At 31.8% G+C, this 144,179-nt stretch overlaps 3 protein-coding genes and 2 long non-coding RNA genes across 10 annotated transcripts; 3 read left to right on the top strand and 2 right to left on the bottom strand.

Annotated features, from left to right (window-relative positions):
• The first annotated feature begins 47,084 nt into the window (after positions 1 to 47,084).
• Positions 47,085 to 65,101, top strand: Trc8 (TRC8 ring finger protein). The gene is made up of 2 exons (XM_088235938.1): positions 47,085 to 47,455; positions 56,404 to 65,101. Exons 1-2 carry the CDS (start codon positions 47,209 to 47,211, stop codon positions 58,092 to 58,094), a joined length of 1,938 nt encoding a protein of 645 aa, XP_088092064.1. The 5' UTR covers positions 47,085 to 47,208; the 3' UTR covers positions 58,095 to 65,101.
• FipoQ (F-box/LRR-repeat protein FipoQ) lies at positions 64,335 to 97,321 on the bottom strand. 2 transcript variants are annotated; one of them, XM_088235940.1, is made up of 11 exons: positions 96,915 to 97,321; positions 83,939 to 84,107; positions 82,021 to 82,176; positions 80,009 to 80,158; positions 78,926 to 79,086; positions 77,428 to 77,533; positions 74,964 to 75,165; positions 73,408 to 73,575; positions 71,834 to 71,888; positions 68,792 to 68,940; positions 64,335 to 65,099 (listed from the first exon to the last, which is right to left on the bottom strand). In XM_088235940.1, exons 1-11 carry the CDS (start codon positions 97,005 to 97,007, stop codon positions 64,964 to 64,966), a joined length of 1,545 nt encoding a protein of 514 aa, XP_088092066.1. In that variant the 5' UTR covers positions 97,008 to 97,321; the 3' UTR covers positions 64,335 to 64,963. The 2 variants fall into 2 exon arrangements, with proteins under 2 accessions (XP_088092066.1, XP_088092065.1); XM_088235939.1 differs by lacking the exon at positions 96,915 to 97,321 and adding an exon at positions 85,681 to 85,899.
• On the top strand, positions 71,575 to 77,562 carry LOC148275268 (uncharacterized). 5 transcript variants are annotated; one of them, XR_015824075.1, is made up of 4 exons: positions 71,575 to 71,617; positions 73,688 to 73,902; positions 74,977 to 75,148; positions 77,431 to 77,562. It is a non-coding gene; the product is annotated as an uncharacterized LOC148275268 (long non-coding RNA). The 5 variants fall into 5 exon arrangements; XR_015824072.1 differs by having other exon boundaries at positions 71,581 to 71,724; XR_015824073.1 differs by lacking the exon at positions 71,575 to 71,617 and adding an exon at positions 71,895 to 72,069.
• A 3,367-nt stretch (positions 97,322 to 100,688) lies between the features above and the next one.
• On the bottom strand, positions 100,689 to 105,450 carry LOC148275266 (uncharacterized). The gene is made up of 3 exons (XR_015824071.1): positions 105,427 to 105,450; positions 104,141 to 104,204; positions 100,689 to 102,541 (listed from the first exon to the last, which is right to left on the bottom strand). It is a non-coding gene; the product is annotated as an uncharacterized LOC148275266 (long non-coding RNA).
• A 1,669-nt stretch (positions 105,451 to 107,119) lies between these two features.
• Zip99C (Zinc transporter Zip99C) lies at positions 107,120 to 137,872 on the top strand. Its single transcript, XM_088235937.1, has 8 exons — positions 107,120 to 107,849; positions 122,641 to 122,754; positions 125,251 to 125,467; positions 128,676 to 128,970; positions 134,717 to 134,837; positions 135,313 to 135,398; positions 135,639 to 135,708; positions 136,932 to 137,872. The coding sequence occupies exons 1-8, from the start codon at positions 107,642 to 107,644 to the stop codon at positions 137,105 to 137,107; spliced, it is 1,287 nt and encodes a 428-aa protein (XP_088092063.1). The 5' UTR covers positions 107,120 to 107,641; the 3' UTR covers positions 137,108 to 137,872.
• The last annotated feature ends 6,307 nt before the right edge of the window (positions 137,873 to 144,179 follow it).

The raw sequence follows: 144,179 nt of genomic DNA, 5'->3' as shown, positions 1-144,179 counted from the left end.
AACTTGAAGTATAAAGCCTTTATTAACCCTTAGGCTGCAACGCAGTTTTTCAAGAATCTAATCAGAAATCCTATTATTTATACATTTAAAAAATATTTTATCGAATACGTTGTTTTCCAAACACACTACTGTCTTAAAAATTAATGGCAATTCCAAGAAAAGTCTTCCATTTCATAAATATCTAATTCAAGCCCAATATAGTTAGCAAGATAGACAACTCGTGCCGCCCGCATCACATTGTCCCTTTCTTAAGCTAGGGTTTCCTAGGACAGCGGTGCCTGTATTTTAACGGCCGTAGTGAACGGTGATGCGGTGAACAGCCGTCGTAACGATGACTAGAGTGTGGTTTCCTATGAAAACGGTGTTATCAACACCATTTAACACCATTTCCCTATGAAACCACTCTCTAGACGACGTTACGACGGCTTCCCACCGCATCACCGTTCACTACGGCCGTTAAGATACGGGCACCGCTGTCCTAGGAAACCCTAGCTTTAATTGAAAGTAAAAACAAGCAAAAATGATCTCGTACAGCAATCTCAAGGCGCATTGTTTTAATACTTATTATCGAAACGACATAATTATGATAGTTTTTTTGTTGATTGCGGGGCAAAGTGCCCTATTATATATTATCAAACCTACCACTTCCATCAATGCATGCTAAACAAAAATTGAGTAAAATATATCTTGAAATTTGTTGCAACAGAGAGGGAAAACATTTTTGACAAGGGAATATGGAAGTCTAGACTTGGCTGGTTTAAATGACCACTTTAGACACTGCGCAATATTCACCATTCTGCGTATGTTTACACATCCACATTCATGATTATTTTTACATTACCTCAACTCTTGCATCTGTTGACTTTTGCAAACTAAAAGAGCATTAACCTTTTTTGATGTCGGTGAGTTTCATATGGATAAATTATTTCATCTCCTAGGTAATGCCTAAAAATACTTTATTTTTTTCATGCAATTTATTTTAATCAAAAATATTTCGTCCTTGTTCTGCGATCACCACGAAATGAATGCTCAGTGAGATATTATTTCTCCAGCCCAATTTGTAGTTCTTATATGTTTTTCTCTGTGTTCAAGTGGATAAAGAATACAGTTCTCTAAGTTAAATACAACCAGCGCCTTGAATGAGTGTTTTGATTTGATAACTTTTCTCTGCTGTAAAAATCCTACCAAATAAAATCTTGTGAAGATACGAGTAAGTCTGTCTCGTTGTGCAGTGCTTGGCGCGTTCACCTACCATTCTAGAGGTCCGGGTTTGATTTCTGGCAGGTTGACATTTGCCTAACGCTGCTTTTTTAATGCCAATGCAGTGTCATATGCACTACTGGGTGCATATAGTCAAATGATAATGATACAATATTTCAAGATTCAGATTAATTTGTTTTTTTTTTTTAATTGAATTAATCTATGTTTATTAGGTACACACTTGCTCTCATCGGTTAGTTCTGCTGACATTTTAAAGTAGAGCCCTATGGCGTAAAAATACACTAAACTTTCACAAAAAATGGCTACCGGAAACCGGAAATCTATAACATGAGCACAATTGAACGTAGTTATGCAGAAAGCAGCCAGTCCACAATCTTGAAAAAATGTGATATTGGTGTTATCGGGCGCAGTAAGGTCAGTTCACAGAAACGGCATTTCTCAATTTGCAAAAACACCCACAGCACTAGCAAAATCTTAGGGTACTTGAAAAATCATTAAAGCTGGTCAAATACACACTTAAATTATTGTTTGTAATATAAAATAAACTAATGTATTCATTGTTTATCATTTGTCAGAGTCAAAAACATTCAAAATGTTGTATAGATTTGATTAGTTACTCTTTTCACAAAAGTGCCATTTTCTCCGTTTCACTTTTCTATGGCTGGCTGCTTTCTGCATAACTACGTTCAATTAAAAGTTTGATATTGTTTGATATAATCCAAATTAGATACGTATACATGATTATTTTTGTGTTTCGGTTTACATAAATTGTAAGGACAGAGAATTTTGATAAATAGGTATTCGAACATTGTTTTCCTGTCACTGTCTTGCAGATGCCTCCCCGATACTGTGCGAAAAAGACAACTGCATGTCAGGCTTTTTGTTAGAATAGACAAATTTGACGTTTCGTTTTCCCGTTTTCCGCACCTCAAAACTGAACTGATATTGTTTTTTTTTTGACATAGTATCATAATAAAATGTTTCGTATCGGTACGTTTTGTGTTTTAAAAAAAATATTTTATTTGTATACCGTGCGTCCGAAGACAGAAGATAAAACTGTGCCTTTTTACGGGTTAGGATGGTTCTAGTTTCCATAGTTAACTATTTTTATCGAAACGAAACAAAAGGGAAACGCCAATGGTAAATATCTAAAGTGGCACCAGAGCTGTGATGTATACAGATCACAGTTCTGGTGCCATAATTAAGAGAGAAAATACGGGAATACGTTTTTATGAAGAAAAGTCAGACCACGTTTCTTCTTAAGATTTCATTAATTATACTTACAAAACTTTGAGTTCTCGGGTTCGATCCCCGACAAGGATGATATGAAATATTAATTTAAAAGGGTGTTTTTACACTAGAATAGTTTATAGTCCCTAGACTGGTACCTGAAGCGAAAGACTTATTATTGATAATTTTAACATCATCTAATAAAAATGATCAAGATACGCTGCAATTAGTGTACCAGTGCAATACCCTACGCACCATTTATTTATTTTTTAAACACTTTATATACATAAACAATATATATACATATTAGGTCGGGCATATTGCCTTAAGGCAATATCTTCCCACCTACCTAAACCGTTCAGTTTGAGAAAATTACAAGTACATGGTTTTATTCTAAGGAATTATACTGAATCTTAAAATTTTAAACAAAATAATGAAAAAAAAATTAACACTATACTATGAAAAGAGGAGAGGAGATGGGAAGGAAAGGAAAGAAAAAGGAGAAAGGAACAACGCAAATATTTAGATAGTGACCTTATAGTCTTGATTTAAATGTAAATAAAGAAGGGATCATTAGATGCTGCAATGGAATGACGATGATGATTTATTATATATAATATATATAACCTAAGCCAATTACAACAGTTACATGAAGAGACACATTTATATATTATTTATTTAAACGCCTTGTAGGCTTTTACATGTTTTACATACATATATGCAAATAAAGACAGACATGTATTTTACACAGAAGTAGCAAAAAATATTATTGATTTTTAGAAGAAAAAGAAAAGGATTAAAATATTATTTTTACATATTAGTATAAAATATATGGGTATACTAAACACATAGTACATACATATATTGCAGTGGAAAGAACAGAAGTGCATTTTTAAATATGAAGACAGAAATGAATTTTACACAAAAGTAGCAAAAAATAAAATTGAATTAACATGTACGAGAAGCTGAACAAAAATAACATAAAACCATATGGCAAAGACAAGCAAGGGCAATTAAATAATGATGCACAATAACCCGATCAGTATATAAAACTTCGAGCTAACCCATGCCAATCCATCCTCATCCAACACTGTGTTAATGGCGAAGAGATCTACGCAAAGCCGGAAAATCCATTCTAAAGAATTGCAAGTTGTACGACGAATTGACTACGCATTCTGGACATAGGGGCATTAAAACCGCTTCTAGAAGATTATTTGATAAATAGCAGATTTTGACACACGGTGACACAGTTGGGAACAGAAAAAGAAATTGATTGCAATAGAGATGAAATATCTATTCTAAAAATGCATAATTATAAGGTCAATTTCCGATTTACATTTTCCCAATGTAGACGGATTAAGAGATTGTTTAATTTAAAACAGGAATAATAATTACCCCCTTGAAATCCGAGCACCCATGCCACTTTTCTTAGAAAACGGTATTGGATCTCGGTTAGGTCAATATGAGTCCTATAGAATGGAGACCTAATTAGAGAAGCATATTATAGATGTATTTAAAATCCATATGGATATTTATAAATAATAAAATAGATATAACAGGCAATCTATCAACCCAAATAAAAGGAATGCTAGGGACGATTTTAGTTTGCAAAAACAACAACGTAAAATAGTTGATTTTTATTACGACTGGTTTGGTTTAGAGATAAAATAATACTCAACTGAATCAGGTTGTAAACAAAAACCGGTACCTACTCAAAATATAATAAAAATATATAACTCATCAATAAATAATGTTTTATTTATTCAAAGATAAAAAGAAGAGCCAAAAAAATATTACATACATTTAAACTCATTGTGTTATTATTGTTATTGCTACTTTTATTTAAAAAAAACCTAAATGCCCATCTCTACCGCGAACACAGTTAAGGCCTACTTTACAATATGAATTATTGAATATTTGTGAAGTAATTAAGTATATATTCACACTCCAATGAACAAGATTAGATATTATCGATTTACATAATATAATTTCCATAGTGGAAAACAAGCTAAATTAATATCCTATGACAAATTTATTGCGAGAAAACTGGAATTCCCTTTCAAAAATACATCATTGCTTTACATTATTCGGTGAAGTTATTAGGAACATAGTGGGCTGATCAAAAAACTATTATTATCCATTGATTATATTATTTGGTGGACATTTTATTTTAAATTTCAATAAAAGGATGAATACGATAGATATAGTTAACATAAAAAATAAGTGCTAATATTAAAACACACGTGTTTATCAGGTATGATATTCATTAAAAAAGAAGCTAATTAAATCTGTTTTTTTTATTCGTGATTTCAACAAAAATTTTAATCGCAGCAAATTCAAATAATCAATCTCAATTATATTATCCTTATGAAATGCACTGCACAGCTTTGAAGCTTTGAAAAATGAGTGTCTGCGCGAGTCTGGATTTACAATAAAAGATTTCAAGTACACTATTTAATATTTGATTAGATCTATTAACATTTTTAGCAAATAAATGTTGGAACATAAAATCATATTTTAGACACTGCTGGCAATTGATTTCTCGTAGTTTCAAAAGTTCATTAAAGGCCTAACTTAACCAAAATTCCTAACTAAAAAGGTTCGTTTAATTTTTGGTAATTTACAACTAGTTTGTAGGATTTTGTCGTGGCCATGCTTCCGTCAGTAGCAAATTTCGCGAAGTAGACCAAAATCAGTTTTTGTTACGAAAAACATTGATACAGCGTGCATCATGATTGAAGAGGATCGGCATGTGACTTAGCGTGAGATTGAAGCATCCTTAAGCATTATTTATGACTGCGAAACTTGAATCTGATGCAAACACTGAATGTTAAGGACCTGAGCGTTAGATTTGTGAGATCCTTGAAATTTCCTGATCAAATTTCGAGTCCCAATCAGAACTAGCTCCCTCGGTATATTTGAAAATCTCAATGTAAATTCTATAAAACAACTTTATGCAAAAGCTTTGTTACTATACGCACGTAAACATTATTCTCTACCTTCCGTTACAAATACAATAGTTACTAGATACTACACCCTGATGCTGCAAAAAAATAAAAAAATAAATACAACCTTCGGTCAAAGAGGTACTACTCGGTTAAAGTGAACAATCTACTTCCATTATCCATAAGGACAATAAGTAAGTTCTCAAAATATAAAATTGCTATTAAGAAATGAATAGTGGAGGTGGGTTGCGCACGGATCGATGAGTGGATCAAGCCAAATATGTAAAATGTATGCACTGTTTTTGAATTTAATGAATTAGTCTATATAAATTGGTTATGCTTTTTATGAATATTTTTGTTTTTTATTGTTTATTAGGTTAATTTAATTACGTTTTTTTATTGTTCTTATTTTGTTAATTTTGTTAACTTTGTTAAATATCTAATCTTAGGCATGTTTCACATTTTGTAAAATGTTTCCCTCGGCACAAAAATAAAATAAAATAAAAATAAAATGGATACGTTATTTTTCAAACAAATTAATTGTATTGAAAACATTACATTTTGCATGATTCTGTGAAAAAGAAATGATCCTGATAGATTTTGCATAACTTGACAGAAGCTCATGAAAATGCTTGTCATTGTCTGGTTAAAGTCGCCACTTTACACACTGTGTAACATTCACCATTCTGCCTATGTTTGAACATAATAGCCTAGGGAAGGAACCTAGGGAGAAAATTCAGCCAGTCTACAAGCATTTGGACTTGCATTGTTGAATTAACTACCTGGTAAAAAAAGAAGTTTAAAAATTGTAAAATGGTTTACAGGCGTTGCCTAGTAGGTGAATTGGTTCAGCCGGATTAATCTCACCCACATGATAAAGGTTTCATCTTTTTTACTTCACTGTGTAAAATGGCCACTTAAACCAGCCAATGACAGGTCATAAGCCCTGTAAATGCCTAGACTTCCATATTGCCTACTCAAAAATGTTTTCCCTCTCTGTTGCAACAAATTAAACGTTCATTTTATTTTATTGTCTAAGGTTTGAAAACTTTAAAACGTTCTATCTCAAAACTTCTTAATTTGATTTCCATCATTTATATAATATCCCCTTCATATGTGTAATAATATAACAATTTGAAGAGTTTACCATTTTTACAACGAAATAAAACTTCAATACAAAAACAATTAATTTGTTATGAATTACGCATTTAAAAGGGCTAGACTCGGTCTAGACATATGCCAGTAAACAAATTTTTGCATGTAATGTTGACCTGAGTTATTTATTATATTATTTTATGCGTTATAAATAGGAACTAGGTACGCAATTAAACTTTCGAGCCGCCCAAGGCACGTCGTTCTAAATACAGTTTTATTAATTGGTATATCGTTTCGCTTTGGGCAATCCTATTTTTATACTAATAACAAATATAAAATGCTGTAATATCATTTCAAGTTCACATTTTTTACAGCTCGGGCCGTTGGTTGCGTTGTTGTTATTTTATATTGAATAAATCATTCTAAAAATACACGAGAACGTTATCAAAGATTCGGTCGAAAAAAATAATAACAGTACTAATGGCGTTAACTATTTTAAAGTCTTTTTGTATAAGTGCCCATATACGACAGATGAGTGAACTCACATTCAAATAATGTCATTATTGTATAAATTGGCCATCGGTAAAAGGATATTTGTAACGAACCGCAGTTGTTTTGACCTATATTATCCAGAAAAACAAAGACCACTTTAATGATTATGATAAAATTATAAATAAACTTATCAATGAAACTTCTTGGTATAGTTTTACTTTTTATTATTTTGACCGACAAACGCTTTCGCCTAAGTAGGCATCTTCAAGAGTGGTGAATTGTTTACAACGTTTACAGTTTTTATACTATTCTTAACATATTTTTGAGATAAGATCAAATAATTATTTTAATAGGGGACAGAAAACATAAATATTTACACCTATATCTCTCACAAACCATCATTAATTAACATGAAAGATGTTCCAATGAAATAAAAAGAACTAAAAAGTATCTTAATTTGTATAACATAAATGCATAACATATATATGCTTGTTGTATGCTGATGATGCAGTTCTGTTAGCAAGTTGCAAGGATGATTTGCAACAAATAGTCTCTAGAATGTATGATGTATGCCTGGAGAGCGAATTGGCGATGAACGAAAGTAAGTCAAAAGTGATGGTATTTGAAAGGGATAGTGCGGTTACTGACTGCATAAAAAATGTAAACAACGAATGACTTGAACAAGTAGAAGAATTTGTGTATCTGGGAAGCATGTTTTCAAGAGATGGAAGACTAGAAAAAGATGTTGAAAGGGAGTCAATGCGGGCAACAAAATGAACGGAGCACTAAGCACAGTAATTGCTAATAAAAATATGTCAATCGAAGCTAAACTGGCAGTGCACAACGGAGTTTTAGTCCCAACACTTATGTATAGAAGTGACACATGGAACTGGCAGAGGAAGGATGAAAGCCGAGTGAACGCGGTTGAAATGCGATCTCTTAGACGAATGTGTGGGAAATCAATGTATGACAAGGTTACGAATGATGAAATCAGGCGAGAGTGTAAATCTGAGTCAAGTAAAATAGATAAGATTAAGAAAGGGTCTCTGAGATGGTTTAGTCACGTAGAACGAATGGACGACGAAAGAATGGTAAAACAAGTAAATATGGCGAAAATGAACGGTAACTTGAGACGAGGATGACCAAGGAAGACGTGGCATGATCAGATAAACCAAAATCTTAAGTCTGGTTATGTCAAAAGTAGACTGAACCGAAGGGCATGTATGAAAAGATGTATGAATGTGGAAGAAGCTAGGAATCTATGCCAAAATAGACGTGTGTGGCGGTCGATTCTCTCTGCCTACCCCTACGGGGAAATGGCGTAACGGTAGTAGTAGTAGTAGTAGTAGTATAACATAAATAAAATAATGTAAAATAAACCTGCCATAAAAAAAAAATGTGTTCCGCCAAAAGGTTTTTAGACTTGGTGGATAAGAAATTTTTTATTTTATTTAATGCACAAAATACACAATTTTACATTATGTGTTTTTTATGTCCTGACTTGTTAGAAAATTCCGTTTTAAGTCGGGACTCTTCGATATATAAATCAAAATTATTTATTTACATATTAAAACAAAATACAAGTAATCGAAACAATATGCAAAATAATAATAGAAAAATATAAATAATAAATAAATGTAATACGTATTTTAGCAGACATTTAACTTTATTATTATTATTATTATATACATATTTTTTCATGTCTTATCTTCTACATTTATTATATTAAACATAATTTAAATTATTGTATTAAGTGTACAAATTTTTTTTGGTGTGTGCATGAGTTTCTTACACTAATATACAAAGAAATTGGCAATATATGTGTACATACTGTTTATTTACCGAATAAAATAAATAAATAAATTTTAAAATATCAAATAAACGCTGCTCTGCAGCACTGAAACTTTACACCAGCTAATGACAGGTCATAAGCCCTCTAAATGCCTAACTTTCATATGCCCTTCTCAAAACTTTTTCTCCTATTCGTTGAAAAAAAAATCAATAAAAAAAGTCCCTTATATTTACTTAAATACCTATTCTTCTAGTTTTATATTTGTTAATTGATTATGTTAAATGTATTACATATTGCCATATTACATCATAATCTTTTACAAGTGCAACTAAAAACGAAATTAGATTAAATTAAAATACGCAGTTCATTTTTAGGTTACGCACATTCTTGTCTATTGCAGGGGTATCTAAACAAAAAAATCGTCCCGCGAGAATCTTTTTATTTACATTTAAAACTGCACGGTGATTACCGACTTTCGAAAAGAAATGTAATAACAAGTAACCTCACATAGTAAATTAAATTAAAGTGACTTAAATTTACTGTTTTATATTTCACTTAAAGATTATTCTCATCGTTTCTTTGAATCCCATAAAATTTGTGTCTATTTATGTTTTTACTTTTTGAAAATGTTTTTTTTTTTTAAATCTGAGTATGTTTTTCATTCTTTATTTCAAATGTTAAATTTTAATCACTTTTACAAAAAAGTTTCTTCATTTTTAATATTATTTCCATTTGTAAATACTAGCTACGAACTTTAAAATACCTTTTTTTACTGAATTTTAATTTTTAAACAACTTTCATATATGTTTTTTTCCTTCTCTTTTTTGTACTTTCATTGATAACCTTACATTTAATTATTATGGGTATAATATTGAAACTTCACTGGTCCATTAGAGTTAAGTCAAACTGTGTAAAATATAAAACTATGTCACCGTACTGTATGTTTCCTGAATAAAAGATAATAAAATATAAAGTTTATATTTGAAGCACTAACTTAGTTGTTATTTATTATAATAAAATAAATAAAACAACTTTGTTTTTAACCACTAATTTTTGTTTTTCACCGACCGGTTTCAAAGCAAACATTAGTTACGTAAACCTTGACAACGAAGCTTGTTTGCTTTAAAACCGGTCGGTGAAAAATAAAAATTAGTGGTTAAAAACAAAGTTGTTTTATTTATTTTTGATAATAAAATAGTTTAGAATTTCTAATAGATGCAGAATCTGAAAGGAAGCCGAAATGATGAAGGGATTTTTTAAATCTTTTTATTTATTTATAGTCGATTATGTAAAGTTATTAAAACCTGTTTGATTAAATGTTTTTCTTTTGAATATGAAAAATAAACGTTCATTGCGGTTTCAAACAGACTTTTCTTTATATGCACGGCAAGAAATGTTAAATTTATTACGAAGTTTTTAAGATGAAATTTGTGTAATATCCGTTAAAAATCTTTTCTTTCGTAATGTTAATTGTATATTGGCGGTCTTGTTGCCAAATGATAATTTCTTCCAACCAACCACTGAAATAAAAGTTTCATTTTCATAATTCAAGTTGGAAAGCATATTCGACAGAAAAAAAAGCTAAAGATAATTAAAAAGTTGAAATAATTGCATTTGTATTTAAATTTCCTAAAATCAGGGAAAATGAATGAAGAGGATAGAGAAAAAAGAAGAGAGATTAAGGATGAGAAACGATATGATTCTTCAGGCGTGATTTAAACAGAGATATTGTAGAAACATCTTTGATAGTGTATGGGAGATGATTCCGAAGTCGACCCGCATGGACACTATACGAGTAAAAGAAGAAAGAGGAATTGTCGATGGGTATTAAAAGGGTGCTTTGAGAATTAGAACGAAGGGGTTAAGAATGAACTGATAAGCGTGGAAATTTTTCACGGAGGTATATAAGAGCGTTAGGACGATGAAGACCAAATCTATACCTTATTCATGTATTCTGATGTCGTTCAAGTTTATCGAGTTGCTCACAGCTCAAATCAGTCATGGAAACAACAACTTTATCTAGAATGGGTAGTAGTAATGCTTGTTCGAGTGAGTATCTAGTTTTTATGGGTAGTAATTTTGCAACCTTCTAAGTGAGTAGACTGAAAATTATTTGCGGCTTAATTCGTTAGTGTGAGCTCGCCAGCATAAATGTTCATCAATGAGTACTCTTAGATTTTTCGTAGATCACTATGGTTGACTCGTCTGCGTTGCATGTGATGTTAACGAGCTTATCTCTTTTAGTCTTAGATTTATCACTTCCTCCATTCTTGAAAGCATTTTTATTAAACTAAAGTCCGTTCTATCAAACATATGCCAATTGGTCAAAAATATTTCGAACGCTCATGCTTGCTATCGTTATGTACCTTAATATTTAAAACCGGTTTACACACACTGTGGAAGATTGAATGCGGATCTTGGATCAAAAGGTTTGGAATCCCCTGGCCTATAGTAACAAGTTCAATGCTAAATAGTTCAATATAAGGAAGTTGCTATAAAAATTGTAATAAAGCATAATGACCTAGTCTAAAATCCCTAAGGGCTCGATAGAGCCATATCGATCAACAATATTAATTTGATCGACATAAATATGATCAGCTATCTTAGATTTTTCTAGGTCGCATAACTTGGGATAATGTGATGAAACTGCCCTTTTCATTATGGTGACCAAAGGAGGTTTAAAAATATAAGTAATTAAAAATAAAGCTGCTGTTAGTTTGATGGGTCTTCTTCTTCTCGTATTGTGTTAGATCTAGGGATCTGTTAACTTCAAAGAGGTCTCCAGGGGCGCAATTATGAATCTTCAGATACAATTTTTTCTCAATTTAGGAGATAAATATGTGAATTAAAGTATGTTTACTGTTGATAATGACAGTTAATTATGGACAATATGTCAGGGCCGCACTAGGCATCCATATAAAGTTTGAGTCGTTATCGACTAGAGGTCGATTAAAATTTTACTCAAAAATAGCAACGTAAACCTTGAAATCGCATTTTAAATGACGTGTCCAAATTTCAGGTCGCTTCGACTCGCCGTTTCGGAGACGTAACGGACAGACAAACAAACTCAACACAGGACTTTGGTTCCATGGAGTTGGGATTTATATCTCAAAAAATGTAACATAAGTCTATAGTGAATAAAATAAATAAATATAGGTGAGTTATAGAAAAATAAATTGGAATAACCCTACAATAATGAATACACAGGTACATATTTAAAAGTATTTACAATGCTAATTAATATCCATTTGGAAATTCTCGACCTGAGTGCGGCCCATTGTTTTGCTGCAAACTGTAGCTAACTTAATACCCAATAGTCATAGAATGGTTTTCTTACGTTTGGACTCCTCTCTAGGTTACGCATTATTACTCTGAGACGAATTCCGATAAAAATATTTGAAAAGGATTAAGAATAATTAATTGTATTTTCAAAATCAATATGGATATTCTGGAGAAATGTTATCATACATAAATGTAAAAAAGAAATTTAATAAAAATATGTTGCTAGAAAAATGCGACGAGTTTAGCCTTGGCTGTTGAAACAAATTTCAATAGCCAGGAACAAATAAACATGAATCGTGACGTATTGGGGGCGTGGCCAATTGAATTAAAGTATTTTTTGTGCAACTAATAATTAGCAAATTTTTTTTTTTACTGGACAGATTTCACAACTTTTGTTACTTTGAAAATGTGAAAAAAGTTATATTTGTCTATTAACCAAACTGTATTAGTTTTATTTCCGTTTATGAAGCAGTTTTAAACACCATTTGACGTTTCGTCGCTTTAGTTCGTTTTTGTCCAACAGACCTTTTTTAACGTAATTGAGTTAAGTGTGCAGGAGTTTTGAGAAAGTATTATTTATGAAATTAATATGAAAAGAAATTTTTTGTTAAAATTGTTTCAGGGGTTTTTATAACGAATGTTGCCTTAAGTGGTGGTCATTATTTATTCCCATTTCGTAAAAAAAACTTTAAAGCTCTATTTTTGCAGATTTGTGTTTTGGCCTGATGGACGAAAACGAACTGAAGCGACGGGTTAATCATCAGTGTGGCAATTATTTTTTCCAGAAGTACTTTGAATAAATAATGTTAGTTTATCCAGAGAATGCGTATCTTGAACATATAACTTTTAATATTTTACCTTTCATTCAAATTCAAATAATCTTATTTTACCTTTTACTTTCTTAGCTTGTATTATGTATATGTAATATTAATACGTTTTTGATATTTTTTAACCTGTATTGGGTGCGCATATTCTAAATTAAAAAAAAACTTATTTTATTCTTGTAATTTTTAACATTTGCACTCTCGTACTAGTTCAGTTTGTAAATATACAATATACATACATCATACATGTAATTTTTAAACTTTTTATTTTTTTAAATTTTTCTTTCCCAGATTGTATAATGTATACATCATTTTGAATTTATTTACATACCTAGTATTATATTTATTTTGTTATTTTTAAATAATTTTTATACCCTTTTAATTTGTGGTGTATCATAATTTTTATTCTGCTTTTGTAAATAATGTTATAGTTTAAAATATAAAAACGTTTGTAAATAAATATTGTTATCTGCATGTCCCTAAATAAGTTTTTTTTATAACTCCTTGGGAATATTATATAAAACTATATATAATATGTTTTCAATTTAATAAAAAAAAAAAAATTTTTAAGTGTCGTCGCATTATAAAATCTTCAAATTAATCCACTCTCTAGAGAAGATGCAGAATACTACCACTGGGACATAGAACTATAACTCTTCTTCATGGTTGGCGACTACCGTATGCCAGCTCAGGCATGTCGTTTGCCACCACGCCCACGCGTGGAAGTCTCTCGGTATCCATTCTCTCCACGAGGTCGCTCCAGAATCGTCGTCTTTTCCTGCCCCATATCACGATATCTTCCATGTTGCAGGCTTCACGCATGACAGTATATCTGATCCTGCTCCTCAGCGCTTTTCCCAGAATAATGCGCAATGTCCTCCTTTCTGCAGTTCTAAGCGGTGATTTTGTTTTCGTCTTGATTAAATTCCATGGCTTCGATTACGATGGGAAGTTTCTTCGATTGTCTGTAAAGAAAAACCGATATGTATTTAACAAAAAAAAAACATAACTTCGCTTTCAATAGCACTCAGATACTTTAATTTAAGTACTTTCGAGTCATAAATTAATACATTCTTAAACAGTTTTAATGGATTCATATACTTTTTTATGATTTTATTGTATTACGACCACCTGTTAGACTGTCCCTGGACTGTCATCTTACGTATAAGAATGGTAACGTAAATTAACAAATAAACAACAAATAAATATCACTATACTATTTAACTACAAACTATTTGGGAAAATATTCAATCGTTCAATGAAAGCGAGAGATTTGGGTGTACTGATGGATGATAAGCTTTAATTTAGAGATCACATAAATACAATAATAGATAAGGCTTATAGACTTCTAGGGTTTATCTTACGAATCTCCGAGCCATTCTCATCACCAGATACACTCAAACTTCTTTACTATACTTATGTGCGTAGTCAACTCGAATTCGCTTCATTAGTATGGCCCCCTCGGTATAATGTATATATTAATCAAATCGAGAACATTCAAAAGAAATTTATAAGGAGTCTGGAATATCGTTTTCGTAACATTGAAAATGATTACGGTGCATCTTTGATTAATTTAAATATGGAATCACTACAAAAAAGGCGCCTTAGAATGGAGACCAGACCACGGAGGCATATTCTAGAAGAGGGCGAACAGTTGAGCAATAAAGAGTTTTGATTGTACGGACATTAGTAAAATCAGAGGATTTTCTGTTAATGAAGCCAAGTAATTTCAGTGATTTATTTACTGGATTATCTATATGCTCGTTGTATGTCAGTTTATAGTCCAAAATAACTCCTAAATCTCTGATGGACTTAACTACATCAATTTTGGAGTTTTCTAATAGGTACTCGAAGGAAATTGGTTGTTTTGGTCTATGAAATGACATTATTTTGCATTTTTTATTTTCAATTAATTGACTTTACACCATCGGTTAAAAGAGTTAATGTCTGATTGAAGAAAGCAGTCTTGTAAAGTTTGAATTATTTTGAGAATTTTGTTGTCGTCCGCGAAGAGCAAAAATAAAAATAAAATCACGGCACAATTTTGATTTCGCAACGAATAACAATATGAATAAATCGTTTTGTATTTTGCGCCCATAAAGATTGAGGTAAAAGGAGGATAATGCGGCAATGGTAAGAAATGTGGTGCTGGGGGAACCTTGAGGTAATCTAGACCAGTTCCAAGGTAAGTCAGTGTTGTATACATGCTAAAGAAATGGGTGAAGGCATCGGAGGTCGTTGGAATTATCGTGAAGTCAGTTTGATGACCTGCGGGTCAAAATGACCATCACATTACCACGAGTTTTTTTAGTACAACGAACAAGGGACAGCTGTATTAAAAAGAGTTTGGTCATATAATGTTTGCGTTTTCGTAAAAATGGGCAAACTCAGTTATTTTATTATGTTTTATTTTGATTTAGTTTTGACTAATGTTAGTAAATATCAATATATTTCATTATTTATTTGACGGACTTATGCAGTCCATTCTAACGATGGTAAATACAATTTCTTATAATAATACAGGCACTAATCAAATAAAATACAACCAATTCAAATTAAAGCTAGGACAAAAAAAATAAAAATTACTACCTCAAGACAAGATTCGGTCTATCTTAGTGATTTTTTAAATCCATAAAGACTTGCATCAAAAAAGTCCAGATCTTGTCTCGAGTTTACAATACGACACAATCGGAACATTGGTGTATGCAAGCCATAGTTTGTGCTGTGTTGATCGAGGAACAGCACATTTTTATTTTGTAACCGGCGGATTGGAACATTGAATGCCATTTGTTCCAGTTACGATGGTATATCAATTAAGGCATTTAGTAAATTAAACATAAATATGGAGTCAATGTAATTTCTACGTTTTTGTAGACTTGAGATTTTTAACATTGACTCTATTTCTCCGTAAGTGTAGTCTCCCCTCTCGAGGCCAATCATCTGTGCTATTTTTCTTAGCAAGCGATGTTGCACCGATTCGATATGATTTATATGACCACTTACCGACTTTTTTAGTCTACCGGTTTCTAGACGTACCCGTCTCTTTGTCAGGACGCTCCCTACACCAACATGAAAATACTTAAATCTTCCTCCACCTCCACCAACACCGTAGTATACAATATAAAGTATTTCCAAAAAAGCATAAATCACAAGCAGATTTATAAAGATGCGAACACCACCATGTCTAAACATGCATTAAGCTTAGTAAAAAATATGAGGTAAAGCGAGTGTTGTGAATTAATTGTAATAAAATGATTTTCAAAATTCGAGCTCTAAAATTAAAATTTAATGCTAGTCTTTAGGTATTTGTTAATATTTCAAATTCTTTATGTTCGTTTACGTACTCTACTCTATTTAACAATTATTTTTACAATGTCTTAATTTTGCAATTTTATTTATTTATTTATTATACAGAAACAAACAGACAACAATGATATAATAATATTAAAAAAGATACGGTTTAAAAACAGACCAGCGAAGTTTCTAAATAAAAATCATGCATATTAAATTGTGGAACAATTAAAGGGTGTGTTTGTGTGCATTTGTATGATAGTAAGTGCAGAGGTGTGTTTGTGTGTATTTGTGTGGGAGTAAATGTTCAGGTGTGTGTAAGCGTGAGCATCATCAAATAGGGAGCGTATCGCAGCCATAAAGAATGAGTCTTAATTTATTTTTAAATTTATTTTACAATAAATCAAGAAGCATGTTAAATATATCAGTAGTTGAAAAAAAAGCATTACAGTTTGCGCAAGAACGATAGAGGAAAGAGTGTTGTGCATAATTAGTGCTACAGACTGGCAGATGGAACAAATACTTATTTCTTGTCACGCGAAAGGGGACATTTAGATTAATTTATTTTGCAATGTCAATAATAACGTATGCACTCTTTTTTTTCGAGACAAACTGATAATTATTCACATATACTCACACACTCACCCTCACTTTCACACCCTAATACATACCCTCAGACATACACACTGACCCACACTTACAAATTCTCATTTATGTATAAAGTATGCGACCTACTTGTTTATGTATAATATATTTTTGTGGATATCTGTTATTGGTTTTATTTTATGTTTTTTGTTTGTTTATGTAAATTCACTATATTACTGTTGATCTTCCAAATAAATAAAATAAATACAAACATAGTTTAATACAATAAAACATTAGTTATATATGTAATATTTTTTTATTACAAGACTTATTAATCTAATTTATACATCATGTCGGTAAAGATTCTTTACATAAAAATATAATTACGCTATTTATATGATAACAGTCACTGCTAACTTAAAGCTATTAGGAGCGAAAAGATTACTTGTTTTTATTTATTTTTTTAAAGTTGTATCCGGCATTTTAATCAGAGCATTTTTTTTCCCCAATAGAATTGAATTTTGTTATATTTTTTACTAATTCAATTATATCACTGGGTCAATGCAAATTTATGAAAAATTGATGGCAAAAAATATCAATGTCCTCAGTTTGTGTTATATGCCCGTGTAGCATATGGCCAATCTCCATTCAATTAATAATTAAGAGTAATCAAGGATTTAAATCATTTACTTCCGCAGATTGATAAAAAAAAATGATAACCAGAATCGCAGAAGAGTGTAGGTTCCAAATTCACTGTCATACAGGAAAACTAGAATAAGGTAAATGCACCGACCATGTGTATTTGTTTGGTCACAAATTGACCATACTGCAATAAGGGGTACAATGCCAAAAATTCCGGGGTGCCAGGAATACTCCATCGAAAATGCTATAAATATATTTTTTTTTATGATTTAAATCATAATCTATTAAAAACATTGCTGAATTCATATTTGTAATTTGTTATTAGATATCGATTTGATAGTAATCAGAAAAGGTATATACAGTGGTGCCTCGCATAACGAACGCCTCGCACAGCGAACGCTGCACACAACGAACTTCCTTTTCGTTCATTTCACGATTCATACAACGAACTTCGCTTCACACAACGAACTTCGCTTCACACAACGAAGTCGCCCACTTCACACGATCACTGCCGATTTATTGCATCCTTCCGCGCAGGCAGTCGTTAGTCACTGAGCAGTACGCTTAACTTACGCACGTGTCGCAGCAATCGTTGAAGAGGATGTAGAGGAGCTTATTGAGGAACACAAAGAAGAGCTGACAACTGAAGAGCTCCAAACACTTCTGGCCCAACAACAGGACAATGCTCAAAGGGAAGCGTCATCTGATAACGAGGAGCAACAATCAAACAATCAACCAATTCCAACTGCTGACATCAAGAACATCCTGGTCAAATGGAAAGCAGTTCAGGAGTTTACCAATGCCCACTATCCGGATTCCGCTGAAGCAAACAGGATCAACGACCTGTACTCCGATACTCTTGTCCGTTATTTCCGGCAGATGTTGAAGAAAAGAGAGAAACAAACGACTTTGGACAGGTTTTTCACTGCACCATCGGCCAAAAAGCGGAAAATGGATGAAGATGTGCAAGATTCGATTATTTCTTAAAATTAAAAAATGTGTGTTTTTTTCATTATGTTTTTAGATGTATCTAAATAAAAATAATAACAAAAAATTTATCTTTTTTTTATGTCATCTTACCATATTTTATGCTAAAGAACGAATTATTTTTTTTAACATGTATTGTTATGGGAAAACGCGTTTCACATAACGAACTTTTCGCATAACGAACTTGCTCCTGGAACGAATTAAGTTCGTTGTGTGAGGCACCACTGTACATACACATAAAACAAGGCTAGTACAACGTGAAGGCTTGTCAGTACCGAGGATTGTAAATAAGTATGGCCAAAGAACACTTCATTATACAATTCCTAAAATTTTCAATAAGATTCCTAAGCAGATCTTATCACTTTGTATCCCGGAGCCCTGTAAACACGTGATTATATAACCATACGTTGTGTCCCGGTCCCGTGTTTTCACGTGGTTTACCAGATGTCTAAAAAAGTGCATTTTATTGACATCTAGTGACTTTTATTAGTCCTTTTTCGCTGCTGGTAAACCACGTGAAAACACAAGGCATGGTTATTATAATCACGTGTTTACACGGCTCCGGGATACAAAGCACAAAAAAAGTGAGACCATGTATATTTGGAAACATTGCAATGCGCAATGTGGCTCTCCATAATGGCCAACGTTGGCAAAACTACCACACAAAAATGACTTTTTTAATTGTCTCTAATAAATATAAGAAGTTTGAATTGATTTAACCCAGTATTTTCAAAATTGTGACACTTTTACGAAACCCTTCGCGAAGCATGAAATTTCCCAAAAATGGGCCATGCAAAGGGTAAATTCTATGTGTATTTGCCCGGTACTCAAAGTGTTAAAAGAAAATGTTGACCAAACTTTTAAGAAAAAAATAATTAAATGGCTAATATGTAACAAGGCTTTATATTGATTATTATTTTATGTTAACAGTCATCTAAATAAATTTTTTGTAAAAAATACGTATGCTTTTAGTACTTAATAATGTTTATATTAATTTTTTAATTTATATTATTTCTAAAACGTTTTTCATTGTAAAGCAAAAATAAGAAACCCGCTGACAAGCCGGTTTCGCGGTTTAGAAGGTTTCATAATTTTTTCTTTTATATTTTCTGTTCATGTTTACCTTCTAAAATAAAAATAAATACAAAAAAAAAATGAGATGGACCAAATTTTTAAAATTCATTTACTTCAACATTAATTTACAAATTTTAAAAAGATCGCCAGTAATTGCAACCGAGGGAATAAATGAAAAAACAAAATAAATACATTGTATAATTCCTTGGCAAGAAGTCGCTTGGCGAGAAGCTCCATCATTTGGTTGCCAAATGAAACCATATATTCCTTAATGATAGAGAGGTTATAGAAAAAAATTCCGCGTGATCTGTATCTTAACTGTAAATTACAGGAAAACCTCGTAAGAGCATTCTGCTGGGATCTCCTCTTGTGACGGCATGACCAAAAATATATCCATGACTTTTTACAAAAAAATGTCTAATGTCCACTACCTTCCTAAATTGAAACAATGTCTTAAATGGAAACGTTAGTATGTATTGTTTAAAAGACAGATTTTTAATAATGCACAAAAAAGTCCGATTCAACAATATTGGATGTCCTTTCACCCTCATCCGGTTCTTCAGCAACCTTGAAATACTTCTGCTAAAAAATAATATCCGCATTTCAAAGCATTCAACTTAACAAGGAAGCTTAAAAATTATACAAATTATAATTCAAAATGTTGTTTTTCATCCACTTATTTTTAATTACCTATATTTTTTGTCAAATTTTCAATTTTTTTTAGCGGAAAACATAACTTAAATGCATGTGTTATGTTGCATTTATTCTTTTGGATTATATTTTACACATCAGTACCTTAGAACAGCGATCATTTTACAATTTATTTATTTATGCACTAATTCCATTTTTTTTACTTTCTTACTAATCCGCAAACATCATATTTAACATGATAAATTATTACTCAGAGATTTCACCGGAACCGCTATGAGATGAGTATAAGGAGGATATGCGTTGTAGAGCGGTTTGATGAATAGGTATTAGGTAATAGGTATTTTCTGGTCTCCATTCTATGTGAATCGCATAAATCACATTGAATCAGTCCAAAATCGCCTGCTTCGAAAAATAGCGTGGATGCTTGGACTAGAAGTAATTATTCTAAATTCTAATGCTGATATAGAGTCCATGTTAAATATTTATAGTCTACTAAAACGTAGAACTAATATTGATTCCATATAAATGTTCGGCATACTAAATGGTATAACCAATGCTCCATCATAACTGGGACAAGTAAAATTCAATATTTTGACCCGTAGGTTGAGAAACAATGAAGTACTGTTCATAGATCAGCATAGAACAAACTATGGTCTTAATTCTCCAATGGCCCGTCTTTGTCGTATTGTTAACTCAAGACGAGATCTGGACTTTTTTGGTTTAAGTTTACAACGGTTTAAGCGAACACTAAATAAATAGTCCAGTGCCTCGATTATGATGGGAAGATAAAGACGTCATACCTTCACCTTGACGGTATAGTTGAAGATAAATTCCCTCCATCGATTATAAAGATATACTATCGACCCCCCACCTTCAAGTTTTGGGTAGGTACATCGATATGAATGAAGGGGAAGCGTACGTCACGGTACACATATCTACGCTCGAAAATGACATAGCTTCAGTATGATGTCATAGTTGAAGATAAAAGTCTTCCGACCGACTACAAAAGTACACTACCGAAACCCCCACCATCAAGTTTTGATGTAAGTACATCGGTTTATACCGACGGGTCTAGAACCCCTCGATACGTTTATCTACGCATTAAAAGTGTCAAAAATTTTGTTCCGGTGAGTAATTTTTAATTATAATTTATTAAAAAATTTAATCTAATTTGGTCTAGTATTATGAACATGACAGACCGTTACGTATTTTTCCCTGTTGAGATGCGTGACCGCTACTGACCTTAATATATACTGTTGACAAATATCCAGCTCTTGAAATTCTTTTAAGAGCGAATCACTCGGGTATCGATCACTTTTACCCTTCAACATTCCAAAGTAATTAAAATAAACGAAACATGACTACCTACTAGTTAATTTATTATACAGTTAGACAATAATTAATTATACTATTTATTAGTAAAGATTTTTTTTAGTAAACTTTCCGATTTTTCTCTACCTTAACCCAGAAACTATTTTTTTACAAATTGATTTAATTGAATCCGGGTCATGGTTTTGCAATGTTAGGGACATTGAGTATTTTGAGGACCAGAAACCTGAAATTTCTTGGCCTGAATCCAGAGTGTGTGGTAGACTCCATGACCCATCCTCTAGTTTGACTTCAGGTAGTGGGGGAGCGTTCCTTTAGGATTAGGTAGGATAATTTACTTTCACAAACATTATTATTCTAAAGATATATTATTGTCTTATATGTAAGATCCCAAATTCCTCAAACAATTTGACGCTGGGTTACCTGGAGGGATTTTTTAGAATTATTTTAATGGTCGATTTTTGAGCAGATTCGAAAGGTTTTTATATTGATTAATTAGTGCCTAGCCACCCTTTTATGCCATAAGTTATAATCGAGTTGAAATCAAACGAAAATCGCAATTTATGAAAATGAAATTGAAAAAAATGTTACGCGATTTTTGAAGGAATTTTTTTTTATATGTTAGTATCAGCGAAATCGATAGGAAGACTTTCGGTTTTTAAAACGGTTTTAAGGGTAAATAAGGAGGGATTAATTTCACTGCAATACACATTTCTCTGTTTCTGGACCGGCTAAGGACTGGCACCTGAAGCGTTAGAATGATCACCTTACCTTCCATGTATCAAAATAATACTATAACTATATTCATAGCAATAATACGATTCCCGCTATAGAGTTGCCCATACCAACCATTCTATGATTATCAATTACGAAGTTAGGTACAGTTTACAACAATACAACAGGCCGTAGGTACTCAGTTCGAGATTTGCAAGCGGAAACTGAAGCCGTCCGTAACAAGTTTGGTTTTAGGTTTAAAACGATGGGGTAAATAATAATTATTTTTGTCCTCAAAAACTCAATCTGTAATTTCAACTTCAATTTAATTCTAAATTAATTGCATGGACTTCTCTGGATTTACAAAGAATATGACTATTGTTCAGTGGCGAACGGTGATTTTATTTACAGGTAAGCTTGAAAAAATATAATTTATTTGTACCTACATAGAAGGAACATAATATAACGTAAGTTATTTATATTATAAATTGCTATTTTTTCTGTGGTTCTGTGTGATACAGCAACTCTCATATATGAAATCAACTCAAACTACGTAACTTCGTGATATATTATATTGCGTAGCTATATTATCCATTAATTTGACACACAACTTATATAAAAGTTTATAATTCAGTCAGTATTAGGTATTCTCACAACGATTGAAATGTCAACTGGCCGATTTGTTCTAGAAATGAATAATGCCAAAAACGGCCACGTCGAGCGCCACGTGTATTGCGAGTCATAACATGTCAAAAGTATCATCTCAAAGAAAAATAGTTGGAAATACTGTTTTCCAAATCAAGGATATTCAAATAATTTGTGTAATCTACAAGTTTCATCCAGGAGAAAAAACCCGCACTGGGGTTAAGACATTCAAAATATAGTATACTGATTTGTATGAAAAAATAAGCTGGAATAATCGGCTAGTTTCTTGGCTCACCGCAGGCGCTGGGCGCGCTTTATCAATATTTATATTTATATTAGGATAAAAATACAAACGAAGGAAATGGTTTAAAATAAATAGTATTTTTTTATTTGTTTTTCTGTAAATAAAGTTACACTAAAAGATTATTATGGTTGGTCAAATATAATGGTAAGCTGCGCATAATCGCTTCTATACACGGTTACCCTGCTATTGTTACACATTAATGTAATTAGAGCTTAAAAAATCATTCGGAGGTCATTTGCCAAAACGATTTATTAACGCCAAATAAGGTTATTTATAGATTTTAAAAGGCTTCGTAATTAACGTTTTTTCAACAAATTCAATAACACGCTGAGAAATGTAAGTAATGTGATTTTACTCTTAACAAATATTTGCCTTAACTCTCAAAAGACTGTGATAAATAATCCCTTTGCGCGCGGTGATGTAACATCGTGTTACCACTAGTAAAAGACGGAATAATTTAAAGTTCAAAAATTGAAAAAAAAAAACATGGAGACATACTGTTTAATAATCCCTTTTCCATTATTTGTGCAAATAAACATATAATTTAGCCCTGTTATAGTTAAATAAATTAATAATCATAAATACGCCGCTCAGATTACGCGCGTGCGTTTCCCACCACTGTTATCAACCGGCTGAAATCTGAATCTATTTTACACTTTACTTACTTTTGTTTTTGTCTCTTTCACACTAACACCTGCCATAGAACAGCGTTTCTGTCTTCCTTGTGATGAGTTCTATCTTCGTGCTCTTTCTTATACATGTGTTGCTGAATTAGCGGACACTATTTTTTCGCGTAGCGAGGATAAATATTTTTTTGTATTAACATCCAGCATAGTTGTACAAAATTCACTTCCCAAATCCGGTGTGAAAATGTCAATTTGAAGATTACAAAAAATACGAATTCATCATTTAAAAAAATAAGAGAGATATATCAAGTCTTGTGTCATATGTCAACTAGTGTGACATCACAGCCACACAAGAGTTAAATGACAAAATAAACACTGCGTAGTGTAATGCAAAAAGTGAACCAATGTTCATTTTCATCAACAATATTGTGCTTTATTCTTTACCGAGAGTAATGTGAACTAATTAAGTCGATTCGTATTTATAATAATAATTTACAAAGATTATATATTTTTATCCACACTAATATTATAAATGCAAACGTGTGTTTGTGTTTTTTTTACGTCGCAAAGAAGCGACCGTTCGAGATGGAGAAAAAACATCACTCCCTCGGAACAAAAATTCTTAGTGGGAAAATGAATTGATATTAAAACAGAACTAGCAACTTCGGCTGTGGCCGGCTGTTGCCTGCTGTACAAAAATTAAGTAAACACTATTGAAAATATTAGTTTATTTTTACATTTTAAAAAATATATATCGTGAGTTTGTTCGTGGGTGATAAAACTTTAACTTCAAATATAACAACCAAATATTGGTTGGAGTGAGTTTGTTTTTATGCCATTGAGTTGAAAACACTCGTCCAGGGTTTTGTTTATATTTGACAAACAGATCTGTATTCTTCATCCCCCCAGATGCAGACAAAATACGAAAATATGCATATGAAATTAATAACAAAATTAAACACACTTTTTACAACAAAAAAAAACAATCAGTGAATAAATACACAGGTGTTAGAAACCATAATTTTAGAAAAATTCAGACAAACTCATAAACGTTGGTGGCTGGGCCATTCCTTTTTTATTTATTTAAAAAAAAAAAAATTCTTATGTTTCCTGTATTTTTATCTATATTTATAAAAGGGAATGTTTGTATGTGTGTCCTCAATGGACTGAATAACTACTGGTCCGATTTGCGTGCGGTTGTCAGCAAAATGTAGATCTTTGTACGAGCAGATTTATAGTTCATGAAATCTTCAATTTAACAAATAGAAAAAAGTTAGGAGCGTAAATGTTTTTTTTATTCATCACCAGGGTGAAATTCGACAAAAATGCAAATAATAAAAAATTGAGAAGATTTTATTTTTAGTGTAAAAAAAAGTTTGTTTTTAAAAATTTGCAAACAACATTCGTTTTTTATGGATCCCAGTCAGATTATTTCCTGAAATTCCTTATAATTTTCACCCATTTATTTCTTTTTACTTGATTTTTCCTTTGAAATTGATTTTGAATTTGATTGGAAACAATCTACAATACCTAGAAAATGCGAGCAATATAACAATAGATTTACCGACTCTGGAAATTTACATAAATTTAAGGCAAAAATCATATAAATATTGAGAGATGCAGATATTTAATTATTTTTATTATTGTTTACATATTGTTCCATTTCTTATCTTTTATTATTAACATTTAAAGCATTAACTTTGTGGTCAAACATTTTAATTACCGGTAAGTAGTTATATACAAATACTTAATAACATTTAGTCGTATCTTTTACATTTGTAATATTTAATATAATTTAAATTATAGTCTTTGGTGGAAACAATTTTTTTGATGTGTGCATCAGTGTCCTACACTAATATACAGTATATCTGTACATACTGTTTGTTTACCCAATAAAATAAATAAATAAATAAAATGTAAACCATCGTTAATGAAGTTGAAATAAGTGAAAAATTGTTATTAGTTAAAGAAAAAAATACGTCAAAAATAGTATCCTCGATAACAGTATAGTATATTTGTTTTTTGGTAGAAAATAATCATAATTTTGAAATATTAAGTACCAGTTTTCTCTTTCTTTAATAAGTATTTTTTTATATTTTTATTGTATATATTTAGACCCTAGTATTTAGTAGCCTTACGTGTCACGTACAAGGCTAAGATACTAGGAAAAAAATCGTTTTTGTGTGTCTTGGAAATGGAATGTTCGAACACTGATTTTGTTTATAAGTCCAATCACCATTGTTGCAAAGTCCAAGAACAATGGCGCGTGATAACTATTTTTAACGACAGTGTGGATATCTAAGGATATTCCATCTTTCCTGCATTCTGCTTCAAGTGGGCTTTCAAATGGGCACTGAAATAACAGATGTTCGATACTCTGTGAAGAAATATCATCGCATGGACAATAGTCATCATTCCTTAACTTAAACCTATATAGGTTACTCCTCATAGCTCCGTGTCCGGTAAAAATTTGGGTCGTTTCGAAAGTACTTTGATGATGACGACGGAAGTTTGCTGCATCAGCCAGCGTTGGGAAAAACATTTTAGTGAATTTACCTGTAGAAGAAGCGCGGTAATAATCCTCCCAACGCTGCTGCGTATTTTATTTTACACATCGTTTAGCACTGCCACGGGGAAATTCTGAGAAAAAAGGTGCCGTTCTTTTACAAGTTGCGGCTCTTGCTCGTTCATCCGCTCTCTCATTTCCTACGATACCAGCATGTCCCCTTATCCAACATATTTGAATAATCATCCCTCTGATTTTTAGATGCTTAATTTTACTCTAAATATCTACACTTAATGGATTTACCGACCGAGTATCAGTTATAGCTTGAACGCCCGAACGACAATCTGATAATATTTTTTGCAATAACCCACCTCTCTGGGGATTTTTTTAATAACCATTCGAGAGCTTCTCGTATTGCGAGTAGTTGAGCCTGAAAAACTGAGCAGAAATTGAATTGTTTAAATGTTATGCCAGATAATTCTTTATCGGATATTTTTTAATAAGTCGCACTATTGAGGTTCATTAAACTATTATATTATCAACTTTTGGTACACGGAGTTCTTTAAATATTAAATTTGATGGATAGGTTCTAGGTTTTTTTATAATTATTTAAGCAACATATAAAATACTTATATTAATTTTTTTGCACGTATAAAAATACCCGGAAATAAATAGTAAAATGCTTTTAATTAAGGCGTTGTCGCTAAGATAAAATATTTTCCAACTTTAATTATCTAATTCGTGGATTTTTTATATTATCGACTATATGATAGAGGTAGTCAACTTGATTAGGCCCGAGATCTCCTTTTTACCGTCCGAAATTTATGCGATCTATCAATCACCATACCATCCTCACCTAATGATGCATAGAGCACTGAAATGTAACATCGAGCTATCTCGATCATGTTTTTAACGGAATTGGATGACATATTCATTGGAATGAAACACTGACTCCTTCTTATCCAACCCCAGGAAGAACTTCCTGACAAACCGAGCTGTGGAGAAATGGAATGGCCTTCCTGAGAAAGTGATTGGTGCTAGTTCAGTTGATGTATTCAAAAATCGCCTAGATGCACACATCAATTATTTATAATGTTTTAAAACCATGTACACTTGATTTTCGGATCAGATTTATAGCTGCTAGTGTAGTATTTATAATAAAAATAATAATAAATATATATCTTACTATCAGCGCTACGATTTTTTAAAGTTTTGTATTTCTGAAATAACTCCGCGTGTGACGTCAGATGTTGTCTTCCGCTTATTCTCGATCAGGGCTCTCCATTGGTCCATTCACGGCAAGCAAACCGGATATCTTCCATAACTCTCTTATCATAGGTTGATTCATGAGAACCGGTGACGTCGTTCAAAGTTGTTCGTTTTTATGAAAATATTTATTATAATTTTTTTCGTACATTTTCAAGAAACTTTGCCTTACAATTTAATGCTCCAATTTTATTGTACGCAAGAAAACATTTATTATATTTAATTTCCCGTAGGGCTGAAGTTCCATATTAATCAGAATTACTTCATAAACTCTAAATTATAATACATTATATTTAATTAAAAAAACATTTTTGCTACGCGTGCAATATAACTAAATAAATGTGAGTTAGTTAGATCTGAAATGATTTCGTCTTTACAAAACCTCGTTATTTTTTTCTTCTTTTCCTTGTCGCGAACGACATACCTTATAGTTACGATCGTCAAGTCGATTGCGATTGACCGGTTGACAACCGCCGCTCTCTGGGATTTATGTTAAAAACAAAAATAAATCAGAAATAAAAAATAATAATCAGATAAATTGAAAAAGGCTAAAAAAACGTGTTATTAGAATGGCTGAATAAGGTTTTATGACTTCATTAACATTAATTTTGTAGCTGTTTCGGGTTCGTTTTATTAAGCTAAATTGCTTATGTTATTGAGCAAAAAGAATGTCTTATAACTGTTGAAAATATCAAACGGGTTGCAGTTTTTTTGAAGATAACCTCGAAATTAAGATAATGTTCTTTTTTTTCTAAAGTTAATGATTCGAAAAACAAACACATTCAATAACCAGCGTTTCTTGAACTGACCTTAAACAATAGAAAAATCATAATTTATAAAATTTCCTATCATTTATTTATTTAATTTCTTAAAATAAATGGCGAAGTAATAAATAGGAAAGGCATTAGTGAAAAAAAAAATAACAGTCATATAAGGAGCAGGACACACTTAACAAAATAATTTAAATACATTTTTTTTGGTATCATATGAATGTGTTTTGTAAAAATTAGTATCTTCAAACAAATAACAGTAAGATGACAGGGTGTATATACTGCTGTATATCTTTATATATATAATTCCTCTGTATGTGTGATGTCACCGTACTCCTCCATTTAGGAGGCCGTTTGGCTTAACCGATTTACGTGCGGTTTTCAGAGAAATATAGATCTTTGCGCTGTGCGTGTTTGTACATATTAAAATCTTCAATCGAATATGTAAAAAAAAATTAGGAGCATAAATGTTTTATTCATCGATCTACAAGGGTTGCATTCGAGGAGAATGCATTTGGAAAAAAATGGAAAGATGTTGTTTTTTTGTGTATAAAAAAAGTTTGTTTTTGAATATTTACAAACAGCATTTGTTTTTTGTGGATCTCAATCATCTTTCCTTAAATTCCTTATAATTTCTACCCATTTATTGGATTTTTGGTAATACTAAAATAATATTAAATTCAATACATTTTTAAAAATCGTATTCCTGCATAAGTACACCCCTTTGTTGGTGAGACGACCGGAGCTTGACGTTTGCAAAAAGAATGCCATATTTGAGAAAATATTTATTTTATGTTTTAGTATTCAAAAATAAACAAGTACCTACTTAAATTCAATATTAACAATTTTTAGTTTTGGAATTAAATCACAAACAAGTACCTAGGTACCTACTTATCAATTAAAAATATTTTTCCAAGCTAATAGCAGGCAAGCCAACGCGCAACGTTTGGGCAGGACAACGTCTGACGGGTCCGCTAGTATTGCTGTAAAAGTACAGAAATATTTTTTTAAATATATGCAGATTCAATAAAAAAGATGTAGGGTCCATCTCACGTAAGTCTGATTTGTTGAGGAGATACATTGTATTTGCCAAGGTCAGTTGTTGATCACCATTTACCCTGTTTATATAGTTGGATAATTTATACAGCGCTATTTTTGTAAAAATCTCCTCAAGGGCGCTGTTCCCGGCACTTATCCTCTTTATAATATATTGTTTATTTATTTGGCTTGGTTAATGTATTACCCAGTACCTTTTTATAACAATGAAGTTATGTACAAAAATCGTCACATATATAATTCATAATATTTGCATAAAAATCTGAAATAGTGATGCAATTCCTATCATCTTTAAATCATTCAGTAATCAGTCATGAGCGCTATATTCGAGTCTGTATTGCTGTATACCATAATTTATTATTATCAAGACAAAGAAAAACATTGAGCTCAAACCTTAAGGAATGTAGGTACCGATTATTAATTGTTATATATAAAGTACTTGGCGAGAATTTAAATGCAATTCAATTAACTTTTGTCGCACATTAAATTTTATGGGGAGGAATAATAAACATATAAACAGACACTATCAATATTTAAAGCATTAACTTTGTGTCCTGTGTACATAACTTAAATTAAATGTATATGCACGCCGTGCGAAAGTTTTCACGGTCACTGTTATCAATATGTTTCTTTTTTGGGTGATACCGTGTGTGTTGGATTTGTTCCAACGTTTCGGCTCCCATTGCAGGAGCCATCTTCAGGGTAAATTGATAACAATTATTGGCAACATTTTTAATTCGCAAGCTACAAAGAAGAACAAGGAAGAAGATATTACTAGAGGAACCGCATACCTATCATATGCATCGAATGTTACTGACAGTATAGCCAAAGTGCTGAAGAAACAAAATATTAGAACAACGTTTGGGACTGTAGGAAAAATAAAGAACCATTTATTGAGCCCAAAAGATAAGAATCCCATTCCCCTGGAAACGGAAGCTGTTTATCAACTAAGTTGCCAAGGATGTGATGAAGTGTACAAAAGACAAACAGGGCGCACAGCAAAGAAAAGGATTGACGAACACAAAAGAGTGTGTAAACTTGGGCATCCTGACAAATCTGCAATAGCGGCACACTTTATAGACACCGGACATTTTTTCGCATTTTAAACGAAAATTTTGCATAAACCCAGTAATTAAAGTGCACGAATAATAAGAGAGGCAATTGAAATACAGACACCCAAATAACATAAACAAAGACGACGGGCTTAAATTAAACTCAACATGGTTCCCAGCACTACATACTACAAAAATGAATAGAAATGTGCCTACTGCCGACTGCGACACGGTACAAATTACTAGTACTTAAACACACACTTGTTTCTACAAAACACTCAGTTTACCCTGAAGTTGGTTCCTGCAATGGTAGCCGAAACGTCGGAACAAAACCAACACACACGGTACCACACAAAAAAGAAACATATTGATGATTGTAGTGTTGGTTTTATATTTTTTTGCAACAACTATGGTGAAGGTGTATATTGTTGGTTCAACTGGTGTCCTGGCGAAGAGACAACTACGTCTCGAAACCGATAGACATAGAAAAGTCGGTAAGTGGTTATACAAACATTTACTATTGTAAAAAGACATCAAGAAAAGATTTACTATCACGAAATGCAAAAAAAAAATCTAGGAAAAAATGGACGAAATACTTTATAAATTAATTATCCCATTCATGCATTATTTTTTTTATTAAAAAAGTTTTAAACAATATTTTGAGTTGGTCCAAATTTTTGAAGACAAGGACTGGATTCAACTCCCTGGGAAGCTGTTTATATTAACATATTACAACAGAGATGAAGAATATTTAAGAGAAGGTAATTTAGAAGTCTAGGCATCTACAGGGCTTATGACCTGTCATAGACATAGGGTTGGTTTTAGTGTCCACTTTACACACTGTGTAACATTCACCATTCTGCCTATATTTGAACATCTATATTCATTCAATTCTTTCATCTGTTGATATTTGTGAAGTTAAAGAGCTGAAACCTTTATTTATGCGGGTGAGATTCATCTTATTGAATTATTTCACCTACATACTAGGCAACGCCTGAAAATGTTTTTTTTTCTATTTCTATACTTCTTCATGGACCAGGTAATTTATCAACAATATTTTAAGTTTGTCCAAATTTTTGTAGACAAGGACTGGATTCAACTCCCTGGGGAGCTTCACAAACTTCACAAACATCAACAGATGAAAGAATTGAAGGAATATAGATGTTCAAATATAGGCAGAATGGTGAATGTTACACAGTGTGTAAAGTGGCCACTTAAACCAGCCATAGACAGGTCATAAGCCCTGTAGATGCCTAGACTTCTAAATTACCTTCTCTTAAATGTTCTTCATCTCTGTTAGAAAAGTTTTGCTAATATATTTTTTTGTAAAACATTTCTACCTCTTTAATGGGGCGGGATGCTCGTGTTTAGAGATTGAGTTTTTTTTACAATTTATATTACTGGCCTAATAATGATTATTTAAAATTATAAATATTACAAAAACAAACAGTAATTGTAAAAAAAACTATAAAATAAATAAATAAAAAAAACACTTTGTATATATGTATATATATATATATATATACAGGGTGTTCTTTAAACCCTGTCACATCCAAAACCACGATGATCAGTATGAGCAAGAAGACATATTGGCACATTAAAATAAATTTTTAGATCTACTAAAATATACATATGTGAATATATATACACGGTTTTTCAGGGCCAAACCGCGAAACTTCAGAGGGACATTCCTCGCGGTAATCTTTAAAAAAATCGAATTAAAAATTTTCCAAAAAGTAATTTGAAAAAATGTTTTTTACAATCTCAAAATAGAATACATTTTTCATTTCTTGGACTAGCAAAAATAAGAGATAAAACTGTATTTGACCAACGAAGCGATACGCACCAGACGCGGACAAGTGAAGCTGCTGGGTGGGAGACGGGTAGGGGTTTGTGGAGGGACTGCTTGTCAGAGAAATTAAGGATTCGCTACATTTTGAGATCATGTATATATTTTTTTTGATGACTTTTTGTTTTTTTTTTATTAGGATATTTTTTAAAGCTTACCATGAAGAATGTTTTTCTGAAGTTTCGTGGTCTGGCCCTGAAAAACTGTGTATATGTATTAAATGTTATGAATGTATGTAGGTACATTTGTCGGTTATTGTTGCTAAATAATATTTTATTAAAAAAACACATCGATAAACATTTTATCACAAAAATCGATTACTACAGTATGGAAGTTAGGATGGACTGGTTTTTATATTATACTTTGGTTTGGATTTGAATACTACTGTATTTTTTCTTCATCTGCTTTTTTCTAGATGGTATGACCTATTTGTGACGGTAGGCTGTCCTGGGATGATGACTTCCGGCTGTTTTTCCGTCATTTTTCCTCACAGATTAGTTTTTTGTACTGCAACGCAATATGTTGTAAGAGGCTTGGTAAATAAAAGGTACACGACAAAAACGAATTCATCGCATTTTTTCATTCTGATGATTTTTATGCCATTTTTCTGTGACTGTATGTAAAATAGTATTCCATTATTTGAAACCCATTTTATCAAATGTATAAACCCATTGTCCCCCAAAATACTCAGGTAAAATTCATTAGTCGTTAATAAACCCGTTTTTGTCCTGCCGTGTAACTTTCGAAATGTTTTAAGGCGAAATTAATATTGTAAATAAAAAAATAAAAATGGATAATACATACTAGATATGATATTTTAATTCCAACAATATTTAAGGATCCCCACTAGGGACTGTTCTAAGGAAGATTGTAGTTTTCAAAATTTATTTGACGTTGCTCACATGTCGTTCAAATATATTTTATACGGTAATTTGCTTCAGCCAGATATTGTTTTTTTTTATTTTTTATATGCTAAGCACAGTTTGAGATGTCTTGGAAGGATGTACAGGAGCTGGCAGCCGACAGAGAGGCCTGGAGACACCATTTTCTCCAACCAGGGAGCGGACATCGAATGATAATGATTACAGTTTGAGAATTATTGTTGATTCTAATTGATAATCGGAGTATCAATTTATATTTTATTCGACCGCAAAAATTCTTTATTTTTATTAATTACATTTGTTCTACGGAAATGAAGTTGAAAGAACTGAAAGTCATTGACACAGTTTGGTATATTATTGTTGAAAAAATAATAACAAAAAAATATTATGATATACTGGTCCGAGTATTGAAGGTGATAGAATATAAATTTGATCAAGGTTTTAATAAATCGATGGTCTGAGATGAAATTGGGAAATAAAATAGGTTTTATAAAAAGTACCTGAGTATACTATACATGTACCTTTTTTAGGTATTTATTTTCGCATTATTTTCAAAAACATAAATTAAAAATATATTTGACCGGGTTGCGGTCCCGTGGCACGTGTCGCGGACTCACGGATCAGAGGTCCAAGATTCCCATTTCCTAATAGTGAGTTATTTACAACTCGTTGCAAATGGCCCCCAAAAACTAACAATAAGAACGCTATCATTTAAAAAAATATATAAATATATTACAGTGCAATCAAAACCGACAACCCGCCTCCATTGTCCATTGTGGTTGTGGTCTAATAAAAAGTAAGGAAATCATGCGATTTACTATAGCCCTTTTAAAGAGTTGTTTATTAAAAAATAAGGAAATATGCATTAGGTAAAAAAAAAACAATATTTTCAAGAAAGAAAGGGTACTTCTGTTAAAAAATACACTTAAAAGGAATATGTAACTAACATTTAATTACTTTTCGACCGGCAGATTACGCCTCTTCAAATTTAGAGCAAACTTTGGTACATTGATTCTCATATGAAATTTGCTTAAATTACTGAAAGGTATATAAATAAATTGGACAAACGAGCTGTGGTGACAAAATCTTTATTTTATAGTTTAAAAAAAAAATACAAGCATTTTGATTACGTAAATTTTGCGGTATTTTTCTTAAATTCATGAAATTATGCCTTTAATAACCGTTTAAATAAAATAAAACAGTTTAAATATTTTAGTTCTTTTTTGTTTTATGAATTTATAGATATTATTTTTTAATTTTTTAAAGAAGTATGTTTTGGTTGTAAATATTTCATTACTACAGTATGTTTTTAGCAAAATTTGAACGCCTTTCGACGGCATGAACATTCAAGTTTTGCTGAAAATGTACTGTAGAAGTTAAAAATTAAAAAAATGATGACTGTGTATAACTACTGTAACCTTTATTGGAATCTGTGGGCCTTACTTGTAAACTCGGCGTTAAATTCGGATGGGAATATAACTTTTTTTAAACATTTTAAAAGTAATAACCATAAAATACTGTACAGTAAAAAAACATATTTTTAAATTTGTAATTTTTAATTCCCGCAAAAACGGCCATTGCACTGGCCGCGCCCCTAGTACTTCACGATTCATGTTCATTATCAACTTTGTTCCAAAACATTCAAATTTAAAAGAACATCGTCACAAATCTTGAAGTCACAACTAACAATGCCAAACGTGTCACGTTTTTCTAGTGACGTATTTTTTATATTTTCTTTTTTAAAGTTATGTATGAAAACGATTCTTCAATATCCACACTGATTTTGAAAATACGACTGTGGATATGAAGTGGTTTTGAGAAGATGACTTTTTTTTTGTTAATTTTCGAAGTACATCCGGTCAATTATTTATCAATTCACCAAGTTGATATTAATTTCTGACCTCTACGATTTTCAGTGGTGGCACAAAAAAACAAATATTTATAATATATGGATAGTCATTTTTTTCTATTCGAATTTCTTTAAAAAAACGTTCTTTTTTTAAAATTTTTACAATAAACAGAGTATTAAAAAAATAAAGCATAATTACTTAGCAATGAAATACATATTAACAAAAAAATTGTAAACAAAAAATCCCACAAAGGCATGGCCAGTTCGTGGGTATACAAGAAAATGGTAATGAATTTTTGTTCCTATAATAAATAATGGACAGTTAAAATATTTTTGTGTAACATAAGAAAGAAAAAAATAAAATATTCTGTAAAATATAATATGGTATTTTTATGTGACATTCTTACTGTCTCAAGGTTTGATGATTGAAAAAATAAAAATATTTATTTATCCATTAGATTACATTTGTTTACATATTTTCTAACTTATTATGGATGAGCCCGTGTTTAGCAAAAAAAATTAACAAGGAAAGAAATGCTAACATTAAAAAAAAGATAATTACAGTATATCATCTCTCTCTTCAATTCGTGCCTCATGTCTGACGATGGTGATCACGCCTGACTCCTGGCTTGGCTCATCTGTGGACAGTTTCCCTCCATCTGGAACCGTCTTGTGCTCTTCTGTAGTTATGTGTCAGTGATAATTCAGTGACCAAGCCCATCTTGTCGTACAAGAGAAATTAAAATAAACCAATATACAAATAATAAAACATTTAATTTATAAAAATAAATGTAAAACGAACTCCCTCTCTAAATACAATTTTTCACTATATTAGAGAGGTAGAAATGTTATCATTAATTATGTATGTACCAACCATTTTGTAATTTTATAATTATTTTGTAAAGATTTTTTCCATACATATATATAAAAAAATAAGTCATCCTTTTTAGTACTAAAACAAGCATGCAGATTACGAATATTATTTGAAGATTCTCTATTTGGAAACTAGTATTTCGAACATTATTTCCGAAGGAATTATTTTCTTTGATAGGATACTGTTGACATATTATGTATCACATAGGACATGTGGCGTCGCAACGTTAAAAAGAATCGGCCAGTGCTCAGTGTTGACAGTTACTGCAGAATGTAATTGTGGTATTTGTTTTAATTTTGTATAAGAATTGTCTTAAAATAGTTTAGAATAAAGCTACGTATATCGCGTAGTTAATAATAATTAATGTTTGAGTTTATTTTCGCAGAACCACATTTAAAATTATATTACTTAAATAATGTTGAAAGAGTCCAACAAAAAATTTTAAGATTCATTAATTTCAAACTGCATATTCCTATAGAACAAATCAACTAGATGTCTTTGTTAAACTTTTTGAATTTATCTACTCTGGAGGATCGCAGGAGAATAACTGACCTAATATTTTTATATAAAATCGTTAATTATAAAGTCGATTACTGCGAACTCCTGGATTTAATAAATATTAATATACCAATACGTAGAACTAGACAAAATAGTATGTATTATTGTCACCCTTCTCAAACCAACTATCTTTGTCACTCACCTATACCACGTATACACAGACTAGGAAACGAATTTACCTCTCATATCGACATTTTTAACTCGAGTCTCTGTGAATTTAAATCATCTCTTTACAAATATTTTATGATGCACTATGGTAACGATTAACGAATTATTTGAAAAAACTACTTATGCAATGATCTGGTGTTTTATTCATTATATATATATATGTATATATATAATTCCTCTGTACGTGTGATGTCACCGTACTCCTCCTAAACGGCTTAACCGATTTACGTGCGGTTTTCAGAGAAACATAGATCTTTGCGCTGTGCGTGTTCGTAAATATTAAAATCTTTAATCGAATATGTAAAAAATAAGTTAGGAGCATAAATGTTTTATTCATCGATCTACCAGGGTTGCATTTAAGGAAAATACATTTGCAAAAAAAATGGAAAGATGTTGTTTTTTTGTGTATAAATAAGTTTGTTTTTAAATGTTTACAAACATTATTTGTTTTTTATGGATCTCAATCAGATTCTATCCTGAAATTCCTTATAATTTCTACCCATTTATTTCTTTTTGTTGGATTTTTGGTAACACTAAAATAATATTAATTTCAATACATTTTTAAAAATCGTATTCCCACATAAGTACACCCCTTTGTTGGTGAGACGACCCGAGTTTGACGTTTGCAAAAAGAATGCTATATTTGAAAAAAAAAAAATATGTTTTGGAATTCAACCATAAACAAGTACCTACTTAAATATAATATTTTAATATTAACTAATTTTAGTTTTGGAATTTAATCACAAGCAAATACCTAGGTACCTACTTATCAATAAAAAGTATTTTCCCAAGTCAAGCCAACGTTCGGGCAGGACAATGTCTGTCGGGTCAGATAGTTCATTATATATTTTTTATATCTTTTGTATGCTGACATACATGTACATACATATATTTCTTGTTATTTTTCTTTTTCTTTTTATACCCATGTTTTAATACTGTTTTTAATTTTTTGTATATCTAACTAACTCATTATATAGTTATATTTTGTGTAGTAAAAGGCACTTGTGCCGTATAATAAATAAATATTATGTACTTATATCCGTATTTTGTAGATTACCTAAAAATAAATCACGGCTCACCACTGGTATGAAGCATATTGATGTACAGGTGTGAGACATGGTGTTTTACTGAAAGAGAGAAAAAGACTATAGGATTTTGAGATGTGGTGCTATAGAAGAATATTAGGGATTTCCTGGAGTCACCACATCACTAATGACGCCACTTAATTAAAACCATCTCACAGAGGCAATAGGCCGGCCACTTTATTCGACATGAGGGTCTCCTGCATGACATAATAGACGGAATGGTTGAGGGGGCACATTACAAATCGATTCCCAGGATTGAGACTGCAAAGAAGACGATCTGTAAATTCTTAAACAATTGGACAGTGGAAAAAGTAGACGGTTTTTTATGTAACTTTTATAATTATTCTTCGTATTTTTTCGACAGCATTATCCTCTTTTATGGCATACATTGGTGCATAGGGCACTGCGTTGGTAAACCAAATGCAGCGTAGTTTGATCATCTGTTGCGTGAAGTAATCAGCCCTACGCTGTAGGTGCCAGCCCAGGAACAATGAAATATTGCAGTTGGAAAAACCTTTAAAATCAATATTTCTCGTCCACTCTGCCAGTAATCGAACCCAGGACCCTAAAAATGGTGGACGAACGCGTCAACCACTAAGATTCACTTTTAAAGATTATTGTTACGATTACTTTCGATTTTTAATTACTTGGTAACGTAATCATTAGTACTCGTATGATCAAACACCGGGCATTAAATGTTCATTTAGCCTCTTAACTTTTTTTTACGGTGAAAGTAATAGCTTTAAATCTTTTCAAGACAACGCTGATCATTTTGCAAAATTTGCGCGTAAATCGAAACAGTAGTTTTTTAGACTTTTGCGTTGGGTTGAGTTGGGATATAAACATACATTTTAATAAATACCCGGGGTGGTATTCTGAACGCAAAAGCGCGCGCAGAAAACGCATTTTAACGCGTATTTACGTACAAAATACACGCCAACATAGCGATCTCTTCGCGCGCAACTCCGTTCAAAATACCAGCCCAGTAGCTCAATCACAGATAGCTATCGACGTGCTAATAAGCGACGTGATAACAATTTCTCACGATGGTTTTTTATCGTATTCGTTATCACAATGGAACATCCGCGAACACCTAATATGAAATGTCAAAGGGCCTTACTTATTAGATTTTCTTATACCAGGTTTACATTGAGAAATAACTGTACATTTTTTTGGAGAAAATCAACATAATTGCAAAAAAACCGGCAAAATTGGACGGTTTCGCGGTATAATCCTGCTCCGCAATCACATATATGAATTTCACCGGTGTAAATATGGACAATATTCCAAAACTGCTATTTTTATTTACTTATATATTGTTTATCATACTATTTGCAATCAAGCAGGAACAAAACATATCATTATTATACAATAAATAATGAAAATATGAACATAGCTATTGTTTATTATCGACACCACTGTAAAGGTCGTGATTAGATTAAGTGAATAATTACTGTAACTAAATGTATGTAACTAGAACTTCTGTTTCATTTGCTATACAATTGATAGAATCAGCAATTATTTAATTTGTCTTGTTATGCTATACATTATTGTGATTGGTTAACATCCTGGATTCAACCTTTACTGTAAAGTTTATTGGCAATAAAATCATAATTATCGACAATAATTTGAGTTCACAATACTTTGACGATCTTATTTTCACCCTTATTAAATAAAGACGATCATTCAAACAAATAAACCGCTATGCCACTAGGTAAAGGGATATAACGTATGTTAACTGAATGGTGTGAACTCAATAAACTGTTTTTAAATGTTAAAAAATGCTGCCACATCTCCTTTAATCGACCCAGAAAACCCGTTGTGTGAAAATATTTTATTAATAATGTAGCCATTGAACAAGTCCATTCTATTAAAGACCTAGGTGTTACTTTTGATACTAAGTTAAATTTCTCACATCACTATGAAAATATATCCAATTAGGCTACTCAAATGTTAGGTTTTGTCATTCGTAACACTCAGCATTTTCAAAATATTGAATCAATCGTAATTTTATTTTGTTCTATTGTAAGATCACAGCTAGAGTATGCATCTGCAGTTTGGAGTCCTGTTTATTTCTGCAACTCATATTATCTTGAACGAGTATGAGAAAGTGTTTATGATATATTCAATTTAAATTAGGTCTACCTGTGTCAGAAATAAATTATGTCAGAAATGACTGCTTTAAATTTACCATTACTGTCAAGCAGGAGGACAATAAATGACCTCTTGTTTATTTATACATTATTCAATAATAAAATAGATTGCCCCGAACTGTTAACTTTAATAAACTTTCGTATTCCACATAGACCAACAAGACTTAATTTTTTGTTTTACAGTCATCATCGTGGTACTAATTATTCATTGAATTCACCGATTATTTGCATGCAGCGACTTGCAAATCAATACAGTGATGATTTAGATTTATTTTATACCACGCCGCTGATGATCAAGTCCCGTGTTTTGAAAAAGAATTAACCGTTAAAAATTCAAATAATGATTAGTTCTTCACTTTTGTTTTAACTCTTGTGTGAAAAATTATTTTTTTAATTTATTATTGTTTGATATTAATATTTATATTAAAGCATGAAGTAAACTTTTTAACTTTCCTTTTAAAGCACTTTCTCTTTTTTATCTTCCTCTTTTTTTTAAAACTGTTATTTTCTTTTATTTACCTTTATTTTATAAATGTAAATATTTATATTTGTCACAGATGTAATATTTCTTTTTTATATATAAATACTGTTTACCATTGTATACCTTTCTCGATGTTTTTGTTATTTTTTTTAAATATTATGTTATTTTTTTTGTATTTTTTTCACTGGTTTTATTGTAATTATGTCAATGGTTCACGGAGCCGTAAATAAATAAATAAATAAATGTTATGGATATTTTTTCTGAATAACCTAAACCATAAACCAAAAGCAATATTATAATATTATTGTAATTCGAATTTTTGGAGTTGCTGTTATCAGCCGGGCTGTTATTTTTATTTTCATAGAGCGTAATATTATTATTCCGTATTCCATTGTGGATTGTGAGGTAATGCAAAATATATTTTCTTAAGATACACTGTTTTCAATCTTGTTTTTAATTATGGAAAATATTATTAGGGCAAAACTTTAATTAAAACGGTAAAATCAACGACGTATCAAGGATACAATTTTGATAAATGAGTTTTTTAAAACAGATTCTCCCTTTGCGTTGGATTTTATTCAAGGTGCAAAAAATGCGCAAGACGTGTTTGTAGTCAATTAAAATCTTTAAAGTAGGCATTCATTTTGAAAGATCCTTTCGATATGCATCGTATTGTTCTTCGATACAAAGCAAGGTGGAACACGTAGCCAATAAAATTCTTAAGCAAAATAATTAGGTAAATTGCTGCTGGTTGCGTGCTAACCGACACTATTCTTTACACAAATTAATTTATCAACAGTTTTATAATTAAACAATGCTCTTTATACTAAATATTGCGAGAAAATAAGAAACATTAACATTATTTTTTGATTGATTTAATTTTTGCACATTAGTAAGAGGATGTGCGATGCCAGACAATTTTGATGAATAGATATTTGAACATTGTTTTTCTGTCATTCTCTGGCAAATGCCTTCTCGGTACTGTGCGAAATAGACAACTGACAACTGCTCGTCGGACTAAAGCCAGGTTCACACGAGGACAACACAATATTGTTTCGTCCCAAGAATCAACCATTGTCCACGTGTAAACAGCAATTTGCAGGACAAAACATGTTCTCTATACATAGCCACCGAGATAGACGGACAAACTAGGGCAGATTACTCCCCGCAGAACAATGATTACTCCCACCACTGCGCGCATTACTCGACCATTGTCCACGAGTAAACAGTAATTGTAGGACAAAAACAAGTCTCGGGACATCGCCACCGAGATAGACGGACAAGCTATCTCCGCGGAACAATGATTACCCCCACCACCACGCGCGGCCGCCAGCGGGAGTTTTTTGGAAAAAGGTTAGAAATCCAAAGAATTTCGTGCAACGGAGTAATGCGTCTTTGTTTGTAAGAAATTAGCAGGAATTTTACATTAGCATAAATTATACTCTGATTAGGCTTTTTAAAAAAAGTATAATCAGAGTATAGTTTATGAAAACAAGTAAAATACTGTTTGTTGTTTTATCCTAAAATTAGTGATCTGCTTTTATTTTAATTTGCACTTACATCGTTTTGTTAATTATTTTATTTTTAATGTTAAATTTTTAAACTAAATTACTTTTTGATTGTACCAATGCAATGCAAATACAAATTTATAAAATGTCAGTTTTAGTAAGTATTAGAAAGATGATCCAAGCAATAATTTAATTTATTTACTAAAACAAAAAAATAAAACATGTCAACTAAATACTACACGTGGACCCAATAAATCGAGTTTTTTCCCCCTTACAAGGGTGGTTCCACTTTTCGTCGCAAAGATCGTCGCAGACAATCCAAGTGAATATCTGCGCGCCATTCAATTCCTAATCCATAGTTTTTTTTTATTATTATCTAGTTCATCTTCCAAAAATTCCAATACATCTTGGTATAAAATAAATAGTATTTTTCGCAAAGTCACTCGTAACAAACGCCGTAGTGCATTCATTTTTGTAGCGGTGACGTGTGAACTGCGGCCGAATTTTCGTATTGTCCCAGCGTTTATGTTCTGCGCGGTCGAGGCTGTTCATGGAGCTGAGACATGACAATATTGTCATATCCATTGTATTGTCCTCGTGAGAACCAGGCTTAATTTAAGACAATAGATCCTGTTTACTGCATACCAAAATAAAACAGGGACGAGTTAAATTTGAGTATCGTCTATTGTCTTGTTAACCTTAATAATAAGTTAAGGAATGCTATCTTCGTTTAGTTTTTTATATTTTACTTTTTGTGCTGTTACAAGTTCACTTAATTGCCATACTTACTAGTTCTTTGCTCAATGTATTATTATTAACTTTTTAAAATCATTCTTATGTTGTTGAAATTCCATTTGTCGATGCGTTTTGAAGCTGCAAGACTTTTTGTGATGTTAATTCATGTCATATTATTTTTATCATATTATGTAAATGTTATCAACTATCAAATATCTAAATTTAGTAAATGGGGTCTAGAATTTCAACCGTCCATGCGCTCAGTAGCTGCAAGACTTGTTATCTAACTTCTAATTTTATAAATTTGCTTTTTATTTCGTTTTTAAAATATCACTTAAACTCTAAACTTCATTGTCAAATTAAAATTTTAAAAAAAAACTGTAAATAGGGCTAGATTTCTTATTTTCCATGCGCTCTGTAGCTGCAAGACGTTCTGTTATCTAGCTCATATATATAATAATTGTAATATATCATAATTTGAGACGACGAACTAGAATCCCAGCCGTCCATGCGCTCTGTAGCTGCAAGACGTGTTGGGATATTTATTTATTGTACAGCGCCCTTGAGGCGATTTTCACAAAAATGGCGCCATATAAATCATCCAAAAATTATTATGATTATAATTATGCCTGGCCAAAATCGACAAATTCGACGTTTCGCTGTCCGTTTTCCGCACCCCAAAACTGAACCGATTTGATTATTTAAAAAAAAGTCGGTACGTATTCTGTTCTTCAAAATTATTAATCATGTTTGTATATAGTACGTCCGAAGACGGCAGATAAAACTGGGCGTTTTTTTGGGTTTTTAAATGGCCCTAGCTCTCATAAGAAACAATTTTATTAAAAAAAACAAATCGACGGAGACACGCCAATGATAAATATATTCAGTGGGTAAAAAAATCATTGTTCTAGTGTCTTAGTCCAGGGAAAACATACGGGAATTCGTTTGTATGAAGAAAAGTGATGACGCGTTTCCTCTTTTTATAATACGAAGTTCCCTATGCACCTTTGGGTGCATATAAATGAATGACAATGATGAGCAACTATAATAAATGAATACTGCATAAGTTTACACGTTTCTTTCCAGTCGTACGGATGCTTTTAATTTAGTAATTAATTTTACAATTCCCCTTACTAAATCGTTTGAAGTGCAAATGAAAACATAATGGATTGCACTTAAAGAGCGCATTACGAATTTATTATGAACACGCTAAATCAGATTAGATTAAGATTTACAACCGAATGCTAAAACGAACGAAATTAACATAAAACATCAACTTAACTTAATCATGTTCATAATTACTGATTTAATTGCGTTGCATTCGAATTTAATGTATATTTAAAACGCGGAAATTGCCGAAATTATAAAAAAAAACAAAGGATTTAACTTGCTGTTATGAAAAAATGGAGAGTTGATGAGTTATGTCCAAATGTCCAAGGGAGTTTTCAAGATCCTCAGTGGTGCTATTCTGAGTCTTCCCTACTCCATAGAGAGTGGTTAATTTGAGGATTTTTATTTTTTGCTTAGGAATTCACTTTTTCTTGGTAACAAAAGTCTACGATGTATGCAAGAAAAGCGATTTGCTTATGAATGTTGATAAATCGAAAGTGATGGTTTTTGAAAGGGATGAAAATATAACTAAATGTGAGATCAGCGTGAACGGAGATATTCTGAATCAGGTAGAAGAATTTGCGTACCTGGGAAGTATGTTTACTAGGGACGGAAAGGCCAAGAAATATATTGAAAGGAGGGTGAGTTCCGGGAACAGGGGGAACGGTGCACTAAAATCTACTTTGGCAAACAAATGTTTATCGCAGGAGGCTAAACTAGCAGTTCACAACAAGATAGAGCGAATGGACAGCGAAAGAACGGCTAAGAATATTTACAATGCGAATGTTGATGGATGCAGAAATAGAGAAAGACCGAGAAAGACATGGCATGACCAAATCCAACAAATACTTGAAGATGGACATGTCAAAAGTCGGAATAATCGGCGCGCGTGCATGAGAAGATGTATGAATGTAGAGGAAGCGAGATCTGTATGCAAAGATAGGGTGATGTGTCGTTCTATCCTCTCTCGCTACTCTTACGGGGAAACGGCCTGATGGTTTGTTGTTTTTGTTGTGTCAATATGTATAATGTACTTAATATTACATACTAACACACAAACTTTTATATGGCACTTACACTTGTGTAAATTTATCAAAAACTCGACTCGACCAAGGCCAAACATGTCGCGTTTTTCTAGAGACGTATTTTCAAAATTTTCTTTTAAAATTTATGTATGAAAATATTTCTCCACAATATCCATATTGATTTTGGAAATACAATTAATTATTCTAAATTCATTTCATACATTTTTATCGGTATTCGTAGTGTGTGATATTTCCCTATTACAAGAATTTACAAATAAACAAACCAGCAGCGTGATATCCGACAGAAAATAGCCTATTTCGGTCAAATTATAGTGGGTTGACATTTATTAGATTCGTTTGTACCTATTTTTAATTTGATATTTACGTATTTGTTTTTTTTTTATAAAACTCCATAGTTAATGACTAATAAAAATATCAATAAATACGCCTAGATTAATGTTATACCCTATGGTGGTATGTGAAAATCATTATAAATACTTATTATACCGTGGTAAGAGAGCAACTGTTTGCTAGGAGAGAAAAATCTAGAATGACTTGCCAAGCTGTGTGGGTATACAGACGAGTGTAGATATATTGTTGTCGCCAACAATATACCTACATTCCTTACAGTTAATATATTATTTGTAAAAAAGAAAGAAATATTAGCGTTCTTATAATTTACCCAAATATTTCAATGTTGGTGACCATTTTCAACGAGTTGTAAATAACTTACTTTTAGAAAATGGAATTCAAGTTGCGTTAGAGGGTTCGAACCTGAGACCTCGGATCCTTGAGTCCGCAACACTAGCCACGGGACCACAACCCGATTCAAATAATATAGTAAAACTTGGTAAAAGAGATTTAAATGATAGTCTTATCAAAATCATTATTTAAATTTAGCGAGTACTCTCAGACAAAAATCCTGCAAAAGAAAATCGACTGGAGATTAGTCGGTCTCATGGTGTACTGGTTATTGCGTTTGCCAGGCAATAAATAAATAAATGATTGTTACACAATAAAAATCGATTAACCTTATTGTATTTTATCATGCCGTGTAGATTTTTACTGTGGTGTGAAATGGGCTCGTGGTTTGCTCGTGCATAGCGGTCTAGTCTCCGTAAATGTACTGTAGTTTAAAAGAGTCAATAAATAAAGAAGAAGCGTGGATGAAGGAGTGGAAACGCTTGGAAGAGGCCTGAATCTAGCGATGGAGACAACAAGGCTGAAAAAGAAGAAGAAGACTGATAAAAGTCGTTAATTTAATATCATAACATAGAATTAAGAATAGTCCAGAAGGAGCGTAGAATCATATTTGAAGACATCGGACTGTGTCCAAAAATCCCCCCATTATGCCCCACTTTCACCGCGCGCATTCGTGGTGAAGAAACGTAATGTTGCACGATGAGAAAAAATATAATCATAACACAAATGTTAGGTAAAAAAAAAAGCAATCTGTTAATTTCTCTAAAATTGTATTATGCACGCGGAAATATTGATTGACACAACAGAGTAGAAGTGAAGGGTAATTTATTTATAGTAATCGAATTAATGAACTTTGAACTTAAAATATAAAACAAATTTTATTTTACATTAAACGGATATTTTTATATCATGTTAAATGATATTTGATGTTTTAAAGATAATGTCGGACAAATGTCCACCACAGGGTTGTTTAATCCTAGGTCCAATTTTCATTAGTTCTCTCGTTAGATGAGCAAAGTAGGGTAAAAAAAATTACTACCCTAGCAACATTAACGAAATATCCATTTCGATTTCTTCGACAATCTGACAGATGGAAAAATAATTCAATTTTTAAGTAATATATTTGCTACTTACACATTCATTTGCTAATTACACATGAAATGTGATCCCCTCCCGTTTTTTTAAGATCCTAGCAGTATTTTTACACTTTAAAAGGACACAACACGGCATAGTTGAATTCAAATCAGGAGTTGCGTACTGAGTGACGTCTACAAAGAAACTAATGGGTCAAAACGTAAAACTACTCATTTATGAGTAGTTTAGTCGCCTTCTGTTTGATGCTCGTGTGCGGTTTCTGGACTATTCTTAATTCTATGTATCATGATACAAAAATGTTTATAACCATAATTTTTCTACCCATAATCATGTTACCTAATTGTTATTATAATTTATTCTTATTTATTTGATTGAAGAATCTTATAACTTCCCAAACACTTTTAGCAGTTTTAGCCGTTTAGCAGAGTATTTTACGTGCTTATGAAATTTAATAAACATTTACGATTAATGTCTTTGGCGCCTTTTTGGAGCATGTAATGCATAAATGTCAAGCTTACTGACATCTATGTTTAAAACAAGGAATCACATTTCTAATTCTGGAAATATCAAACGTCGATATTTCAATTTTTGTTTCGGTCGGTAAAGATGGAATTCAATGCCATTCGCAAAAAAATTTAGTCATTATTTTGTCGGTGACTGTCAAAAAGTGTCGTTTGTATTGCCGTGTTGTAATAGTTTGTGCTTTTAGCTGGTTTGTGAAATGGTCTACGGTAAAATAAACCATATAGATGAATAATGCCACTAATGACGACAGTTTTGGCCCTCGTGGAAATAGTCCTGAGGGTCCCCCCTCTGTTTGTGGTGGACGAATTGCTGAAGTTCAGCCTGGGACTCCCAATGTCAAGTGTAGAACAAGAATCTATTTTGTTTTTGAATTCGACGCAAGATGAAGCGCTTGATTTGCAAGAAGCCCTGTTTTACGACTCAAATTTCGTCAAGGGACTCATCTTTACCATATTCAAGTTCACCCTTTGCTGTTTTGGTAAGTATCTACCTGGACCTAACTGCCTAACAGTGTGCTACATTGTCCAGCTTACGACAAATTCGTTGCTATCGCATGTTTACAGATAATGCGTCACGCGATTGCGTTATCCTGTGAAATTTATATCTTGTTTTCTTTCTTTATTTCTATTTAAATTAGTGCCACTAATTCATGATAATGTATGCATAAGTACAATACTATATTTTAAATAGAAATTGTGAACTAGGTATTTGAGATTTTACTTGGCTATTTATTGTTGGACACGGTGCTTAAATATTAAGCCAGTGAATCAGCTTGTTGCTAAACAACAACAGACAATCACACTATTCTGTGTGGGTAGGCAGATAAGAAAAATGACACATCTTTGCACATAGACTTTGCTTCCTCTACATTAATTTATTTTCTCATGCTCGCACATCGATTATTATGACTTTTGGCATGTCCAGCTTCAAGTACTTATTATTCAAGTCTTTCTCGGTCTACCTCATTTTCTGCATCCATCAACATTCGCATTGAAAATCTTTTTAGCCATTCTTTCGCCATCCATTCGCTCAATATGTTAAATCCACCGCAGAACTCCTTTCTGGATTTGGTCGATAATGCTTTTCATAAGCCTTTCGTAATTTTATTTATTTATTGAAATATTTACGAGTAGGTTTAAACTTCAAACTGAAAATGTCTATTAACGCCACTAAATTTGTTAATATCAAAAAGCGCTGCCTGTGTTTGTCGCGTATGAGTTTTAGGAACATTAAAAGTTATGAGGTTCATTAAATCAATGACGTCCAACCGGCCATTTAAAATTTTACATTAAATCACTAAATTACTGGTTGTCCTTTTAAATTACGTTTACACATTAATGAATTTGTTCAAGGAGAATCGATTGTTTAAAATTTATAATTTTTTATTATTTATGTTGATCTTTTTCTAATTTATGCTGGTGAGACTTATTAATTGGAGACCAAATTGCAGAATTATATTCGAGATTACTTCAAATGAATGCAACAAACAGGATTTTGAATGAATTAAGTGAATTTAAATCTTTTACTGTTCGTAATGAAAAATCTAATCATTTCATAGATTTATTATTTATTAATAATTTCATTAATATGAGGAATAAAAGTAATACATCAAAGAAGATTTTCAGATCTTTAATTTGTGATGCTTTTTAAATATTAATATTATTAATGCTATATTAATACATGATTTATTTATATGGAACGATATATAATGATGCTAATCCACTTTTAAAAAGAGATGATTTTGATTACTCCATTTACCCAATTTATCTGGATTTGGCTGGAGAACGTTACAATAGTTCAAAGAAGTTTTTTTTTAATTTTGTGGTCATCAGCAAATAAAAGTATATCAACTCTTTCAAACACAATGCATGGATTCAGATATTTGTGCGCCTATCGTGCATAGTTTTACCACATATTCACCTGAGAGATCTCATTCATTTTGACAGCATTCAGCTTACTTGCATCCTTGTTTTTCCAATTCCATACTTCGTTTCTATATGTAAGGGTCGGCACCAGGACTCCATTACAAATGGCTAATTTCACCTCCTGCGACAAACATTTATTTGCCAGGGTTGATTTAAGTACACTGTTAACACTATTATCGGCACCCACTCTCCTTTTAATATAATCCTCAATATTTCCATCACTAGTAAACATACTTCCCAGATACACAAATTCCTCTACCTGTTTTAGGATACCCATTCACGGTGATCTCACATTTAGTCATACTTATCAAAATATGACTTAATTTAAACAAATAAGAGATATAATATCCCGCGTGCATAAGGAAAACTGGTTAAGTCAATTTTTTGCAATTTTGTGATTTTTTCCTCCAAGTTTTAGTGCTGGATGTTATCTTTATTGAAAAAAAAACCATCATCATCATTCCATGTCCGCTTCCTAGTTGGAGCATATGGTGTCCACAATGAATCGTTTAATTAATTTGTTATAATAACTTTAAAAAATTATTTAATTATTTGTTAAAATAATTTTGGTGAGTCTGGCTGACCACACAACCTAGAATATGCATTTTGCAGAAAACAGCCAGATTCAATATTGAGTGATACCTCATTTAAACTTTGAATGTATTAGGTGACATTCTGTATTAAAACATTATTTTTTGTTACATGTGATTTTAAATTAATGAATTTATAAAATTAAAATACTTATATCCTCTTCAATTTATTTAAGAGAACCAGATTTCTGGAGGCATCAATGTTAGGTTAGCATCAGCATCTATACCGTAAGATTTTTCTAGTGCTGTGGGTGTTTTCTGCTAATTGAGAAATGTCGTTTTTGTGATCACAACTACTTTTAATAGGTGATTATTACAGGTTTTTGTATGATTGTGCCTGGCTAATTTTAGCAGAACATAGAATTGACCTTACAACAATATCTAATTTTTTGAAAATTGTCGACTGATTGCTTTCTGCATTCTTCTTCTTGCGGTTCCTTATCAGGTCCCCCTGACGTATCTCGGTCTTGCACTACTCCGAGGCTAGGACAACTGCTTGTTGGGTGTATTCGCCACAGTGATTCCTGGGAAAAGATGACCAGAGTGGTTTCCCGTTGCCTTCTCTGGTGGATTGTTTCGTCGGGCTTACCTTCCTTTAGCTGGTTGGTTCTGGTTTGGAAACGCCAGAAACTCGCCGTTCATCCTCTCGTTATCTGCTGTGATCACGCCGTTATGAGTGTGATCCCATTGCCCGGGGTTCGCGACGTGGACACTAACGAGTTTGACTAGTCAGTAGTGTTGCCGGTGGAATGCGACTGAGCTTTCTGTATAACTACTTTATTTATTTATTGTGGATAACTTATATAGCGCCATTTTCGTAATAAAATACCTCAAGGGCGCTTTACATGGTGATTCTACTGTTAAGTTAATTTAATTGAAGCTTTAAATTTGTAATTTAATTAAAATAATTTATTTTGTTGTCACGTGCTACGAATTTATTCAAATGATTTAGAGAACAAGTGGGTTTTAAGTTTTTTCCGAAACATCACTTCACTTTCACAGCCTCGCACCTCTGCTGGGAGAGCATTCCATGCCATAGGGCCTGCGACCGCAAATGCGCGCTCACCAAATTTAGTGCGCTGTTTGCGTAGAGGTATAATAACTTTTCCTCTCGCCGTAGACGTAGCTGATCTAAGCGTGAGACGCCTGTCAGCTAGTTCATCTGGAATGCATAGTTCCCTTAGATATTCCGGAGCCGAGTTGTGCAGTGACTTATACATAAGCCAACAGAGTTTGTATTCGACCCTCTGTGGAAAACGTAGCCAGTGTAGTTCCCGAAGTAGTGGAGTGGAACTACATTCAATTAATTGTAGTTCAAGCATTTCTCGAATCGCATAATGCCATGTCTTTCTTGATTTTTTCTTCTGCATCCATCGACATTCATGCCACACATTTTTTTTGCATTCTTTCGCTACCTATTTACCCTACGCATGTAAACCACTGTAGTGCCTTTACAAGCATTATGTATTTTACTGGTGTCAATTTGTTCGCGGACACTTTTTCCATAAGATCCAATCATAGGACACATACCATAGCATTATATTTTTTGTGAATATTTTACTTTCGATCGGACCGTAGTTGATGGTTTGAAGTAAATCTTGTTTGACTAACGTGCTGGGACACTTTTGCTGCTTACTGTTTTTTATTGAGACACCCCACATTATCTTAATGTAAAAAATAATTATAAAAATTGTAAAATAATAAATAAATCAATATCTCCTACAATATAAATACTTCAGTTTTATATAGGCTATTGGAAAAAATTCTATTGTCATTAATATCCAAATAGTGTTGGGAACAGGGAAAATTTTAAGCTAGAAACCTTTCTAGAAACTTATCTACGTTAGCTTTCTCTCTTTTGCCTAATGTTAGAAGCAGTGTGAGAACCTATTAAGTATTTACATCGATTTATTTTAAACACTATACCAATACAATTCAAGTAATTTATTCACGAAACAACAATGTCACAAATAAATAGTACGTATCATTATTACTATTTAAACTCCATAATTTCTTCACTTTCTAGGGCCGTTTAGCATAAAAACAAGAGAGACATAATATCAAACAAACAAAAATGTCACTGAGAACATATTTGTTTCGAGTCATTGTAAAATTTCAACAAATATTTGTAACTAGCATAAGGAATCATACGCAATATACAGACTCGCACATTTTTTGTTTTGTTTGCATTCTCGCATAAAAAAAAAAATTGAAACTAATTTTAGGATTTTATCAATAATGTGTATTTTTACCTTCTTCCATCCTTTGGAACTTGTATATGTGTACTTCTGGTTTCAAATTTTTTTTCAGCACTAAATGATTTTTTTATGCTGACAATACTTTTAAAAGACTCTAGATCAGCGTACCCATATTTTTTTTTACTGTGGAGCCCTAATTTTTTATATATTTTTTATTATTAATAAAACATTATTTATTTATTTATTCATATTATTTCTCTTACAAACTATAATTGATAATAAAAATAATATGACCTCACTAGGGTTACCTATGCCGAGGACACTTAACAATATGCTTTTTTTTAAAATATTTTTTCAAACGTATAACGAAAGACGTCGAACAGCATTTTTCCACATGTGAACAGCTGCTCAGAAAATGGAAAGTTTTTTATATCGTATCGTGATTGGTGATGAAAAGCAGATGTACTATGATAACTTGAAACATAGAAAGTCCCGCGGTAAGCCCGGCTATGCATCAACATCGACGGCAAAGCCAAATCCATGGTCCCAAACTCACGCTCTGTATTTGGCGGGATAGGCAACACCTGAGAACGTTTCAATTTTAAACTTCTTATGTTATGCAGTGTGTGAAGTGGCCACTTGAACCAGCCAATGACAGGTCATATGCCCTGTAAATGCCTGGACATCCATATTCCCTTCTCAAAAACAACAATTTAAATTAACAAATTACAACAGGGATGGAGAATACCTTAAATAAGGGAGTATGGAAGTCAAGGCATTTACAGGGCTTATGACCTGTCATTGGCTGGTTTAAGTGGCCACTTTACACACTGTGTAACATTCACCATTTTGCCTATGTTTGAACATCCATATTTCTTCAATTCTTCCATCTGTTGATTTTAGTGAAGTTAAAGAGCTGAAACCTTTATTGTTGTAAAGAGATTCATCTGACTGAATTATTTCACATACTAGGCAACGCCTGAAAACAATTTTTCAATTTTTAAATTTCTTCTTGGACCAGTTGGTTTCATTACAATATTTGAGTTTGTCCAAATGTTCATGGCAAAAGACTGGATTTCACCCCCTCGGGGGTCATTAAGATTAACAAATTACAACAGGGATGGAGAATACCTTCTTAACTTCACTAAAATCAACAGATGGAAGAATTGAAGAAATATGGATGTTCAAACATAGGCAAAATGGTGAATGTTACACAGTGTGTAAAGTGGCCACTTAAACCAGCCAATGACAGGTCATAAGCCCTGTAAATGCCTTGACTTCCATATTCCCTTATTTAAGGTATTCTCCATCCCTGTTGTAATTTGTTAATCTTAATGACCCCCGAGGGGGTGAAATCCAGTCTTTTGTCCATGAACATTTGGACAAACTCAAATATTGTAACAATTTAAATGTTAATAATCCCTAGGTAGGAAATCCAGCCTGTCTACAAACATTTGGATATATTGAAAACATTGTTGAATTTTGGTATGATTGAAACTTCACATTTTCGCGGGCCAGGGGTTGCCCACATGTGTTCTAAACATTTAAAACATTAAGTGTGTCTTTTCGTCATCAGATATTCAAACAATAAATTTACCTTTTTTTTTACCATGCGTGTGGTGAAAATACATATCTAGACCTGTGTCCATGTTTACGATAACATTGCATAATAACTTTTAAACAAACTTCAAATATTTCATACAGCGAAGAAAATCATTTATCGAAACCATATATATTATTTGTCTTTGAAAGTGTTAAAATAGTAAAACAAACAAAACTATTCCTCTTTTAAACCCTTTAGGTGCAAGTTTATTTTTTTTATGTTAGTGAAAAAGTTCGGTGGTTTTTAAAAAAAATAAAAATATTTGTCTATTATTAAACTAAACCAAAAATATTTTTATTTATCTTATTTTCAGCTTTATGATTTTTTAAAGTTACGCGATTTTGAAATCACTCCACCTGTGATGTCACAAGTTCTCTTCGGCGAGTTCTGCTGTTTGGTGGGTTTGGCTTCCTGTAAACCAGAAATCTATCGCAACACTTGTCATTGGTTTATTCATATTCAAAATTATTTTTATTATTTTTTTTTACACATGAATGTTCTAATTTTTACCGCGTCTAAGAAAACATTTTTATATCCAATTTCCCATAGTGCCGAACTTCCTTATTACAACGATATTTTCACAGCCAATAGGCTGTTTTTAATAAAAAAATATTATTTTTACAAATAACTTTTGTTTATACGAAACATTGAAAACTATCTTGGGATCTTTTGATATTCGATATTTAATGTTTTGGCCGAACATTGTAAAACCGTGACCCGGATTCAATTGAATTATTTTGTAAAAATATGGTTAGTGGTAATAGATAATTAAACTTGTTTAATGGTAGTCACGTTTAATTATTATTTTATACTACTTATAAAACATGTCTGTCTTAAAACAGGTTGTTCCTAGTTAGGCAGACTACACAGACACATGTTTTGTTAATAAACCATTATTATTATTGAATTTTTAAGAAAATCGGAAATTTTCGGAAAAGTGATCTCAAAACTAACTACCACGCACCGTGCGTTTGTTAAGGTGATATATTATTTTAAATAAAAAAACATGCATTAACTTTGTGGTCAAACATTTTCATAAATGTTAGTAAATATTAGTATTTAACCTCTTCTTCTTCTTCTTCACATGTCATGTCGGGTCCCCGCGACGTTGACGACCACTTGGGAGAAAGCTTCCCTATCCCGAGCAGTGCGAAACAGCTTCTCCACAGTTCTAATCCTGGTCCGTACACAAATGTTTCGAAGCCAGGAAAGCTGTTTTCTTCCGACCCCTTTCTACGTCCCTCGATCTTCCCCTTCATGACAAGCCGAAGTATGGCATATTTATCACCTCCTAACACATGGTCAAAATCTGAAATCTTAAGGAGCTTAACAGTGGTGAATAGTTCTCGATTAGTATTGGCTCTACGTAATACTTCATTGTTGGTTATCATATCGGTCCAAGATATTCTTAACATTCTATATTAATTGAATATTATAATCATTATAATATTAATTGAAGTACTCTCTTATGGTGGAGAGGGTTCAGAAGAAATTTCTTCAGTTTCTCTACATGAGGGAGTGCAGATATTATCCATGGCTTTATCCCACTGAGTTCCTCCAGGGTATGCTCGGTTACAGCAGTTTAAAGACCAGAAGGAATGTGTATTTAACTCCGCACTTCTTTCGATTGTTGCGCGGTTTTATTGACAACCCTGAAATTATGCGGAGCATTAGCTTTTATGTTCCGGATAATTACCTTAGACAGCGTCAGCATAGACTGTTTCACATTCCAATATATAGGACTAACCTGCCAATGGTTATGCCTGTTGGAAGGGCTATCTCTATGTTGAACAATATTACTTTGGACATTGACATTTTTCATGTCTTCAGAGACAGCTTCAGAGACAGCAGCAGAGGGAGCTTTTCGTTACAAGATTCTCTTACTTTTTTAACATATTCTCTGTATATTATGTGTACTTATGCGTTATTTTTTATATATACCTAATTTTACCTTATTATTTTAATTATTTTTATATGTATGAATTAAGATTTCCATTTTGTAATGTACATATATATGAACAAATAAAATTGTATTAACTTTTTGAGTCCACGCCTCTACACCGTACAGTTAGACAGACCATATATAACATTTGACCATTCGTTGTCTCAGCTTAAGGTTTATATTATCGTCACAAAGATGATTTTTCATTTTGTTTAATGCTGTTCGGGCCGTTAACCACTTACCATTAGTAAATTACTGTTTGTTTATTGGTTAAATGTTAATTAAATGATAAATATGTAAACAAATTAAAAAACTAATAATAATCTAATAAATTTGATGATAGATAAATTAAAACAATATATTCCAGAAGTGCAGATGATGATTGCCAATCGTAAGCTCTTTATTAGTTTTTCAAATTAGTACAAATATTAGCCAGTGAAATATTAACTAATATTTCAAATTGCATTTATTACTCATTATTTTTTTTCTAAGAGCTGTTGTTATTATATGTATTAATCTCGAATCCAAAGTTCTGCAGATTAAACCATGAAACGTAAACATAGCACCTAACAAATAATCATTCTTAAGTCATTTTTAATGACATTCAGCGGCCCACTGAAATCCATTATCATGTAAAAGTTAACGTAGTTATGCAGAAAGGAGCCAGTCCACAATTTTGAAAAAATTAGATGTTGGTGTTATCGGGTGCAGTAAGGTCAATTCTACGCTCTGCTAAAAACAACCAGGCCGCTTTCACACAAAAAAACTGTAAAAATCACCTTATGAAAATAGTGTCGATCACAAAAACGGCATTTCTCAATTTACAGAAAACACCCACAGCATAAGAAAATTCTTACGGTACTTTAAATATCATTAAAACTGGTCAAATACATAGTTATATTTTTGTTTGTAATATAAAAAAAAACTAATGTATTCATTGTTTGTCAAAGTCTAAAACATTCCAACTGCTGTGTAGATTTGATTATTTACTCTTTTTACAAAGGTGCTTTTATCTCAGTTTCACATTTCTATGGCTGGCTCAAATGATCGTGGTTGCTAGACTTTTTAGTAAATAAGTTTTAAAATATAGAATAGCACCTCGTGTACAATGTATGTTTGCTTTGGTAATTTCGATATGTAGTCATTTGTTTTTATTTATTGTTTTCAGGATGTTTGGCGGCGCTATGCATGTTCGTACTCCGAACGAAACATCTCATCCTCGTCTACATGTACCTGATATCTGTCGGCATAGTCTTTGTATCATATTGGGCCAATGTGGCGACTATGAAGCAGATCATAGCGCTCTCGGGGGTTTCGGAAGGGGGTGACATGAGTCCCAGCATTCTAGAAGATGTCTTGAGTCTTAATTTCAACCGTATCCTGGACCCGGCGGGACCTGGGCTCATAATAATCGAAAATTACGCCACGCAATTCTTATTAGTGTCAATATTCAATGTCATTCAATTGGGACCGCAGCACCGAGCACTGCAGTATATTTTGCCTCTTAGTTTTTCGATGCCTTCTGTTATCGGTGCATTTCCACTCCCCGTTGCGATGTTACAACACGCCCCCGTGTTCGCCGCCCTCATCCCTCTGGCCGTGGTCAAGTTCATCTTGTGGTCTGCAGCCAAATCCATCATCGACGTTCTCTTCATGGGATACCAACACTGTCGGAATTTCATCAACAACTTCGGGGTGTCGGCGTTAGTAGAAACAGAGTGGGTCAGAATGAATGTGCCGTGCGTATTGAGGATGTTTTGGATACTGAGAGTCATAGAGCACGCGGGTATCCATCTCATGGATAACTTCGAACTCTCGGATGAAAGTTGCAAGATAACGACATTACTCGCGGTGCAGACGTTGGCTTCCATGGCCAAGTCTCTTCTCATAAGCGGCTGCGAAACAATAACTGCCGTATTAGGAATGACTTCCGTTATATCATTCTTCTGCCACTACATTGGAAACTTCTTCCAGTGGATTCTGCTCACGGAAGAAGGAGAAGACAAAAACATCGGAACAGTTTCGGCAATTCTGTTTTACATTCTCGCTTTACAGACCGGCCTCACGTCTCTCAATCCGGAAAAAAGATTCGTAAGGTTGTGTAGAAATTTCTGTTTACTGTTCACCGCTTTACTGCACTTTGTGCATAATATTGTGAATCCAATATTGATGTCTTTGAGCGCTTCCCATAATCCCAGCATGCATCGTCATGTGCGGGCTCTAGGCGTGTGCGCTTTCCTAGTTTTATCCCCCCTCGGTTTGCTGACTTACCTTTGGTATAACCACACCCTTTCCACTTGGCTTCTCGCCGTGAGCGCCTTCAGTATTGAAGTGATTATTAAAGTCGCCGTAAGTCTCATGATATACTCCCTGTTTCTGATAGACGCATACAGGACAATTTTTTGGGAAAAATTAGACGATTACGTTTATTTCATCAAAGCTTTCGGCAACACGGTTGAATTCTCTTTTGGTATATTTCTGTTTTTCAACGGAGCCTGGATTCTCCTCTTTGAATCGGGCGGCGCTATCCGAGCGCTCATGATGTGCGTACATGCGTACTTTAACATCTGGTGCGAAGCTCGAGCCGGATGGTCCGTGTTTATGAAGCGGCAGACGGCTGTAAACAAGATAAATTCTCTACCCGAGGCCTCGCCCGATCAGCTGACAAAGTTGGAAGACGTGTGCGCCATCTGCTATCAAGAGATGAATTCCGCGAAGATCACAAAGTGTAATCACTTCTTCCACGGAGTCTGTTTGAGGAAGTGGCTGTATGTGCAAGATCGGTGCCCGCTGTGTCACGAGATCCTCCACCTGCTGGATGAAGATCCAGCGCTCGGATTGGCGGAGAACGTGAGATGATTACACGCAGATAGGACTGTTCCTAACCTAACGCGAGATTCGGGTAGAAAATTGTGATGGGTATAATTTATTAAACCGTAGTTCCCTAAAAACAGCTACATTAAATTTTGTTGAATATTGTTTAGTGCATCTTTTTTCACAATCTAAAAACAACTTGACACCTATACAATTTAAATTTACTGTCATCTCAACGGGATTCAAACATTATTTGGTTCGATTCTCGATCAGATTTCTTTCTAGGTCTATAAACTTGCTTTCTTAATGCCTCATTTAGCTGTTTTAATATGACTTTTTCTTTTTTAATCGATATTCCGTGTGCCTAATAAGTGAGCTATTTCCTTTGTAAATATTTTTTCTCAAAAAATAAGTAATAATACTAGTAAGTGTTTTGTTTGGTTAAAATGTTAACAATGTGTATCGAGTCAAATCTTTAAGAAAATACAAACCAAAGTATTTTTTATTTATTTATTTGGTTGTATTATTTAAATAAATTGTAATAAATACAAGTTATTATTTTTAATCCTCGAATCATGAAATGATTTCAGCTCAAGAAATGTTAAAAACGTTAGGTTTTTTGCTACTGAATTATGTAATTTTTTTATTGAATGTACAAAATTACCCATGGTAAAATGACAATTAGTAGAAATTAACTTAGTGTAAATAAAATTATCGCACTATAAAATACTTCTCAAAACACAACAAAATATTTTCAAATTTTTAAATCCTCAATGCTATTTCAAAAAAGAAACTATTTGTTCAAATACTTCAAGTTACTTCAATTATTTATAAATCCAGAAATGTAATTATTTTGCAGAACATGTCTAAATATGTTTTAGATTATCACCACCACTGAATGCTATTTCAAAACAGACGGATATTTGTTAGAACACTTGCAGTTGTTTTGATTATTTATAAATTCTAAGACTTATTATATATTTCAATTAAAATGTGGAATAATTGTGTTATTTTCTATAAGGGGCGAAACAATATGAATGAATGTATTATTTTTGGATAAATTATAGATTTGGTTTGTTCTTTGTGATCTAACTTAGAACATTAGTTTTGAAAAAAAAAACAGTTAAAGATGTCTGGTGGAACCTTGCTTAGCGAGTTATTTGCATAGCTAGAAAAATAAATCATAAAAAAATGGCTCCCCTAACAAGTGATGTATAACAAAGCGCTTGTGGAAGAGCACAGCCAAGAGCTTACGGAGTTGCATCGTGTTTCACAGTAGGAAGTTGTGGATGTGAGTCTGTGGAGAAGGTAACAGCGAAGTAACAATCTTCTGGCGTAATAAGAGAAGCATCACCCTAATAAAGCTGTGGCTAGGTGTGTTACAAATTTATTCACTGATGTCTGCTTTCTATTCACTAACTTCTAACTTATATTTAGTCTGCATTACGTAATGGGTTAAACAGCCTGTAAAGTAATGTAGACTACAATTTGTCAAATAAATAATGCTTTAATTAATTAATTTAATAATGGAAGATCTCCATATTTAAACTTACCAAGTCTTTCTTTGGACATGTTACTAGACGTGAGCCAGACAATCTAGAAAAGGCAATAATGTCTGGCTGAGTTGAAGGTAGGAGAAGCCGGGGTAGAATCCCATATAGATGGACTGACCAAATAATGGTGGCTATGAGGCTAAAATTTCATGAGTCGGTTCGTCGGGCCGGGAGACAGACTGGAGTGGAACAGACTAATCGGAAGTGTTCATGGTGATCCCGATCCTCAGCATTGAGGGACCGACTTGGAAGAAGATGTAAATAAATAAATACACCTTTTCACCTAATTCTGAAGCGCCAGCAAAAAAAATGCCCCGATAGAAGCTTTCTAGTAAAATAGAATTAGGTAATGTGTCAAAAATTCATAAATAATAAACTAATTATTTTGATTTTTTAAATATTTTGTTTATTGGAATCGCATTCCAGGTTGGTTCATTCCGCGATAGAAGATGATTAACATTTTTTTACCCCTTCCCCGCATTCAAAACTGACGTATTTTATTTGTTAGTTGAAACGCTTATATTGTTAGTAACCATGAATATATAGACTATATACTTGATGAATACTTAATCTACGAACCTTTTTACTCACATGCTGTTAACACTGCGCAGCTGTCCTACGTATATGAGCACAGTGGCGAATGAGTTAACAATTTATCAGTGTTTTCTTTGAGTGTTGAATGAACGCATTATTGCATTTTACATTAATTTATATTGGAAAAATTATTCCTCTTAATAAATTTTTCACATTACTACTTATTATGCGAGGTTCCACTGTATTTCGATACTCCAAAACTATTCTGGTTACATTATTTGTTTATAACTTATATAAACATGTTTAATTAATTACCTTCTTACAATAGAATTCCCATAAAGAATAGTCATAAATGTTCATAATCTATCTATTCTAAGTCATTTATCCTTGGCAAAATGCATTCTTTCTGATTATGTTTTTTCGCTGATATTTCGAACTGTATTGTAGTGTCCATCATTTAGGCTGAAGATTATTTCTCGTGCAGTGACAGTTCGCTACATTAGTACATTTTTTAATTGTTTTCGCAATAATAACACAACTTTTTATTCGTGAGACAATTTATTTTTATTAATTACCAAATTGTAAAATTTCACAAACTGATATAAGTTTTTAAAATTTAAATAATGATAATTAATTTGAAACCAGATTTTCTGTTCATACTAAATATTTTTCACTATTTTCGTAGCAATTGATTTACAATTTTTTTATTTGTAAATATCAGGGCCCATATTACAATGATAAGTTAACATTTATCTTTAATTTTATCTACAAAGTAAAATGAAGTTTTCTGTATGAAAAACTGAACATGTATGCAACTTTTTTTTTCTTAACATTTTCATACAGATTACCGACAAAGATGCTTTAAATGTTCATGCAAATATACACATTTTAGTACATAAATATCGATTTTACTTTATTCCGTCTCGATATGTGAGGGCATTGGAAGCAAAGATAGCAACCTCCAAAAAAAATTTTTTTTGGTTATGATGTTATTCTGTAGTTTATCAACTTTATTTTTATAAAAATCATGAGTTGAGTTGCAAATGTAGTTTAAAATCATAATTTTGATTGTTTGAAAATAGTGTTTGGAAGTAAACATAGCAATATCCATCAGCCATTTTATTCGACCAATGACAGGCTCGAGATTTAAATTTTCAAAATGGCCGTGCCATACAAATATTAAGAAAGTTTTTTGAATTTGTGTTTCTATTAAAGCTAATTTATTATTATCTTAAAGTTTAAGTTCAGTGAAAATAACATTTCTAACATGACGACTCTCTTTGGCGTTAGTGTATCAGTTTTTGTTGTTTTTCTCAAAAACACCATAACGGGAGTTTGTTATCTTTACTTCCAATGCCCTCATGTACCGATGAAGATAGCGTTTGTAATCGCGGCCCTGAACCTCCTTGTACACGGGGGATACGTTCCACGCAGTACCGCGTAAAGAAAGTATACTAAAAAAGAACAATGCTGGATAAATTTTCTTGTACAAAAATCATTTCGGGATTCACAAAAAAGAAATTGTATCTTAAATTTATGAAAAAATATAACATTACAATAAAACACTTAAAAAAATCGTAACAAAGATTATTCACTATCACCGTTCCTCAAGAGCGATGTAGGGATTCCAAAAACTAATAGTTTAATTATATTACTATAGTCCTTAAAATATAGCTTGATTAGACTGACATTTGTCAGAAAAAGTGACGACATAATTTTGTAGTAACGTCTAAGGAGTTATTTATATTGACACACGAAAAATCATTCGTATCTGGTGTGTTAATTTATTTTTTTAATACAATGCTAGACACAAATCAACATAAATATAGAAAATCCGCTTTAAAACTAAAATAAACCTAATTATTAACGACGTTCTTACAAGGTTACATCATTTTGCAAAAACGTTAGGGAGGGGACAAATTGATCAATGTAAATTGACCGAATAAAAAAAAAATTTCATTTGATGTTCATGAAAAAAGTATAAATGTCTTATTTTTTGGTGAATAATTGTGTTAAACACACTATAATATGCTTGTTTTTGCGTTTTTATATCAATTTTCGGAAACAGAGTTTCATGTTTGCACGAAAAAACTGATAAAATCGATTTGATCGGTACATGATCACTGATGACATTAGTTCGACAGCTATCATTCTAATCGAGCTATATTTTAGGGACTATAATTATGCATTGTTAAATAAATGCTCAATTTTTTTTTATATCCAATTTTTGTACTGTGTTATTTCAAAACCGTGTAAAGAGGTTCTGGTGTAATTTTTGTTCACTTAGTTTACATAAAATGTACAATTTGCAAATGTGATACATTGTTTACTATGTTGTATAACATTTGATTTTTTTACTTGTTTGTATTTTGTAGATATATTTGAACATGGTAAGTTTTTCAATGGTAAACAATTTGTCAAATTAAAAAAAATTGTTTACATGCTTCGTGATTCTGTTGATTTAAATGCTAAGTTAATCTGGTCACCAAATTTGCGCATATTGTCTTTTTTTCTTCTACTCATTTATGGTGGTGAATCACAGCCCCAAAACACACCCAGGCTTGAGAAAAATCACCTTTTTTCATTTTTGTGTATCACTGGGAATCGAACCAGCATCTTAACCAGTACACGGGCCGCTTTTATTTCTGTAATAAATTAAATGTCCATTCAAACGCTTTCTTAGAGGTGGGGGTCAGTTCTGCGCTTTAAGCTCCTGACGTCACTGCAACCCATGAAGATCTATGGAGACGGATGTGGGTATTCGAACGCATACCCAAATTTAAATAATATTCTTGTATTAATTTTGAGAAAAGCTTAGGTAAAATTATATTTATAAAAAAAATATTAAATTTTCATTTTTCAAAACTCACTAAAATTATTGAGTCCGGAGACAATATGTGATAATAATATATAGAAAAGTTATTTAAAATAAAACTGCAAGATTTTTTTTCAAATGCATCTATGAAAATGATTAGTTGAAAATTTTATGTAGGAACTAAAAATGAAGCTTTTTTTTTTACCTATAATACTAAACGTTTTTTCTTTTCTTTTAGTAATAATTAATGGAAAAGGTACCGAGTTAGTTATGTTTATATGATAAATAATTTGAATGAATGTTATTTATTGTATTCTTTATCAATAATTAATTTATGTACTTATAATTAAAATTCATGTTAATAAAAATATTCTGGTAAATTTCATGTGTTCTTTTTCACTTTGTTAAAATGCAATAAGTAATTGTTAAAACAAGAGAAAAAAAAAGTGTAATTTTCTTACTGATCAGATTTTAAAAATGTATTTAAAGTATGCTGTAGATTTCACTATCAAAATTAAATCCATTGATAACCAGATCGAAAATCAAGATTTACACATTTACATTGAATTTATCTCCATACATTATCCACTCAATTGTCTGTAAGGTTGTCTATTTCCACTGACGGATTTATATTAGGTTATGGTTTCCCAAGAGAGCAGTGCTGTCATTTAGTGGCTGTTATGTAACGGTGGATGGCCCCATTAAAGCGGCAGTACAAAGATAATGCAGGTTTCCTTAGAGATCATTGATTGTGAGCAGAATGTCACAGCTGTGTTGACATAGCCGTACGAACAGTTCATTTCAAGTACATTTTTGTGTCTGAAAATGAGTTCAAACGTGATCTGGACTATCGAAAAATACGAAATTTTCTTGATATTGAGTCATGAAAACTTTGAAATTTGCATTAAACTTTAAATTCCAAATTTTTGGCATAATTTTTAAACATCTCACTCTTCTCCAAACGATAATTTTCGACTTCCGATGACTCCTCATTTTCCAAATACATCTACTTATAATGCTAATTTTGTCTAGATCGTCCATTTTCTGCCACAGTATGTCTCAGTTCTATAGAAATAAGTCATAAAATTAGTTGATCAGTAAGTAAAATTAGGTGGTTCAAGGCCACTAGATAACGGCACTGCTCTCTTTAAGTCTCGACGACTTTGGTCACCTATAAGACGGCCATCTCGCTATGCTCACCGCATCACAGCATATCATGGCCTATTAGAATATTGAAAATTTTCTTAAGGCGGTTCTACTTTGCCGAACTTTATAATTTATATTAGCGACACAGCATGATCAGAGGTGGACCCTACCATAGGTTCAGTTGGCACAAAGAACCAGACACTCGCTTACTAGGGAGGGGAGAATAATATGCTTGTATTCATTTACAAATGTGTTTATTCCCGTCCCTTTTCATTAAGTGACTTAGATTCGGCGCTGAGTGAGATATATTTGGTTGTGTTCTTTGTGTTATATTTATAACCAAGTTTGAATTTAACCGTTAGACTGCGGAGAGTCAATGAATTGACGCCTATTATACCCGCCAAAAACGCGTGACTCACCGTTCCTGTCCGAACCTGCCAGAGCGCACCTGACCATTAGCGAAGTCGCGTGTGCCGCAAAAATGGTTATCGATAGTCTCTTCTTCGATAAAATTTTTGTAGTCACTGTAAAAAGGGACTACATGGAATTTGCGCCCATAAACATAGATGTTAAAAAATAGTTTTGTTCATTGTATTTTATATTCTATATTTATTGTGAATAAAAAAAATCCAATTTTTATTTCTTTTACTTATATTAAAATTTCAATTCTTTTACTACAATAAAAAAATTAAAATCCAAAAACATTACATGAAGTTATTGCATTTTAGATTTCTTTTGTTTTTTTATCAACACGTATATAAAATGCATCGCAATTTTAACATAGATTCACATAATGACCTCAGCAGCGTAACGGTTAAACAAAATGATTGAAGATACTACCAAGAGAAGGATTGAGAATGATTATTCTAGTTGAATACTAAATCCTTGTAATTGGAGAGGAGATGATAGTTTGAAACGCGACAGTTGGTGGTAGTTCGTACAACGGTGGTCCTGTCGGCTCTTTCAAAGTTTGCTTTGACGATCTCATAGTAACGTCCATCACTGCAAGAAAAACATAAAGGTAAGACACATACATCATTTATTTATTTTCCAACGGCTTTAGCAAAGTATACAAAATATAATCATAAAAACAAAATACAAAAAACTTGTGTTTATAAACAAAAAAATTCACTGGCAAACACAATTTAAAATTAACACGACTTTCGGCCGAAGAGGATTGGTCTACTTCTAGATTAAAGTGTACAACCTACTTCCATTGTCCATAGAATAATTAGTGAGTACTCTTACTATAACATTGCTTTCGAGAAGTGAAAAATGGAGGAGGGTGGCACACAGATTGATGAGTGGACCAGGCCAAATAGATAAACTGTTTTTTATAGGATAAATTTAATGCTTTTTTTTAAATTTACAATTTTTTTTTTGCATTTTACAATTGGTATACATAAGTTAAAAATAAAAAAAATCTTACAAAGGCATGGCCTGTGTGGGTATATATTTTTATATATATATATTTTTTTCTTTTCTTTTCTTGAATTTATTTATAAGTAAAAAATATTTCTCTCCATCATTTTTTTTTATCGTTTAATGTTATTCAAAATTGTTTTCTTAGTTTTTTTTCAACTGGTTCTAAGTATTTCTAATACCAAATTATCATTCTTTATCAAAAATTCTATGATTAGTAATATATTTTTTTATATAGTTTATCTTATTTAGACATCCTAATCTGTTAATTAATAATATTGTTTTAAATGCTATGTATTACTTATAATTATACTTACATGTATGTATATTTAATTGTATTTGTAACTAATATGTAAAAAGGACTAAGGGCCGTTTATTTCAATCAAACAATAGTAAAAAATAAATATTCGAACACAATTTTTTTGTCAATAAAAATGAGAAAATCAATAATAAAAGTATTTACCATTCATTAAAAACGTGTTATATATTGAGGCTTTACTGACAGAATGCATTAAGTCATTAAAAACAAGTTCCGGGATAATCGCCTTTAAAGCTTTTTTATTCTTTCAACGCATTATTTCTCCCACGATTTTGTTTATTTTAATTTTTTTTAAAGTTTTTTTGAGTAATCTTTATTCTAGGCATAGCATAGAATTTGAAATCAACATCTCGCACCTATATTTAAAAATATTTTAAATATATCGAGGCTATACTGACAGAATGCATTAAGTCAACACTGTTGCAATAAATTTCAATCTTAATAGGGGGTGGAATCCAGCCTTTTTACAAACGTTTGGACTTGGTATAGTGTAATTATTTTGTTATTTTAGACAGCAATCAGCGGGTTTATTTAGGATTGGGTAATATGAATATTAGAATCCTAGAATACGGGTATTTGTAGTACTGCACTTGAGAAACTGATTGAGTGTAGATTTTCACAAAATTCATAAAAGTTCTGTTCACCTCTTAACTAACCTACATAATATTAAAAAAATATTTTCTGTCTTACTGAACAATATAATATCATAACAGAAATATAAGATAATTTTTAAACAATGTTTTACCACAAAAAATATTTTACCGACTTGAATTTTCAAAAAAATTTGGTAGTTATATAAGGCAAACATAAAAAATAATTAAATAATCATTTAGTAATGATGTAAATTAATAGAGTTTAATATTTAGTACAAAGACTTACTAATAGAAAGCCGAGTGAAAAATTCAACTACGCTGGCAGTACTAACAAAATGTCCGCCTTGTTTTATTTAACAATCTGACAAACTGTAAAATAATAGAATTCTTAATACTGTTTGTGAATTCGCTACTTACACATAAAATGTGATCCCACCCTATTCCCTTTTAATCCCAGCAGTATTTTGGCATGTAAAAACGACACAACACTGCGTAATTGAATTTTAATCGGCAGTTGCGTACTAAACGACGTCTACAGAGTAATCAATGAAAAAATGTAAAACTACTGATTTATGAGTAGTATAGTCGGCTTCAGTTTGGGGTACGCGGTTTCTGGACCATTATAATTCTATGGTGATGATAACCTACGCACCTATTTTTAATATACCTTAGGTCAAAGATGTTTATAATAAATATATAAATTTAATATACCTTTTCTTGGATGAAATCAAATCATCGTTTGCTAAGAAAAGTAGCATGGATGATTGGCCTCGAGAGGGGAGACTACACTTATGGAGAAATTGAGTCAATATTAAAAATCTCAAGTCTACAAAAATGTAGAAATAACATTGACTCCATATGTATGTTTAATTTACTGAATGGCTTCATTGATGAATCATCGTTACTGGAACAAGTGGCATTCAATGTTCCGATCCGCCGGTTGCGAAATAATAATGCGCTGTTCCTCGAGCAACACAGGGCAAACTATGGCTCGCATGCACCAATGTCCCGATTGTGTCGTATTGTAAACTCGAGACAAGATCTGGACTTTTTTGGTGTAAGTAAATCTATGTTTGAGTATGTCCAAATGCTTGCAGACTGGCTGGATTTCCTATCTAGGGAGTTATTCATTTTTAATTCATTACAACAGAGGGAAAACATTATTGAGAAGGGGACTTCCATATTCCCTTCTCAATAATGTTTTCCCTCTCTGTTGCAATAAATAAAATAAAGAGTTCAGTAGACTCAAATCAGTGTTTGATTTATTATATTATAAGCATTTTTTCTCTTAAATTCAAGTATGAAATCAGTTTTTTCATATCACGCAAGGTAAATAGACATTTATAAATTTAAACATTTAAATACTTTCTGCATTCATATCTGCTCGATATTAAAACATTCTGACTTACCTAGAAACAGTGAGCTTTATAGATTAAAAAAATCACTAAGATAGACTGGATCTTGTCTTGAGGTAGTAATTTTTTATTTTTTTTCCTAGCTTTAATTTTATTTAGTTGTATTTTATTTTATTAGTATCTGTATTTATTATACGAAATTGTATTTACCATCGTTAGAATGGACTGCATAAGTCCGTCAATCAAATAAATAAATGAGAAGAATAACAAAGAGACAATTATTTGTGCCACCTAAAATGACAACGTTGTTTGGTCAGAGGAATCACATGTACCTTGCTCCCAAAATTTACAACACTGCCTCTTGATTTAAAATTCATTACAAATAAACAGAAATTCAAATTATTTGCTAAAAAATGGATTCTGGATTTGGGTCCCGAAAACTGTTGTACTAAAAGTTGTTGTAAATTAAAACGTTTCGTTTTGTTTACAACACGCGACCAAAACACTAATGGCGGACGTGAAGTGTCGAGGAGAGGGGATAATAACGCCATAAACAATGATACCAATGTCAAAAAAAATAATTACGTGGTGTGACGTATTTTTAGTACCAACCAAATAATATAGCGTTTCAATTAGCTTTGATTTTATAAATTAAAATTATGAATGAAAATATCAATTTCTAGAGTTTTGATGAGGTGAAAACGATTTCAATAATGAATCTCTAAATGATGAGTGTATTATTTTGTAAATTCATCGTTCGTGATAATACCCTATTATTGTTGCATGTCTGCTATTTTTGTTTTATGTTTATGTCAATACAGTGTTATCTATTATATTATATTTATTCATTATGTACTAGAACATAATATAAAAATAATGTAAATGAATGCCTCGACACAGGTTATGCCCAGTGAGGTGTTCATATATAAAAGAAAAAATATAATATTTTATGTGAAATAAAAATAAATAATAATATAAGAAATAAAATGTTTTATTAATACATACCTCAAAACCAGACACCTCATCTTAAGGCACTTAACTCTAAGGATATCTATAGCCTTCTGGCTCTTGTCGGAGAATCTTAAGTTGTCAGGATCCCATCTCAACTCTAACCTTTCCAGCACAGGACAGTTATTGGCAATTCCATCCATAAGCTGTAAAAAAGTTTAGTTATTTTTACCTCTTGAATCTGCTCAAAAGACAGTAATTTAACTCATAAAAAAAAACGTTTAGATATTCTAGTCATTCATTATTTGCTCCTCATAATAAACTAATCCCAATCGGAGCATATTCTTTTTTAAATTCTTTATTTGGATAACCAACAGCTATATTTTTATCTTAAATATAAAACAAAACAAATTACTAATAAGCCAATAATAGGTTTTCACAAGTAGCATCACAGTAAGTTAAAAAAGATTCTCGAACATAAAATGACCAGTAATCTAATGTAAATCCAAAAGAAAAGAAAAAATACCACGAATTATTTAGAAAGCAAAAGCTGTACGTCATTATGATTATTTGCAAATAAATCTATTAACATATTACAACAGAGATGAAGAACAATTAAGAGAAGGTAATATAGAAGTCCAGGCATCTACAGGGCTTATGACCTGTCAATGGCTGGTTTAAGTGGCCACTTTACACACTGTAACATTCACCATTCTGCCTATATTTGAACATCTATATTCCTTCAATTCTTTCATCTGTTGATGTTTGTGAAGTTAAAGAGCTGAAACCTTTATTTATGGGGGTGAGATTCATCAAATTGAATTATTTCACCTATATACTAGGCAACGCCTGAAAATATAATTTTTTCAATTTCTATACTTTTTCATGGACCAGGTAATTTATCAACAATATTTTGAGTTCGTCCAAATTTTTGTAGACAAGGACTGGATTCAACTCCCTGGGGAGCTGTTTATATTAGCATATTACAACAGAGATGAAGAACAATTAAGAGAAGGTAATATAGAAGTCCAATTCAATTTGATGAATCTCACCCGCATAAATAAAGGTTTCAGCTCTTTAACTTCACAAACATCAACAGATGAAAGAATTGAAGGAATATAGATGTTTAAATATAGGCAGAACGGTGAATATTACACATTGTGTAAAGTGGCCACTTAAACCAGCCATTGACAGGTCATAAGCCCTGTAGATGCCTGGACTTCTATATAGAAGGTAAGGTAAGGTAATATTACCTTCTCTTAATTGTTCTTCATCTCTGTTGTAATATGTTAATATAAACAGCTCCCCTGGGAGTTGAATCCAGTCCCTGTCTACAAAAATTTGGACAAACTCTAAATATTGTAAATAAATCTATGTTTAATGATTTAGTTATTACATTAAAATTATTAAAAGTTTTAAATAATAAATATGATATTTTTAATTGAATCGGCATTCACTTCATAACACTTCATTATAAATTATTATGAAAATAAAACTTGTAACACTGATAACAAAGTTTTATTTTCATAATAAATTAATAAATATGAATTTGAAATTTGCCTATAATTACATGAAACATGAGGTATATGAAGAAGAAGGTTATTCCTTAGAACTTTGGAAGGAACATTAATAGAAAGTTTGCATAGTAGTTCAGGACCAGAGGCAATTTTTAGTAGATAAATTATATCCGCTATTTCACGACGTTTTTGCAGAGGTAATAAGTGATGTTTTTTACATATTTAAATATATTGATCGGATTTAAACTTAAGTTTCAACCGGAAACACATGAACTTTACGAATTTCTTTTGAATATTTTCAATGCGTGATATCTGCACATTGTACAAAGGATTCCATATTTGTGATGGATATTCTAAGTTGCTTCTTACTAATGTACAGTTAAGGATTTTAAGTGTCTGCCACAGTGAACGACGTAGAGCTACCCATAAAGCCTAGCGCATGCAATGACTTTTTTATGATGCTGTCAACATGGGCGTCAAAAAGTAATTTACTATCATGGAAGACACCTAGATCCTTTACACATAATGAGCGTTGGCGGTTTTGACCCTTATGCTCTGTCGAAAAGTTTCCGGTCAGAACCAATGCGAAGGAACAAATAAACGAGTACTTCCAAAGGTTTGCTTTCTACCTAATGAAGCTCAGCCTAAATCGAGTGAGCATTATCACTAGAGCCCTTACAGGGCACTGCGGATTAAATAAACACCAGCTAGAATGAACCTTTATGAAACTTCCAGATGAAAATTCTGCAGTACAGGTGATGAAACACCTTTACACATTCTATGTGAGTGCTTTATATTGCGAAAAAAGCCACTTCATCGGTGGACAATTGGTTAAATTTGGTGGACAATGTTTAAATCACGTCTGAAGAAACATCTCCTTTCTCTTCCCTAATCTCTCCTCCTTTCCTTTTTCCTCTTTCCGCTTTTTCCTTTTTCCCATTGAGTAATAGTTTTGATTTAAGGTAATTTATAAACAAATACATTTATTTCTATTTTTATATATTTTTAACTTTTTAATCTTTTTTTTTTCTATTGAATATGTTCTGTAACTTGAATTATAAAAATAAAACTTTTATTTTATTGGTTGGTTGGAAGAAATTGCCATTTGGCAATAAGCCCGCCAATGTACAAATAACATTATGTACAAAAAGTTAAATAAATAAATTAATTAAATTTGATGATTTGAGAGCATCGCCCTTACTTAATAGCCTAATACATTATGTATCCGGGCTTGGAGGAGGAGATTTAGCAATATGAGAACACTCGCCCCCAACCCAGTAGACAGGCTCCTTAAAGACCTAATTTTGGAGAGTGATAACTAATTTAAGGGGACCCGTCGCAATAGATCTACTTGGGTCGCAGTGATGTTAGAAGCTTATTTAACATTTGAAAGAATTATCTTGTAAAACACCAACACACCTACATACACTCCTACATGACCAGGAGTCAAACTAAAGGATGGGTCAAATACAGGTTTGTCATTTGGCCAAAGAAGCTCCGAATTTTTAGGTCCCAAAGGCCAATGTTTTTATTGTATTATACGAGTACTAATATTGAAAATAAAAGGATGTTTAATTCTTACCTGATCAACATGAATATTTACACCCAATCTCTCCTGAGTTCCCATGACAAGGATCCTAAAAGAAAAAAATCAATATAAAATAAAATATTTAATTTTAAAAAAGTATCTAAATCAAATTGGATGTGATTCCTACTTTCCTGAGGTCACTGTGATCTGCCTAGAACTATTGTGACAGGAAGTTGATTCTCAGGTGCGAGCGCTTTTACATCCTCAGATTTTACCAGTGATCCCCAAAGGTACGGCTTATTTTGTGATATAAAGCATCATTTATAAAGATTTATTATAGAATCGTCAAAATAGTTTTGTAACTGATGTCATTCTCTCTATGTTTACCGTATTCTATAGTTTATAAAGTATTTAAAATCGATGTATAATTGCAGAGACTATATATAAAAATCTAGTATTAATAAAAATATGACCGTATTTTCTCGATTATGACCCACTCTTATTTATTATTTGTGTACTATCAGAGTCTGAAATTTCTTCAGATTTAATGTCCGTTTTTTCTGTATCATTTTTTGACGAGTCATTGTTTGCGTCTTCCCACAAAATATTGAATATTTGTTTCACTTATGTCAAAGTTACATCCTGCAGTTCTGTTCCAATGCTTTTTTCACACACACACATAGAATTAAGAATAGTCCAAAAGGAGCATAGAATTATATTTGAATACATCGGACTTTGTCCAAAAATCCCCTCACTATGCCCCACTTTCGTCACGTCATGTCATCACGTAATGTTGCACGATGGGAAAAAATATAATCATAACACAAATGTAAGGTAAAAAAAAAAGCAATCTGTTAATTTCTCTAAAATTTTATTGTGCACGCGGAAATATTTATTGACACAACAGAGTAGATAAGTAAAGGGTCATTTAATAAGAGTAATTGAATGAATGAACTTTGAACTTAAAAAATAAAACAAATTTTATTTTACATAAAACGGATATTTTTATATCATGTTAAATAATATTTGGTGTTTTCTTTAAAACATTATCTTTATAATGTCGGTCAAATGTCTACCACAGAGTTGTTTAATCCGAGGTCCAATTTTCATTAGTTCTCTCATTAGATGAGCAAATTAGGGTAAACAAAATTACTATCCTGGCAACGCTAACGAAATGTCCATTTTGATTTCTTCGACAATCTGACAGATGGAAAAATAATTCAATTTTTAAGTAATGTATTTGCTACTTACACATTCATTTGCTAATTACACATGAAATGTGATCCCATCCTGTTTCTTTAAGATCCTAGCAGTATTTCTACACTTTAAAAGGACACAACACGGCAAAGTTGAAATCAAATCAGGAGTTGCGTACTGAGCGACATCTACAAAGAAATTAATGAGTCAAAACGTAAATCTACTCATTTATGAGTAGTTTAGTCGCCTTCTGTTTGATGCTCGTATGCGGTTTCTGGACTATTCTCAATTCTATGCACACAAAATTACTTTTCTATTCAACGAAGCAGCTGATTCATGCCAATTCTGATTCGTCTTTTATAGGAAGCGGAAACGCTTTTTGTACAGCTTAAGTATGATTTATATGTTAATTAAAAAGCAACAGTAATTACTTGGCATTGGTGAGAATGGGTAAGACACTTTGCCATAGCTGGTCTGTGATGTGTGGCATTCCGCTTAGGACCAGACCCCACAATTGTTGACCGAAGCGAGAGAGGAATTTGTACAGAGCGTCGTCTGTCAAGTTGTCCGAACTGTCCAAATCCAGAGCCACCAAGTTTCTACAATGAATCAAAAATATTTTCATTTGGTCCGCTAGAATACAGAGTTGCATTAAAAGCCTCCACCACTCACTAGGATCCATTTTAAGGGCCTTGTATCCTCTTTTTTCAGATCCGCACATTGCAAAGACTTTTAACAAGACTGATAGATGGTTCTTATATTTAAACATACGCGCTCATCTTCCAAGTACGCGCCACCACCACCTGTATTCTCCGATAACAACATTGAGAATATAAAATCAAAAGTCAAATATCTCAAACACATACTGACCGATGAACTTTTATAGCGTGGTTTTATTTTTTAGTACCTTAAAGGTGCTTTACAAAGTAATTCTATAAGTATTTATTTTAATTTAACTTAGAATTTATTATGGGAAATATCACTTTTTTTTTACATTTTGTAATGAATAAAGGTATTTGAAATACTGTCCAGTAAAAAACAAATTTTTTGGTAATTATTAGTAGCATAAAAAATGTTTTTAAATTTGTAATTTTGAATTCCCGCAAAAACGGTCATTCCATTGGCCACGCCTCTAATACGTCACGATTCATGTTTATTTGTTCCTGGCTATTGATATTTTCTCTCCACAATATCCACATTGATTTTAAAAATACAATTAATCATTTATTTTTTTTTTCATATTTTTATAGGTATTCGTAGTATGTGATATTTCCCTATTCAAGTAAAACTTTTTAGTAAAACAATTTATTTTGATAGATTTTAGAGAAGTCTAGGCATTTGATAGGCCATGTAAATACCTAGACTTAGTTATTCCTTCTCAAAAATGTTTTCCCTCTCTTTTGCAATAAATTTCAACGAGGAAGTTTAGTGCTACGGGAAATTGGATACGAAAAATGTTTTCTTAAATTAAGTTAAAATTAGAGCATTTAGTTGTGTGGCGAAGTTTCTTGTAAACGTATGAAAAAATTAATAAAAATTTACTACTTTGAACTACATCACATTTATTTTATTTTGATTTAATTTTATTTATTCATATGTACGTTTAAATAAAGTATCTCAATTCATACATACAGAAATAATAAAAATAAAAAGTCAGTAAAATTAGGTATACATAAAAATAACATGTAGATATTCATAATATCTTGAGAATAATATGTTCAAAAGTAAGAGAATCTTGTAACGAAAACGTGAAGACTCAGAGACGTGAAAAATGACAATGTCCAAAGTAATATTGTTCAACATAGAGATAGCAGCCATAACCATTGGCAGGTTGGTCGATCAGTTGGCAGATCAACCAATGATGTCGAAAAAAATAATAGTTCTGATAATAATACATAAAATATTTTTAAAAACTTTTAGACTTAAGTGTCTACAAATAAAAATTTTAAAATCCCTAAGCTTCTTTATTGTATACCAGATTATTTACCTCAAATTTCCAGACTCCATGAAACTTTTGAGAACAGAATCATTGAAGCCGTTGAGTTGTCCGGCGCTCAGGAATCGAAGGTTGGGAATCCTGGTCAACATGTCAATAAGGCACTCGGTAGAAAGGTCCGTGCCTGTAATATCCAGCTCTTGGACTGATGACTTCTCCCACTCCACTTGCATCAGGTATTCTGATTGAAGATCTAAAAATATGAAAAAAAAAACAACGTCAAAAATAATTCAGCCAGATGAATCTCCCTACATCAATAAGGGTTTCAGCTCTTTCACCTAATGCATATGGAAGAGTTAAGGAGATGTGGCTGTTTAAACATGGGTAGAATGGTGAATGTTACACAGCGTGAAACAACCAGTTACAAGTTATTTACAATTTGCTTTTTAATTCTAACATTTTTCTTATATCCATATTCTTTTCTTTTTTATTATGCAAAGTTTCACTTTTTATTTTGATTTTTTTTGTTTCTACATGTATACAACAAAAAAAAATGTTATTTTTTTTAAAAATTATTACTTACTATGTTTGTACTTACCTGTTTAATTTTTGTAAATGCCCCTTGGGCGTATTGTAAAATTAAAAAAAGAAATAAGCCCAGTAAATGGCTTGACCTCCATATTCCTTCTCAAAAATATTTTCCCTTTCTGCTGCAATAATATCAATTATAACTCCCTAGGAAGTGAAACCCAGCCTTGTCTACAATCATTTGGGCATACTCAAAGTATTGTTGAAAAATAATTCAATTACTATAATGAAAAGAACAAGACGACACAACAACAAAATATCTAACAAATTAGTCAATGTATTTTACAACAAATTATGATTATAAAAATTATAATTCACAGCATCTTCACAGTACACTGCGCAAATATCACGAGCAGCTTTGGCAGCTTTATTTCTTTGATTGAACGCGGACAGAAGGTGGTGTCGAAAATGCTTACTTGACATTCCATTTTGAAGGCTTGTAATTAAATAAAATTATATGTGTAACAATATTTTGAGTTTGTTCAAATTTTTGTAGGCAAGGACTGGATCCAACTCCCCGGGAGCTGTTATTATTAACATATTACAACAGAGATGAAGAACATTTTAGAGAAGGTAACATAGAAGTCTAGGCATCTACAGGGCTTATGACCTGTCATTGGCTGGTTTAAGTGGCCACTTTACACATTGTGTAACATTCACCATTCTGCCCATATTTCTTTATTTTATTTTATTTTTTATTTTTTTTGTTTTTTTACAATATAAATAAGAGGTAAAACAGAGTTTAAAAAAAATAAAGCATAATTACAAAGCAATGAAATACATATTAATAGAAAAAATAATAAACAAAAAATCCCACAAAGGCATGGCCTGTTTGTGGGTATACAAGAAAATGTAAATGAATTTTTGCTCCTATAATAAATAATGGACAGTTATAATATTTTTATGTAACATAAAAAAGAGAGAATAAAATATTCTGTAAATTATTATATGGTATTTTTTTTTTATAGTAATTAAAAATGGAAATAAAAAAATATTTAAAAAAAACATCAAAATATTCTCTTTTACTAAAGGGCAACAAAATATATCATAGAAAGAGTTCATATCTTTAGTTTGAATCCAGGAAGTGAGTGTTTTTTAAAAGAAGGAAAATTTTGAAAGTTTGGAATCAATGAAATATTATCAGTAAAAAAAAAAATTTAAAATTTTGGGCCTATTAAATATGCATGTCTCCGTACGAGCCTCGTTTTACAATATGGTATTTCTAACACACGATTCCTTCTTTGACTTGATCTATTTGAATTACTTGTAAATAAATTTTGGTTCTTAAATATATATTTTAAACATTGAAAACAATATATTTGTCTTAGGTCTAAAAATTTAGCTTCTTGGAACAATTAAAAAGAGGGAAAAGTGCGATTAAACATCTATATTCCTTAAATAATTTAGTCTGTTGATGTTTGTGAAGTTAAAGAGCTGAAACCTTTATTTATGCGGGTGAGATTTATCTAATTGAATTATTTCACCTACATACTGGGCAACGCCTAAAAATGTTATTTTGTAAATTTCTATACTTCTTCATGGACCAGGTTGATTTATCAACAATATTTTGAGTTTGTCATAATTTTCACAAACATCAACAGACGAAAAAATTGAAGGAATATAGATGTTAAAATATGGGCAGAATGGTTAATGTTACACAGTGTGTAAAGTGGCTATGACAGGTCACAAGCCCTGTAGATGGCTCGACTTCTATATTACCTTCTCTGAAATGTTCTACATCTCTGTTGTAGTATGTTAATAATTATATGTGTAATGTGAGGGCAAACACAATACCTTGTAGAGCAGAAAATTTTAATTAAAATGACGTATATAACTTTTACAATTTTGTTTTACTTTTGGTGCTCATTTTTAAATTTGGAAAAAAGCGGACACAACAAATCAAGTTGTAAATAATTTTATTTCTTACTAGTTCCACTCATGAGAAGACACCTCAATCTGCGGGAACGTTGGAATAGAGTTTTCATTGTGGATCCTGTTACTTTATTACAATAGTTGACGGCCAGACATTCCAACTGAAAATTAACAAAGAAGTCATTTACCAAACATTTCATCAATGACGGTATTTACCTTAAAGCCACGGGTTACAGCAAACTGATAGATTGGACTAAAGAAAGCTCATCCACTGCCATCCAGCTGTTGAGAAGTTTAACAGATACTATTTCATCAGTTTTGCAAGATAAAACGGTGCCTGAGTTTAATTATTTATTTTTTTATTATTTTTTTATTTATTTTTTTAACACAAAATATTTTACAAGTATAATACGTTGAATAACATTCCCAGGAGTTACAACAACTCAATTCGGAACATAAATAATATTAACATTAAGAAAATAACACATATTGAGAACAACAAAGAAACAAAGCAAGTTTAGGACCTTTATAACTAAATATAGCACAACAACATATACGCCTAAAACCTTTTGTTTCACAAGCAGAATAAATATATAAAAAAAACACTTTTAATTTAGTTTAATTGATAATAAACAAGCTGTCTAAAGATGCGTCAAATTGTCACAGATTCCGCAAATAAAGAAAGCGCACAAAAAATACAGATGGGCTTTATTAGAACAACTTTACTATCATATTATTTATTGTTTCAGCATTTACTTTGTGGAAAAAACATTTTGAATTAATTTAAAATGAAATACTTTGTAATATTTACCACATTACCAGTTTCATTTATATTTACACCTGATGATGGGTAATTCACAATACCTGAAACTAGTTGTGTTATAATGTATTAAACTCTTATGAGGTAAAAATAAAAATAAAAAAATTAAAAAAAGTACGAAGTGTTTAATTTTGAATCAACTTTTTTATCGAGATCGATGATGCCAAAATTTGATGTCAAATCTGGTTTTAAGACATCCCTACCTAAACAATATTTTATAATACATAATACACCACAATAGAGAAATATCACGTACTACGAATACCGATAAAAATATATGTAATGGATTTCATAATTAATATGCTATTTCCCGTAAGAATAGGCAGAAAGGATGGAACACCACATCCGTCTATTCTGAATAGAAATATAAAATAATTTTCAATATATTTAGGACACTTGCCTCACGCACACGGGTACATTTTTATAATGGATGTGAAAATGGCTTCGTTATTAGTAGGCAGTAAATAATATTTTTAAAATGAACGAATCGTTTTTGTGGGAAGTAAAAATTACAAATTTAAAAATATTATTTATGCTACTAATAAGAAGCAATTTTTTTTTTATTAGATTTCATCGGGAAGCACACCCTGTACCCGTGTGCGTGAGGCAAGTGTCCTAAATATATTGAAAATTATTCTTATATCTGCTACGTCAGAATAGACGGATGTGGTGTTCCATCCTTTCTGCCTATTCTTACGGGAAATAGCATGATATTAATAAAGAAATACATTACCTGGATACAATTAGAGCTGAATGCGTCTATATGAGAGTCATCTACGAAATTGATACCATAAAGGTTTATCACTCTCAGATTAGGAGTGGCTGATTTTAGTTTATGGACGTTGATTACTTCATAAATTTCTTCTTCCTCTTCTTCAATTTTTTCATAAGTACCTGAAAATTTATTGGTACAAATAAATGGCAATGTTTCACACGGCAAGGGACATTAATATGGTAATTTTTATTTGTTTATTTAAGGCAAGTATTTATATAAGTATAGTATTTGTCGGCTGAGGCCGCCATGAGTGGAGCAATGGTCAGCGCATTCACCTACCATGCAAGAGGTCTCGGGTTCGATTCCCGACATGGTTGATATGAAATATTTATTTAAGAAGGTGTTTTCACACCAGAATATTTCATAGTTCCTGTACTGGTACCGGGGCCCCGATTACAATGGGAAGTTAACAGAGTTATCTTCGAAAAAAATAAATGCATATTCTGCTTTTCATACAGAAAACATAATTTTACTTTGTAGATAAAATTTAAGATAAATGTTAACTTCCCATTGTAATCGGGGCCCTGAAGCGTAAGACTGACCATCTTACCTTTATTTAACTATAAATTATCAAGATACGCTGCGATTGGTGTACCAGTGCAGTGCCCTATGCACCATTAGGTGCGGAAAGGGAATGATGATGATTTATGTGAAGTTAATATTTTTGATCATAATTATCAGAATTACAGAATACGAAATGTGTTTATGATATAAATACACCATCAATCATTACACTCGATAATTATTTTAAAAAAATATATATATTTAATAAAAATTATAATTATTTGCGTTCTAATGATTTACCCAAACATTTAATTTTGAGGGCCAGTTTCAACGAGTTGTAAATAACTCACTATTAGAAAATGGAATCAAGTTGGGGTAGAGTGGGATTCGAACCACGACACTAGCCACGGGACCACAACCCGATTCATTGAATTGTTTCCTGTTTTAATGCAGTGAGTGTTGTTTTACTGAACAGGTTTATTTTATAAATAATTTTTCCGTTGATATTAAAAATAATTAACTAACAACTCAAATTACCAATAAGGTGCAATATTTCAAGACCGTTGATGAAGTTGTATATTTTTCTCATAAACCCTTCCATGAAAATAACTTCGGACAGGCAGATGCACATGTACTTCAACTTGGTCGGGAAAGCTTGCATTTCCGAGAAGTCGTGAAGTTGCATAGCTGAAATGATAACATTTTATTAAAATATCTACTCCGCATTTTCCCTCCAATTGAAAGTTCTCTTAATCCGGGAGGATGAAAAATACAGATCTGTGTGTGTAATAGAACCAGCACTGGGTTTGGACAGGAAAATATTTATTCTATTTATTTGTCTACATTTATTTTATTTTATTTTATTTCATTGGAAAGCCAGCAGACATTTATAAATTTATAAGATACAATTATATTATTATTACATATTAACCATAAAGTCCAATTAAGGCCGAGAAAGATATTGAAAGGAGGGTGAGTGCCGGGAACAGGGTGAACGGTGCACTAAAATCTACTTTGGCAAACAAATGTTTATAGCAGGAGGCTAAACTAGCAGTTCACAACGGAGTTCTAGTTCCAACTACATTAGTATGGGAGCGAAGTATGGAATTGGAAAAATAATGATGAAAGTAGGTTGAATGCTGTCGAAATGCGATCCCTCAGGCGAATGTGTGGTAAAACGATGTGTGATAGGTGCACAAATGTCGAGATCCGTGAAGTGTGTAAGGCTAAGACATGCATTATTGACAGAATCAAGAAAGGGGTGCTGCATTGGTTTGGACATGTAGAGCGAATGGACAGCGAAAGAACGGCTAAAAGGATCTACGATGCAAATGTTGATGGATGCAGAAAACGAGGAAGACCGAGAAAGACATGGCACGATCAAGTCCATCAAATACTTGAAGATGGACATGTCAAAAGTAGGAATAATCGGCGTGCGTGCATGAGAAGATGTATGAATGTAGAGGAAGTGAGGTCTGTATGCCAAGATATAGAGTGTTATGGCGTTCTATCCTCTCTGCCTACCCCTACGGGGAAACGGCGTGATCGTTTGTTGTTGTTGTTGTTGTCCAACTAGAGGCTTCCACATAATATTGTTATAGTAAATGTTGTCACATAAAAATTATACATAACATAAAATGACTAATCATACAAAACTTATAATATTACTAAAAATATAAATGTAATACATACTATTAAAAATATGTCTACTTTTAAATATTGGTCACACAGTTGCACATTATAATATATAATAAAACTATAGTTGACCATACAGTGTACATTTATTATGTGCCTACATACAGAACTGCACATAACCTGCATAATATAGGCTGCGGATTCAAGGCGCAACATCATAACTTGAATTATTTTTGGAAATGTAATTTTTAAAGTAAGTTAAAGATATGTTATTAATATCAATACAATTTAATTTCTGATTACACTTATTTACATTTTTTTATTAGAAGCTTTGCCTAGCTTAAGGGACAGTACTTCTTGGTGACCGAGATCCTAATCAACCGAGGTGGGAAGACCTGAAAACTGAGGCCCGTAGTGCTGGTGAAATGAGGGCCGGAGGGCCGATTACATGAGTCCTGGAGGGCCGATTTCTATAGCATATAACAGTTGGCAAAAGTTGACTGTTGCTTGCTAGTCCAGTAAGAATTTATAATCCATGGCATGCGTCAATCTCTCTGACTTCCATCGATCAACATCATGAAAAAGGGAGCTCAACACTTTCTTCAACTTGCCAATACTCCCACTGTTAACTATCATTAAAACAAAAAACTTTTTTCCATTAGCCATAATTAGAGCACACGTCTCACTCCTGTGTTAAACTCCTTAATATTGTTTGGTAACATGTTACATATTTTAGGTATACTGTGTTGGAGTGTCCTTTTGCCATATTTATTACAATATCTAGGAACAGCTAGCCCTTCCATACTAGTAAACCTGGTGTTGTAATCATGTACCAATTTGTGTTTATACTTTGAGTGCGACGCATGCTGACAAATTAAGTTGTACCAAAGCAGATTATTATATTTCTTACATACCAGTACTGAAGTCCAGAAGCATATGGGTCAGGTTGGGGCATTTGTTAGCCAGTTCGTGTAACACGGTGTGAGTAATCAGCTCTATGGGAAGCTCTATGTAGCGAAGAGATGGGCCGAACCGAATAGAAATGAGGGCCAGAAGAGATTCAAGTGATCCTGAGAAGTAACAAAACATTAAAAATCAATAATATTTTTAGTTTGTTCAAATGTTTTATTTTTATTAATAAATTTCATAAAAGGTACGTGTTTTTTAAAAATTCTATACATATCTACTTTTACACATCTAGTAAATGTTATCACTGTAATTCTCCAAAAAAAGAGACTAACTCTTGTGCTTGGAGAGTGACTTACACTGTTGTAGTTGTTTATTTATAAGAGTTTATGTAATTTTAAATACGAGTACATGAGAAAAAAAAAAAATAGGATATATAAAGAAAAATCATAAAACAATAATACATTCATACTAATTAAACTTTAATGTAGTTTTTACACGTGTTCAAAAAATTTCTTTAGATTTACTTTAAATTTATTTATTGATATATTATTTTTAATAGTTTTTAGTTCATTGGGAAGATTATTATAATTTTTTACACCTTTGAAGACAAAGCTATTTTGACCATGACTTGTGTGGAATTTAGGCATTTCAATATTATGTTGGTATCTGAGTGACTTATTCATTTCAAATTCTTTTTTTTTTTTTTTTTTTCTTTTGTTTGTAGATATGGATTGGATTTCACCCCCTAGGGAATCATTGAGATTAACCCTTATTGTGCTAAAAAAATCTGCACGTTCCGGTGTTGTGCATTCAATACACATGCAAAAATGAGAGATTTAAAATCTAAAATGGAACATTCATAGGCAATTGCTTCAATCAACTATGTTTGAAGTTAAAAGTGATAATATTTTAAACATAATCGCTAAAAACATGAATAAATAAAAAATACCTCAACCTGTTACCATATTGTCCTGTTATATTTATAGTTATTATAATACCTTAATTCTGGTGGTACACTTATGCACTACTTTGTTCTAGATGTCCTATAAAGAGTTAAGCTGCAATATTGCATGCAGTGCCCTATGCACCACTTGATGTGGCAAGGGCAACAATGATGATGAGTACAATGCTTTTCTTGGTCTTCCTCGTTTTCTGTTTTCGCTCTACATGTTCAAACAACGCAGCACCCCTGTCTTAGTCTTGTCAATAATACTCGAGGCCCTCAGTATCAAAGATGGCCAAACGTTAAAAATAGTATCAAAAGCAGCCAACTGCGTATTTACGTACCGGTCAATTGTTCAAGTGTTAATGGCACCAAATATCAAATAATATTTTTTTTTGTAAATTTTTAAATTAAAAACTGATATTACAGATTTTCGAAATTTTCTCTAAAATAGTTATGGGGTCATTAGGCCATCTTTGATACTGAGGCCTCACTTGTTTTAGTTTTGCATATTTATTGACGGACTTACACCGTCCATTCCAACAATGGTAAACACATTCTCTTATACAATGAAATAAAATACAAATAAATACAATTAAAGCTAGGACAAAAAGACAAGATCTAAATCTAAAATATCATGCAAGCCATATTGGTTGGAACCCGACATGTGTGCACCTATTATACATAGTGTTACCACACAGAGAGATCTCAATTTAAACATATCAAACACTGATTTGAATCTACTGAACACCAATCAACTCAAATCAGTGTTTATACTATAAGTTTAAATATGGAGTTCTATAAAATAAACACCAAATCAATCAATAGGTCTCATTTTGATAGCATTCAGCCTACTTCCCCTGTTTTCCAATTCCATACTCCACCTTTACACATTAGCGTCGGTACTGGGACTCCATTGTGGATCGCTTATTTCCCCCTTTGCGGCAAACAAAGAAAATAAATAAAATAAAGGTACTCACCAACATGAAGTCCAGAGATCTCTGGTCGAAGGCTGACACTCTTCCACAGGCGAGTGTCGTACGCGATCATTCTCCATTTCTTGCAAACCCTGGCCATGCGACATATCTCACGGTGTGATATGTAACAAAATATGTTCAGCAGCACCTTGTCTGGAAGTTTCTCTATCGTCTGAAAAACACATCTTTCTTTAACAAAAAAATATCTGTGCAAGCCATTTGATTTTGGAATGATCCATCTGTCTCCGTAAAATAAACATTTGAAAAACATCTTCCTATGGACATTGAGTTATATAACTAGAGTAAACATGAGCGTTCGAAATATGTTCCCTCAACCTGCGGCCAATTGGCATATGCTTGAAAGAACAGACTTTAGTCTGTTGCGAGCGTTCACCGACTACTTTTATCCTCGCAATTACTTAAATGCCCATATGTATGCTAAGATACTGCATAAATCGATCTGGAAAAGCGATGGTATAACCTTTCACCGGTAAGTAATGGTTTTATCTTAATCAATACTTGTTTAAAATAGCTATTTTAATCTTCAATAACGTTTTATTAATATGTTACCAGTCGTGAGCTATCTCCCGTCTCTGTCCTGCACAGTTAGTTGGGCGTATAGTGAAACGACAAACAAAGGTGACGCGTATGCGGAAGGAAGCGACATACTGAATAGAACTTACAGTAGACCGGTGTAAAGAGTCCGTGCTTTTTACTGTACTACTTGTTATGCTTGTCAAAGTCGACGTGATATGACGTGACGATATTTGCTCCTTCCCTGGTCATTTCTTTCCTTTGGGGACAACTTTTTAGCTCAGATTTATATGGGGTGTTATCACTATATATTATATCTCAATGCCCATGGATGCCCTAACCTAAAAATTTTGTATTATTTATTCAATTTTTTAAAACGTTATCAATATTACATGCCTAATAAAAATAATGTATCCTCACTGGGGTAACCCGTGCCAAGGACACTTAACAATATCCTTTTTTTGCATAAGAGAATATACACAGAAAACATAATATACAGTGAGAAAATTTATCTCTGTATACCTACATATTATTTTATATAACATACAAAATATAATATAAACTATACACTTGTGCAGCAGGTGTTTCAAAATTGGTTTGGCTGAATGACACAATCTATTTTACTTCTACCTACCTCCACTATTCTTTTTAAAAAATATATTTCCTCGTTGCTAATAGTTTTAATGGACAGTGGAAGTAGATTATAAATTTTGACCGCATAATACTCATAAGTTTCTTTGACGGAAAGTTTATGTGTAAATAGAAAAATATATCGTAAAAATATAATAACTATATTCACAACTGTTCACATCATTTAAATTGTTGCTGATTATTTATTTATTTATATATATATATCCAGTGGGCATTTACAAGGACGATGTATTTTTCTATTTATTTTATTATTTTGATACAGTTATCTACATATCAAAATATATATTTCAAGGCATACCTACATAATACGAGAAAATATAACAATACAATTTCCAATTTAAATAAACTTGCTTCCACTTTCGCGTCAAAACTGAAACAGGTTGATCAACATAAAAATAACAACAAAAAACACGTAAAATACATAGCCTTCATTTTAAATCACAGCCTTAATGCGTAAAAATACAAGTAGGTACTGAATCGGAACTCAAGTAAATAAAAAATACATATTCGAGCAATTTCGTTTTATTTTTATATTTGAATGATTTATTTGGGATGCTCACCGTGTCGGCAAACGGACTTTTCATAACACCATCGACCAAATACACCTGCGACGCTTCTAGAGCGATCTGCCCCCACACATCCGAAGATATATCCATTGTATTAGTACAATATTATCCCAGTTTTGTCCAGAAAACAAAATAATTCAAACCGTAATCACAAATCGAGTTTTCCGTCACACGCGTAAACGAAATTTGTGGAAACGGGAAACTTGGTATCTCGAGTTATTTTGAGATATTACAGATTCAGCACGCTTGTTAGTGCTCTGCGGCGATTTATTTTTGAATTAGGTTTAATTTTGTTTTTAAAAATGTGTTGGGCGGGACAGGCAACACTTAATTAAAAATACCAAAGTCATCAAATTGAAATTGAAAGGCTCAATTATTAGTTCAACGTTTTTGTTTATTTGCATTACATAGAGCCCAATGTAATATTGGCGGTAATTCTTTAACTAGGTGACTCATATTTAAAATCAAATAAAGGCGTTATACTACATTTCTAAATTAACCAAACATTGTAGACCCAATAAATTAATAATGATCTCGATAAAAATATGTATTTTTTCTTGCTAATATTTTTCTTGTTAATATTATCACCCCTTAACAAAAAAACGTTCTTAGTATTGTCAATATTGGATATTGCTACTGGGGTGGTTTTCCAAACGCTCTCGCGGCCGTATTATATCGCTTATTTATATGCAGAGTTAGGAATTAATTCTATTAAAAACTGGCTTGATAATAATCTACTCACGCTTAACACTACGAAAACTAAATATGTAACGTTTAGTCCAACAGTTAACTGCCAACCCAAACATACATTATTATCAAAAATTCATGTATCAAAATGCAAGCAACCCACATTTTGCAATTGTAATAAACTAGATAGTAGTAGTGAGTAGAGTAAGAAAACTAATATATGTGTTCGTAACGTTACGTAATACACTGTCTATGATAGACATACGAAGTGTATATTATGGACTCTGTAATTCTGTTTTGGCCTACGGATGTGTCGGTTGAGGAGGAGCTGCTAGAACTGTATTAGACCCACTAGTAAAAGCTCAAAAATCTGAAGAGTTGTTTAAAACTCTACGAGTTTTTGATGTAAGGCAATCTTATTTAAGAAAAAAAAATTGAAACCCATAAACACTGGGATACACTAGACAGGGTACACCATGCACACGAAACACGAAGTTCTGTGAGGAATAACTTAATGATGCCTAGACCGCGTGTAGCGGTGTTTCAAAGATCTTTTATTTTTACGGGACCAAAGCTATTTAACTTAGTGCCTTACATCTAGAAAAACGAAAGTACAACATGTTTTGGGAAAAAAATTGGCAAATGGTTGATAGACACGAGAAGCAAAGAGTCAGACAATTTGTTGACAATTATAACTTAATTTGTACCTATATGTTATATACATACTTTTATAGTTTGTACATATTTATTATATTATATTCATACTTATAGATTACATTCAAACTTATTATATCCGTGTATAGTTTTGCAAATACGACCCTATATTATAACTATTTTCGCCGCAACATATCGGTTCCTTAGAACTTAGAACAGGCATTGCCTATATAGGAACCGATAGATCCTCTCAAGTATTCCACTTTAAAAAAATATATATAAATAAAAATTACGTACAAAATACACGAGAAAATATGTTTTCTCGTTCCGCGAGAGCGGTTCAGAATAGCACCCCTGGGTTAGCATTAGATTAACCTAACCCTTGTAATTTAAGACATTGCATTTTACATTGTTTTGTATAAGTTTAAAACGCAAAAACAATTTAACAAAAACATGACCTTACAAAATCCGCGTATTTTTTAACTGACGGTTTTGTAAAAGTAATTTTTAAATACAAAGAATATATTTTTAATAAACTATGTTTTTTTAATATATTAAAAACTTTCTACTTTACAAGCAGCTATTTGGTAATATAATTAACATTATATCTAAATAAATACAATTCATCATCATCACTCCTTTTCCGCACCTAATGGTGCGTAGGGTACTGCATTGGTACATCAACTTCGGCGTATCTTGAACACTGCTGTTACACGAAGGTAAGATGATCTGTCTTGCCGACCAGTTTAAGGACGGTGAAGTATTCTAGTGTAAAAACACCATTTTAAATAAATATTTCTTCTTGACCTTGTCAGAAATTGAGATCCAGACCACTTATATGACATGGTTTGAGGTGTCGCAATCGCAAACGAACTGCCAGGGGAGTAGTTTCATATTTTAATCTACCCCCTACTATTTTTTGGAAACAACTTTGCAAATTTAAAAAATATTTGCGTTACGGCTATGTTATGTTATTTAGGATACAAATTAATTATTTTGGCAATGCGAAAATGCTTGTCCGCCTCGTAGTCAGTGCATTTGCCTACCATGTAAGAGGTCTCGGATTCGATTCCCGATTCCCGACACCTGGACCTGAAGCGTAAGAATGATCATCTTACCTCCATGTAATAAAAATATGACCAAAATACGCTGCGATTGGTGTACCAATGCATGCCCTATGCATCATACTACGAAAGAGAGTGATAATGATGAAACAATAATAAAGTTTAAGGCAATTTTTAAATTTTGAGAGCAAATAATAAATATTTTTCATAAATTATTTTATTTGAGTAAATATTGTAATAAAACATGAAGAGAATCAATTATCTTAAAATTGATTTTTTTTATCTCGCACCACATAGCACGAGCAACATAGGATAATAAGTAAAAAAGTTAACAAATCTTTTAAAATATTTAATTGAAGTCCCACCTTTTTTATTTGAACATTTAAATATATGTAAATACAGTTTTTGCTTATGGGGATTTAATTACTGGGATAGAAATTCGCTAAATTTTAACATGCGAAAATGACCCTGATTTTGCGTTGAATACTACGATAGTCTCAAATTCCTGTACGCGAGTATAGGGCAGACGCAATCATTCAATTCTAGAGTAATAATATTATAGATACCTACTTTTACAAAGTTGTTTCTGAGTTGATGCAACTTCAGTCTAGGTTCTAGGTATGTACTATTTCTGTTGGAGATTCTCAACTCGTTGCATATTGACTATAAAGTAACCAAACGGAATTGAGTATAAAAATAAACCAACGGGTCTCGCAAGAGTTTAAATCGAAATATGTAGATGTAGTAGCCACATATTGCAGAGGTAAGTGGACTGAAAAATCAAAATTAGGTACCTACCACATCTAAATGTTGGTACAGCGTGACTTGAATATATCTTTTTTTTTTGTTGTTATTATTAAAGGAATAATCCGCTAAGCTTTTATTTTATAGACTCGTCAGAAGGCGGAACAGAGACAATTTGGAAGGAAGTTATGAAAAATACACAACACTCAGTCCAATAGAGAAAAAAAGTTTTCTTCTTACAACTGGCGGGAAACTCGCGACGCCATTTTCGCAGTTGGTCGTCTAACCAACTGCATCACGGCGCTTGTCGTCATAAATAAAAAAACAATCATAAATAAACGAATAACACAATATTAAATAATAAAGTACAAACTCAAATCGCAAAGTTACTGCTTCAAATGTAAATTTCAATATAATATTAAATTATAAGCACAACGTTTGTTCACGACGCGACTTTTCTTTCACAAAACATTAATTCTTACAACGAAAAATTTATTCATACAATAGATACGTAATTTAGAGTTTAAAAAGTCCGCCTGTTAGAGTAGTGGTTGGTGTGGTATTCGTCTATAATGCTTGTGGTCCCGGGTTTAATTCCTAGGACGATCGACACGAATCGAAATAACCTGCATTTTATTTAACAATGCAATGTCCTATGAACCAGCGGTTGCAGATAAAAGTTTGACGATGATGATCATAATATGTATAAGCGTTATCTGGTTATCTGTCCACTAAACCTCAAATCTGTAAAAACAAACCTTGGCCAATTCACATATATCTGTTTTTGGTTGGTTGGATTTTGCTTATAAGCCCGTCAAGGTTGAATAAAATAAAATACTTTTTTTAGTATTACCTATGCCTACCTCGTGGTCAAGTAGTTATTGCATTTTACCACCATACGTAGGAGTTGTGGATTCGATTCTCGAGAATGCAGAGTCAAAATGAAATATTAATGATGAAGGGTTTAATTTCATATTAATATCAGCAGCTAAAGCGTAAGTTGGTCATCTTGCTTTCGTTTCAAAAATGATTGAGATGGGTATGTCATTTGTACCAATGAAGTGCGCTACGCACCATAATTTAGGGATAAGGATATATAATACGAACACGATAAATTCAATCATAATTAAATTTCTTAAATAAAATAATATTTTGGCAACAAAATGTACTGAAATATTATTAAAAATAATACATTAAAAATACATCTTGTTAATTGATTAAATTATTAGACAATGATGAGTTTTTAAATCGGATTAAGACAGTGTATAATTTTGACAAAAATGATGAAAAACCACAGGATTATTCATTGTTTTATGTAGAGATATTTAAAATATCAGAGAAGTTATCACGTCCGCCGTAGTGCGGCGCTGATGTATGTATTATGAAAAATCTCAAATTAAAATGGCGGAAAACTGGAAAAGTTGGGCAAGACTCGTCGACGCCGCGCCGACGCGACGCGGAACTCGGCGTTGTTTGCTTTTCATATTTTATTTTATACTGTATGAAATATAGTTTAAAATGGATTCATTGTTTTTTATGGTCAAAACTATTTCAGATTGCAATAATTATAATGAATAGTTTTATTACAACGCGTTTTACGTAGGTATCTACATTAAGTACGTACCTACATAATGTATGTACCTAAATACAACGAGAAAGTTTAGGTAGGTGTCTACATTAAGTACGTACCTACATCATGTATGTACCTAAATACAACGAGAATGTTAACCCCACGGAAAATTGAAAAAAAAATGTTTTCTTACGCGCGGTAAAAATTAGTGTATTAAATTTATTGTAAGGCGAAATTTCTTAAATAATTTGAAAATTCAACAATATTTTGAGTTTGTCCAAATTTTTATAGACAAGGACTGGATTCAACTCCCTGGGGAGCTGTTTATATTAACATATTACAACAGAGATGAAGAACATTTAAGATAAGGTAATATAGAAGTTTAGGCATCTACAGGGCTTATGACCTGTCATTGACAGCCATTGACAGGTCATAAGCCCTTTAGATGCCTAGACTTCTATATTACCTTCTCTTAAATGTTCTTCATCTCTGTTGTAATATGTTAATTTGAAAATGTTTTCAGGCGTTGCCTAGTAGGTGAATTGGTTCAGCCGGATGAATCTCACCCACACGACAAAGGTTTCAGCTCTTTTACTTTACAAAAGTCTCAAAATTCTCTTGAAAGAGTCCAAAAAAATTTCTTAAGGTACTCGTATATAAATTTTAAACTTAGAATCAGTCATAAATTTTTAAATTACGAGTTTTTACTAAAAACCTTAAATTTGTTAAAACTTAATGATAAAAGGAAAATTAAAGACCTTTTATATTTATTCAAAATTGTAAATTCAATTTAGGATTGACCTGAACTGTTATCTCTCATCAACTTTAGGGTGCCTGAAATAATGACTATACAGGTGCCACCGTTTTGTAGCAACAATTCACGGACAGTGTATACTTGTAATGTCGTATTGAACAGACTTCATGAACTCGGCAATAGTTATTCTCACGTATCGGATATATTTAGTGTAAGGTATTGTTCCTATAGAACAAACCTTTCGAACTTTTTCAAAGATGGTGAATGGTTATATTGATTTATTTACACATTTCATAATGTATAAATTTTTTTATTCACTTTGCCCAGATGTATAAAACAGTACTTACGATTTTCTTGTTATATTACTTAAAAATATTTTATTAATTAATATTTTTATTTTTTATTCTTAAAACTTTCTACTGAATATGTTGTATAATTTTTAGGTTAATTTTTTTTAAATCTTAGGTAAAAGGATTTTTTTTTTTTTTTTTTTATAAATAAAATTTAAGCCAAATATGTTAGTGTTATTAATTTTTGTAAAAGGCAGATTTGTTGTTTATGTTAATAAAATAAAATAACAACAACAACAACAACAAACCATCACGTCGTTTCCCCGTAAGGGTAGGCAGAGAGGATAGAACGCCACAACATTCTATATTTGCATACAAATCTCGCTTCCTCTACATTCATACATCTTATCATGCACGTGCGCTGATTATTCCGACTTTTAACACGTCCATCTTCATGTATTTGTTGGATTTGGTCATGCCATGTCTTTCTCGGCCTTCCTCTTTTTCTGCATCCATCAACATTTGCATTGTAAAATAAATAAATAAAAAGTCAACAGATGGAAGACTCGAAGAAATGTGGATGTTTAAACATAGGCAGGATGGTGAATATTACACAGTGTGTAAAGTGATCACTTAAACCGTCCGCTGGCAGGTAATAAGCCCTGTAAATGCCTAGACTTCCGAATTCCTTCTCAAAAAAGTTTCCCTCAGTTGCGACAAATTTAGATCTGAATAACTCCCTAGGGAGGAAATCCAGCATTTCTGAAAACATTTTGACATACTCAAAACATTGAGATGTTATCTATATAGGTTTAAATTAAGGAATGATGACTATTGTCCATGCGACGATATTTCTCCACAGAGTATCAAACATCTGTTATTTCAGTGCCCATTTTTCAGTTTACAACGCCATAATCTTGAAACAGAATGCAGGAAAGATGGAATATACTTTATAGATATCTAAACTGTCGTTAAAAATAGTTGTCACGCGCCATTGTTCTTGGATTTTGCAACAATGGTGATTGGACTCATAAAGGTAATTAACCAAAATCAGTGATCGAACATCCCATTTTCAAGATAAACAAAAACGATTTTTTCCGAGGATCTTAGCCTTGTACATGACACGTAAGGTTACCTAAATACAGAGGTCCAAATATATATAAAAATAAAAATGAAATATTGTTAATTTTTATATTTTATTTACTTTCTATAAATTTTTCGAGGAAGCAAACATTTTCTTATGATGTCCAAATGTTTGAAACATCTATCATTGGAAAGCACTGTTAACAATTTTGGCCTCTCTTGAACTTATCATAATGAATTTTTCGGCCAATATTACATATCTACCATTCTTTGTCTCAGAAAAAACTTATTTGATTTTTTCTGCTTGTTAACAATTTGGCACGGCTTCCAAGGAATTCTTGCCGGCAAAAAGAATCTTATATTTCAACCGTTATGAGATTTCTCTTCTGAAAACACCACGAGTATTCGATTTAAAAAATACATGTTAGTTTCATTTATTTATTATCATACATATTACATACATAAACTATTCATTCATAAAACGTTGCTTTGACCATCTAACTAGGGTTATTTATCCCGTTCTAAAGCCAGCCAATAAAATATATATAAAAAAACAGTAATCATTACATAGCAAACTAAATAAAGGTATTCGACTCAGTGAAAAACATAGTAAAATACAAAGTAAAAAACGAAGTAAAACAAATATTAAAAAATGTATTTTTTATTTATATCCCTACAGAGATGAGGTGGAATTTTTTTTCAAATTCAGGATTATGGATATTCGAGCGTTTACAGGGCTTATGACCTGTCATTGGCTGGGTTAAGTGGCCACTTTAAGTACTACAACATTCCCCATTCCGCTTATTAGATAACATTTCCACACAGATAACATTTTTGATTTTTGTATATATCTTACTAAACGAGAAATCATTCACAAGCGAGTTGGAGCGCCATCTATGTATTGATATTGAAGTTAAGTATTTTAAGGGGAATATTGTAGTACTTAAAGTGGCCACTTAACCCAGCCAATGACAGGTCATAAGCCCTGTAAACGCTCGAATATCCATAATCCTGAATTTGAAAAAAAAAATCTACCTCATCTCTGTAGGGATATAAATAAAAAATATATACCTACTCCCCCTTGGGAGAAATCTAGATTTGTGTACAAATACACGTACCAAAATAATGTTGTGTTAAAAAATGTATTTTAAAATCCTGTAAAATACATAGTAAAAAGAAAATACATCGTAAGACACACAGTAAAAGACATAGTAAAAAACATGTTTTAAAACCCAGTAAATACGTAGTAAAAAACAAAATACGTAGCAAGAAACATTGTAAAAGACATCGCGAAAGATATATATCTATGTAGAGCTAAAAACATATTTTTAAAAAGAACGTAGTAAAAACAGAGTAAAAAGTAATGAAGATTTTCAAAATTTCAATCAATAAAGAACTAAAAATATATCATTACAAGTCAAATGAGAACATGTCGTCGTTTTAGGTCGTTTTTGTCGAACAGACCATTTTTAACGAGTTCTAAGAAAGCCTATATTTATGAAATTGAAATCAAAATAATATATTTGGGTTTTTTAGCGAGTTTTGTCTTAAGTCGTGGTCATTATTAATACCAATTTCCTTAAAAAAAACTTTGAAGCTCTATTTCCGCAGTTTTGTGTTCTGGTCTGTTGGACAAAAACGAACTGAAGCGACGATGTGTTGGCCATTTAATAGCCACCATCAACCAGTCAGTAACTTCTCTAGCTTGTGACTTACAACATTTCCATGGTTCTGGCATTATATTATTTAGCTTTTGTTCTATGTTGGAGTATTGTCTCCGTGCTAAAGAAGTTCTAACCATTTGTCGGGAAATCAGATCGCTCCTGGAACTCCGAGTCTTATAATGATAAGAAACTGGTGGATGTATATCTCTGTTAGTGTGAGTAACCACCACTGCCCTCAGTAAATATTGCTGTCTGATATCAGCACTGCAAATTCCTTGAATGAAGAATCACTCTGATATCTGTAAAGTTTTTAATTGTACCCCTTTTCACTGTTTTGTAAACAGAACATATTGTATTATTTACCATGACAAATCTGAATCTGAATTACTTGATAAGTTAGAACGATTGCAAAATGTTTTTATACGTTATATCTTTGATCTTCGCAAATTCAACCACATAACCGAATATCGGACGCAACTACACTGGCTCAGTACCAGGCATAGAAGAAACATTCACATTCTATCACTTCTTCACAATATTTTAAATAATCCCACTTCGCATGTTTATCTGAGAGAGCTCTTCCAACCTCTTACACATCACGGACTATATCTTCGTTCTAGTAACGAGAGAACCCCTTTAATACCCTTTCATCGCTCTAATTTCTTGCCTCCTCTTTCACAGTTGTAGCTGCTCGATTGTGGATTAATCTGCCCACTTATGTTAGAGAAAGTTAATGTTCTTTATTTACATTTAAGTCAAGATTGAAATTTTACTATCTTAATATTTTAGTTGTTCCTTTATCCTTCTTCTTTCCTTCCCATCCCCTCTCCTCTCTTTATAGTTGAGTGTTAATTTTTAATATATTTTTATTTTTCAATCCTTGTTTTTAATTTTGTATAAAATTTTAAGATTCAATATGTCCATTTACTTGTAATTTTCTCAAACTGAACGGTTTGAGTAGGTAGGAAGAAATTGCCTTAAGGCAATAAACCTGCTCATATATGTATATAAATTGTATATGTATATAAAGTGTAAAATAAAATAAATAAATACCAACTTTCGGCACTGAACTGAACAGAGATACCTACATTATTTTGCTCAACGTGACATGGTTATATATTTTTTTTTTCGATTAAAATTCACAACTTGCTTTCATCGCCTTTTAGCAAAATTAAGTAACAAGTTGAAATAAAATTTTATTTCCGACCAAATCAACACAATTACATTTTTTTTAAATGATAGAATAATACAAAAAAAAATATCTTTCGGCCAACGTTGTTTTATTAGTTTTAATGTGTTTTTAACCTTTTCATTGGGTCTTATGCACATTAGAGGATTGCGCTAAAAGGTGGTAAAATGTTTAAAAGACCAATTTCTTAATTTAATTTTGTGCAAAAACAAAAAAAACATCGGTTAAAAAAACACGTTAAAAATAGTTAAACTGCTTTTCCATAATTATTGTGTTTTGAAGCCTATGTTTTGAACACAATATAAATATGTATACATTGTATATGTTTAATTATACACTATAGAATTATTCACTACATATTTTACAATATATATGGATAATTATAAGACAATTTATTTTGTAGGGGGGCTATCATATAATAAATAAATTATTACAAAACAAACTTTATAAGTTTAGTGTCCAATTAAAGGCAGGCATTTTTCATAATTAAAATTACAAATGCCTGGTCAAGTATTTTCTAATAATCCATAAATAAATGTTAACGATATATTTTTAGGGATATTTTATTGATGACACTAAATATATACAATAAAACGATAGAATTTTATATTTTTAAATGTAATATAAAATAATAAAAATTATAACGTATTTTTCGGACAATAAGACGCACTTTTTTACTTTTAAAGTTCATCCAAAAATTGGGGTGCGTCTTATGGTCCGATGCGTCTTGTCGTTCGCTAAATACGGTAATTTCTTTAACAAGTTTTCATCGAAATTGTAATCAAAAATATTAATTCGGACCAAGTTATCAACTCGACTGTTGAAATAGTGCCTCACGGTGACTTTTGGTACTTTCTTAGTAGTTCATGAACGAATTTTCGTAAAAAAATACTTTAAAAATAGTGTAGACTTAATATAATAACATGTAGTTTTAAAAAATATGTATTGAAAATGTCTATTTTTCACAATAAATGTTATGGCTAATTGATAAAATGATTAAGGATACAATTTAAACGCCGAAGTCTGTAATTTGAACTAGACGAATCGTTTATTGAAAATGTAATACTGTTTTGAGATGAGAGACAAACATAAAATTAATGTAAGCAACGGTTATAAAATAGCTATTAAAATTTTTATCTCATAATAATTAAACATTAAATCATTCAAGTTTGTTGGTGAAAATTCTTGATCGAAGATCATTGTAATTGAATAAAGACTAGTGTAAATATTAAATTTATAAATAATAAAGATACTAGTCTCGAAGATGCCGCGAAAGTGTTGAAATTGGTCATTGGTTATTCCAAACACTCGCCTCTTATTTCTATAATAAAAGTTTATTTTATATTTGATATTTAAAATAGCAATGCAAATCAAGAAACGAAAAATGGACCGAGTTTACATGTATATCTACATATTTATTATAATTTTTCTTTCCTCAGTAATGAAATCGTGACAGTTCTTTGTACATAATAATATATTTTGTTTTATCACTGTATAATAATAAAAATAAATACATTAATAAAACTCACAAATTTTTCTTTTCTTCTAAAACTGCTGTTCATATCATCTCTGGAAATCGCTGTGGAAGCAAAATCCACACTCAAAGCACCCCAAGAATCCATTTTGATTCTTCACTTTAATCACAACAAATATTTGAAAACCAATCACTATTCTTTTTAAAACGGCGCTCACGACACTCAATTTGAATTAACAGGAGTCATCACTCGAATAATGGCGAATTTTTTTCACTGAACTAGTGATATTTGATTTTACACTAATGACACTGGATTGCTGATCATTAGATTTGTTAAGTTAGTCATACATTTGATTCGAAAGACTAAAATAAGTGCAGCGTTCGTATTGAAGTAGAGCTGATCTTCCCCGGGGTTTGGTTTGAAGACTGGTTGATCGTACACATAGATTTCATACTTGCTACAGTTTAACCAAAAATAATGTATCATTTATTAATTTAATTTTTATTCAATTTATTTTGGTTCACAAACAATAAACAATACATATGACATTGGTATAATTAACACAAATTGTTATTTTAGGTATTGTTCATAAAGTATATATGCATACTTTTTCTGTTGATTTCAATGATACTCTTATTTAGTTTTTTTTAATACTACTATATTTTACTATTTTTTTACATTTTTTATTTATAAATCATTGAACACAATGTATTTTACAAGTATAATACGTTGAATTACATTCCCAGGAGTTACAACAACTCAATTCGGGACATAAATTATATTAGCATTTAGAAAATAACACATATTGAGAACAACAAAGAAACAAAGCAAGTTTAGCACCTATATAACTACAATATATACCAAACCTTTTCTTACACAAGCAGAACGAACATATATAAAAAAACGCTTTTAAGAATAAAAAAAAGTAGTGAATCTACTAAGGGCGATAAGGTCATCAACATCACATGCCATGCAGATGATGCTGCCATAGTGATGATGAGAACATATCCATCTCAGTTAGTAAATATCTGGATGCCTAAGAAATGTCGTATAGTACAATAAACACATGATTATTGGAAACATAATTCGGATATACAAAACGCGTGTCAGACCAAATCATGGTGTATACAACAGAGGCAAGGATAGAGATGAAATAAAAAATACGAAAAACCAAGTAGAAAAACTAAATAGAAAAACTAAATAGAAAAACCAAATAACTGTTTAGAACGTCAGAGATGAAAGTACTAAATGCAATCTTAGGGAAACTCAAAAGAGGCAGAATCAATAGTATTATTTTGTTGATTTTAATGATACCATTATTTTGTTTAAGTATTTGATTATGTGTGTTTTTTTATTTGTATAATTTATATTTTAAAAATTATTTCTGATTATCTTTTTTGCATTGTATTCTTTGGAATATTATTATTTGTTACTTATACATTTTTTTCTAGATTGTGATTTTATTGCATCACATGTCATTATAATTTAATCCGATTAATTTTACTATGTATTTTTATTGTTATTTATTATGGTTTGACACGGGCATAGCCTAAAAAGCCTTAATAAGTTCATTAATATTTAAAGTAGTGTAATTTTAAATAAATAAAAAAATTATATGTGAACACAGCATGCACAAATAAAGAAAAAATAAATATAATAGATGTTTTTTTTAATTGGCTGGCTTAATTGAATTCTATTATGGTTTTACAAGTTATAACAATAAATTATTACTTATAGGTTATTACAAATTATTTTACCTAACTAACATAAGTGACTATTTGATCTTATAAATTGCGTTACATTTTTTCTATAATTATTTAATGTATCGTTAAAGATATGAATATCAGCATTACTTTCTAAATTATTATACAATCTTAACATACGTGATAATGCATTAAAGTGCGCCATATTATTATTGAAGGTTGGAAGATAAAATGTTAAATTCAATAAAATATTATTTTCACATAATTCTAATTTTAATGAACTTGGTATTTTCAGATGCAGAACTAAGCACCCGTCGTATGTTCCATTCAACTTAAGTTTCAGAACTCAACTTGGAGTCAGTAAATGTGAATCAACGTGAAAAGGCTTGACATACAGCTTTGAAATCATAGTAAACTGGCATAGACATTAGTATTTTTTATTCTACTACGCGTTTTGCACAGCAATGTTGACGCGGCAACGCTCATTATTGAGAACACAATTTTAAACTATCGTTCTATGAAGCATCATCTCTATTTAATTATACCTCAGTGGGTGTTTTGCCAATTTTTACTATAGTTAAAATAAAGGCACAAAATTATAAGTTCATTAAGAAAAAAATACATTTATTTGATAATACCTACATTAAAACTTAAATTATCCGGATAAATGCGTGCCAGACGTTATCAGGATATGCAGAAATACGGATAATTGAATTAACCATTAAATTAAGGGAATGTTTCAAAAGAAAACGCAAAATTGACTCTAAGATCACCTTTTTATTGCTTTTTAAATAATACAGCTAATTGGAATCACATTAAAACCTTAAATTTAAAAAAATAAAATAGCAAAAAAAGCAAATGGTTGTTTACTTCTGCAGGGGAGAAACGTGGAGGGGGAGGGGGGTGTCTGGTACTGCGCCGCGCTCCCCTTATTTCTCCCTTGCAGAAGTGAACAACCATTTGATTTTTTATAAATATATATATTATTTTTTTAAATCTTTGTTCTAAATATTTTTTTATCATCGTGGTTTCGGATGTCACAGGGTTTAAAGAACACCCTGTATACAGTAAATCAATTCATATTTATAAAATAATTTATTCCAATGCATTACAATTTTATAACACCAAGTTAAATATTATTTTACATGAACTCAAATTCTTCTGAAATGTATAATTTATTACAAGGCGGAACTGAATGAATTCAGTTTTAGAATATTTAAGTAATATATATTTTTTAAAAGATATACTTTTCATATGATTTAATCCTAAAATATTTTTTTATTGCTACCAAATTTGTAAGCACTTTTTATCAATTTCCTAAGCAGAAAACAGACGTACAAGTTATTCGCTAGTTATCCTGTAGTCCATAAAGGTATTAGTCTGTCTGGTAATTCAGAACACAAAAAGCAAAGTTCACTCAGTAAACTCGTACACACTATTCACACGGACAGTTTGTCAAGATACTGAACTAAGTCATTTAAATTTTACTATTTATTTATTTGTTTATTAGTATCATTATACGAGTATATATGTAATAACAAGGCTTACAAGGCTTGCACAACGCGAAAGCTTGTCAGTACCTATTATTATTTTTCCTTTTATATTTTCTGTACATGTTTTTACCTTCTTTAATAAAAATTAAAAAATTAATAAACATAAAACAACGTGTCCTCACTGGGGTAACCCGTACTGACAATACAAAGACATAATACGTAAAAAACGCGAGAGAAAATTACTAATTTTCAAAACAGTAGATATTACTAACAGTTTAAAACACTTAACATAATACTTACTCGTATATTTAATTTATCTTTGTATACCTACATATTATTAATTTTAAACATAATTAAACGTACAAAAAATAAAAACATAATTTATGTGAGCAGATCTTTGAAAATTGGTGTAGCCGAATGGCACAATCTATTTTACTTTTACCTACCTCCACTATTCATTTTTTATAGCCTTTAAAAACATTTTTGCTTTTCTACAGTGGAAGTTAGTTGTTGATTTTAATTGCATAATATTCAAAGCCTCATTGACGAAAGTGGTGTAAGTCTGTATTGGGATCATTAATGGATTTTTGCGCAACAAATATGGGAGAGAGGGGGAATCAGAACTCAAATATCGTTTTTCGCAATTACTATTTAATATGATTTTTAATGTTTCATACAAAGTCAATAATGTGCATTAATGTAATAAAAGCTATCAAAAATTAGTTTTTTCTCATTTAAAAACAAGTAGCTTTGGCTGCCATTACTTAGGACACGGGGTAATAAGAGTCATGGGATGGGATAATGAGATCCACACCTGAACAATAAGAGCCAACACATATCTTCAACAAAATAAACAATAAAGCATAACTCTTGCAAATGGTAAACTGTAATTGAGTATTTTAAGGAACATGCAAAATAATCAAATAATTTATTTTTTTAATAATAATTTTGTGTAAACTAACTAAAATTACCAAAATAGTCTTGGGGTAAATCATATCTTGAACTATGATCAATAATGTTCATACTCGTATTACGCCACGCTCCCTGCATATGTAGTACACTTCAATTGTAATGCGTGACTCTTAAGGATTTCAACCTACCTACCTAGACGAAGATCTGAGTGAAAATTATTTCTGAAGGCCTATTCTTCTTCTTCTTCTTGGTAAAGATCTGTTACCAGCTAGACGCTATCTCCTGAGACTTAAGAGTTCCCGCAGTTCTTCCCTCTCCTTGGTGGTCTTCCAGGGAGACGGCGAACAGCTGGGATCTCGTGGACCATGGTATAGGGGATTCTGGAGCTGTCCATTTTATTGACGTAATCTCTCCACAATCTATTTACTATGCCTTGGGTATCGCAAGTTCGTCTAACTTCTTGACTCCGGATTCTTCCCTGCGATTGCCCTTAGTACTTTTATCTCTGACGTCCTGAGCAGTTATTTAGTTTTTCAACTTAGTTTTTCGTTTTTTATTTTTTTTTCTCTCATATACATACACCATGATTGGTCTGACACACGTTTTGTATATCCGAATCTTGCTTCCAAACCACACGTGTCCACCGTACTATACGACATTTCTTAGGCATCCAGATGTTTTATTAACTGAGATGGATATGTTCTAATCATTACTTCCATTATGGCTGCATCGTCTGCGTGGAATGTGATGTTAACGACCTTATCTCCCTGAGTAGATTTACCAATTCCTTTATTCTGGAAAGCATCTTTATATATTTATTCTGCTTGTGTAAAAAAAGGTTTAAATATTGTTGTGTTATATTTAGTTATAAAGGTGCTAAACTTGCTTTGTTTCTTTGTTGTTCTCAATATGTGTTTAAAAAAACTATTTGAGTCCCAAATTGAGTTGTTGTAACTCCTGGGAATGTAATTCATATGTATTATACGTGTAAAATACTTTGTGTCATATGATTTATAAACAAAACAAAAAAAAATGTTAGTTTATCCAGATTCACCACAAATCATAAAGGCACCAGATTCATAACTCTAAAATTGACAAGCACAATAATATATCTTTAAAAGGTCCCATTCGTTGCCTATAGTGTTCACTTTCAACTTTTGCCCGAAATCAGGCTTTGAATCATAAATGCATGGACTTTTTAAAATACCTGCGTGTGAAAAATAATCAGAACCCCGGACTGGTGTTTTCAACTCTCAGGTAAAAATATTGAACTAGGATATCGAGTGGAGACATGTCCTCCTCATAGCATGTTGGTTGACGCGTTCGCCTACCATGCTTGAGGTGCTGGGTTTGATTCCTTACGGAGTGGACAAAAATATTGATTTTTAAAGTGACTCTACACTGCAATAGTTCATTGTTCCCGGATGTAGTGTTGATCACCTTACGTTCCATGTACCAATGATTAAGATACGCCGTAACGGGAGTATAAATGCAGTGCCCTCTGTATCACTGGGCATGGAAATTGTGAAGATGACTTTTGTGGTTGAGTAATCAACGAGTGGCCGCTAATTAACTGAAAAATCGAAAAAAATATTCTTAATAATATTTCTAGCATATTCAAATGTTTGAAGACAAAGCTTGATTTATGAATTTTATAGTGAGGAAGTTTAGTGCTGCGGGAAATTAGATATTAAAAAGGTTTTCTTGAAATTAGATATTGAAAATTAGAGCATTTAATTAGACTGCGAAATTTCTCAAAAATGCATAAAAAATTAATAAAAATGGGCCACTTCGAATGACGTCACGAGTTCTTGTGAATCAATCAATGATTTCCGGTTTTTGGGAAGCCAATTCACCAATCAGCAGAACTCACCGTAGAGAAAAATTAAAGCGCTGATAATACTTTAAACTTTTTTTTTCTTAAATGAGGTTAGTTTGATAACAAAGTAAAAAAAACATTAAATTTCGTCTATATCTTAATTTTATCTTGGCCACCTTTAAGAAACGCCTGCATAGCATCTACCATTCTGCGTATGTTTAAACATGTACATATACATATATCTCTTTAATCCTACCATGTTGTGTTGATTTATCTGTATTTATTGAAACATCTCTCAATCATAATAAACTTTATAGAGACTCAAATCCAGCACTTATTCGTCTAAAAATATTTACAGTGGCTCAGGTGGGTACAGTGTACTGTAGACAGTGGAGTCAAGTATCCTTCGCGTAAAATTTAATCTCGCTCACAGTAAAAAGGTCTCATAGGGCAAACACATCTCCACTAGCCGGCTGGTAGCTGTGACAGTGCGTACACTGCGTACACGAGATACGTCCATTTTTTTGTGTCTCAGAACTAAAATTTAAAGGTATATTTTTTGTGTTTCTTGTCTGATTTGCATGTAACATTTTCATATGGCATTAATTTAACTGTTAACTACGTGTATTCTGGTTACAGATAACAGTATCACTATTATGAACAAATTTAGTAATTTGTGTTTGTTTCAAAATGACCGCTTAGGGACAGTGGACCAAATATTGCAGTACTACTTAAATTATTTTTGATTATCGTACTGATTATATATTTATCTTGGAATGTTTTAAATTGAAATGCAAGTCTTCTGATTGAAATTTCAAATAGTATTATAGAATAATAGAATCTAATAGAATCTCGAAAATTTAAAGCAGATTGTAAGAAATAATTCATAAAAAAATAAATATCTTTACGTCAGCGGATGAGCTCGCATAGTTTAGGCCGAACTCATTCATTGGACAAGAGCCACAATTTCATTAAAATAATTAATCTCATTTCTAGTTAAGTTCCATTATAATATATAACATATTGAGATTATAGGATGGGAATTCTTCGAATTGTAAAAACCCGAGCATTGTTTACGCGTCTGCGCTTTTTGAACTAGGGCCAAGGTTTTCTGAGAGCTGATTAATACAAAATAATGCTGATATGGTGGACAAAATAATACGGCTGATGTGGTAGACAGGTCTTTATCCTTAATTTAAGTTATTCGCAACGTCTTTTAAAAAATAAATTATGAATCGCGTTGTTTTAATTACCATTCTTTGGCCATTTTGACACCGCAGAAAAAGTCCACTCGGCACAATAAAATAACTTAGCGTCGGCCTAACCTGTAAAATTTTAAAGTCCTAAACTTACTTTTGTTCAGGAGAGCTGGCAGCTGCCAGAAATGCCCAGAGGATCTTCGTGGATTCCATATGCTCTAGGGAGCGGAAATGAAATGGAAATTTAAAATTCTGTCAAATATATACCAAAAGATATAATTGTAAATTATTTAAGATAAGAAAATCGATAAAGTTTTTTATTTCTGTTCTAGAGTATATTCACAATTATACAACGTGTATGGAAAACCCTGTCACATCCGAAACTACAATGATCAGTAAGAGCAAGATGACATTTTGGAGTATTTAAAAAAAGGGAACTTTTCAAAATTAAAAAAAAAAAAAAAATTTATAAAAAACAAAATGTTGCTTTATTCTCCCCTGCAGAAGTAAACAGCCATTCAGTGTTTTAAATGATTATTTTTTATAGTTTTCAAATGATTTTGTTTAATATGCCAATATGTCTTCGTGCTCATACCGATCACCGTGGTTTCGGATGTGACAGGGTTGACCATGCACGCTGTATAACTTATTATGCAAAGGTTTAAAATTTATTGTACATACAATAAATTTTGGGTTGTCCGAGGGAATAAAAGAAATGGAAAGGCCCTAAGGATAGTAATATATATTATATAAAACATTTAAACGATTTTTTTTCGTCGTATTCTATAAATGAGAGAATAGTAATCATAATAGGAAATTATTGTCATAACTTGAAAATAAAAAATAAATTTACGATTTTCAAGTATTTTCTTTGTTGTAACATGTCTGCGCAGATATAAATGTCATGACGTTTATTTCTGCACCATTTCTCCGCACATGTTGCCAAACTCTATAAATATATAAATCTTTAAAGCCAAACAAATACGGTCACCACTCATGAATAAAATAATTTATCTCTACTGAAGTAAAATAACGATTTCAATTCTTATTTCTTATGCACTTTATTCAATTTTATAAAGTACGTCTGGACTTTGATTGTGTCAATAAATAAATAAGAATAGAACAGTAATTTTATTACAATAAAATAATTAAAAGTTTTAAATTCAAACTGGTCCGCATTTTGATGCGGTTGGCACAACCGGTTTAAATTTTTTGTTGTAAGCATACAGTTCATTTAAAAAAGAGCAACAGGATTGATATATTCGTCGCTTTATATTATATAACAATATAACCCAGTAAGAACAGTAATAAAATATTATTTATTTTTTCGAATTAAGAACTGCACAATTGCTTAACTTTTTTCAGTTACGATTATATATTTAAAGTAATAATGACAAAAGAAGGTAATTTTAACTAATAAACCATTCTTAACATAATAACCTTTTTCTATTCCTAACGTCGCGTCGTTACAATGTTGCATCAGTGAACACTTTTTCTTTTTAAACACTAGGGATGTTCTCCAGAAAAATCGGATGTTGATAGTTTTGTTAAATTATTTACTTATCTTATTTTGTTCCTTAAATTAACGATAGAAAATAATGGGACAGGGATTCGACTTTTGATTTTTAAAATAAAATTACAGTTCCATAAGTACTTTTTCATAATAACTAAATTCAATTCACATTTATTATGTTTAAAGTCCGAATCGATTCATATAACTTAACTTTAATCGACGTTTTTAAGCAGGTCACCTCACTATGAAGCTAAAACGGACAAATGTCAAATGTTTGTTTTTGTCAAACCCACCATTTTTATATTGAGTTGAGTGTACAGGAGTTCTGAGAAAACCTTTATTTATACAGTTAAAATGATTTTAAAAAAATAAAGGGTTTTTTTATGAATGTTCTTTTAAGTTGTGGTCATTGTTTCTGCCTATTTCCTAAAAAAATGCCACGACATGTAAAATTTCAGCTGCAGCAATGCTAACTTTACCGATTTTTGTGCATATACCAGTTTTGGGAGAAATCTACCGAATTATATGTAAATTTTACTGAATTTTAAAAACTTTCTTGTTAATTTCCATAAAATAAAACTTCAGTAATGAAATGGTTTTATCTTTTAAATTTTGAATAACAATGGCAGCCACCCTCCCCCCCCTCCTCGTTTTACACTTGATAAAAGTTGGCAACGTTGCTTACATAGTTGTAATGTTAGTTAGACTTATATGACCTAGATGTAAATAATTGGGGTTAAATTATTCATTTTTAAATAATTACTGTCGAAATAAATAACTGAATAAAATATTTAGTGCAAACTAATGACATTTAAACAAACTATATATAAGCATAAGAAAAAGGTTTTAAAAAAAGAAAAATGTAATTATTAGAATAACTAATCAATTTTGGTGATGTTTCATGGAAGAAAAAAGTTCGAATAGTTATTTATAAGTTATAATAGATGTTATTCAATTTTTCATTTCAAATAATGTTCTGGAATAATTTACTTACACTAGCCAACTTGCTTTGCCTTGAAATTTCTGAAAAGTTTTTATAAATCTCATTAAAATTTCAGTTTTTTTCTTTCTTGTATTTTCATCGTTTCTTTTCAAACCCCTATCAGATATCCCATATTCTATGCATTCCTAACTTTATCATGAAAAATGTAAAAATACATCCTATGTATTAAAACAATGTGCACTAACTATCTGCCCACATGCTTACTGCTGAAAAAAAATTAAAAAGTGCAAATCATTGGGGGTGGGAAAATATTGCAGTCGGCAATAAGCCCGCAAAAGTACATTTATTTTGTACTGGAAGATTGAAGTAAAATAAATTATTAGTTAGCTACAAATTTGAGCTTCGAGGGAAAATTGAACAAAATTAGAGTACTCGCCTTCCACACAGTACAGTGCCAGGCTCTTACCTGGGCTTGAAGGGTGAGATCACGGGAATCCGTCACAATAAATATTCACAGGTTGCAGTGATATCAGAAGCTTGTATAGCACTGACCCCCACCTTTGAATAAGAATACCTAAATTTTTTTTGGTTTATCATCAAACAATCAACACAAAAATTGCGCACTTTCTGCCTATTTCGGATCGCTTACCGTCTGGTGATCTCGTTCATCTTATATTATGGTTGGATTTATTACGTTGGTAACAATGCAAATATTCCGCTCCCGGTCGAGCGATCATATGTTGGTTGTTTACTGTGTAATTGTTAAATTCCATTATTTCCTCTTCATTGTTTTGGATACCATTTATCTGTTAACAAAGAAGCAAATTTATCGGAACTTGGCTCAATCTCAGTGTAGATTAGCCGATGCGATTCCGATAAGCGAGTTAACCGTGTGACAAATGACAATTTACCAATCAGAATCAGTTGCTATCTGAAGTTAGCTGAGCCGTCAAACGTCGCCCGCTACGCTACGCAGTTGCGCGAATGGTCGCGAAAACTGGTGTTTATAAGGAATAGTTATAAATAACGTGATTTGGAAAACACAGAAGGGTGTACATACATCAGTATATTACATGTTTTACCCGGTGTCATTGTCATCGTGTGTCATATTGTCAAAATAATCACAATGATACAAGGTTGATCGTTGCGGATTATTGGTAAATAAGCGTCTCGCGAGAAGTATAAATCGTATTGTTAAAATGGCAAATGCAACGGAAGATGGGTTGAGTTATGTGTATAATGAAATTGTAAAGTTAGTTTTGCCCGAGTATGTTATTACGTGGACAGAAAGTTTAGAATATCATCCCTGGCTTTTTGCGTTTTTGGGTTCCGCTCTTGTGGGCTTAAGTGGAATATTTCCACTCCTAGTGATTCCTATTGACGATAAAGCTTCAGTCACCAGTAATGGTAAGTGAACAATATTCACGTTTTTAATAATTGATGTATCTAAACACGACTGTCAACTTTGTATACTGTAAATCAAAGGTTAGAATCCACGCCATGAAACAAAGAAACGTTGGCGCGCAGTAACATTAATTAAAAATACGCTGTCATAAGATTTTGCCATGATTAATATACAAAATGAACTAAATATGTAATAATATTTCTACAGATATATAAAAGTACTTTTTAAGGGCGTATGACCTGTCATTGCCATTTTTAAAATATAAGAGTTAAAACATTAAGAACTTTCACATTTAATAAATGAAGAAATATGAACGTTAAAAAACTCCATACTGTGCGAAGTCTGAAAAAGATAACAATTATCTTCTTGTCTTATTTTATTTCCTATATTTTTTTAAATTTTTATATACTATATGTTTGTCGGCCTCGTGGTGTAATGGTCAGCGCGTTTGCCTACCATGCAAGAAGTCCCGGGTTCGATTCCCGACATGGTTGATACGAAATATTTATTTAAAAAGGGTGTTTTCACACTAGAATATTTCATAGTCCCTGGACTGGTACCTGAAGCGTGAGAATGATCACCTTACCTTCATGTAACAAAATTGATCAAGATACGCTGTGATTGATGTACTAATCCAGTGCCCTATGCACCATTGGGTGCGGGAAGGGAATTATGAATAATAAAAATGATAATATGTTTTTTTCTTCTATTACTTATAAAAGAACATGTCTTTCTTCCATATTCTTCAAATAATTTATATCGCTAGCCCAAAGAAACAATGAGATAAACCCAAAATTTCTGATTTTGAGATACACATGCAGATATGTTAATAACTTAAATAAATATATTTTTCTAAATATTAAAATATTGAAGTTAGATAGTTAACCTAACTGAAAATATAGTTTTCATATTTAATTCCGTCAGATCCTTCGCACACCTCAAAGTTCGATTATCTGAGAAAAGGTTTGTCAGAGATATCTCACTGTTGCTTCGGGCCAGCGATATCAATAAAAAGTTGTATTTGATTAAAAAATGGATTGATCACAAGCTTCCTTTATGATTTTAATTATTTAAAATTTTGTACATTTATTCTTATGTTTGCGGGTTTGTTGCCAAATGGCATTTTTTACAAACAATGTTTCAAAAACAAAGACAGCTAAATTAGCAATATACATAAAAAACATAGTTGGATAGGAAGAGTCTAAAACAACTGGTAATCTCAGCATGGAAAAGATCCACCTCTCTCGGTAGGCTGTTCCACAGACCAATCATCCTCCCCACAGGCATCATAAACCGTAAATGTGTAAATTAATGATCTCATTGTACTGTATAAAATTGTAAACTCTCTTTTTGACGCACCAAAAATACTTGAATTGATTAATTTTAGAGTACCTGCTGTCAACACTAGGAGTACTTTATTGTTTCATTGCTCCAGTACTTCTTCCAGCCAACAAAACAATTCATTGATACCGAGACTGCATAGGTTAGGTAACACTTATGGAACGGCTGCAGACATTCTGTCCAATTCTTTACTATCTTATAAGTCCACATTATCAAGTTTATTAGTAGCTGCTCATCAAACTATTACTGACAATTCAATTCCATAAATTAAAAAAATACTTACTGTTTATTTTTATTACCTTATACTTGTTTTTTATTTCTTATTTTTTCGTGATAATATATGCTTGCTTGTTTATTAATTTAACTTAAAAATGTCTTTCTTGCTTACCGTAACACTTTATTTATTGTTTGCTTTACAGAATTTATTTCATAAGCTTGTATTTTTGCATTTTTTGTTTATATGCTTACTGTTTTTTCTTGCATACCTTTGTTATTATTGTTTTTTTTTTTTTACTTTGTAAAACTTTTTATTATATCTTTTTAAATTAATTTCACATATTTTTTCTGTATATTCTGTGTTTATTATTTAGTATGTTAGCATGTATTTAATTTTTATTCTTTGTATATGCCTTTTGGGCGTTAATGAACAAAATAAATAAATAAACAAATTGGTTCTGCATTCAGGAAGAACAAATAGTCTTGTTGCCCAACTCTTAAGTAGATGCTCGGTGCATGTCATTTTATGCGTTCAAGAATGTTATTGGGATTATGAATCCATTCAGAAGTTAAAGGCCAAACGGCGAATTTAAATACCATCAATAGCAAAATATATCGATACTAGTCTTTGAAAGGAAATAAGGAGTGGAAAATATACCTACCACTGAATTGTTTTATGAATTTTGTAATTTCATTTTCATTAAAGATGTTTTAAAAAACTTTCACCATCTAATAACAGGTTTCCATATCCAAAAGGTTATTAATCTTTACATACTACAACAGAGATGAATAACACTTTGTAGAGAGGGAATATAGAAGGCTAGGCATGTACAGGGCTGATATCCTGCCATTAAAAGAAAAAATATATATATCTATTTCACAATATATTCATTAAAATTTTTATTGAGATACAAGTCCTAACTCCATGGAACTAAAGTCCTGTGTTGAGTTGGGACGAATATATGTCTAAAACTTTTACAGTCAATATCACCATATTAAAAAATATCAAAAACGTCATTAAAAAATATGTGGCAAATCAAATGTAAAAAAGAACATGCAATAAAAAAAACATTAAAAATATATGATGATTATGATAAAATTATAAATAAACTTATCAATGAAACTTCTTGGTTTAGTTTTACTTTTTATTATTTTGACTAACGAGCGCTTTCGCCTAAGTAGGCATCTTCAAGACTGGTGAATTGTTTACAACATTTACAGTTTTTATACTATTCTTAACATATTTTGGAGATGAGATCAAATAAGTATTTTAACAGGGGACAGAAACATAAATATTTACAACTAGTTTGCTAAACAGTTCAATTTTGGGAGTTTTTGGACCGAAATTGGGATTAAGCTTTTATTATTTAAAAGGTGGGAAAAGAAGAAGAGCTTATTTATAATTTTATCATAATCATTAACTATGGAGTTTTATCAAGAAATATCAACAAAAAACATCAATATTATTAAAGATATATGAAAAAATAAAAAACAAAATTGAAATAAAACCATATTTAGCTTTGTTACAGCAGAGAGGGACAACATTTTTGAGTAGAAAATATGGAAGTCTAGACATTTACAGGGCTCATGACCTTTGATTGGCTGGTTTAAGTGGCCGCTTTATGTACTATAACATTCACTATTCTACCTATGTTTTAACATTGACATTACCTCAACTCTTCTGTCTGTGGACTTTCAAAATAAAATTAGTCAAAAAATAATGATAGTATAAATCTGATGTTATTAAATGTATGAAATTACAATAATGGACAAAAGCTATTGTGATACAAGTAAATACGGTTTTTGCTACCATTCATAAATGACAATATCCTACAAAGAATCTTCATATAATTTGCCAAACACACAGAAAAGTAGTTGAGTTAAATTACATTATTTCCTAAAAAATTTTAGAGATCTAGTTTGAATAGAATAGTTTACTTGAAATCCCTTATTGTAAATCCAGACTTCGGCAGACACTCATTTTTCTTAGCTCCAAAACTGTTCAATACATTTCATAAGAACATATGATAAATATTAATTATTTTAATTTGTTTCCATTCAAATTTTTGTTGAAATAACGGATAAAAAAAGCAGATTTAAATAGCTTCTTTTTTTAATAAACAGCATTTAAGGCCCTCTGTATCAAAGATGGCCAAACGCTAAAAATAGTATTAAAAGAGGCCAACTGCATATTTAATACTTCATAAAAATAGTGTTTCTTGTTATGTTAACCTTTAGGTTAATCGTTCAAAGTGTTAATGGCACCAAATATTATCAAATAAAAATGGATTTTGTAAATATTTAAATTAAAAAGTGCCAGTACAGATTTTCAATATTTTCTCAAAAATAGGTATAATATTTATTTATGATTTTTTTTCGATTAATAATAAAATAATATGACTTCACTGGGGTTACCCGTGCCGAAGACACTTAACAATGTACTTTAAAAAAAAAATTATATGTGAGAATAAACAAAGAAGACAGATAGACAGATATAATTAACATGTTCAGACAGTTTTAAACACGACGTATTTAAGTTTATATTTAATTTTTGTACTCATATATTATTCATATTATAAAACGCACAATAAAAGAACTAATAATAAAATAAATTTGTGGGGGAGTTGATTCAATATTGGTTTGGATGAATGAGACAATCCATTTTACTTCTACCCAGCTCCACTATCCATTTTTTCATAGCCCCTTTGAACATGTTGTCATTTCTAATTGTTTTAATAGACAGTGGAATTAGGTTATAGATTTTAATGGCACAATACTTAAAATCCCTTTGTCTGGAATAGGTATTAGATCTTTTGGACATCTTTGATACTGAGGACCTCATATACTTTTATTTTTATTGACAAAAAATTGTGTTCGAATTTTAGCATTAATTTTTTACTTTTTAAAAGCTATCGTATTCACACCCACACACCTGCTATGCCTTTGTGGAGTTTATTTTCTGTTTACATAAATAGTATATTTTTTTTAATTGAAATAAACGGCACTTAATGCCCTTTACATATTAGTTCCATATGCAATAAAATACATACATGTAAGTGAAATTATAAGTTAAATATAGTATTTAAAACAAATTACTACCAAACAGTATTTTACAAATTAAGAAGTCAAAAAAATATACACAGTTTTAGAATTATATTATCTTAACATATTTAAAAAAGAAAATATTTTGTCATAGATATTTTGAACCTGTAAAAAAAAATTAAGAAGGAAAAAAGATTTTTTTTAAAAATATATGTAGTATTATTTAAAACTACTACTTAGGTAACTAGTATAAATATACATACATATAAATACATACTGATATAAAAAAATTATAAAGATAAATATTTTGTACTTTAAAATAAAATCAAGAAAAGAAAAGAAAAACTTTTATAAAGAAATTAAAAAAAATTTTGAAGAATACTAAATGATAAAAAAAAATGTTATCGAGAACTATTAGATACTAGCTTCTCCTACCCATGAAATACAGGTGAAGGGCCGTCCTGTATATACGAAATTGCCATTTGGCAATAAGCCCGCCAATGTACAAATAACATTATGTACAAAAAGTTAAATAAATAAATGAAGTCTATTGATGACTGCATTTTTACCATAATATGAAGTCGAAGTATTGTTGCCACAGTATTGGTAGGTTTGCCGAGTTTTCCTTTTTGTACATTAAAATTAATTATAGTCCTTAAAATATAGCTTGATTAAAATGACAGCTGTCAAACTAATTTCATTAGTGATGGGAAATTACTGATCACTGATCAAATCGATTTTATCAGTTATTTCATGCAATCATGCAACTTTTGTTTCCGAAAATTAATATAAAAAAACGAAAAAACAAGCCTACTATAGTGTGTTTAACATAATTGTTCACCAAAAAATAAGACATTAATACTTTTTTCATGAACAACATCAAACGAATATTTTTTTTATTCGATCAATTTACATTGATCAATTTGTCCCATCTCTAACGTTTTTTTGCAAAATGATGTAACTTTGTAAGAACGTCGTTAATAATTAGGTTTATTTTAGTTTTCTTTTAGTTTTAAAGCTGATTTTTTATATTAATGTTGATTTATGTTTCAAGCATTGTATTAAAAAAATAAATTAACACGCCAGATACGAATGATTTTTCGTGTGTCAATATAAATAACTTCTTTAACGTTACTACAAAGTTATGTCGTCACTTTTTCTGACAACCGTCATTCTAATCATGTTACATTTTAAGAACTATAGTGATAAAACTGCAGGGTTATCAAACATAGAATGAATTATTTTATATAAATTTAGTAAATCAGTTACAATTCTTCTATCGCTTAATCTTAATAAATTCAAAATATACAAAACAGATTATAATCTAAAAATTAATTCAAATTCATAAATCGCAAAAACTTATTTTAAACCAATTGTACAATGCAAAGAAAATTATAATAAAATGAATAAAAAATACCGCCGGCACACGGGAACAAGAAGTTTTATGCTATACATTCTATTATGTTTAGGTCTAAGAGCAATGACGCGCTACAGCTCTAGACATTCCACTGTAGAGCGATAATTCCCGAGGTTTAGCTCCGTTATAATGAAATTTGCAAAATGAACCAAATCGACTGATTTCCCAAGAAACATTTCTCGCAGTTTCGATTATTGCGTCATTCGTTCCGGACTATCGACCACAGATTGTTCGGTGTGACACTGACGCAGAATAGTATATGAGTGGTTCAAAAGCAAAGTGAACCAAGTCCACTCTAATAACTTTTAAGTAAACTAGGTTCACACATATTTTAGTATATCTAATTCTGTAATGGTATTATTGGAATCACGGCTATATACGGTAAAACTAGTCACCTGAGGACATTTTTTTATTTATTTAAATGTACTATTTATTTATACAAATACATATATTACAAAAAAATAACAACGTATCCCTAACTCTATGAGGCCAAGAGCCCTGTGTTGAGTCGGGATACGAGGGTTGCTACTTAAGTTTTCAGATAAACAAGTAAAAACAAATATTTACAATCGAAAATGGCTTTACTGTTTTTAAAAATATTCTCCTTGAAGATCAATTCACGTTTGCATGCGTTTAAACCAATTTTCGAAGCACCTTTTCTAGTTCTATCAACCGCTTCTTCAGGCGTCGAAAAATGTTGACCTCGTGATTTATTTTTGATATGCGGGAATAAAAAAAGTCATTGGGTGCCAAATCAGGACTGTACGGCGGATGACCCATCAATTCGATGTTTTGAATGCTCAAAAATTCACTTGTTTGAGCTGATGTGTGACAGCTTGCATCGTCGTGGTGGAGAATGATTCGTCTTCTGCAATTGGTTTTCCTTATTTTTTCGAACACTTCTGGCAAACAAATGGTTGTGTACCATTCAGAATTGACCGTTCTACGTTGCTCTAATGGAACGGTGGCGACATGTCCAGTTATTCCGAAAAAAACAGGCGACCATTTGCTTCGAAGTGCTTCGTGCGCAAACAACTTTTGTTGGATTTGGCTCGTCTTGATTGACCATACAGTCGATTGTTGTTTAGTTTCGGGTTCATATGCACATATCCATGATTCGTCGCCTGTCACAATGTTATAGACGTCTTTTAAAGCACCACGATTAAATTTTTTAAACATTTATTTGCACCAATCGACACGAGCCTTTTTTGAGCGATTGTCAAATTATGCGGTATCCAACGTGAACAAATCTTTTTGACGACCAAATGTTCATGCAATATTGAATGTATGCAAGTGGAACTAATGTCCAAGCATGCCTCAATCTCACGGTATGTCACATGGCAGCCTCCGTGGTGTAGTGGTCAAGACGCTTGACTCACACACGGAAGGTATTCGCATTGTAAATATTCTTAGCCGTTCTTTCGCTGTCCATTCGTTCTTCATGTCCTAACCAGCGCAGAGCTCCTTTCTTGATTTTGTCGATAATGCTTGTCTCAGCCTTACATAATTTACGGATCTCAACATTTGTGCATCTATCGTACATAGTTTTACCAAACATTCGCCTGAGAGATCGCATTTCGACAGCATTCAGCCTACTTTCATCCCTGATTTCTAAGTCCATACTTCGCTCCCATACATCAGGGACGGGACCAGGACTCCGTTGTGAACTGCCAATTTTGCCTCTTGTGACAAACATTTATTTGCCAAGGTCGATTTAAGTGCACCGTTAACTCTGTTCCCGGCACTCACCCTCCATTCAATATCTTTCCTTTCATTCCATCCCTAGTGAACATACTTCCCAGATACACAAATTCCTCTATTTGTTTTAGTATAACTCCATTCACAGTGATTTCACATTTAGTCATACTTTCATTTCTTTCAAAAACCATTACATTCGATTTATCGACATTCATCAGCAAATCGCTTCTCTTGCATACATCGTCGACCTTTGTTACCAAGAATAGCAGTTCCTCTTTGTTGTTAGCAAGGAGTACAGCATCGTCAGCATACAAAAGACAATTGACATTTAAATCACCCATTTTTGCTCCCATTCTTAAGCCTTTCAGTTCTTTCATGCAGTTATCGATATACACGTTGAACAGCCATGGTGACATAACACATCCCTGCTTCACTCCTTTATGAATGTCAAACCACGATGTGTATGATCTGTTTACCCTAACACATGCTGTGCTCTCTTTATACAGAGAAGCAATAGCTCGTGTCAGATTTCCGCTCACTCTATACTCCGATAACACCTTCCATAATTTTTCTCTGTCAACTCTATCAAACGCTTTTTGCAGATCGACAAATGCACAGAAAAGATTTTGTTTTTTAAAAAATATTATTAATGAAAATTGAGAACAAAAATGGGTTATGGGTTTTTGGATGGTCCTAGTTCTCATAAGAAACAATGTAATAAAAAAGCGAAACAACACGCCAATAGTAAATATCTACAGTTCGTAAAAAAAATCACTGTTCTAGTGCCATAATCCAGGGAGAAAATACGCGAATACGTACGTATAAAGATAAGTCAGACCGCGTTTCCTCTTACTGAGTTAAGATAAATAAGTTACTTTTAACATGCACGCAACAAAGTATAAAGTGAATTAACTTCAAATTTGACTAAAATCAGATAATTAATGTGTGTTTTCTTATCATCTACATAAATTACGTGCTGTTTTTTTTATAAAAGATTAAAATAAATGAAAAAAGTGTAATGACAACATCACGATCCAGTGATAAAATACTTTGATAAGTCAAAGTTAAAAATATTAAGTTTTTTATTTTTTAAGAAATATTTGCGTTCTTATGATTTACCCAAATATTTAATTTTGAGGGCCATTTTCAACGAGTTGTAAATAACTCACTATTAGAAAATGGGTATCAAGTTGGGGCAGAGTGGGATTCGAACCACAGACCTTTGGTCCGTGAGTCCGAGACGCTAGCCACAGAACCACAACTCGATTAAAAGTTAAATATAATATATGGTTCTCGACGCAGATGTAGAACCACTTTATAAATACTGTGTGTAAAACCTTTTGAGAAGGTAATACGTATTATTTGTTTTTTTACTATTATTTTACCATTATTATCATCATTCCCCTTTCCGCACCTAATGGTGCATAGAGCACTGCATTGGTACACCAACCGCTGCGTATCTTGATCATTTTATGAAGCTAAGATGACAAGTCTTTTGGTTCAGGGCCTCGATTATGAAAGGAAGATAAGCATGTCTTACCTTCACCATGACGGTACAGTTGAAGACAAATTCTCCCGACCGATTACGAAGATGCACTACCGATCCCCCCCACCATTAAGTTTTGATGTAAATACATCGGTTTGTACCGACGGATCTACTACCCCTCGATACACATATCCACGCATTAAATGTGACAAAAATTTTGTTCCACCTAGCAATTTTTCCTATAATTACGATTTACTTAATGTTTTCATCGTTCTGAGGTTGGCACTTTTTTTTCTTAAAAGCCTATTAAAAATATGATAAAGAAAAAAGTAAATTTTGAGATTGAACTAAATTTCGACATAACTGACAGTTTGGAAAACAAACGGGTCGAATATCTTTGTATTTTTATTATAAAAATTTATTTTCTGAAAATCTAAAAATTATTATTAATTTTTTTTATCGAATTAATTTTTTTGTGGGCAGTAAGTATTCAAAACATTTGACATTCAAATTCTAAAATAATATATTTGCCCTATAAAGGTTTAAACAATCACCAAAATATAACAGATCTCTCACGGTCGTTATTTTTATTGTCCTAGCTTATATATATATTTTTTTACGTTTTTTTTTTTAAATAATGCTTTTTTATTTTTAAAAAACATAGGGTATTTTTATTTTAAAAAATGGACCTTATAGTCCGTAAATAAATAAACAATATCCTTATTTTGGTTAAAATGTAAATTACATTAGAACGAAAAATGAGTCTTAAAAATTGCTTACATTTTTATATATTTAAAAAAAAAAATTATAAATTAAAGCCCAGTAGAAGAGCACCCGCGCTACATATACATACACACACGCGTGTGCACACATATAAACGTTTATTCAATGAATGCATAGTGAATTAATGAATGTTTATTATCAATTCTGAATTGTTAATTTGATTACCTAAGCAACAAACATTATTTCCTGACTCCATGTTATTATTGTTTACTACATTATTTCATTTATTGCGTAATATTATTTGCTGAGCCTTCACGATATAGGAAGTTCAATGTCATTGCGCTTTTGATTAAAAGGCTATTTACACTTGGACAATATTGTTCCGTCCCAGGACACGACCACTGTCTACGTGTAAACAGCGATTTGTAGGACAGGACATTGTTTAGACAGTGTCACGGAGATAGACGGGCAGGCTATCTCCGCGGAACAATGCTACTCCTACCATCGCGCGCGGCCGAATGAGGAACTTCAGCCCTACGGGAAATTGGATACAAAAAATGTTTTCTTGCGCGGGGTAAAAATTAGAGCATTTAATTGTATTGCAGTGTCTTGAAAATGTACGGAAAAAATAGTAAAAAATATTTTAATAAAAACGCACTACTTTGAATGACGTCACTGGTTCATATGAATCAACCTATGATCTGAGAGCATTGGAAGATTTCCGGTCTGCTTGTCGTTTCTGGATCAATGGGAAAAACTTGATGAGAATAAGCGAAAATGAACCCCTGAGAAATAGAAAACTTTAAAAAATCGTAGCGCTGATAATACGATACATAAAAATTAAAAAAAAAAAATTGACTTAGTTTAATATTGACAAAAAAAAAAAAAACCACTGAACTTCTTCATTGCCCTCACGTGAACGCGCACGGACGGGACCTTATGACGATAGCGATTTTCTCGACGCGTTTGCGTCACTCCCGCTTTTTTTTCTGCCCTCGGCAGAAAAAAATCCTTTTAATTGTTAAGTTCGTTCTTTAACAATTCCTATACGTCTTGGTACAAAATAAATAATATTTTTCGTGTACTCGCTCGTAATAAACGCCGTCGTAATAAGCGCCCACGTGTGAACTGCGGCCGAATTTCCGTGTTGTCCCAGCGTTCTGTCCTGCACGGTCGAGGCTGTTCACGGAGCTGGGACAAGACAATTTTGTCCTATCTATTGTATTATCTACGTGTAAATGATACTTGAATTTTATTTACCTTTAATAAACCCAAATATACACGAAATATAAGATTTAAGTATTTATATGCTCGTATTGCCCCAATATTCAGAATGCGTAATTAGTCAGTTTGTCACACAACTTGGAATTCTTTGGGATAGATCTTCCGGCTTTTCGTGGATCTATTCGCCACTAAAACAGCGTGGGATGAAGATGGATTGGCATGGTTCAGCTCGAAATCTGATATCCAACAATGTTTTGAGTATGTCCAAATGCTTGCAGACTGGCTGGATTTTCTCCCTAGGGAGTTGTTCAAATTTAAATTTGTTGCAACAGAGAGGGAAAACATTTTCGAGAAGGGAGTATGGGAGTCTAGGCATTTACAGGGTTTATGGCCTGTCATTGGCTGGTTTAAGTGGCTATTTAACTTATTTATTTTCAACAATGTTTGAGTATGTCCAAATGCTTGCAGATTGGCTGGATTTCCTCCCTAGGGAGTTGTTCATATTTAAATTTATTTCAACAGAGAGGGAAGCAATTTTTGAGATGGGAATATGGAAGTCTAGGCATTTACAGGGCTTATGGCCTGTCACTGGTTTAAGTGGCCACTTTACACACTGTGTAACATTCACCATTCTGAACTTCCACATTTCCTCAACTCTTCCATCTGTTGACTTTTCTGAAGTAAAAGAGCTGAAACCTTTATCATGTGGGTGAGATTCATCCGGCTGAACCAATTCACCTACTAGGCAACGCCTGAAAACAATTTTCCAATTTTGTATACTTCTTTTTTTTATCAGGTAGTTAAAGTGTGTAAAGTGGCCACTTTAACCAGCCAATGACAGATCATAAGCCCTGTAAATGCCTACACTCCCATATTCCATTCTCAAAATTTTTTTCCCTCTCTGTTGCAACAAATTTAAATACGAAATCTGATATTGTATATTATTATTTTATTGCCCTTGGTTGTCTTTGCTACACAGTTTTATATTATTTTTGTTCAGTTTATTGTAAATATGTTTTTTAATGTGCCTGTTGGAATTGGCTTAGGCCGTATATATAATAAATAAAATAAAAATAATAAACAATACTGTCCTTATGAAATGCATTGAACAGTTTTGGAGCCTAGAAGAGCGAGTTTCTTTGCCCGAGTCTGTATTTAAAATAAGGGATTTTTTTGAAGGAATAACCCGCTAAGCCTCTATTTTAGAGGCTCGTCAGCAGCTGGGAATGTGAGGTTATGGAGGGAAGTTATGAAAAATACACAACACCCTGACCGATATATAAAAGAATCTTTCTTCGATTTTTTTCTTGCAACGGCGGGAATTGAACCCGCAACGCCAGTTTTACAGTTGGCCGTCTTATCAACTGCATGTTGAAATATTTCAAATGGGATATTTCAACTGAAAAATGAATAAATTACTCCTTATTGTTCAATGTTCTGTGAATGTGCATATGTTTTTATGGTGTTTGATTCATAGAATTATCTTCGTATCAGTATATATTTTTTATTCCAAGAAATTTGCAAGAACTTCAGATGTAAACATTGTAATAACTCAACATTCTTTTGTTGAGTTTGTAATCAAATGATTATTGAGTCAAACACGGTAGGAACTGTATGATTGTTTTATTTATAATATTATATGAATAATATATTATTCATCAATAGATTGTATGTACACTCTAGGAAGTATAAATAAAACGAGAAAAATATATATTTGATATCGAAAACATTTTTCATTTTACATTTCATTGTTTACGAATTTGTACTTATAAACCACTTTGATTTATAGTTTTACATCTACCGGTTTCGAGATTGCTACTAATTATATTTTATTATTTATAGGTCACTAATTATTTTTCAAAATATTGAAAGAAAAGGAGAATGAAAGAGAGAGAGAGAAAGAATATAAAATCAATTAAAACTAGAGTATTTAAAAATTATTTTTTTTACATTATAAAGAAAGTATATAATATAATACAGTTCGGTTTTATAATATTTAAAAAAATCATCATGTTTTCATAGACGTTTTTTTTTTTTTTTACTACTAAATACAGTTTTTATATTAATTAAATACATATATTTACACTAACATTTCCCATTACGTAAAAGAAAAAAAAATTATTGTGTACAGTTGTGTATTTTTTGTATTTAAATAATAAAAACAAGTAACATCAGTTGTACATTTATAAAAACATGTGTGTACATATTATTTTATGTAGTTTTCAACATTGAAAAATAATAATATTTACTTTAAATGATAGACTTGTGCAAATTTAATGTGTCTTTCTATAAATGGTACTCCATATCAAGCATTATTAAATAAATATTAAGTACCTATATATATTATTCCAATGTGCAGCTTGTATAAAATGAGTCACAGTTTAAATAGATATTAAAACGGCTGTTATGAATTGTGAACAAGCAGAACATGTTTAAATACTATCTCAATTTGAAGTGGTCTCAGATAATAAGCTACGTGAGATGGATTCTTCTGATATCAATATTTGACATTGATTGCAAATATTAAATAACTCGCCTTACTTTCATTCTTTACTTACATGGCTCTATTTATTTATTATTTATGCTTTATTAAGTTAGTTCATAACATCTAAAGAACTAATATAAACTTTTGATAACATTATAATTTTTTTATCAAATTTTCTCAATAACATATTTTTTCAAATAAATTTTAATTATTTCAATCTTTTCGATCTCCTTTATTTCTTCAGGTTACTCATTGTACAGCTTCAATCTCTTGTACAATGAGTTTTGAAATTCTGTTTTTCTCCTCATTGGTAATCTTATCTTTTTTTTTATGACATTGTTGGTTAAATTTTATTATTGTTTTAATTTTATTCATCCCCTTAATTATTTTATGTATAAAAATTGTTACATAATATTTAATTTTCTGCTTTACTGTGAGCAAGCCAATTTCTTTTTGCATTCTTACTACATTAAAATAGACATTTCTTTTGAGTCCTCATCGCCTTATTTTGAAGAATGTGTATATTTTTAATTTCTCCTTCATTACATAAAAATAAGAATGGAAAGGAACAGTAATTTATGTGTAGACATAGGATTGTCTTATATATATAGACACTACTCTTTATATCCATTACTTTATATTTTTTCGGGGTAGAAATCAGCTTGTATCGACTGCCGGTCCTCCAAATATTTTTGTAACTATTTATTTTTTCTCTTATACAGTTTAAAACTAAAATGATAAAAATAACACCTTTTATTTTATTGGATTGTTGGATGAAATAGCCATTTGGCAATAAGTCCGTCAATGTACAAATATTTGATTTATCTTTTATCAGAAGATTGACAAACCGCTGCCCTAGTTTTTGTATGTCCAATAGACCATTTTGCAAATTGTACAAAATACATTTTATTTGTTTTTAAAGTCAAATAAGTACAATCAGGGAATGGAGATTGGCATTCAAAAAATGCTGACAATGGTATTTAATAACGGAAAAAATAATAATTCTTTAACTACATGAACGCCTAATACGATAATGAACATATTGGCATTCATAACTAATTTTTTTTAAATTGTCTATTGAACATACAAGAACAAGTAAAGTAAAAAACTCAGTTTAAATAAAATAAAATATTTATTTTGTTTTTTTTCGTTTGTCCATAGCAAATTCGCCATCATTAAAGGTGCTGCTTAGTTTCGCAGTAGGAGCGCTCCTCGGAGACGTATTTCTTCATTTACTGCCGGAAGCATGGTTGTACGCGTTGCAGCATACGGAAGGTAAGTTATTTTCTATTTATGGGGGTAGGGTGATTTGCCCTGTGTTCCTGAAGTCTGCGGGCAACTGCCTTGTGTATCCCCTGATCCCTCAGATATGGGTTACTTTAAGATCTTCTCTTGTATGATGTCTTGTCACCGTTTGCCTGGCTTGGGAGGTCTTTCTGGTAGCTACACTACCATTAGCATAGCCCGTTGAATCGTTGCGATACTCAAAAGACTCCTTACCAATGTATCCGAAATAATAAATTGGGTAATCACTGCTGAAAAGACTCCTTACCAATGCAAGTTGGAGGTCCAAAATAATAAATTGAACGATCAGTACTCGAAAGACTCCTTATCCAATGCAAGGGTGCAAGGGCTTCATGCTTCTACCAGCTGAGACAAATTAAATGCATACGCAAAAAATTGCCGGTTGATGCCGTCCGTCAATTAATAAATGCGTTTGTAGTGTCTAGAGTCGATTATTGTAATGGTATCTATGCAGGTCTACCAATGAACAAAATGACTCGCCTACAATCTGTATTGAATGCCGCAGCGAGATTTATTTTCGGAATCTCTAAGTTCAGTCATATCACTCCACTACTTCGGGAACTACACTGGCTACGTTTTCCACAGAGGGTCGAATACGAACTCTGTTGGCTTATGTATAAGTCACTGCACAACTCTGCTCCGGAATATCTAAGGGAACTATGCATTCCAGATGAACTAGCTGACAGGCGTCTCACGCTTAGATCAGCTACGTCTACGGCGAGAGGAAAAGTTATTATACCTCTACGCAAACAGCGCACTAAATTTAGTGAACGCGCATTTGCGGTCGCAGGCCCTATGGCATGGAATGCTCTCCCAGCAGAGGTGCGAGGCTGTGAAAGTGAAGTGATGTTTCGGAAAAAACTTAAAACCCACTTGTTCTCTCAATCATTTGAATAAATCCGTAGCATGTGACAACAAAATAAATTGTTTTTTTAATTAAATTACAAATTTAAAAGCTTCAATTAAATAATTTAACAATAGAATCACTATGTAAAGCGCCCTTGAGGTATTTTATTACGAAAATGGCGCTATATAAGCTATCCATAATAATAATAATAATAATTAGGGTAGAGATCTGAAAGAGTAAATGGAACAATTACTCCTTAATAGTCTTTAATTGCTGGGTTGTGGCCCCATGGTTGTTTCGCAGACTAAATTCAAAATTATCATTAGTAAAGATGTTTTTGAGACAAATCTTTAAATTAAACAAGAACTTTGATCGGATTAATAATTATTACTATTAATTACTGAATTTTACCTAATTTTTTGGCCCAGAGCTTTGAACTCTGCTCTACCACAACTTAACTAAGATTTTCTAGCAGGTATTTAGTAGATAAATATGGCCTTAAAATTGAAACATTTGAATCAGTCACTAGAACTTTATTATTATTATTATTTTAATTTTTTTATTAATAAAAAATAATATTTGCGTTCTTATGATTTACCCAAATATTTAATTTTGAGGGCCATTTTCAACGAGTTGTAAATAACTCACTATAAGAAAATGGAATCAAGTTGGGGTAGAGTGGGATTCGAACCACAGACCTTTGGTCCGTGAGTCCGAGACACTAGTCACAGGACCACAACCCGAGTTTTGACCCACAACCCATTTGAAGATATTTTCTCAATTTCCGTGTCCAGGCAGCATATTCGTAAATACCCGATGCGTTATCTGTTCGGAATCCACCCGAAATGTCATTGTAAAGAGCAGACTTGTCGGATGGAGATGCTTGACATGTTATCCACCAGTAATAACCAAAACAAACCAAATTTATGACTTAGTCGAGATACTAAAATGAAAACGAGAATGTTTATGTTGAGTGATGTTGGCAGGCGCTGCTCAGGGGCGATTTTGTGGCAATGTGAAATTGAACAGTGTTAGTTTAAAACGAGCGTCCGAGAGATTCTGAAACATCCATACCATGAGACGTATTTCCGAGTGATGCTTTGAATATTTGCGAAAATGCGTCCAGATGGATGATGGACACAGTTCTGTGTTGATAAAATTAGAGTCAGAAAAATGTGATAAGTTTTGCTCGTATTGTAGTGATTAGTTTGTCCGCTAACCATGCTTGAGGTCCCGGGTTCGATCCCTGGCATGGTTAATTGCAATTTTTAATTGTCTCTGCGCTGGCACCTGAAGTGTAAGATTTGCAGTGCCCTATGTACCACTGGGTGCGGATGGGGAAATGATGAAGATTAAGATAGAATAATATAGAAGACTCCAAATACAGTTGAGATTAAAATTTATTGCAACAGAGGGAAGCAATTTTTGAGATGGGAATATGGAAGTCTAGAAATTTACAGGGCTTATGACTTGTCATTTGCTTGTCATTTGCTGGTTCTGCCTATGTTTAAACATCCACATTTCTTCGAATCTTCCATCTGTTGACTTGTGAAGGAAAAAAACTAAAACCTTTATTGATGTTTGAGTTAAATATTCTTTTTAAAAAAACTTTTTTACAGATAGTAGTCATGTCTCACTCAAATGCGGTTCATGGGTGCTGTGTGGTCTTCTCCTCTTTATAATCGTGGAGAAACTGTTTGCTGAACCTCACGAGGAGCCGGAATCTGGGAGCAGCACACCGGCGCCGGCCACCGGGGAAGTTGAGAGGAGGCCGGCAGAGGGTTTGACGAAGCAGAAGGTTTCCACCGGCCAGTTGGAGATAGAGGATATTCATAGGTTTGTCGGTAACTACTTGTAATCAATTTCTTCAGGTGAAATGCAACCAGAAACTAGATGATTATTTTGTTTTGGATTCGATGGCTTCTCACAGTCCGCCTCTTGGTGCACTAGTTAGCATGTTTGCTTCTTTTGCAGTCAAAAAAGTATATTGTAATTTATTTAGGACACTGGAATATTTTATAGATTTGAGTAATAAAATCGCCACCATTGTCAGTATTATTTTTATTTTTTAATAATCAATATATTTAAAAAGGGTACATGTTTTTTTTATTCTATACAAATCTACTTTTTTACATCTAGTAAATGTTATTACTGTAGCTCTCCACAAAAAGAGACTTAACTCTTGTGCTTGGAGAGTGACTTACACTGTTATTGTTATTTATTTATTATTATTTATATAATTTTGAATATACGAGTACACGAGAAGAAAAAAACTTATAGGATATAAAAAGAAAAACAGAAAATAATAAGAATGGAGTTTTTACACTTGTTTGAAAACAAAAAAAAATACTTTGAATTTATTAATTGATGTACGAGTATTAGTTTTAATTGTTTTTAGTTCATTGGGGAGATTAATATACTTTTTGACACCTTTGAAGACAAAGTTCTTTTTACCATGACCTGTGAGGAATTTAGGGATTTCAATATTATTTTGGTATCTGAGTGACTTATTCATATCAATTAAAAAATTTTTTCTTCTTTATAAATTTGTATAATGGAATTTATTTTATAAATTTTGATAGTTTTATTCAAATAAAATAACAGCTTGAGGAATAAATTCAACATGGACTTTTTTGTAAAAAGTATTTAACAGTTAAAACATTGTTTATGCCAGTTTGTAGCAAATTTTATGAAGATTTTAGAAATATTAAATACTTAATATATATTACTTATTTAATACATTTTAAAAAACAAATTAGCTCAGCGAGCAGGTAGATTGGTTAGGAAATTATTGCCATAGACAAAAGAAGGTGCCCATTTTATCTAGTGTTTAGATAAATATCTTACAGTTTTACTACTTTTATTATGGCCTGTATATCCTACATTGGTTTTTATTGAAAAAAAAACACATTTTTGTATTTTATTCATTTATTTATTTATTCATATTTTTTGCTTACAAACTATAATTAATAATAAAAATAATGTGACCTCACTGGGGTTTCCCGTGCGGAGGACACTTAACTATATACTTTTTTAAAAATTCATTTGAGAATAAACAAAGAAGACTAACTTAAAAAAACGAAGATAATTAACAAATATTCAGACAGTTTTAAAAACTAGGTATTTATGTATTGCAGTCATTGTTTTATTAGTTTTTTACACTCTAAGTATCTTATATAGACGTTATTGCAGAGTTAAAAGCGCGTAAATATACAGTTTACATAGCGGCTAATCAAGAATCCCTATCGGTCAGCGATTATGTTCCGTTTACATGTAAAAATTATGATCGCAAAAAATCAATCAGATTCAATATCGGCAGTTAGGGTACATTTGGCGTCCCACTAGTTTGACAGTCGAGCGTTTAACTTATTTATTTTCAGTTCACAAACAGTAAATGGTTTATTTATTTATATTTGGATAATTTATATAGCGCCGTTTTTGTGAAAATCACCTCAAGGGCGCTGTACAATAAATAAATATCCCACCACGTCTTGCAGCTACAGAGCGCAAGGATGGTTGGGATTCTTGTTCCTCGTCTCCAATTATGATATACAGGAGCTAGATTACAGCACGACTTGCAGCTACAGAGCGCATAGACAGTAAGAAATCTAGCCCCTATTTACATTTTTTATTTGACAAAGTTTAGAGATTTTGTGATATTTAAAAAAAATATAAAAAAGCAATTTATAAAAATAGAAGTTAGATTACAAGTCTTGCAGCTACTGAGCGCATGGACGGTTGGAATTCTAGACCTCGTTTACTAAATTAGGATATTTGATTGTTGATAACATTTACCTATTGAAGCTAGATTACAAATCGTCTTGCAGCTACAAAGTGCATGGACGAGTGAAATTCTGGCCACTTAAAATTATCAATAAATTTACAAAAACAAACATTGAGCATAATAGTAAATTTATAAAGTATTCGTGTTAAAAAGTAAACAATAAAAAACTAAACAGATAAAGCACTTCGACACTATGGATAACAACACATAAAAATATCCGAAGGGTAGCTTTCGTAAATTTTGTAAAATTTTGGGTAGTCACTAGTCACTGTCGCACAAGTGCAAACACATGTTGTTTGTTTAATTCCTAGAAGATGGTCCGGTCCACGTGTAGTTGCCGGAGGGGGGAAAGAAGTCTATTGTTCCAACAACTTTGTATCCATTTTAGTCTGTATTATTTCGTTTTATAATGATTATGAAATTCCCGCTAAATTTTATTCATTTTTTACATTATTATCAGACAAACGTGTGTATGAGAGTAGTTTGAGGATTGACGTATCATTTTGTATGTACGAGTATATTGGAATGAATATTTTAAGCCTATTGAGTATTTATGGTATCACAATATAGGTATACACAATTCATACAGTAAAAAATCGTAACGCTAAACTTCTTTCACTGATTATATGTGAACACTAATAATCACAAAACAAAAATTTAAAATGTTAAATAAACTAAAATTTAATTTATAATATCTCAGAATAATAATGCTTGAACTGGCGCATTATTACTCAGAGTATACATATATTGGTTGATTTAGTGTTTATTTTGTAGAACTCCACATTTAAACTTATAGCAAAAGAAATCAAACACTTATTTGAGTTTACTGAACACTTTATTTTAATTTTACAAATATAAAAACAAAAATTTCGTGACAATTGTTTTGCCTTGTTAGGGCATTTTGCAATAGCAATTTATTGAAATTTTCTTAAAAAATAGATGTCATTTATTAAAAATTTATTCAAAATAGATGTAATTTATAGAATTTAATATAATTTACCGCAAATATTAATAATTTATAAACTGTTTTTTTTTTATATAACAATAATTATAGTAATAATAGTTATAAAAAGATGAAGTAACAGAACAATTCAATACAAATGCCCAAAACATAATATTAGAGGTATTATTATGATATTTAAATTCACTGTGCCTTTCAAAAAGAGGAAAAATTCTTGTGCATGGAAAAGGAACACTTCAGATTTTCTAATAATTATTAAAATTTATAGAATGAAATAAATAAATGTGATATGTTTTTAGGTTAGTTGCTATCGAGAAATCAAAGCGTGAAAAAGCGGGGGGCGACGTAAAGAATGGCGGAGCCATACTGTGCGACGACGGCGATACTCCTCTGTACGAGAGTTGTCTCTTCAACAACAACCTGGACAATCAGGGGGCATCGTGCGGCCTCGTTTTGGGGGACTCCAGCGTGTGCGGGGGTCTCATAGCCAACGGGGTGGTCCGAGGGCGGTGCCTCAAGGGCAACCGGTGGATAGGAAGGACCATCAGAGAGACGCAGAAGAAAGAGAGCGGGGAGAAGGAGAAGTCTAAACATGTGAGTCTGATCTACTATTTGTTTTATGTCAAAAATATCTGAAACACAAAAAATTTTAACATCGACTATGAATTCCCGATGGGTAATTTAAATCTTCTTTTTTTATTTTTATAAATGGGTTCACACAAAGATAATACAATAGACAGGACAAAAGTGTTCTGTCTCAGCTCCGTGAACAGCCTCGACCGCTCATGACTGGACATTGGGACAGTTCAACCCTAATCCACTTGCGAAACGCTGCGAAAATGAATATACGACAATGCGCGTTATGAACAATTTTGCAAAAAAAAAATTTAATGCTAAGATGTACTTTTTTTTCTTCCATACATATATTATTTACATAGAAATATAATTACAAAAATACATCTTAAAATTAAGCTATAGCATAAATTGGAAAAAATGCCCACAAAGACTTATGGTATGACATGACCATGAAAAGAAAAGAAAAGAAAAGAAAAATAATAGAAAAACCAAATTAACATATGCTGATGTTACGAAAACATGATTTATTTGCAGTATGCATTTATTTTTAATTGTTGGAGGACGAACTAAATAGTAAATACACGCAGGAAGAACACGCATGCGCGAAGCAATTGACTATTGTCCTACTGTCCTGTCTGGGCGTAATCATGAGGACAATGCGGTCGTGCACGGTGGTGAAAGTAATCCATTTTCCTGCGGAGATAGCCTGGGTCATTGCCTCAGACCATTATCCTGTCCCTCAAATTTCTGTTCTCACAAGGACAATAAGTACAATGCTGGAACAGGCACAGGTTCCTGTAACAAATGATCAAGATAGGCTGCGTTTTATTTAACAGTGGAGAGCCTTATGCACCATCGTGTGCTGATAAGGGTTTGATGACGATGAAATGCAATTTTAACATAGAGGAAAATGTATGTAAAATTTGGCTATTTCAGTCCTTGCTATAAAAATAAAGTTCATTATAAGTTATCGGTCAATAGCGTTTCATTGCTTGATAAAATTGATTTCAGATTAGCTTTAATCTTACAATAGTGGGTCAGAATTAGTGCTTTATCGGTTACTGTTGATAGATATAAGTCATTATCTGAGACTTGGTAAAGTTATCTGGCGTATGCCATCTATAATGAGTGCGTTCAGTTGACGTTTTAAAGGTTAATAAAACGCTGATAAGTTTTACCTAATTTATTGATTGCAACAATATTTATTTATGTGTTACAAATGGATCTGATATTAACACTTTGTTTCTAACCAATTATTGTTTATTTAATGGAGATAAGTTTAGTGCTACTGGAAATTGGATATAAAAAATGTTCTCTTGCACGCGGTAAAAATTGAAGCATTTAATTGCATTGCCAAGTTTATCGATAATAAATTAATTTAATTAATAATTAATAAAAAAATAATTAATTTCAATTAATAATTGATCATCATCATTCCATTTCCGCGCCGAATGCTCATTCGAGAGATCATTTTTTTATGTTACATGTAAGTAAGATGACCAGTCCAAGGACTTGGAAATATTCTCGAGTGAAAACATAATTTTCAATAAATATTTCATATCAACCTTGGCGGGAATCGAACCTGATACCTCTTGCATGGTAGGCAAACATACTGACCATTACACCAAGAGACCGAGAAATAATTAATAATAATTCATTAATAATAATTAATTAATAATAACCATGGTAGGGCATCCTTTTGAGTAATTTGGGGACTTTCATGGCACATCTTGGGACTTTATCCAGTAGCTCTATGTATTTAGTGAAATAAGGACTCTATACTTGGAATCCATACTCCAATAGAAGTCTTACAGAGGTCTTGTATATTTTAAGGATTATCTCTGGAGTAATATTTTAATCAAATAAATTATTGACTTAGCTTTTTTGGCGATAGATGTGAGTGAGCCCATAGTAAAAATGAAATAATCAGTTCTTCATCACGTCCATAGGTGAAAAAGGACATTGTCATGAAAGTTTTAATTAAACAATCTCAACATTTGTATTTTTCCAGATTTAGGATGTGAATCCTATCATCAATTAGCACTTAAGATTATTGCCTATTAAATTTTAACTGATCATTTTTAAAAGATTTATTATACCTTATCTTTGTCAAACCTTCACATGTTTAAGATAAATATTCAATTCATTATAATTATTAATATCTCAATGATATTTTTACTTGTCAGTATCTTGATCTTAGAGTTAGTGCTACAGTAAATGTGACATTTAAAATATGCATTTATATTTTATTTTTGTTCGCTTCGAAGTTCTTGGTTTTGACGATGTTATCTCTCCTAAGTAAATAACTTAAACAATTTATCGGTCACGTACTAGAGAGTACTTCATAGATTAGTATTTCGTGTTTGGTCAATGTATTGATACTTTAGTAAATAAATTAAAACAATTTTTAAATAATGATGCAATGTCAAGTTTTAGTTAAAATAAATTTATTTAACTTTTTGTGCATACAGCAGAGTCTCGATAGTCCAAACACCCAAAACTTATACCCTGTTCGGATGTACGAAGCGTTTGGATTATAGAATGCAGATATTTTGAAAGTCACCCGATCAATATATTCAAATATGTAAAAAACATCACTTATTACCTCTGCAAAAACGTCGTGAAATAGCTGATATAATTTATCTATTAAAAATTCCCTCTGGTTCAATTGACTGTCCTGAACTACTATGCAAACTCTCTATTAACGTTCCTTCCAAAGTACTAAGGAATAACCTTCTTCTTCACATTCCTCTTGTTTCATCTAATTATAGGCAAAATTCATATTTATGGTGAACTTTTAATAATTTTAATGTACCAACAAAATCATTAAACATAGATTTATTTGCGAATAATCATAATGACGTGTGGCGTTTGCTTTCGAAATAATTTGTGGTGTTTTTTCTTTTCTTTTTGATTTACATTAGATTACTGTTCATTTTATGTTCGAGAATCTTTTTTAACTTACTGTAATGCTACTTGTGAAAACCTGTAATTGATTTGTCATTTGTAATTTGTTTTGTTTTATATTTAAGATAAATATAGCTCTTGGTTATCCAAAAAAATAATAAAAAAATGAATAAAATTAAAATAAAAGTCTTTTTTAAAAATAACACAAAGTTTTTGAAACCGAAAGTATGATTTAATCATGCAAAATGTTATATTATTAAAGTTTAATGATATTAATCACAATTTTTAAAAGAATTACAACATAGTGCTTTGACGAGTGTTATTTACCAACATAGAAAACGCTTTATCCCTTAATGTACTTAAAAGCATTTTTTCTGGAATTAAGATATCGACTTCATTCGCCCATTCCAAGCGAGTATTCAAGGCAGACACAGCTTGAGCATGTGGACACCTTGAAACTGGTTCCGATGCCCAATTCTTTTTCATTTTCGCTGTAATGTTTATTTATAACTTTTCTTACTATGTCTTCATAAGTTAAAGTCTCCAGGCAATCAATATCAGCATTGTTTATCAAGAAATTGTTAATCTATACTTCCGAAAAGCTTAAGTAATCTTCAGGGTCAAAATCTTCCGCATTTTGGCCGTAAATGTCATCTGATTCAAATAACAAGGGCCACAGAGGAGGCTTCATAGAGTTAGGGCGGCCATTCGGATTATTGGGGTTTTCGGATTTGGCAAGGCCTCTCTGTACATATTTGTATATTGGCAGGTTTATTGCCAAATGTGAATTTCTTCCTGCAAACCAATAAAATAAAATATATTATTCATATACATGTGATGTTTTTCTGGGTTATTGTGCTGTGTATTTATACTCCTTCTTGCCGAGGTTTCGGAGAGCGTTACACCGTGCATCATCTGGGCTGGTGTAGTCTTAATATATTGTAGTCATATGAAGAATTTGTACCTTGCCGCAGTCCGCAGGTTTGTGTTTATATTCAATGCAGGGTACCTCAGTGTTTTGAGGCGCATTCCGTCATCTCTATTAATATAATATGGATGTTTAAAAATTTCTATGGCATCCTTTATCAGGCGAGCTTGGTGGCTTTTGGGACGACCCAATATTTCGGGATCGAACGAGAAGTTTTGTCCCGTGTATATAATGTTTGCTTAAATAAAAACAAAAAACCATTCCCTAATGTCATCCGGAACGAAGGGGGGTGCAAGTAGGGGAGTCTATCGCAAGCCCGTATTACACGTAAAGATGTATAGCCGTAAAATTACCTTTGTATTTTACACAAAATATCATCAAACTCTTGAAATATAATTGTAAAAAAGCTAATAACTTTTTTAAAGAGTAGCAAAAAACTAATAAAAATAATTTCAATTTACAATTTATAAAAATGACATCATCTTAAGGCTGTAGTCGGGAAAAACGAACGCAAAATTAGGAAATCATACGATTTTCCCATTTTAAAACGAATGTTTTTTTTTTAATCGGGCAATAATAAAAAAAACATAAATTAGATAAAAACAATATGTTTCACAGATATTTCTGTTAAAAAATATACTTGGAAGTTTTATGTAACTAAAATATAATTACTTTTAGACCGGCAGATTACGCCATTTCAAATTTATACTAAACTTAGGTATCTGAAATCTCAATAAAGACTAAGTATTGAACAAAAATTTGTCGTAATAATTTGAAGATAATACATTTAACGTAAAAGTGACCGCGGCCAAATTTTAATTTTTTGTTTCTGAAAAAAAATACAAGCATTTTAAATCACATACATTTTTGTGACATTTTCCTTTACTTCTACTTAAAATTATGCCTTCGGTAATATTAAAAAAAAAAAATTATTGAAATACTTTACTTGAAGCCTTTTTTTATAGAATTGTATTCTCTTTTTTTGAAAAATGGCAAAATCGTATGATTTCCTAATATTGCGTTTGTTTTTCCCGACTACAGCCTTAACGTCAGTAAACATTTTTTACACTTCAACTAACATATTTTTTCGAATAAAGCTAAAACTGCATCTAGGTAAGATAAACTAAGTAAAAAAACAAATAAAAAGTGTAAAATTACTGTCATTTATGAAAATTACTGTAAAATTACAGGTATTTTACTCCTCTATTTTACTTTTGGTAAAATTACGTAATTTTACATCCATAATTACACGTCGTACTCAACACACTGAATCCAAATAAATATTAATATTTTAAATAAAGAACGTATTTAGTGAAAATTGAGATCAAGTTTTGTTTTATTGTTTCGCATAGTAACAAAACAGGTTTTTTAAATATTATTTTTTATTTCGAATAAACGGCACTGTATGCCTTTTACATGTGCGTAGAAAAAGAAATTATAAAGTATACATACAAAGAAGATTATTAACAATTTACAAATAGATACTCAAAAAGTGTAAAAAACAAATTAATGGAATTCAAATGGAAACAAAGGGAAAAATTTGGTTTTGTGGTTTAAATATGAACATTATTCTTAACACCTTTCTATTTTTTTTTTTTTTAATTTTTTTTTTTGAAATTCATGTTGTTTATACAATCATCTTTTTATTTTTATTCCAACTATACTTCTTAACACTGTTCCTATCTTTTATTTCTTTATATTGTATTTTTTTAAATTTGTGTTTAAATACTCACCTTCTTTTTTTATACCAACTTTACTTCTAAACTGTTCTATTTTTTATTGCTTTAAATTGTATTTTTTAAACTTTCTGTTGTTTATATACTCATGTTTTATATAACTTCCATGTATGTAAAAGCATTATGGGCGTGAAAAATCAATTTAAAAAAAAAAAATATATATATATATATTACCTTGTTATTTTGTCTCCAGGTTTCTGGTTACTTAAATTTGATGGCTAACTCCATTGATAATTTCACCCACGGCCTGGCTGTCGGAGGGTCTTTCCTCGTATCCTTCAGGGTAGGGATGCTCTCGACCTTCGCCATATTAGGTATGTTTTCTATTATCATGTTTATAATTCAAATGACAAAATGAAAAATCTATGATTTACAAAAAAGAATTATTTTTTTTATGGCTTTTTAATAAATGCTACTCTTATATAAAAATGCCCGTGAGTATAACATGTATATACCAAGTTCCCTAAATATTTGGCGTTTTGGCAACGCTTCTTTGGCTTGAGAAGATGTCTTGCATCTCAAATATTTTCAAGAAAAACATAATCTACAAAACACTATTACGCTCTGTACTAACATACGGCTGAATTCTAAAAAAAAGATGATATGTCTCTCCTCATATTTGAGAGGAAAATACTAAGACTTCTTGGATCTTTTCTTGAAACTGGTGGGAATTGAATCCGCAACACCAGTTTCACAGTTGACCGTCTAACCGACTGCGCCACGGTGCCTGTCATAATCAAAACATTTGTATATTTTAAGCAATTTCTAGATTTAATAAATTGGTTTCAGTACACGAGATTCCTCATGAAGTCGGTGACTTTGCCATACTTCTAAAAAGTGGCTTCTCAAGATGGGAAGCAGCCAAGGCTCAACTGGTAAATGATTTTTAAAGACTTAACTTAATTTTACCGTTTTATTATTTTATACACCACCAGCATTAAGCTGATGCATGTACATCAAATACACTGTGTTTTGAATATTTTTTCAATTTGACCGTCACCGCTGACGGTCGACGTGAGCTTAAAACTAACCTTAATCTCTCTCCTCCAAAGTGGTCAAATTTGAGTTACACGGTGATGAATTGCCGTCGACAATATATTTTGATAATTTTACAGGCAACCGCCACTGCAGGCTTGTTTGGTGCGATGACAGCTGTAGCGTTTAGTGGCGCCAGTAATACTTTAGGTAATTGTATATCTTTTCTTTAATCCAACTGGGCGTATCAAATGATACCAGCAGCCTATATTATAAGGCTTTACTAATTTTCAGTGTTTTAAAAACAATTTATAGATATAATATACACAGGAACATATATTTTTTGGGGATATGTTCCACACAGTACCAGAACAACGGTGGACTGGTTTCCTTGTTTAAAATTCATTTAAAGATTTAAAAAAAAAATTTTTTTTACTTTAAAACTTATAGGGATGAACAATGCAGAGAAAACGCATCAGAGGCAATTGTAGGTGCTATGAGAATCCACAGTTTTTTCTTTTTATAATTTAGTTCATCCTCCAACAATGAGGAAGTTCAGTGGTAGTAAAAAAAATCATTAAAAGACTTGGCCAAAAGAATTTTCAAAATGTTTTTATTCGTCATATGAAATGAACCGGGTTGTGGTTCCGTGGTAGTATTATGGACTCACGGGCCAAAGGTCCGAGGTTTAAATCCCATTATACCACAATTCTGCACAGCTGGGACAGGACAATATTGTCCTGTCTATTGTATTGTCCTAGTGTGAACACCGCTCTAAAATGTCATGTATTGAGTATAATGCGTCAGCAAAGTATTTAAAACAATCTACAATATATAAAATATGCAAACAATATAACAATAGATTTACTGAGGCTGATATTTTTTATGACAATGTATGTAAATTTAAGTAAAGAATTACAGAAATATTGAGAGAAGCGGATATTTAATTAATTTTATTATTACATACATATTTTACATTTATTATATTTAACTTAATTAAAATTATTGTATTAAGTGATAACAATTTTTTTGGTGTGTGCACAAGTGTCCTAAACTAATATACAAAGAAATTGTCAATATTTCTGTACGTACTGTTTGTTTACCAAATAAAATAAATAAGTATCATGCTGTTGTTAAATTTATAATTGAATTATATTGTCTTGCTTATATATTGTCTTGAATATAATTGCAACACAGAGAAAAAACATATTTGAGAAGAAATATGGAAGTCTAGGCGTTTACAGGGCTTATGATCTGGCATTGGCTGGTTTAAGTGGCCACTTTACATACTGCAACATTCGCCATTCTGCCTATGTTTAAACATCCACATTTCCCCAAATCTTCCATCTGTTGACTTTTGTGAAGTAATAGAGCTGAAACCATTCGGACATGCTCAAAGCATTGTTTAATTATATTGTTTTTATAATTTGCAGAGGCTAAAACATCGTGGATATTACCGTTCACAGCCGGTGGTTTCCTTCACATTGCCCTCATCACCGTATTGCCAGATCTGCTTAAGGAAGAAAGTCCCATAGAGTCCTTGAAGCAGTTCACAGCCCTGATAGCTGGTATCGTCATAATGGGAACGCTCACAGTTTTAGTAGATTAAATTTGCATGTAAATAATGGTACTATTAGTTTTTAATTTTTCAATAACCACAGCATCATGTTGCTCAGAACACATCCCGACTTAGTTATGAAATCTTCACCTATCTGCCGTGCAATAATTTTGTATTCATGTCCCGACATTTAAAAAGAATAATTAACAATATTTTGGATAAGTCGATCGATCTTTGTAGACTTTTTTCCCTGATGGATTAAAATCAGTATTAGATATTCTTTCAATAGAAATGAAGCTGTTGAAAATATAGAAGTTTAGGCCTTTGGAGCTTATGGTTGGTTGGCTTTACACACTGTGTAAAATTCGCCGTTCTGCCTATGTTTGAACATCCACATTTCTTCAACTTGTCTTTCTGTTGAGTTTTGTGAGGCAAAAGAGCTGAAACCTTTATTTATGCCGGTGACATTTATCCGACTGACTTATTTCACCTACTAGGCAACGCCTGTAACTAACTTAAATATTTGTAGACAAGGCTGGATTTTACCCCCCAGGGAGTTAGTTATCAAGATTGAAATTTATTGCAACAGAGAGGGAAAACATTCTTCAAATGAGAATGTGGAAGTCTAGGCATTTACAGGGCATATGACCTGTCACTGACTCGCTTTTTACACTGTAATATTTACCATTCTGACTATGTTTGAATGTCTTATTTGTCATGATCTTAGAACAACGATGCATGTGATTTTCTTCAACTTTACATGAGAGCGGTTTAAGTTTTTTTTTACTTTATGCCACAATTTAAAAAGTACAAAAATATGTCATTTTTATACTTGGGTTAGTTTTACATATTATATTTATTTTAAACCTGAAATAAAATGCCTTTATGTAACTATTTCCAGATCAAATGTGAAAGAAAGTCAATGTTACATTTTTCGCACATCCGTCGTTCTATGATCCTGACGAATCAATACCTAATATAAAAAATTTTACTATAGTCCTTAAAATATAGCTTGATTAAAAAACAGCTGCCAAACTACTGTCACTAGTGATGGGAAATTACTGATCATTGATCATGTACCGATCAAATCGATTTTATCAGTTTTTTCGTGCAAACATGAAACTCTGTTTCCGAAAATTGATATAAAAATGCGAAAACAAGCCAATTATAGTGTGTTTAAGTCAATTATTTACCAAAAAATAAGACATAAAATTCCTTTTTTCATGAACAACAACAAATGAATTATTTTTTTATTAGATCAAAGATCGTATATCTCTAACATTTTGGCAAAATGACATAACCTTGTAAGAACATCGTTAAATATTAGGTTTATTTTTTAGTTTTAAAGCAGATTTTATATAATTATGTTGATTTATATGTCAAGCATTGTATTAAAAAAATAAATTAACATGCCAGATATGAATGATTTTTCGTGTGTCAATATAAATGACTCCTTAGATGTCACTACAAAGTTATGTCGTCACTTTTGCTGACAACTGTCATTCTAATCAAGCTACATTTTAAGGATTACAGTTTTCATTTTTAGTTATGGGTTACAGTGTGAATTATGTTCTGTGTGTCACTGTGACCTGTGTAGATCTATTGTGGCAGGTCCCCGTAAATTAATTCTCCCCCTCCGAGCCTAGATCTTTAAAGACCCGGGCTACTGAGTAGAGGGCTAATGCTTTCACATCTGTTGCTAAACCTCTTATTCCAAGCACATGGCCGCGATTACAAACGCCGTCTTCATCGGTACATATCGAAACGGTATAAAGTAAAGTCGATATTCAAGTACGAAAATGTGTATATTTGTATGAAAATTTAAAGTATCTTTGTCGGTAACCTGTAATTGAACGTATTTATGCAGAAAGCAGCCAGCCATAGAAAAGTGAAACTGAGATAATAGCACTTTTGTGAAAAGAGTGAATTATCAAATCTACACAATAGTTGGAATGTTTTTGACTTCAACAAATGATAAACAATGAATACATAAGTTTTTTTTTTATATGACAAACAAGAATTCAATTATGTATTTCACCAGTTTTAATGATTTTTAAAGCACCATAAGATTTTTCTAGTGCTGTGGGTGTTTTCTGCAAATTAAGAAATGCCATTTTTGTGAGCTACATCATTTTCGGAAGGTGATTAATACAGTTTTTTTGTATGAATCGGCCTGGCTGTTTTAAGCAGAACATAGAATTGACCTCACTGCACCTGATAACATCAATATCTCCGTGGCGGCCTCTGTGGTGTAGTGGTCAAGACACTTGACTCACGCACCGAAGGTTCCGGGTTCGATTCCCGGTGAGAACACAAAAATTAAAAATGTGATTTTTCTCAAGCCTGGGTGTTCTGTGATGTAATTCACCACTGTCGTTGGGCCTCCTGGCCTGTTGTGGTGCAAAAAAAGAATCATTTTTTCAAAATTGTGGACTGGCTGGTTTCTGCATAACTACGTTCAATTGAACATGTTTAGAAAAAAAAATGTTTTTATATTCTATTTTTTCTTACATAAAACTTAATTTTACTTTGTAGATAAAATTTAAGATAGATGTTAGCTTCCCATTGTAATATGGACCCTGGTCTTCAAAGTATCAGGCTATAAAGCAGGGTGTGAGTGCTCTTACGCCCCCCTGAAGATGCGACTTCTTTTGTGATATAAAGCATCACACTAACTTAGAATATGTAAGAATGTTTCATCATCTATACTGCAGAACCTACATTTTTAGAAGTCTTAGATAGGTTAATTCTAGTAAGGGTTTTTTTTGTCTGTAAGTGTAAAGTCTGCAGTGTCCTGTAAGTGATTTAGTGATAATACTCACTTCATAACTAAAGGTTTATTGATATAAAACATTAAAGATATTATTTATATTCCTGATCAACCAAAGATACTATACCTATCACTGACGTATAATAAATAGAATGTTTAATCCTATACTAGCTACATCGAAAATATAGCAAATATTGCATTGCCCTCAACAATTGCAAAAATGATACAGTAAAACCCCCTTTTTACGTTTTACAAGGGAGTACGAAAAAAAGTGTATAACTGAGAAAAACGCTAAAGAGAGGAGATGAAAAATGTACGGAAAAAATAGGAATTACAAATAAATAAATTTTATTTGCTACGCTATAGTGTAAATATACTTTAAAAACGGTGATACTTCAAAATTGTCTACATTTTTATATTTTTTCAAACAATATTATGGAATCTGTTTTTTTTTATTTGATCTAAAAACAGCATGTTAAAATTATTTTATGTGTAAATAAAAAAAAACGAAAATAGAATTTTGAATTTGCATAAAATAACATACAATAATTTTTCCCCTAAATGTTGGGAAATTTTGTTTATATGGTATCACATTTTTTTCTATGGCATCACTAAAAACACCTGTCATATAGATCGCTGCAAAATTGTTTCCACTTTTATGACAACTTTTTAAACCATCTTTTTTATAACTTTAAATATTTCTATTGTGTTTTAAACAGTGCAATTTTATGATATTAAAACTTTATTGTTTCTTAACGTTTGTCAACTGCGTATCATGATTTGTACAAGTCGATATGACGTTATTGTTCAAATGAAAACTAAGACTAACCCTAAAGGAAGACACTTCAACAAAGAGGTCAATTACACTGCACCTGCTTTGAATTTAGGTTAAGACAATAATTTATCTTTTATTAGTTGTTTACCTGTTTTTATTCTTCATTCGCGTGGCTCACACGCGGTGGCCCGCGGGCCGCAGCATCATTATTACATCATTTTAGCTTTTTTGACACATATCAATTCCGAAAATTTTTAAGCGTAAAACCGGGGTGTTGGAAAATATAAAAAACGTTAATTGGGGGAATATTTGTATGAGAATGTATGAAGAAAAATGGGTCCTGAACATTTCTGTGTAAAAAGCGGGAAAACATAAAATCGACGAATGTTTAAAAGAGGTTTTACTGTATAATATTTAAGAGACTTCAGCTTTTATTAAATCCTCATGACTTTTGTGTCTTTTTTTATACTTAAATTGGCTAAAATATATTTAAAAAATAATTCGTAGATTTGAAAACCGATTGCCAGTTCATTTGATTGCCAAAACAATGAAATATTGAACTTGCAAATTTTCTCTCTTTTTAACTCCCAACATGCATCCCTGTTCTGCTTGCGGATGTTGTCGGTGATGTTGTGATTCTTTCTTATAACTGTAAAATTGAATTGATCTGAAACAGGAAGGCATAGAAAAGTCGGTAAGTGGGCATATACAAATATTTAGTAAAATGTTCGACCACAAAGTTAATGCTTTAAATATTATCTACTTATTCCATAAATTGGATTATATTTACGAATTAAATGATGTTTTGTTTTTCACTGTTACAGTGCAATTAAATAATTTTTTCATCATGAAATATGCTATGACATATTTCTGCGTAGTATCACGTCTGATCATGCTGAAAGTCAGTTAAAGAATGTAGACACTAAAGGGCAAACCTACAAATTAAAATGTTATTTTCTTGGCGCTAGTAGTGTCTATTTAATTATACGTCATTGACTATAGTACGATTTTCCCAAGAACAGCTGTCTCACAGTTCTATTTAGGGATGTGCTGAATATTCTTTTAAAAAAAAAATAAAATGTAGGTACTGTGAGGACAGATAAAAAAGGAAGAAAATCAACAAAATATTACAGAAATATGTTATTTGGATAAATGAGATTTTACAATCAGTACTTGTGAAAATTTATATAGAGGCTATTTTTCATCACTAATCGTCATCATTTCATTTATACATTTTTATGCCTATTTGTTAAATTCTCATGTATCACTCGAATTTGGGTGCTTTGCCTAGAGAAAGAGAGAATTTATAAATTCTATACTTTTTCTAGAGTTAATTAATATTGAATGTGTGATGAGTATTATTTTTTCTCTAATAAATATTTTCTAAAAAAATTCTTTCAGCCGTCATAAATTAAAAATACTCAAATATTAAATACACTCCCATGTTGAGTGGCTCGACATCGTATTTCTTACACCGACTCGCATGTTGAGCTGGATTCAACATTATACGTCGCAATTTATTGAAAAATGTATGATTATTTTCTTTCAATCAGTAAATGTGCCATATTCCGAATTCTTAAATTAGCAAAACGAGACTGAATTCGTCATAATCCGAATTTCTACGCAATTCAAAAAAAAAAATTAGGAATGCAAAGGGTAAAGGGCCAGTTGCACTAAAAGTTTAAGTAAAATAATTGTTACGTTTTCATTAAAATGGACAAAATCGGTTGCTTTGTCAATGTTTTTTCGTGCAATCTATTTACTCCATTTTGACAAAAATGTAACATTTATTTATCTTTTTTTGTGTAACTACCCCGAAGTAGACTTTTGGCAATCCGAAATTTTGAAATGTGTAACAATCTTAAAACGTTCTTTAGACATGGACTAATGGTTGACAATTTATGATATGTCCAACACATCTTGTTTTCTTTGTTTTAGATGGCAAAATATGATATGTCAAACATACCATGTTTTGTCAACCATGACTTTATTTCTAAAGATGGTATGTCATGTCTGGTGAAATATAGCTAAATATGGTATGTCAAACATATCTTGTTTTGTCGTCTTTGTTCCAGGTGGCTAAATATGATATGTCACGGAAGTCTGGAGAAAAATAGATATTTTTTGGCATTTTGTGTAAACACACTGGTGAAAAAATATCCCGGAGAAACAAACGTTCAATGCATCTATCTACTGTCACTAGAACTAGGCTTGTAAACTAAAATTCTGATTTTTCAGAGCCCATCAAAATTTATAAAAAGTGACATATCATACTTTTTTCCACTGATGATTTATGATGATTCCCAGAATCATCATAAATCATACATCGGCAATTAGAAAGAGTCTGTCGGCCGTTTCATCAAACTTGACATTGTAGAGCGTTGTCTCACGATTCAAATTCGAATCGAGCAGGGCTGTTAAATTTATTTTAAGCATTATAAATAATAAATAACTGTAAGCATTTTTATAACTGATGACTTATGAGATGTCAAACGTTAGAGAACAAGTGAATGTAGTTAGGCAGAAAGCAGCCAGCCATTGAAAAGTGAAACTGAGATGACAGCACTTTTGTGAAAAGGGTGAATAATCAAATCTACACAACGGATGGAATGTTTTCGACTTGAACAAATGATAAACAATGATTTTATCATTTGTTCCAAAATCAAAATTCTTCCAATATAACACCCACCCTCTCACTCACTTACACTCACACAAACACACTAGTATGTATTGTACGTGTATTTAATGTATTTCTGTCATTGGTTTTATTCTCTGTATATTTTATTTGTTGTATTTTTGTTACATGTATTACTGTTGATATCCCTAATAAATAAAAAATGAATACACTTTTACATGACAAACAAGAATCTAACTATGTATTTGACCAGTTTAAATGATTTTTAAAGTACCGTAAGATTTTTCTAGTGCTGTGGGTGTTTTCTGCAAATTGGGAAATGCCGTTTTTGTGATCGACAACATTTTCAGGAGGTGATTAATCCGGTTTTTTGTATGACAGCAGTCTGGCTGTTTTTAGCAGAACATAGAATCGACCTTACTGCACCCGATAACATCATTATCTCATTTTTTTAAAATTGTGAACTGGCTGCTTTCTGCATAACTACGTTCAAGTGATCATTTATTTTCGTTCGATTTACAAATTAAAATGGTATTTTTAGATTTAAAAATTCAGTAGCTGTTTTCCGTGACTCCATTATTACCTTCCAATTGGGTTTTTTGTTCCTAACAATTTGTAAATCTAAAAATACCATATTAATTTGTAAATCGAACAAAAATATACAATCTCTTCTTCTCTAACGGCTGACATCTCATAAGTCATCAGTTATAAAAATGCTTTCAGTTATTTAACTATCAAAACTTCTGATAGTTTAGGTCTCTTTCAAAATGCCGACATACGATATATATTGCCGGGTACTGTATATACATAGCACAATATTGTGTTAAATTTAATTAGTTTCTTTGTTCAGTTTTCTGATACGGACACAGATATGTATATAAAAAAAAATTGCACCACAACAGGCCAGGAGGCCCGATTACAGTGGTGAATTACAACACGGAAC

The sequence above is a fragment of the Micrasema longulum genome, unplaced genomic scaffold, assembly GCF_059751315.1.
Source record: "Micrasema longulum isolate JH-2025_06_02 unplaced genomic scaffold, ASM5975131v1 h1tg001476l, whole genome shotgun sequence".
Classification (NCBI taxonomy): Eukaryota; Metazoa; Arthropoda; class Insecta; order Trichoptera; family Brachycentridae; genus Micrasema; species Micrasema longulum.
This window is presented reverse-complemented; position numbering and strand designations above follow the sequence as displayed.

What these genes read in the sequence shown, in the direction of transcription:
- Trc8 (XM_088235938.1), top strand. Translation starts at nt 47,209, where the DNA reads ATGCCACTAATGACGACAGTTTTGGCCCTCGTGGAAATAGTCCTGAGG. An exon ending in GTTCACCCTTTGCTGTTTTG is followed by an intron (nt 47,456 to 56,403) that starts GTAAGTATCTAC and finishes TATTGTTTTCAG; the next exon opens with GATGTTTGGCGGCGCTATGC.
- FipoQ (XM_088235939.1), bottom strand. Translation starts at nt 85,776, where the DNA reads ATGGATATATCTTCGGATGTGTGGGGGCAGATCGCTCTAGAAGCGTCG. An exon ending in TGAAATATTGCACCTTATTG is followed by an intron (nt 79,087 to 80,008) that starts GTAATTTGAGTT and finishes ATAAATTTTCAG; the next exon opens with GTACTTATGAAAAAATTGAA. An exon ending in CCCATTCTCACCAATGCCAA is followed by an intron (nt 71,889 to 73,407) that starts GTAATTACTGTT and finishes TTTTTCTTTTAG; the next exon opens with GATCCTTGTCATGGGAACTC.
- Zip99C (XM_088235937.1), top strand. Translation starts at nt 107,642, where the DNA reads ATGGCAAATGCAACGGAAGATGGGTTGAGTTATGTGTATAATGAAATT. An exon ending in CGCGTTGCAGCATACGGAAG is followed by an intron (nt 122,755 to 125,250) that starts GTAAGTTATTTT and finishes ACTTTTTTACAG; the next exon opens with ATAGTAGTCATGTCTCACTC. An exon ending in CTCGACCTTCGCCATATTAG is followed by an intron (nt 134,838 to 135,312) that starts GTATGTTTTCTA and finishes AATTGGTTTCAG; the next exon opens with TACACGAGATTCCTCATGAA.